The sequence below is a fragment of the Hyaena hyaena genome, unplaced genomic scaffold (genome assembly GCF_003009895.1).
Source record: "Hyaena hyaena isolate Hyena2069 unplaced genomic scaffold, ASM300989v1 scaffold_13, whole genome shotgun sequence".
In the NCBI taxonomy this organism is placed as follows: Eukaryota; Metazoa; Chordata; class Mammalia; order Carnivora; family Hyaenidae; genus Hyaena; species Hyaena hyaena.
In genome coordinates, this window is record NW_024080645.1 from 2,619,365 (window position 1) to 2,763,543 (window position 144,179).

The window sequence follows — 144,179 nt, forward strand, 5'->3', positions numbered from 1 at the left end:
GGGGATGCTCCTAGATCAGCCTCTTCCCCTGCAGGGAGCCCAGAGCGAACCCTTCTGCTCCCCTGAGCTCTACGTTCTGGTCTGATCTGCATCACCACCTGCCCAGACCAGCTCTGTACCTTCTGCAGGTAGGGCTGGAGCCCAGCACTGGCCTCTGGCCAAGACAACGACAACGACAATGACAACCGACCAACCTGCAAAAGGAACGCCTGTTGGGGTTCCTGAGCCGTCTCTCCGGGGAACCCGCTCCTGGGAGCTGGCTGGCTCCGAGGGAGCGTCTGGGCCAGTCCCTGGTGAGGGGCCCTCCCTCCTCAAAAATTGGCTCCCTCCAGCCTCTCACCTGTGGGGCCTCGCAGAGCGCGTGGAAGGTCGGTCCTGCACACGCCTCCGTGCAAAAGTCTGTGGGACCAGGGTGGTCCTCATTGCGTTTCTGGGCTTGGCAGAAGCCTAGAAATAACCTGCGTGCCCCACAGCAGGGATCGGCGAGCCCGGACATAAATTCAGTGCAGTCCTCAGGGCCCTTAAAAAGATCAAGGTTGGGGGGCGCCTGGGTGGCTCAGTCGGTTGAGCGTCTGACTTTCGCTTAGGTCATGATCTCGCGGTTTGTGGGTTCGAGCCCCGTGTCAGGCTCTGTGCTGACTGCCAGCTCAGAGCCTGGAGCCTGTTTCAGTCTGTCACTCCCTCTCTCTCTCTGACCCTCCCCTGCTCACGCTGTCTCTCTCTCTCCTAGAAATAAATAAAACATTAAAAAAAAAATTAAAAAAAAAAAAAGATCAAGGTTGGGACACGTGGGTGGCTCTGTCGCTTAAGCATCTGACTCGACTCTGTCTCGGCTCAGGTCAAGGTCTCACCGTTTGTGGATCGAGCCCTGTGTTGGGCTGTGCACGGACTGAGAGGAGCCTGCTTGGGATTCTCTCTCTCTCTTTCTCTCTCCCATGCTTGCTCTCTGTCTCTCTCTAAATAAATAAACTTAAAAAAAAAGGTGAATATGAGCCACCTGGGTGGCTCAGTGGATTAAAAGCATCTGACTTCAACTCAGGTCACGATATCTCAATTCCGGAGTTCAAGCCTCACGTTGGGCTGTCTGCCTTCAGCAAGAAGCCTGCTTCGGATCCTGGCTCCCTCTCTCTCTGCCCCTCCCCCACTCATTCCCTCTCTCTCTCTCTCTCTCCTTCTCTCAAATAAAGAAGCATTAAAAAAATTTTTTTTTAAAGGTGAACATGACTTAACTTTTGCCAGTGGGGAGGAGGGGGTGCAGACAGGGCAGGGTGGGGCTCAGGGAGGCGCCCCCAGTGTCTGTGGGCAGGAGATGAGCCCTGCCTGTCACATGCTCCTGTGAGTGTTACGCGTGTTGGGCAGCCTCCCCCACAGCAGACGACGCGCCCCCAGTAGGAAGAGTTCACGCCATGACTTCTGAGGGAGGAGGCGGCGGCGCGTCAGGCCACAGGGTGGTGACAGCACAGCCCTCGCCCTCGCCTGCCCTGAGGTTCCCCCGGCGAGCGGTGGGGTGACCTCAGCTCACCACTGGTGCCAGGACTCTCACCCTGCGGCCGCGTTTGCTTGCTCTGCGAGCAGACTGGGTGACGTGGGGGGCTCTGTGGGAGCTGGGGTGCGGGGGGCCGAGTCCCAGACCGACCCCGCGGCCCCCACAGACCTTCAGCTGTGGCTGCAGGAAAGGGAGACCTTTCTCCCCGAGTAACTTTGGATTACTTTCCTTCCCTTACTGACTTGATGATTTCCCCTTTCACTTCCCCTCCTCCTTCACACTCACTGTCATTCTTTTAACCTTAAAATAGAAACGCGCACTATCTTTTTTCTTCCTTTCAAGGACCTCGTGAGGAAGACTTGACCGCGTCCCTGTGCGGTCACTGGGCCACAGGAATGAGTAGAGCCACGCTTGCTGGCCCGTGGGGAGCTCATAGCCGGTGGCGGGGGGCCTGGCCTGTGGGGTTGGGAGTATGTCAGGGAAGGCTTCCAGGGGAGACAAGGGAAAGGGGCAAGGGAAGGAGGGAGGGAAAGGGACTCTGGTGGAGGAGAAAGCATGTGCAAAGGCCCGGGGGTGTGGGAAAGGGGAGCTTAGGCCAGTGGGGCTAGAGTAAAGGTGCAGATGGAAAAGGGCGGGAGTCAGGGCTCTGCCCGAGAGGTGAGAGCAGCCAATGAGGGGACTGGAATCAGATGGGGCTCAGGAGCCTCCAAGTCTGGAAGGAGGAGAGCCTTGGCTGCCAGGACACTGGTCAAGGCTGGGCTGGGCCCCCAGCTGCCTGGGTCCAGCGGCAGCTAGAACGGGCATCTGTCTCACCGGCTTAGGATCCTGGGACAGGGACAGGAAGCCCTGGCAATGGGGGCTCAGGAGACGAGCTCAGTGTTTGTTACAGGCCAGAGAGGCTGAATTCCTCGGGGAGCAGCTTGCCTCCTCAGCTCTTCCCAGGATTCAGTTGCCTGGGTTGGGATCTGCAGAGGCTCTGTGTCCTCCCATTGTCTTCCTGAAAACCTAATTCACACTAGAGTGTCAATGGCTCAAATGAAATGTGGCTGTCCTCAACTCTGGCTGTCTAGAAGAATCATCTGAGGGGTGTGTGTGAAGGTAATGACCACTGCTTTTATAAAAATAGTACATGCTTGTTCTCAAAACAAGGGCCACAGAAAAGCACAGAGAAGGAAGGAACGCCCCCGCCCCCACGTTCCCGCTAGAAGGCCAGCTTCCTGAGAGCAGGGTCTCTATCCATTCTGTTCTCTGCTATATTCCTAACACCTAGAACACTTCCCCACCCCCTGTACAAAGTAGATGCTTTAATATGGGTCATCATACAGTGTTAAGATTTGGGAAATGTCATCTACAGAGAATTCTGGAGCATAAATAAGCTAGATAGACCAGTAAATAGGTCCAAATAATTAAAAAATTAACAAAAAATTTACTTATTTTGAGAGAGAGAACACGAGCAGGGGAGGGGCAGAGAGAGGGAGACACAGACTCCGAAGGAGGCTCCAGGCTCCGAGCTGTCAGCACAGAGCCCGATGTGGGGCTCGAACCCATGAACTGTGAGATCATGACCGGAGCCCAAGTCGGACGTCCGCTCAACTGACTGAGCCACCCAGGTGCCCCTGGTCTAAATAATTTTAAAAGATGGAATTTTACCTCATATGTTAGATTTAAAACTAAAAGTAATTTTACTTGAGTTTAACAGAAAAAAAAAAAAAAACACCTAAACTAAAAACTTGCTGAATCTAATATAAGTTTTTACTTTCCACAGAGATATTAGTTCATGATGAATTTCTCTCATGTTAAGAAAAAAGACTGAAATACATCAAGAGATTGGAGTCTTGGGGTGGAAAAAATAAATGCTTCACTTAGGCAGGCTCAATTATTCCTTGGGATGAAAAAGGGGATCACTTCCCTTACACATCTTGCCTCGGATTCTAATATTGTCTTTCTGTCAAGGTTTCTAACACTTAGATTCTGTTCTGCAACCATAATTCTCCTAGTATTTCATCTTAGTCCTGCATTTCAATAGATTCCTTTCCTTTTTTTTTTTTTTAGGTATATTATGTCCCTGGATTTTGAACTTGGAGTTGTTTTAGTTGTACCAGGAGAAACTGAGAGAGACTTTGAAATGCCACTCACCTCTCCTGGGAGAAACCTACTCGGTGTCCTGTATTTCGTCATCTTTGACAAATCTAAGTTGTAGGAAGCTTACGGCAATGCAAATGATTCTTGTTCTTCGAAACGCAAATGAATTTTGTCTGGAGGAATGTAATCGATTGGTGCCCTGGGGCTACTGATCAGTTGTACACATGTCTGTAAATTCATTTCAGGGGTGTTCTAATTTTCCTTTAAACCACTGGAACATATTGCTTGTCTCCTAATTATTTAAGGAGTTAAATACAATTTTTAAAAAATTTTTTTAATGTTTTATTTATTTCTAGGAGAGAGAGAGAGAGAGAGAGAGACAGCGTGAGCAGGGGAGGGTCAGAGAAAGAGGGAGTCACAGACTCTGAAACAGGCTCCAGGCTCTGAGCTGGCAGTCAGCACAGAGCCCGACGCGGGGCTTGAACCCACGAACCGCGAGATCACGACCTAAGCGAAAGTCGGACGCTTAACCAACTAAGCCACCCAGGCGCCCCTGGAGTTAAATACAATTTTTGACAGGTGTTCATCTTATCCTGCATCAGAGGCATGAGTTTACCTTTAAAAAAAAATTGACCGTTTTAATTCGCAGCTAGATTTCATTGCTGAGTAATTTTTCTTTTTCAAAGAAGGCTCCAGGGTGCCGTTTTCCCTGATCCTTTCCATGTTGCCTATAAATTTGAACAACCTCACTGGGCATAATATTCTGTTTCCCCTTTTCCACAAACCTTTGAAGACTAAGCTTCCTTGTCTTCTCGTATTGAATGTTGCTGTGGAAAAATGTGAGGCCAGATTGATTTTTTTCCTCCCCTTGTTCATGACTTGGTTTTTCCTCCTGGGCGCCTGAACAGTTGTTTCCTTTATCCTTCAAGTCCGCTAACTCGGCCCGAGTCAGCACGTTCCTGACCGCGATCACACTCAGTCCTTCTTGCGTCTTCTCAACCTCTAAATATTCTTCTGCTTTGGCTGTTGGATAATCCACCCCAAGGACCCCAATCCCTCCGTGGTGGAAGGTCTGGGCTCCATAACGACCGTCTCTAATTGCTGGGGCTTGTCCTTCTCCTCTGAGTTCATTGTGATTATTTCAACGTTTCCTCCGTGCTATTAGTGTGCTTCTCAGACGTGCGTGCTGCGCCATGACGCGGTTTCTAGACACGCAGTGGTCTGTTTGGGTTCTCGGAGCCTGTCTTCCTGTCCGCGAGCTCCCTCTGCAAGCCCTGATGTTGTTTCTTGACTGTCTCTTCTTTGTGCTCTTCTAATTCATATGCCCACGCACTCGGCTCCATCCCGGAGCTACTGGCTTCACGGAAGCTGCCTTTGATCCTGGGCCCCTGCTCCCTTTCGGCTTTTGCGCCCTCATGTGATTTCCTTCCCTTTCCCGGCTGGGTGGTCTTGCAAGTTCTTTTCATCTGCACGGTTAGGTTAACGGGAGCAAGTCCCAAGTCCTGCATCACACAGGCACCAGTGCGCGTCCCTGGGGACAGGATGGCCACGAGGGCCGCGTGGTTTTCACCTGCCTTCCTGGTAGCCAGAGGGTGCAGGGCTTCTCTTTCCTGTCGTCCCCTAAACTCTCTGCACCCAGCCAGGGGTGTGCCCTGCTCCCACGACACTGCAGCCCAGGATCCGTGAGAATGGAGGGTCCTGGAGGCCGCGGAGACTTTCTTGGTTTGTGGGTCACTGTGTCATAAAGTGTCACTGTTACTCAGTTCGCCTGTACGGACTAGAGGAGCCGGAGCTCTGCCCTCACCCTGCTCTCCTGGGCAGCCTCCTAAACATGCCAGGCTCTGGGTCCTGGAGGCCCAGAGAGCCTGATTCGGTGGGTCTGGGAGGGAGCTCCCTCCCCAAGCAGAGGGGTGGGGGTGTCTAGGCCTGGGGCTGAGACCTGCTGAGTCATCCACCAGGGCCATTTGCATTTTGGTTGAATTAAAGGAAGACGGCTCTGATTATGTGAAATCACGTGGGTTTGAACGTTTCACGGTTTTAGAATGTCTAACTGGGGGGTGGGCAAATTGGATCAGTCGTTCTCTTGCTGAGGCCCAGAGAGAGGAAGTGACTTGCCCAAGGTCATACAGCAAGGCAGCAACAGACAGGTTTGAAGAAGCAGAAATGCCGACCCCAGACCTGGGGCCTGGTGCTCAGGTAGCCCATCCCTGAGGGCAGGAAGGCCCTTTGTCCGTGGCCCGAGGAACCCCCTTCCCATTCTCTGGTCTCGAAGAGAGGAAATGACTGCGGCCTTGCTCTGGGGAACTCTGGTCACGAGCTTCCCTGGCAGTGGGTGGCCCCCCCAACGAGGTGCACTATCAAATCCCAAGCCTCCCAGAAGGAGTGCCCCCCCATTCCGTTCATGCCCCCCATCTGCCCACTGGCATGGTAGGCTGAGCCGAGGGCCTGGTACAGCCTGGGCCCAGGCAGCAGGTGCTGCTGTCCTGATGAGGAAACAGCAACGGAAAAGGCGGCCAATCTGAGATTAGTGCTGGAGAGGGGCTCCCCCATCTGCCAGGGGAAGGGGCTGCCGGGGCAGCTGGGCTGAGCTGCTGGGCAGATATTGGGTATGGTGGGCCCCTGGCTCTGTTCTCATCAGGTGCCACCAGCCTGGTGACATCAGGCAGCCTGAAGAGAATCCGGGGGCCACCCCCTTACCCCTTACACGGCCCTCCACGGCTCAGATGGCTCGGGAAAGAACGGGACCCTCTCCACGGGGTTGTGGTGAGGATTGATTCCTGCAAAGGCACACGGGAAGCGAGACGCTCGCGTCACGGAGCCACTGAGCCCAAAATAGATCCATTCCACAAGGTAACAAGAACTACTTCTTTGGAGATTTTTGTGTGAGGTGATGGGGGAAAGGAATCTCACCGCTCACCACAGGGCTGCAATTTCGTTTCTCTCTGGGACACTTCTGATCTTTCCCGGTTCGATTCCCCTCCCCCCTCCGCCCCCCACCCCGTCACCGTCCCTTCTAATGTTCAGTCCCAGCTCTCTCACTAGGAGAGAGGGGGGCTGACAGAGGCCCCCAGGTGTGTCCCGGGCAGTGTGTGAATCAGGGGGACACAGGGGAACCCCGGGAGAGAGGCCCAGCTCCGGATTCCAACTCAGGCGTCCCAACCTGAGCACATCACCCCGGTTGTGGGCTTCCTGGCTCTTCACAGCAACCCCGGCAGGAAGATGGGCCAGGCGGCTACCACTGAGATTCTGCCCCACGGAACCCCATTTTTCGGATGAGAAGTTAAGGGCTCGTCTGGCTGACGGGTGCAGGGCCGGGACCCACCCCATTCTGCGAGTCCTCCAGCTGCTGTTTGTCACATCTGCGAGTCCTCCAGCCACTGTTTGTCACAGACTCCCAACACCCCTCCACATCTGACCCTGCGGGTGCCCGGCCACCACGCTGTGCTATCCACCCACAGGGTCTGTGATGGCGCCTGCCTCCAGGACAAGGCTGCAGACGCCTCTTGTTACCGCCAACCAGCATCACCCAGTTTTGCCTGGGATTTTACACTGGGAATGTGCTCTCCCCGTCTTATTGTGGTGAGTGAGCCCTCCCCCCTCTTTGGAGAAAGCCTGGCTCTCAAGGAAGGAGAGGCCGGCTGACCTGCTCTCATCTCTGTCCCAGGGCCTTGGTCCCTGTGTGTTCCTGGGAGTGGCTACCCTGTCTGGGCAAGGCGGGTGGGGGTGGGGGGGTGGGTTGCTGGCAAGGACCCTGAAGCGGGCCTGAAGCAGGTCTCCTAACCTATCGGGGGTGCTGGCCCCTTTGGCAACCTGATGAAGTTGTGGCCTCTTCCCCAGAAATCTGCACCGACTCACAAACCTAAAACTGACCATTTGGGAGGGGCGCCTGGGTTTGGCTCAGGTCACGATCTCACAGTTTGTGAGTTCAAGCCCCAAGTCGGGCTCTGAGCTGACCGTACAGACAGCCTGTTTGGGATCCTCTCTCTCTGCCCCTCCCCTACTTGCGCACATGCTCTCTCTCTCAAAAATAAATAAATAAATAAATAAATATTTTAAAAATCCTCTTACAATTTGGGAGATTATATACCCTCCGACCTCTCCTTGGGTTTTCCAGGAGTTCCTGGTCTGGATTAAGGCCTCCTATGTTACGGGGTGCTGCCTGCCAATCTCTGGGCCCCCCGAATCTGGATGCTGAGGTCCTACCTCAAGGGGACGGCTTGGTTTGAGAAAACAATTTCGTGAAAGGATTAGGTTGAGAATGGCGGGGCCCAACGAGTGAGAACTTTGTCTGGATTATGCTCCAGTCAACTCTGGCACAAGTATACGTCTCAGACGACACACACCTGGAGCGACAACCGCCCATGTGCGCGAGCGAGCGCCAGGCACGGTGCTGGGGCCTTCTCCCACACTGGCTCGTCAAATCTTCCTCACGCTCAGCCCCACAGGGTTGTGCTGTTACGAGCTCTCTGAGGCAAAGGAAAGCTAAGTAAATTACTCAAGGTCACACAATAAATTGACCTGACTGGCCTTTGACCTCAAGTACCCCGGCACAGCAGTCTTTTGTCAGTCTTCCTTCCTATGAACTGTGAGACTCATCGCCAGGGGAAGCCCCGTTCTGTTCTGAGACTCTTCTGTTCCCAGCTCAGCTGGATCCTGTGGGGTCTGGGCAAAGACAGCGGGCTTCAAGTCAACACCGAAATGGCGTGTATCTGGAAAGCCTCTGTAACACACTGGCGCCCCGGCCCCTCGTCTGAGTCCCCAGTGAACCGTATCATGCAGTGGCATTTGCCAGGCCTGGCCGGGAGACAGAGCTCCGCGCTCAGGCAATTTTGGGTGGTAACGTGATTCCACTTGACCCCACAGGCCGGCAAGGCCTGGGAAATGTCAGCCTACACTCGTCTCCACCGTTTTTAAGGGGGTTTCCTTCGCCCCCCGGTACACCCTGCACAGTGCCTACAGGGAACAGCCGTCCTGCTTCCTTGCTGCAGAGCCACCTCCGTAGGGGGACCCTCAGTGCCCGAAGGGGCTGTAGAGCTCTGGCTCTTGTGACACCAGACCTCTGCCTGCAAAGGGCTCCCACTGAGCAAGGCTGTTCCACTGTCGCCTTCTTAAACACCCTCTGGATGGTTCTCCACCCAACAGGCTCGTCCAACACAACGTAGTTGGGGAAGCTTGGCCATCATGGGGAAACCAAGGGGGAAAGAGAGGAGAATGGCTTGCCCGAGGCCCAGAGCTCAAATTCCCAGCAGCTGAGGTTTGTCTTCATCCTGAGGGCTGACCCCTGGCGCCCTCTCCTCTACCTGAGGCCAGTGGGCTGGGGTGACTGGCAGCATCAGCCTTACCGGGGGAGCCTGTAAGGAGTGCAGACCCTCCGGCCCCAGATCTTCTGAATCAGAAACAGATTTAATTGGCCCTCCAGTGATGCTGGAGCTGCTGAGAACAGCTGGCCTCAGCCTCTGCCTTCTCAGCTGGAATGTGGAGCCCGGCCCAGGTAGGAATGACTGAAATTTGAATTCTAAACCCTCCATACATCTTGGTCGTTCCCTGAAGCCTTCCCCACACGTGGGTGATTCCAGATACACAGGGAGCTAGAAACAGATGCTGGTGGCTGTACACATCTTAGCACATGGGAAATGATGCATCGCCAAATCAATACATGGGGAAATCAGCTAGCTCTTTGAGAATAACACAGTAATAACCAAAACCATCAGTAAACACACACAAAAGGGAATCTAAGTGAATATCAAGGCCAGCTTCCACTTGTTTTGGTGAAGCCAGAGGTGGAGAGGGAAGAAGCCTTTAGGGACTGGTTGGCCACAGTGCTCCACAGGTCTGGCACTACCAACTGGGCTGTGGGATTGTAAGGTTCAGCAAGCCCTGGGCCCCTGTCCCCATCCTCCTACCATAGCCTCCTATAAAGAGGGCAGTCTAGGCAGATGACTTTACGGTGGCCCTCTTCATCTACCCACCATCTACCCATGACCCATTCATTCATCCACCCATCCGTCTACTCGTTATCCATCCATCCACGCACCTATCTACCTATCACCCATCCATCCATCTACCCATCACTCATCCATCCATCCATCCACCTATCTACCTATCACCCATCCAGCCATCTATCCATCTACCCATCACCCATTGACTCATCCACCTATTCATCCACCCACCCGTGACCCACCCACCCACCCATCCATCCATCCACCACTCATCTACCCATCACCCATCCACCCATCCACTCATCACCCATCCACTCATCCATCTCCTATCCAACAAATGTTATTAGGCAACTGCTGTATGCCAGGTCTTCTGGCCACAACCCCAGTCTGGGACAAAGCGCAAGGCTAAGCTAAGGACTATGGAGGAAGTGATGGGGACTTATGTTGTGTCCCCCATCTCCTGTGCAGCAACTGCTCCTTGAATGGGAGTTCCTGCTGTCTCCTTGAGGTCACCTAAGCAGGTGACCCAGCCCAGGGCACTTGTCCCCTTGAAGTCAGGTGGGGAAGTGTCATTTTCTGCTCAGGAGTGGGTTCCTGGGTGGGCTCTTTGGCCCTCTCACCCTTCCCAGAAGGTGAGAAAGAGAGCAGAGGAGGGTACACGGGACTCTAGTGGGGTTGCATGAGCCTGGGGCACCTGGGCTAGGTGGCCACTCCAGCCTCCACCCCATGCAAGTCCCACCCCACTGGTGCCAGCAGGCCTCCCCCCTGGGAGGGGGTGGCCGCCCATGGCCCCAGAGCCTGTTCCTAGAACACGGGGGTCCTCCCCCACAGTCCTTCTGGAGCAAAGCTGAGCGGCTGCTCTTTGCTTTACTTGATTATAAAACGGATACAGAGCTTGTTGTAAAAGTCAATCAATTCACAAAAGTAAAAATCACCTCAATTTGGCCACTTTCACTATTTTGATAAGCAACTTTTTACACACACACACCCCTTTAGCAGCTGTCTGTGCTGTTCTATAGCCTGCTTTTAAGGAAAAAAGAAAGCTCTTGTTTCCAGGGTAAGGACTACGGAGTGCCCTGTGCCCCGTGTGGCCCTGGGCTGGGCGGTGTGACAGGAGGGACTCGCAGTGAGGTGGGAGGAGGTGGCACCATCCGCTCCCCGACAACCGCTGTGTGACTCTCCAGGCCCAGGCCAAAGCCCGGGGCATTCACCACATTCTCTTGGATAAAATGTAAATTAGCACAGAGCTGGATTTCTTCCTGTGGCGGGTGTGGCCTCAGAGGGTTACTTGCCAAGCTTGGAGGCGGCGTGGGCAACGCGAACACACGCACACGCACCCCACACATCGTAGGAGACCTGGAGCCCAGGGGCCTGAAGTGGGGCCTGCGCCAGGGTCCCCCGCTGACCCTTCAGGAAACAGAGTGACCTCTGTTGGTATCACCCATGCAGACGCACCGTGTCTCCGGGATGTCACCAGAGCCCGCCTGCCCTGCTTGGCCAGTGGGATAGCTCCTGTGACCCGGGACCCTGGAAGCTGCCAGTCTCTCCCCGGAGCAAGGGCCTACTGTGTGTCTGCTGGCGTCCAGCTCCTCCGCTCCGGGCCCTCCTGACCCCGTGTTCGGATCCGATCCTAGCTCTCCCCTCTTCAGTGCCTTCCCAGGGCACAAGGCCATGCCCCTCAGTTGTGACCATCGGGGCTGGCTTCCCCACCTCCCGCAGCCCGTCCTGAGCCTGGGCAGGCCCCCTGTCGGGTTAGGCTCTGTCACACCTCCAAGCTCTTTCGCCTGGGGGCTCCTTCTCTTGTTCTGAATTCCTACTCATTCTTCAGGGCTTGAACCTCACTTCTTGTGTCCCCTGGACTGGACGAGGCCTCACCCGGGGGCTCCCCCAGCTGTGCCAGCACCGCTTCTGCTCCCCCCGCTGACCGAACCCCGCTGAGGGCCAGGGCCATGCCCGAGTCTGTGTCCCCACCGGCAGGTGTTTGCGGAGCACCTGCCCACAAGGGTGCCCACTGTCACCTCAGGACACGGGGACCAGGTGTTTCCTTTCTCGTGCAGGTGAGAAACTGAGGCTCAGAGAAGCCACGGAGCTTGCAAAGGTCACTCACCTAGCGTGGAAGGCGCAGGGCTGCTCAGCTGGGCGCGGGGAAGCCGGCGGTGACAGATGGACCACAGTCCCCGTTCTCGCGTGCACACGTGCATGAGGCTCGCGTGGGCGACTTCTCTCTGGCACTAACTGTCAAACCACAGCCGCCGCAGACATTCACGCTTCTGTCTTGAGGTTAGCTGGGTTACAGCGTCCCGAGGGTCACGAGATGCTCAGGGTCCCTTGCGGAGGAGGCCCCCAAGTGCCGGGTCTGGGCACGGCTCCAGTCAGAGGCCCCGGTTTCTCCGGCTGGGATTCGGTCTGACGGAGGCTCTACAGACCCTTCCTAGATCAGCGAAGGTCTGCTGGGTCGGGGTTCGCAGCTCACCCCCCTACCTTCCACCCCTGGGTTCACGCTCTGGGTTCTGACGCGAGGGCGTCGTCCCCGTGGGAGGCCGGGACCCGCATGCTCCGCTCTGACCCAGAGCCGGACACAAGGCCGGGCCTGACCTTCGCGGGGCCTCAAGGCTCCTGGCGGGGACTGAGGACACGGGGCCAGGATAGGCTGACACTTGCAGCCTGTGTGTGCGTCAGGCTCTGTGTGGGACCCAAAGGGACAGAGGTGCACTGGGGTGGACTCCAGCATCCTGAGTAGGTCCAAGGGCATCTGAGTCACCGATGGCCGCCCACGGTCACCAAGCCCACTGTGGGATGGTGGAGCCACGCAGTCAGGCTGTGAGGACACCAAAGGCCCAGCCTCAAGCCCTCATCCCTGCTCAGGGGATCCCTCCCCTCCCCAGCGTTGTGTGGGGTCAAGTTTGGACTTCTGTCCCCTTATTCCGCCCTCTGTCCTCCCCCAACAACCAGGAGCAGAGGGGCCCAGCAGCCACCCCAGCCACTGTGGGGTCTGTTTCCCTCTTTTCTTTCCCGCCAGCAGGGACCACGGGCCTGGCTGAGGAAAGCCAGGGTGGGTGTGTGTGTGTGTGTGTGTGTGTGTGTGTGTGTGTGTGTGTATACAGAATGAGTGCTTTTTGGAAAGCAGGGGCTTATAAAGGCCAAGGGTGCCGTCTCGTGTGCCCGGGGGCGGGGGCAGTGCCCTGCACAGCTGCAGGCGTGGAGGCCTTGCCTCGCAGCGACCAGAGGGCTGAACCCGCGGGCTAAGGCGCTGAGTGCGGTCTGGTCAGGGCTGGGCTCCCCGGAGCGCATCCCGACAGCTGGCTCGTCCCTCCCGTCTGCGAGGCCACGTGGGGGCCATGGCAGCTGCACCGAGGGAGAAGTGACTGCCGGAGCCTCTTGGGGACGCCACCCTACCCTCGCAAGAGGCCCGCAGGCCACTATGCCAGGGTGGGAGGCCGAGGCTGGACGGGACCGGTGGCTGCTGCCCGCCTCGGCAGCTGCTTGCAGTGACCTGGGGCGGGTGGGCCTCGGGGGCCCGGAGCGGCTCCCAGTTGTAGAAGGAGAGGCCGTTTCTTGGGAAGAGCAAGGGGGCCTGGACCGCGGCCTCTGCTTCCTCTTCCTGCTTCTGAAGAAAAACCGCAGGTCAGCTGTGCTGGCGGATAACTCTGCAGCTCTGTCCCCGGAGGCTCCCCCCGGGCCCTGAGGTCTTAGCAGTTGGTGGCAGGTGGCCCGCAGGGCTTTGCATGGAAAAATGGGGTTGGGAGAGGAGGCTGGATTGTGCAGGGAAAGGAGCACAGACCTGGATTCCTTACAGGTTATTGTCTAAACTGGAGCGCTTTCCAGAAGGAGAGTGAGCGGTCTTAATTACAGCAGGGCAGCAAATATAAACTGGGACTCTTCAGGGCGAACCAAGGTGCATGTTACCCTACTTATTACCACTTCCTAGCTGTGTGGGTTCGGGCAATTACATAACCTCTCTGAATTCTGGTTTCTGCAAACAAAAGGCTCTAAAATCATGTGCTTGCCTCCCAGGGCTGTCGGAGGGATTAAAGGAGCGAATTAAATTATGTGAACATTTCTGGAACAGCCCTTGGCAGAGAGGGGGCTTTGCTGGTCTGTTCTCCTCCTGTGAGGAAGTGGGGTCCTCGTCCTTAAAAGCAAGGACCTGTCAGTTGTTTGGGGTCCTCATGGGGGAAGAGCCCAGCGAGGGTGTGGATACAGCTGGAGTCACATTCCAATCCTTCCTGTGTCCTCCAGAGGGCTGACGCCACCGGCCCTGCCCTCAAGCCTCCCCGCATCTGAGCAGGGTGGGACTCTGGTGGGCTTGTCCCTGATCTTCCTTCTTCTTTCCTCGCTGTGGCGGCCTCTGTGCGCATGGGGGCCACACCAGGCCCGGGAGCTTTGCGGTCAGCGGCTCTCTGGCCACCAGGGGCACAAAAGCCAGGGGGTCCTGTGGTCCTGAGGTTGTCCCTGCGTGGATGCAGCCACCTCCCCTCCAGGGGATCTGGGAAGGCTGAGGCAGAAGAGGAGGAGGCTGCTAGCAATTTCCGTGCCTGTTCCTGGGGCCCGAGGACCTGGAGGAGGCTGTTCCAACCCGGAGTTTTTCAAGGGCTGGGTGTGGGGGCAGGTCACAGGTCTCCAGGCCTCGGGTTCCCGCTGGGAGGCGGCGTCAGGGTCGCCTCAGCAACCTGATCCCCCTTGTCTGGGCAGCAGAGGCCTCAGTAAAGGGACGAACGGGTGAGGTGGGAGCCAGGAAGTGCAACGCTGTCTGTGGCGTCAGCTCTGTGCCAAGGCCGCACCCCACCCCCCAAAGCCAGAGCCGCTTGCAGGTGGAAGGGGGAGGCCTCCTGCCAGCTGCCCTTGTGCACCGATCGCCCACACTCCCAGGTGGCCCTATGCGGGGCACACGGTCCCAGCAGCCTCAGCTCTGTTCCTCTGTTCCCTTTCTTCACCCCGAGGTCCTGCTGGCTACTGGCACCAGCACTTGCTGGAGAGACGGCTTCTCTGAAAACGCCGGCCCCGAAGAAGAGGTCTTGGGAACAGGGTACAGCTTCGGCAGGCTTCTGTCCGGCCAGTCTCCTCCGAGAAAGGTGGAACCAAAGCCCCGGGTGGCAGCCAAGGGAGCAGGAAGTAGGTGCGTGGCCGAGGGCTGGCTCTCAGGGTGGGTGCAAAGTCCGCCTCGGTGCTGAGCCCGCGGGTAGGGGCCGCATGGTTACCAGCCACCTCCGACTGCAAAACCTGTGTCTCAGGCAGGGCCTCCTCACCCCCGGCCTTCCACAGATCAAGGAGAGAAAAGTGAGGCGCCAGACGGGTCACCAAGGTTACTTACAGCTAAGAAACAAGAGGTCTCCAAAAATGAGGTCCTAACGCTCCAAAGAGGCGCTAAAATTCCACTTTAACACTTCCTGACCAGGGACGGGCGCGTGGAGGGCTCAGTCAGTTTAACCATCCAACTTCGGCTCAGGTCATGATCTCAAGGTTTGTGGGTTTGAGCCCCACACTGGGCTCTGTGCTGACAGCTCGGAGCCTGGAGCCTGTTTCAGTCTGTGACTCCCTCTCTCTCTGACCCTCCCCTGCTCATGCTGTCTCTCTCTCTCCTAGAAATAAATAAAACATTAAAAAAAAATTTTTTTTAAATGACCATTCTCTTGTTGACCCTAGATTTGGGGATATTCTCCAGTGTTGGCAATGTGATTTACACACACACACATGTATTTACACTTCGAAATTTTACTTATTTATTTTCACTTGATGGGGTGGGCAGAGGGAGAGAATCCCAAGCAGGGTCCTTGTTCAGCACAGAGCCCGACACGGGGCTCGATCCCAAGACCTGGGACCATGACCTGGGCCAAAATCAAGAGCTGGGCCGCTCAACTGACTGAGCCACCCAGGCGTCCCAGTTTTAATTTATGTTTTTAACTGGGGAGATATTCACCGTATTTCAGGGCCACTGTATTTCCTCTGGGAAGAGCCGACTCACATCTTTTGTTCATTTTTTTCTACCGACTTCTTTTTTCTTAATGATTTATAGGTGCTCTGTATTATGGACATTCTTTGTCATATATCTTTTCTCACTTTCTCTGTCATTTGTCTTTTAATTTCGTTTATGTTGCTTCTGCAGAGTTTTACAGTTTCACCGTGTCCCATGCCTGTCTCTTCCTGCGGCCCCGGGGTTTCACGTCGTGCTCAGAATTTCTCTTACTGAGATGATTCAGCTGCTGCTTCAGACGTTCTGAGAAACAAGGGCCACAAGGCTTGCAGCAGCAGCAGCAAATCATGCTTATTCAAAAGAAAACGTTTATTTTAAAAATAAGAACTGTCACCCCAAGCATTTATTTAAATATTAATAGTTACGGGTAAAAATTACAAACGGCACAACAAAACTAACAGCTTTATGCTCACAGATGGTGAGACGCTGACAAACGAGAAAGAAGATCTATGTACACGGAGATGTGGTTGTTAGGAAAATGCATATGAAGGCTTAAGAAATGGCCTATTTATAGGCTTTGGTGGAGCCATAATCCCCAATTTTCTACCGGTGCCTGATGCTGCCTGGGGACCAGGCAGAGGCAAACGGGGTCCGAAGACATTGGAGGATTTACTTTTAGCAGATGCCCTTCTGCACGCAGTGGACCCCCTGAAAAGTGACAAAGAAAAGAAAATGAAAATGTTAAATAAAACCAAAAGTGAACAGTCTTCTTGCTCATGGCCCGCGCGGGCCTATAAAGTCAGTCCCGGACTCTCCTCGGTCTTCTGAGTCTCTTAGCGTTTGTGCCCGCGGGGGCCCCTGTCAGGAAGTTTCCATTACAGTTCAAGGAATAAAGGACTACTGCCCTCCGCACGGTTCTGCTGTGAATCTGTCTTCTTAAAACGTTTCTTAACCCTGTGACTTGAGCTGGGCCTCCTGTGCCTGCCCACCCACCCCCGGACCACACGGCCCAGATCCACGTTCCTTAATCTATTCCGACCAAATCAAGGAAGCGAGACTACTCAGGCTTACGGGCCCCAATGCCCAGACAACAGACACCCTGGGATGACTGTGCCTGCTCAGCTGGGAGAAAGGCAGCCATGTGGCCGAGCGCCTCCTCGCAGGGCTGTGAGCAGAGCCTCCTCCCGGCTGGACCCGACCTGCAGGGGTGGGGGGAAGGCTGTGGACGCGGCCCCCCGGGAGGTACCCTCACCAGCGGCTGGCTCTCCTGCCCACTCTCACCTCCCGCTTGCTGCCTTTTGAAACCTGGCAAGAGGCCCTGCCCCGGCCGATTACAGAGGCCTCCCCGCGCCTCGCTTCCCCGAAGACATCAGCTTTTCTTTTTCTCCCCACAAAGGAAACCAGAGAGGAGAGTCACGGAGCCAGCATTTTACTAGGATAATAGCAGAAGCCTCTCCCATGCAGGCATTTTCCGTGGCTCGTACCCAGGCTGGGTCCATGCCCAGAGGTAATTCCGTGGCACCGGGTACGGAGTGGCCTCTCATCTCTGAATCTGGGGGCCAGTGTCTCGGGGCCACCTGCCTGTGGTGAGGACATTCTGGTAGGGCTGGGTGAAGAGTGGTTTTTCCACATTTTTAAACTCTTGCTGGAGGGCAGTCTTACTGCAGACCTGGCAAAGCTCTGCTCCTTAAGTTTCCCTACACTGATTTCCCGCTGAGAAATTAAGCCCTGAGCGAAAGCCTGCTGTTTATGTTGATTTACAGAATGAATCTGCCAACAGCGGTCTCCATTTCAGCCGGGCCATCCATTTTACTCCCACTCGGAGGGCCTGGGACACAACCGGTTCATTGTGTGTTACCCGGGAGATGTGAAAGTCTGAGGGCAGGGTGGGGAGTTAAGGGCTCTGGCAAAGAGCCACTTGTATTCTGTTGCTGCGCAGACTCCCAGCCAGGTGAGCGGCTTAGTGCAAACGAGGGGAAGGAAGCACACGCTCAAAGAGGCTGCTACGAGGGCTTAAAAAAAAAAAAAAAAGTTACAAAACTCAGTGGTTTTGGCCAGTAGGGATTAGAAAAGAATTCCATCGTAAACACACAGGCTAATTAACAACCAGTATCAAAACTGGTACTGGCTTTTGGGTAAGTGTGAGTTTTACAGCTTTTTCTTAGATTAGTTCTAACCCACCGGGCGGAGTGCGTCACTCTTAGAAACTGAAGTTGGGGACACCACAAAGAGGGCCAAGGGCAACGAACACTGACATAAGGGGGGGGGGGGGCGCTCTGTCCGAACAAGTACGGATGAGCAGATCATAATCACGCGTGAGGTGTCCCCATGGGCGACGTGCGGAAACAAGGGAGACTGGACAGGCGTGGGCCACCCGGAGTCCACTGCTACCAGGGACACGGGGCCCCGGCTGGGGAAAGCCTCACACAAGCCCTCCCCGGGCTAGGCCTCCGCTTCCTCATCAGAAACCCCAGGGGGCTAGACCAGATGCCTTTTAAATTCTCCTCCTCCTCCATGAGCTCCTGAGGAAATGAGTATTTCCCCAGAAGGAGTAAATGAGGAAAATAAGAAAATGTCCCCACTGAAGAACATCTGCTGGTCACTTGCGCACTGAAAGCCACAAAATTAAAGTAACATTTACTAATGCCTTTAATTTCTGTACCCTGGCAGAAGGATTAGCACATACAAGATGTTTGTTTATGAACTTAACAGGAAAATGACAATTTGGTAACATTTGCCTTCCTTCTTCTTCCCCCATTCCGGTTTGGTTTTGTATTACCCAGAAGGAAAGGAGGTAGACAAACTGCAAAAGGAAAACACAACGGCTTGTAAAAGTTTCCTGAGGACCTGTTCCCCATTTTCTGTAAGCCATTTCTGTTAGAACTTGCAGGTACCTGGGGGCCACATTCTTCAGACTGATGGGGAGGTCGCGGCCCTGCCAGGACCAGTCCAATTGTCAAGAAATAAGGACACTGCACCGATCATCACCCAGGACCTGACTCCCCGCTGGCGCTGGCGTGCGGAGGGCGCCCCAGGGCCGCCGTGTCCCCGCCCAGGGGCCCGGCAAGTGTAGGGGAGGGCAGACGCGGCCCCTGGAGGCCTGGCTTCCGTGACCCGCTCACCTGCTGTGTGGCCTCTTCTCCGCTACCCTGCAAAGGTGGGAGATAGGCTCTCTCGGGTACTAACGAAATAGGAGCACGCAGGACCCCGGGCGAGGCTCGCAGATGCTGCAGCAATAAAAGCGGCGTGGCAGCTACTGACAGCCATAAAAGCGACGAGGAAACAAAAAACCCTTTGTTTACTCAGCCACTGTATGATTTATAATATTTTAGGTGGAAAAGTCCCTTAAGAAGAGCAATGATAAAAAATTTTCCCCCCTAGGGTAATGTCAAAACCGGAGATGCTCTTGCAGACTAGAAAACTGAAGTGATAATCGACTTAGCAGCAGAGATTTTAAAAATCTGAAACAAATGTTTTCTGTTTTGGATCAAACCTTAATCGTCACCCCATGAACTGGAGAGGCGACGTTTAACGACAGTCTGTTTTAATCAACCCTTCAAAGCGAACCTGGCAGCTGCGCTCCTGGTTGCGCCCCCCCCGCCCCCCCCCGCAGGCCGCGACGCGGGACGTACCCTTTTGTCTTGGAGCCCCCGAAGCCAGTCTTCCGCCTCTTCGACCTCTGGGAGGCTGGCATCCTCTTCCTCTTTCTTTCATTTCTGGCTTTATTCGCAAAGTAGTGAGAAGATACGGGCATTTCGTCCTCGGACTCTGAAGGGCCATTTCTCCTGGTGCCTCTGCTGCTGCCCGGGCTCACCCGGGGGGGACTGTTGTCAGCTACAAGCAGACAAGGCAGACGTTTATGTGCGATGCCGTGCTGGCCGGGGCGCGCTGACGGTCCCCGTGGACGGACACGACACAGGGGTGCCATCAGGCGTCAGACACCCAGCGCTCTCCCTGGTGCCCTCCTGCCACTCGGCTTCAACAATTCCGCAAGGACCGGACATTTCTCTTTTGTCACGGGGCCCCAGAGTCCTCAATGGAAATTCAGTTTTAAAGTAAAAAGATCAGAATTCATTAAAAAAATTTGAGATACCCCCCCTTTTTTTAAAGTGAACGCTACGTCCAGTGTGGGACTTGAACTCACAACCCTGAGATCAAGGGTCACGTGCTCTACTGTCAAAGCCAGCTGGGAGCCCCAGAAATTCGTGATACTCCTGAACTTAACTAGAGATGTGACGTCTAGCTCATACTCTGTTGCCTATGGCCTGTGGCCCTGTTATCATTCGGGCAGTTAATCCTGTTAAGCTGTTTGAAAAGTAGGGAATGCTACGTAAAAGACCGTTTTATTTACCATTTTACACATGCTGAAAATAAAGCACCCAAGAGAAGAGAAACATAACCAATTACGTTCTGCACCTCACCCTTGAACAGTTACTTAGTAACCGAGTGTCAGAAAACCCTAGGCCCTAGTTACAGTCTTCAAAGTCAGAAACCACTTCTTTACATTATAGTTGTAAACATTTCGCATACTATGCAGGAAATGGGTCTGCATGAAAGCACCAGCAAAAAGGGTGGCAATTTCCACAAGCACTGGCATCCTAAGGCATCTAAAAAGCATAAAATCTCCCTATAGGTCAAGAGGAATCCATCCCCACTACATTTCCCTTCCTTCCTTCCTTCTTTCCTCCTTCCCTCCCTCTCCCTCCCTCCCTCCCTCCCTCTTCTTTTCTTCCAATTTTAACTAGGTTCCATGCCCAACATGAGGCTTGAATTCACAACCCTGAGATTAAGAGTCGCAGGCTCTACCGACTAAGCCTGCCAGGTGCGCCCCGGCTCCATTTTCTGAAGGAAGGTATTTCTGGGCCACTCCGGGTCACCCTCCAGCCTGGCAGGAAGGGCCCCAGTCCCCCGGCCTCCTCATCCGTCCAACACTGGTTCACATGAGGAGGCAGCGCGGCTCCGACAAAGCTGTCGTCCCATCATCCTAGCTGTGGGACTTGGACACAAAAAGGCTGTGAAACGGGCGTTCTTCTGAGGATTGAATGATACAAAACACGCAAAGCTCTTGGCACAGCGTCTGTCCCTCAGTACGTGGGAGCGATCACCACCACACTGTGGGCTGTTTCCACAGAGCAGCCCGTCTTATGTGGCCAAGAATCCCCTTCCAGACAAGTTACTACACTAAACAAATGTTAAGTTCCTACCGATATTCAAAGCAAGGCTCTTAATGGAATAATTACCATGCAGAGGAAGTTTTAAAAAATCCCACTTTTCAGCATTCTGTAATGGATAAAAAACAAATGAGAAGCGAAAGAACTTGAAACACGGGCTCACTCATTCCTCATCCTGCTAACCTTTCCCAACAGCCTTGAGAAGAACCCCCTGCCATGTGTTACAGAAACAGGAAAAACATTGAACTTGGCGTGTCTCCTATGGCTCACTGCGCGGCAGTACCCCGGGGGAGGGCACGGGAACTCACAGCTCCGAGAACAAAACCTTCCTCGTGCCGACCTTCTCCTAGTTCACCGCGTCTGTAGCTCAGTGAGGAGGTACAGGGTGAGAGGGGCGCCGAGACAGGCCCGATCCGATCCGATCCGCGGGATCGTCCGCAAACAGGGTGCTCACCTGGGCAGGGTCTTTCCAGCAACGACGAGATTATCTAGCATTCCAATTACAAGTTCGTTTTCCCCAAACATTTAAACTCTTGAATTTTATCTTTCCCGACATGCCTGTCAGATAACGTGTTCCTTCCGCAGATAAGGACGCCTAGCACAGCGAGGGGACTGTGGTCTGCCAGGGACAGGGGAGTGTGATGGTGCGAGATTCGGATTTCCTCGGGCACTTGCCTTTAATACACCAGGAACTCCCGGACCCAAAGGTCCTCCTCTGGGCCCTATCACCAGGCCCAGGGACTGGCGCTCCCGGGGGTGGCCCGGCACACCAGTGTCCTCCAAGAGGGGACTGGCACATCACAAACACCAGGGGCTGCTCTGGGCACTTGAACATCCATGTGACAAGAGTGTAGGAGGCACTAACACAACCCAGAAACCGCAACATTCTAATTCAGTGACATACGTTGCTCAACGTTAAAACAGGCTTTTGGAAAACACGTATTTAGCTGTATACTGCACCTGGCAATGTCCACTCCGAGTATTTCTGCAATATTGGAATCACTTCTGCACCATATTTTTCCAGTTTGTCTTCAGTAACACCATCAATTTGAAGCAAAACCTCAGGATCGGAAGATAACGATTCTGTGCATGGGCATAAAATTAGGAATTTAAATGACCACCCTTGGAAAAGCCACTGAATTCATGCTCATTCACACATTCAGCGCATGTCTGTCAAGTGCCAGCTAACCGCAGGGCATCGGGCACCCGGGCCAATTTTCCAAAGGGCAGTTAGTGCCAACAGAGGCACCAGACAGGTCCAGAGGACGGTAGCCCCTCGTGCTCCAGCAGCAAAAGTGCGTGAATCTGGGCAGAAGGTGGGGGGCAGCACAGGACCCAGGGAGCAGCCGGAGGAGGGCACCTGTGCAGAGCGTCTCAGAGCTGAAGCCCGCTTCCCTGTCGTCCCCTATTCTCATAACAAAGACTTGTTAGGCGGCAACACTGATGCTCCCCGTTTTGGAGAGCACCCACATTTCTATTTCCTGCTCTGACTTCTCCCCTTGCGCTCCAGACATGTGAATTCTTACTCCGCCCCCAACCCAAGCCCGCTCTTCCTCCAGTCCGCCTGCAGGTGGGGTGAAGCAAGTATTTGGACTGGAACAAGCAGGCCATTAAGAGTCCTCTGCGGACAGATGGCACATCGGCCTTGAAGCTGGACACGCTTGTCATTTTATTTTTTTTTAATGTTTTTTTTTTTTTTAAATTTATTTCTAGGAGAGAGAGAGAGAGAGACAGTGTGAGCAGGGGAGGGTCAGAGAGAGAGGGAGTCACAGACTGAAACAGGCTCCAGGCTCCGAGCTGGCAGTCAGCACAGAGCCCGACGCGGGACTCGAACCCACGAACCGCGAGATCATGACCTAAGCGAAAGTCGGACGCCTAACCGACTAAGCCATCCAGGCGCCCCACGCTCGTCATTTTAAAGATTGCTCTGGCTGCTTCATGGGAAGTGAACTGTGGGGGAAGCCACGGCGGGGGGCAGGCAAGAGTGCGGGGAGCTACAGCGTGGCGGTGCCCTTGGACAGAAGAGGGGATTGGGGTATGCCGCGGGGGCGGGGTGTCTAGGATTGACGGATGCACGGGCTACGGGAGTGAGGAAGAGATCGTTCCTACTATTCGACCTGTGCAAAGAAAAAAAGGGTAAATCTCAAATCTGTGATTTTCACATCATTCCTATGTCAGGGGGAGAAGGGACAGACCTGTGGGGTAGACCAGCAGGTTCAGGGACAGCTGAAGACCCTTGATAGAATCTGTTTCTTTTCTGGAAAGCTGTTGAGTATCGGCCGACTTTGTGGGAGAGTAAAACGTGCAGGATGTTCACATCTGGAGTTAGAGGCCAGGTAGGAAACTACACTAAGAGCCTAAGAACAAAATGCTGTATTCCATCAACTCTGCGACACACACTTTTCCACGCTGTGGCATGCCTGAGGTCAAGGTGCGGCTTACAAGTGCTGATGGCCAGGTGGCTACTGTGGCCTGCACGTGAGGCCTGGTCACGGCTGTGCGGGCTGTCGGCACATGTGCAGCTTACCTGACGCATGAGATGTCCACCCGAGACACCGGATCAGTGGCCGTGGATGCAGAGGTGCTCAGGGTTAACGGGGAACAGACTACTATAACTAACATAACAAGTATCAGTCTCTGAGGAAACGGACACGATTCTGTACCTGTTTGCAAGCAGCAGCCAAGCGCTTCGCACGCCCTAGTGAAGGGCGCCCGCGGAGTAGACAGAACAGGCTCACATTCGTGCTCCTGAGATGTGCCTCCACCTGCTGACGCTCTCTGGCGTCATCAGGGAAACACCACCATCAAATCGGCATGGGTGACACAGGTTTTGGGGAAAAGAGTGAACCACGCCATAAAAGTCCGTGTCACTAACATTTTCGACACAAGGGCCAACAAAAGACATCGATGACTCAGTTGAAAACTAATTCCGAAGAGCCAGGCTTTGAATATGAACTTTTACAAGTACCTCAATCAACTTGCTTTGATTCTACACACTTTTCATATATTGCAGAGAATCGTATGATGATAAACATCTATATGTAAATAGGTCAAAAGCAATTCTTTCAATAAAAGCAGTGTCGCTGCTTAAGTAGCACATTATTTTCTTCCTTACTCGTCTATAAAATAGCAGTGTCTTAACATAGACGGTGGCTCAGAGTGGATGAAATGCTATTATGACCGATGGTGTCAGGAGCAGGATGGAAATGAGAGAAGGTGTTGATCATGGGATTTTACGAAGGAAGTGTGCAGAAGGTAACGTATACTCACCAGTCGACTATGCGGATGCCTAACTTTGCAGGGGCTATGCTATTAGGATCGGAAGGTAGGGAAATAACTCAGGTCAGCACGTTTTTCTTAACTAAAGACAAGCAGTGTGCTAGGGCCGGGTTCAAAGAAGCGTAAAACATGTCTTTTCATATGAAACTTGGCTCCTCACAGCAAAGATGTTTGTACATAACACGGCCAAACATCATAAAGCGGGTGGATAATGGACATACAATCAACAAGTGACAGCTGGTGTTAGAGATTACAATTAGCCACATTCTAACAACTGGCATTAAAGGAAAAGGTAGAAAATTAAAATTATACTGGATGTCAGAATAACAAAATACTTATGTACCTTAAAGACCATATTTCATCTCACATTTAAGTTACTTCTCTGAGCTTTCAATGTAGAGATTAAATAATGAAAAAGAAAAAAAAAAAAAACAGAACTAGATCAACAAACTTAAAATGCTCCTTAGCAGGATTAACTTTTGGCTTATTAATTTATGCCACAAAACAGAAGACTCACGCATACCCACCTGCAAGCTTCTTGAGAGTGACGGTATTAAAAATATTAAAGTAATGGACACCAAAAACTTTCCCCAGAGACTTGCAGACTTCTGTCAATTCTCCAAGACATTTCTTAACCATCTCCTCCCTCTGAGACATCTTTGCTACCAAAGCTTTCTGTTTTTTCACACTGGTGGAGTTTTCCGTTTCCATAAAGTCTACCTTTGTGAGAGAGAAAGTGATCATAGGAGTGGGGACGTGAGCACTTGTATCCAAATACAGGCTTCATTTAATTGCTTGGTTTTTTTTTTGTATTTTGGTTATGCCAAGCAGACAGAGTAAGCCTCTCAGGGACAGGGGCGGAGCACTCCTCCTCTGTCCATCTCCGGTGCCTCGCACAGAGCAGCTTCTGGGTAAATGTTTACCTAATGAATACATGATGATTCAGAGACTGGACAACCCATTGAATTCACTTTGACAGGTACTACATTAGTTGCATTCAATTTTAAGATCTCTTTCCAAATTAAGAGGAACAGAATACGTTCACATAGGAGGGCATATATAAATTTAGTATCCATAAGCTTTGGAAAAGATCTTTTAATTTGTGGTAATATATTTCTCCCTGCGCATTGTAAGATAATAAAATAAAATAAACATTTAAAATACCATACCTTTAAATGCCCATTTAGTACAGCGTGGGCTTTATTTCCTGGCATCATATAGGCAATTGGTTGGTCATTGGCATTGATATATAAGTCTTCATCCAAAATCTTGTCAAGTATCAACTTTTTAAAAAGTCTTTCGGCATTGTGTCGTGAATAAGTAGATCCCTTTCCAAATATCCCCGACTGAAGCTTTGCGCTCTTACTCCCTGGTAGGAAGGCCCAAGAAGTTGGATTAGTAAATGTAGGTACGTCACGTAGGAGAGGCTGAAAAAGTCATTTCTGTGACCAGTCTGGATAAATGAGGTAGATAATCCGTTCCACAGGAAAACCCATGGCACAAATAGATACCCATTTCCATAAAATGAGAAAATTTGAGAACTCTAAAATTTCGAAGGCTATATGTACTTTTCCTCATCTTTTTATAATCTGCTTTGACCAAAACCAGCAGCAAAATAAAGCTTATCATTTCAGGATGTGGCATTTACAGCTTATAACATTACATTAGAGCAAAGAAATCAGAGAGAGTTTATTTAACTTTAAGCACTTCGTATCACTGTGCTACATCAGGATAACCGTGCATTACCGATCTAATTACCAAAAAATGTGGACAATCATTTTTATAAATACTATCTCTGGTCCTGTCCTGAAAGCGCTCCTCACTTGCAATCCCAGTATTTAAGTCTGTATTTTTTGTGACCCCTCACGGAGGAAACCTTTCCAAACTGTACAACAAAAGCACATCAGTGCATGAGTCTACACCCTTCCCACCTCCTCCTGCTGGCTGAGAGCACCGCATTGGGCCGGGTCCTGAGGTTCATATCCAGTGTGTTGTAATTATTAATGTCTTCATTGTAAACACAGCTTTATTACAGCAATCTACTTAAGAAGCCTTGTGACACTGATTATAATCAGAATTAACAGTTACTCTGTAAAGCTTTAGTTCTATTTTAAGAGTTCCAAATAATTACATTATTGTAAATGTCAAATGGCTTCTGGTCATAGATGCTCAGTGATTCAAGTTTTTCTTTCTTTAAGTGATTTGTATCCCTGAAATGTCAAATTGCAGGATCAGGCCACCACTCTGGTATTGGTGGGCTAGGTGATGTGCACTAGCCCTAGTGCTGGGGGTAGCTAAGAAGCTGGAAAAATAAATAAGCTTTAAAAAGGGGGGAAGGGAAGAAAAGCACCTGGCTAGCTCAGTTGGAAGAGCATGTGAATCTTGATCTCAGCGCTGTGAGTTTGAGCCCCATACTGGGTGCAGAGATATTTAAAAAAGAAAAGCAAAGTGAAACAATTTTCTTTTTCTTAAAATTTTTTTTTAATGCTTTATTTATTTCCGAGAGAGAGAGAGAGAGAGAGAGAGAGAGATACAGAATCTGAAACAGGCCCCAGGCTCTGAGCTGGCAGTCAGCACAGAGCCCATCGTGAGATTATGACCTGAGCCGAAGTCGGACGCTTAACTGAGTGAGCCACCCAGGTGCCCCTTTTCTTTCTTTTTTTAATGTTTATTTATTTTGAGAGAGAGAGAGAGACAGAGCGTGAGCAGGGGAGGGTCAGAGAGAGGGGGAGACACAGAATCCCAAGCAGGCTCCAGGCTCTAAGCTGTCAGCACAGAGCCCGATGTGGGGCTCGAACTCACAAACCACGAGATATCACCTGAGCTGAAGTCAGACGCTTAACCGACTGAGCCCCCCAGGTGCACCAACACAATTTTTTTAATAACATATAAGAGCTAATGAGAAATTGAATATGTCAGAAAAATGCTTGATTTAGTAATCTTTCTAGGAATTTACAATCTTTACAGAGACAGTTGAAGCTGTATTTATATTTTTTTTATATAGAAGTGATATAAATTATACAATGTAATAAATATGTGGTTGTACACAAACATACATCAAAATATTAGCAGTTGGGGGTGCCTGGGTGGCTGAGTCAGTTAAGCGTCCGACTTTGGCTCAGGTCATGATCTCATGGGTTTGTCAGTCGGAGCCACGCATCAGGCTCTGTGCGGACAGCTTGGAGCCTGAGCCTGCTTCCAGTTCTGGGTCTCCTCTCTGTCCCACCCCGGCTTGCACTGTTTCTCTTTCTCTCTCTCTCAAAATTAAATAAACATTAAAATAATAAATTATTTTATCTACAACTCCTTGTTCTTCCTGACCCCCCAAAAGAGGCCCAAACTAGAAGGCAGGAATCCAGACAGGGAAGATCAGCCGGAAAAGCAGCTTTTGTCCTGAGGAACGAGTGGATTCAGAAGGAACAAATGAAGAACTGAGAAAACGACCTTCCTATCCCAATCTAGGCCAGTAATGTCTGTCTGTCTTTCCTTTCTCTCACTCCCTCCCTTTCTTTTCTTCCTTCCTCTCCCTCCCTCTCTCTCTCTTTCCTGGCACGTGTGCACACTCATGAGTGAGAGAAGGGCAGAGAGAGGAAGACAGAGAACCCCAGGCAGGCTCCCTGCTGTCAGCAGCGCAGAGCCCGAGGCGAGCTCAACCCCACAAACCGCAAGATTGTGACCTGAGCCAAGACGGAGTTGGACACTAAACTCACAGAGCCACCCAGGTGTCCCTAGGTTATGGATGCTTTAAAAAAACAATTAAACCTATTAGTTGCTTTATCTGATTTTTGAATTAAAGTAAGACACATATGTGGGAAAAACAAAATACAGTACAGCATTCCTGTGTCCTTCCCTCCCCTCCCCCATCTTCTTCTCTTCTGGAAGGCAGCCATGTTTTGTGTTGTTGGTCTTTTTTCTTTCTTTCTTTTTTTTAAAGTAATCTCTACCCTGAACGTGGGGTTTGAACTCAAAACCCCAAGATGGAGCTCTTCGGAAGAGCCAGGCAGGCGCCCCAAGGCAATCATGTTTCAAGTAGCTTTTGTTTTCAGCTCTTCAGGTGGCCACCTCCTCAGCAGCCCTCACTCTTGCTGTCACTGCACGCGGGAGCCACCCCACCTGACAATTCGTCTGCTGACCCCCCCACTATGAAAGGATAAAGCTTCATCTCATTTACACCACCCCCTCCACTTTACCTTGCCCCAAAATTGGCTAGTTACACATCAATAGTGGCTCATCTACTGATTATCTTCTAACTTTAGACAGAACTTCTGGCTACTCTCTCTACCTTCTACCTCGGAGGATATTAGCACCTCGAGTCTTCCGAGTACTCCCTTTCACTTACTGTACTTGTATCTTCTATCATCCAGATGAACACATCCTGTCCTGTTGTAGCTCATCAGCAAAGCTTCCGCCCCTACTTACAAAGTCCTGACTCCCGTGTAACCTTCCGGAGAAGGTTTACTACATCCAGACAAATGGATCATTTTTTGGGTACATTTTATCAATGACTCAAAATTGTGTGACAATTTCCTTTGTTTTATATTTGACCTTAGCTCTCTTACCATAATCTTTCCCATGGAATTTCTAAGTGCTTTTCTTATTCTGTTGACAATTAACATACGTTCTCCACTGTCATCAAAAAATTTCATTTCTGATTCCTTCTCCACCCTGCTTGGGATCTGTTTTTCTTGCCTTTCTGTTATAATCTGCACAGACTACTTAGTGGACCTGCTGCGCAGCCGTGGATGTGGGCTTTCTGACCCTGGACTTGTGGGTCTGCTTCTCTGTTTATGGTATCAGGATGTGCACTCACTGCTCTGCCTACCAGCCTCTAGGGTTGCTGATATTAATCTGATGCCAGTTTGGCTTTGGTTTCTTCCTTCCCGGTTTTCAGGATTATCTCTGAAGGGGTCCAGAATATGGCACTGTGGCATAAAAATTATTTTGAGCAGACGGCATTTGAGTTCCTGAAATCTCTTATCTGTAAAAAGCAGAGACCTCCCTGCAAAACTCCAATGTCATAAATTCCCTCCCTGGGAGTAACCAGAGAAGAATGATTTTTATCCCTGGAGATGAGAAGCCTCCTATACCACTCCTAAACATTGTCACAAAACTATCTTATCTCCCTCTCATCTATGCTAAGGGCCCATTCATTTTCCAAACAACAACAACAAACCCAACATTTGTTTTCCTGTAAGTGTCCTTTCCTCTCCTTCTCCCTCCCCTATTAAGATGGTATATAAGCTCTAATTTTTAAAAAATGATTATTTATTTTTGAGAAAGAGAGATAGCACGAAAGCAGGGGAGGGGCAGAAAGAGGGGGACAGAGGATCTGAAGTGGGATCCACGCTGACCACTGACAGCAGTTAGCCCAATGTGGGGCTTGAACTCACGAACCCTGAGATGGTGACCTGAGCCAGAGTCAGGTGCTCAACTGATTGAGCCATCAAGGCACCCCTAAGCCCCAATTTTAATTGGCTCTTTGAGCCACATTTTGATTAAATCTGTCTTTTGTCAGTTTAATTCACAGGCCCCCAAACACTAAATCTAACAGGGTGGAGCAAAAGTTTTTCTTACCCAACATCACTTTACTCTTCATATTCTTTTTATCCTTTTTTTAAAAAATAAGATTTGTCTTATTTTTAGAGAGTGAGTGAGCTGGAAAGAGAGAGGTAGAGGTAGGGAGGGGGGAGGGGGGAGGGGGAGAGAGAGAAGGAGAGGGGAGGAAGAAAAGGAAAGAGGGAGAAAGAGAGAATCCCAGGCAAGCTCTGTGCTCAGCACAGAGCCCAATGCCGGACTCGATCCCATGACCCTAGGATCCTGGTGGGAGCTGAAACCAAGAGTCAGAAGCTCAACTGATTAAGCCACCTGGTGCCCCACACTCTTGGTGTTCTTAAATCTCATCTTATAAAGCATCTCCTTTGGCATTCAGTGGACATTTTAAACTGAAAGCTTTTTTCTCTTTCATTCAGGGAAATTTGATTTGATAATTCCTTCTATTTATTTTCTATTTCAAAAATTTTGTCAGATTTCACGTCTCCTAAGAATTGATCTGTATTTTTCCTCATATTTTCCATATATCTTTTTGCTCAAGTCTTAGAAGATTTTCTTGACTCTACCTTCCAACATTTCCACTAAATTTACCATGTGAATCATTTACAATTTTTAGCAGCTCTCTCTCATTCTTTGTTTCTTTTCTATAACATTCTATTACTACTTAAGTCTTTGTGAAGAAACTAAATTACGAGCTTGCCCTTCCTTCTTCCTAACGCTACTACTTATTTTATAAGTTGTCTCTATCCTTAGGGTCAAAGACTTACTTCGTTTCTCTCTTGATTATCTGTGCAGTTGTAGTTAACCTTCAGGGATCAGCTTCAACTTCTGAAATGGGTTTCCCCCATTATTTTATATCTATTTCCTCTTAAATCCCTCCCATGAACAGGGATATCCAGCTCACAGGTTTGCTTTAAGGTAAGTGGGTGGGCCCCAAATGCTGCTTGGGGGCTCTGGCCCCTAACTCGGCTGCCTTTCTATTCCTCGGGCCACTTTATTTTTGTTTCGGAATCAGTCCCAGGCTGGCATCTGATGGAGTGCTTTCGTGGGCCGACTTTAAATGCCCCTCCTGTTTGGGGCTCCTTCCTTACACCCCCACCCCCTGGATCTGCAGACCCTGAAGATGTGGCCTAAGGCCCCTGATAATGCAGTTCTGCCTGGTTGATGACCCTCCTTCTCTACGACTCTCCCCTACATTAATTTTGTGTGGCAGCTTACTGGATTTCACGCCACTCGTCAATATGCTTCCATTCGTTCCCTAAAAGATTTGAAAAATCTTGAATCTGATGATTGTCTCTCTCTGGTTATCTATACCCTTATGAATCAAATCCCCATTTTATTTCCTCACTATTATTTTAATAGGGCCTCAAACAAATAAGACAGATACTTTTGCCCAGGCTGCCATCCGGAAACGGAAGTCACTCAACAGGTAATTCACCAAGCGATTTATATTCCACTCATTCAGACGAAATTGTATGTGCTCTAACATTTTCTTTGTATCTATTTTTATGATTACTATTATTTTTATCGGTGTGTTGTTGACATACAATAGTACATCAGTTTTGGGGGTACAACATAGTGATTCAACACTTGTGTACATTATACCGCGCTCACCATGATATGTGCAGTTACCATCTGAAACCAGACAATGTTTTCAACAACAATCCTGACTACGTTTCTTGTGTTGTACTTTTCGTTCCCATGACATCTTCATTTTCTAACTGTAAGTTTGTACCTCTTAATCCCCGGCACTATTTTGCCCTATTACTCGCTTCTCTGAATGTGAAAACCTCATCTTACTGACATATAAATTCTATACAAATAATTGTTATAATTCATTAAGGCTGATTTTCTTTTGTTACTCAAAAAGTTTTATTGTGAAGTCCTTTAAGTTCTACAAGACAGACAAAAGAGATTTTTTCTACATAATTGTGATGATTTCTGTAGATGCTCAATTTCAATTGCTATAACTGAAACTTTAAAACAGAGAACTTACCCAAGAAAATGTCGACCAGCATGTTCATAGTAAACCTCCCAGAAGGAGCAGAATGGAGGTTGTTTTGTGTTCCTCGTGCGGAACTATGTTCTTGAACAAACCTTACAATATCTTTTACCTCATCAGTCACATCTCTTGTCTTATAATCCTATGAATGAACAGAGATTACTGTCAGTGTAATTAAGACGATAACCTAGATTGCTAGGGTTTACTACTAACAACAGTAGTCTCATAACAAACCGTTTCCACATCAAAACCAAGACCAAGACCAAAACCCAAGTTCCAAATGTTCTTTCTTTCCTAAGTTCTTACAGGGACCTTGCATCTAGAACAATTAGCACTCTACTACACGTGTTTTATTACCATGTTACAGGCGCACCTCTCATTGTTCAATTACCTGATAGCATGCGGTGGGCGGGAAGGGTCTCTCCTTCTTTTCCAACCCTTCATACCTCCTAGAACATTGCTCTGGCACCTACTTAGATGGTGACTTCTGATCACTTTGGGGGCTCTGGTGGCCCAGTCATCCTTTCCAATGGTCTCATCACCTTGCTCTCTCCCTCTCCTCACTGGTCTCCACACGCTGCCCTACTTTTTCAAGCCGCTATTCCCAAAGGACCTGTCTGCTTTCATCTAACCCGGCTCTGTCAGCTCGCAGTACCCCCACCCGCTGTGCCGCCTCCGCAGCCCCCTCACCTTCTAACCCTCGTTCACCTGCTGCGGTCTAACAACCTCAAGACAAACAAGTTTCTTGTCTTATTCTCACAACCGCTAGTGGTTCTGAGGCTCTGTCTGGAACTGTCATGAAACAGGGTCCTGCCCTTTCCTCTAACACCATTCCTGCCTTGATTCTTGGTGACTTAGCAGACAAGTGACCCCCCCACACCTTGGCCTCTGGCATCTCGACCTCCTCTGCCCCAGTGACCCTGTCCTCTGTGAATGCCAGCTGCTCACTCCCGTGGTCACGCCCACCACCGTGGCCTAATAACGGCACTCTATGACTGCCAGCTCACGCCATCTAGTACATTCTGCCCACCCACTGATTCCCATTAAATGATCTCTTGACTTGGCTTAAATTTCACAGCGCTCATTAGAATACTACCTTCCACGTACCCTCAACTCCCAGGCCACCTCATCATATTCAATGCCTGACGACACACTACATCCAACTCTTCCCCACTGCATGCCTGCGCCTCACTAGCTGGACTTGGCTGGAGAAACACAGATGACCACGCTGAATGTCTGCACTTTCAACAAGTGGCCACAGCCCTCGAGGGGCCCCTGACCACGGCAGGTCATCATCATGTGGCCTTAGTCTATCGCTCCTCCACTCTCCTGGAGCAGGAGTCGGCATACTGCGGCCCACAAGCTGGAGGCCTGTTTCCGTAAATCGAATTTTACCAGAACACGGTCACGGAAAAGCAACATATTTATTGTTCATGTCTGCATGTAGGCTACAAGAGCAGAGCTGGGCACCTGTGACAGAGACCGTGATGCCGAGGCGCACAAAGCCTGACGTATTTACTCTGGCCCTTTAAGGTACAGTCTGCCCACTGCTGTCCTGGGCGGCCACTTCGCTTTCTCCTTGCTCTCCAGTCCCCTTAGCCTGTCCGCTGCTGCCGTGCCTGCTACTTCACGGAGAAAACCGAAGCAGCCAGGAGACAGCTTCTGCAGATCCCTTCACCAGCACCAGCCCCGCGCGGCCTTCTCTTTCCTCCTGTTCCAGATGAACTCGCTAGGTTCCCGCCTACGGCCAATCTCCCGACCTGCACACTAGACACTCCTCACGCCCTATTTAAGGAGACTGCTCCAGTGGGTCTCTCTCCTCTCCTTACGTGTCCATGTTTCATCCTGGACAGGTGCCTATCAGCGCATACATGGGCCTCTTCCCCTGCGAGCTGCTGTTTCATTTCCCTGCTCATCCTTGAAGCACAACTGGAAAGACTTGTCTGTATTCACCGTCTCTGGTTCCCCCCCCCCCACACTAAAACTGGCCAAACAAATGCAAGCCACCTTGATTCCTTCGGCGCTAAATCCAGTGGCGTCTTCCGGTCCCTTCCTTGCCTGGCTTAGTGGCCGGGTTTGAGCGGCTCGCACAACCTCCAATCCCAAAACACTTTCTGGGGGTATTTTTGGTTTTCCTCTGAGCTTGCTCCTCCTCTTGTCCTTAACCTCTTAATGTCCCAGGGCTCAGAAGTTTGGTTTTCTTCTCCTCGGTCTAAATTTACGCCCCCGAAGATTTCATCTGCCCGAGTGGCTTCGAGTAATACCACCTATATGCCCAAATCCGCATGTACCACAAGCCTCTTTGCAGAATTCCTCAATCTAACAGACACACCTAACTCAATACACCGCAAACCAAACTGATCCGTTCTGCCAAATGTCCTCCCCCAAACATCCTGGCTGGGGGAGGGGGAGTCACACCACACCTCCGGTGATTCGGCCCTCCACTAGTTCTCTGGCCTGCTGCCTTTTCCTTTCCCCTGACTCTTGGCCCTGCTCAGCTACACGGGCTCGCCCTGTATGCCTCAAATGCACAGGCATGGACCCTCGCCTTGGGGCCAAGAATGCTCACATGCAGGGAGCTGCACCTTCACGATAAGACTTCCCTGGGCCCCCTTACCTAGCAAGGCATTGTGCCCCCCCCCCCCCCCGCCAGTTACCCCTGACTCCTTGTACCGCTGTACTTAACACGCACTGGTTATGCTAGAACGTAAGCCCCGTGAGGGCAGGGATCCTTCTATTTTGCTCAGTGATGCATCCTAAACTCCTAGAACAGTGCCTGTCACAGAGCAGGCACTCAGCAAATATTTGCTAAATGAGATCTGATTGGGAACATCCTCAGGGGAGGGATGGGGGAGAGCTGGGGGATGGAGAAGGCTGCCAATGCACAGATTCCACCCCGGGGAAGGGCATGTCACCCTCTGCTCTGGCCTGTGCTGCAGCTCTGTGGTATTACAGCCGTAACTGCACTTCATCGTGTGGTATTACAATTATGTGAATCCATGTCCATCTGTCCCCCTCCAGTCTACGAACTGGCCCACATCACATTCATCTGTGAATCCCTAGCACCTTGCAGACATTTACAAAAACTTTTTAAAACATTTATTCATTTTTGAGACAGCGTAAGTGGGGGAGGGGCAGAGAAAGAGGGAGAGACATAGAATCTGAAGAGGCTCCAGGCTCTGAGCTGTCAATATAGAGCCCGATGTGGGGCTTGCACTTGTGAACCACGAGATCATGGCCTGAGCAGAAGCTGGACACTCAACCGACTGAGTCACTCAGGCACCTCACCGACATTTCAGATAATGTGAAAATGCTCTGTTAAGTGCAGCGACATTAAAACACAGAATCACTTGGGGCACCTGGGTGGCTTAGTCGGTTAAGCGTCCGACTTTTGCTTAGGTCATGATCTCGCGGTTTGTGGGTTCGAGCCCCGCGTCGGGCTCTGTACTGACTGCCAGCTCAGAGCCTGGAGCCTGTTTCAATCTGTGACTCCCTCTCTCTCTGACCCTCCCCTGCTCACGCTATCTCTCTCTCTCTCCTAGAAATAAATAAAACATTTAAAAAAAATAAAAATAAAACACAGAATCACCACAATAGGTAAAATACCTGATGAATGAATTTGACAACTTCTCACAGTTATTTTTAGGACAGACAATAGCAAACTCATCTAGAAGCTACTGCCATTAATTCTTTATGGTTTTTAAACAACCAATTTATAGAATAACGTAATTGACCTGATTCAAACGCACGGTCCACCAGTCAGTATAACTCTATTGAGAATGAGATATTCCAATATAAGTTGGAATTGGATTTAAATATTCTACCTGCACATGTCAGATCTTTTTGGGTCATCTATAGATTAACGATATTTCTAAGATATTCTGTAACCCTTAGTCCACATCTATAACCTCAGCATTTTGGACAGCTCCAGTAAACTCTTCATAGGCTTCTAATTTGAAAACCATCCGCTAGAATTACCACTAAATGTTTCTATTCCAGAGGCGCCTTGGTGACTTAGTCGGTTAAGCGTCCGACTTTCGCTTAGGTCATGATCTCGCGGTTCGTGGGTTCGAGCCCCGCGTCGGGCTCTGTGCTGACTGCCAGCTCAGAGCCTGGAGCCTGTTTCAGAGTCTGTCACTCCCTCTCTCTCTGACCCTTCCCTGCTCACTCTGTCTCTCTCTCTCTCTCCTAGAAATAAATAAAACATTAAAAAAATTTTTTTTTAAAAAAGTTTCTATTCCAAATTACTATCGGGAGGAATCCCAGTTCAATCCCCAAGGGCCCACGTATGGTAACCTAACTTGGCTAAATCAAGAAAGAAAAAAAGTCCTGGCAATTTCATGAATTACAAAGAATTTAAAACATTCTTATTTTACCTTGGTTTTACAGCAATTATCACAAGAAACATCTGGGTATTTCTTACAAAAATCAGGATTAAATCCATTTTCACCAAAGTAAGCCAAGAGCTGCACTCGCCTGCACTCTGTTATATTCTCGCAGTAGTGCACCATGCTATACAGATTGTTGAAGTGAGTCTCTCTTGTATGACGGTTCCCATCTTTCTCCACTGAAAGAGGTGAAGCACATAGTAAAGACTTATTAGAGTAAAAAGAACAGAAAAAAATACCACAAAAATGTTCAGAATACATTCATATAACTTTAAATCTTAAATGAAATAAAATTACTAATAGCATGATATATCAATATAACACCATTCTATGTTACAATCAACTGAGTATGCTTAGCCCTCAAAGCTTTAGTTTTACAGGAATAAATGAAAGTCGTCTTCAAGAGTAGCTGAACAATGTTTCTCAAATCTTTGTTGTTCCCAACGATGAAAATCTGAATGAAATTTACTGTATTTATCAGACACCCATGTATGTGACTGGAGTGCAGAGTCGGCAGAGCATGGGGCTGTCGTAGCGGGCCACGCACCCCCTGGGCATCTGGGATGGAAGCACGTAAGCCAGTGGCTCCGGAATAGTGTGCCAAGGAACCCCGGGGTGCCGCAGCGAAAACTGGAGGGGTACTTTAAGTGTCAGAGAAACACCACAGTACCTGACAAACCTGACCCCACACCAAACGTTAGTCTGAGGTGCCGCCCTGCATTCCCAACACGGCCATCTCTGCGAAACTCAAGTTTTGCGGTTGTTGGGATAAAAACAAGTACCTCCAGTAAATCCATGTGAAACAGGAAATAAGGGTGGCAGTGTCTAATCTAATTTCAAGGTTTGAGAATGACACACATACTCAACATTCGTAAGCAACTGCGGTTAGTTAAGAAAATAACAATTTGTTTTTCTAGTTTATGAGTGCTACTTTTTTTCCAAAACGTTGCTAGGCGTTTAAGACTTAAGTGCTTATTAAACTGTTTGGACCTAACTTATAGGTTCTGTCTAAAAACACAGACACACTAAGTTTAAAAGTTTCATTCTTTTTCACTGAGAATCGTCTTGTTAGATAGAGTGCAAGGGGCGTGGGCTCTGGGGGTCAGGCAGACCTGGGCCCAGACAGGGCGCTGCCTGGCTCTGCATCTCACACCCTCCTCTGCCATGCGAGGGGAGCAATGGCAGCAACTGCCAGGCTTGTCGCGCAGACTGAATGAGGGGATAGAATCAAGCAGTTAGGACGGCAGCACCAGCAGGTGCCAAGCGACGCCTCCATCAGTATCGCCACCACTGTGCCCCCCAATCCTACCTCTGCTGCTGCCCATCGGGGCTCCTGGGGGCGAGTTACAAAACCTTAGTGAAGCTCTTTTTTCATCAGACAAACTCTGCCTCAAAAACTATGAGCAAAAAAGGTGATACAATATTTGGCAGAGCGCCTGGCAAGGGTCATATCCCATGTGCGGGATCTCTGGCGGGGCCCATTCAAAAGAAGTCTCAAAATAGAAAATTTACTTAGGAAATGTATTTAACTAGCACAACGTAGTAGAAAAAGAGGCGAAGAGCGTACCAAAACTCTGAAATATGTATCTGCTTTGATCTGGCAAATCTAAGTCTGGAAATGTATCCTATGTAGACAAGGTCACAAATGCCCAAAGATGACCATACAAAGATGCTCAATACTGCACTGCTGATAGCCGTGAAAAACAAAAACTCTACGTCTCCATTCAAAGAGGACTGGTTACATAGCCATGGAGTAAACCGTGCTATGGAATTCTATGTAGTCAAACCATGTGTGGCTGCACCTTAGCAGAGAATGAAAACAATAAAGTTATCGTATGTCTACCTAAGAAAGGCACATAAAATATAATCGCACTCACATTGCAAAATATATGCATTTGGGAGAAGTAAACACCAAAAACAAGATACTGCTTATCTCTGATGGGGGATGGAGGACTGAGACAGGAAAGGGATATACGGGGGGTGGGGTGGGGGGGAGGTGTTTCTTTTCTTAACCTGGTGGTACATGAGCATTCGTTATCCCTTCCATTTACGTTTCTGCATGTTTGAAATATGTGTTATATGAAAGGATGAGTGCAGAGACTGGATCTGGAAGGATACAAAGGAAACCAACAGCTGGGGCTGTTTCCTCAAGTGGAGCCATATACAGCACACTTTGGAACTTTCCTGCCTCATACATGTCCACAGACACACGCCTGCATCGTTTGAGTTTTACGTGACAAGCACGTACTACTTCTGTAATAAAAGTGAACTGAAGTAAAACTTCTGCGTCTACATAAACACTTGTAGTTTTTTACGACTATCTGCAGAAAGGTGGACCAGAAGTACCACCAAAGCAGGAGTAGATGACTATCGCGAGACTGAAGAGGACAGATGTCTCTACGGTGCGGCTGGACTTACTCAAGATGAGTCTCTTGAGTCTGGTCGCATCATGATAGGTATAGAAAAGCAGGCAATGGGAGATCTCCCCATCTCTCCCAGCTCTGCCCGACTCCTGGTAGTAACCCTCCACAGATTTAGGGAGAGACGCGTGGATCACAAATCGTACGTCGGGCTTGTCAATCCCCATTCCGAACGCTATTGTCGCGCAGATTACCTGATGGAAGAGCAAAAGCCTATTAGACTCAGAAGAGATTGAAAGGCATGTTTTAATCGCAGATGCCTCTAGAAGCTCTAGCCTCTAGTTTGCTTTAGAATGGACACTATAGAACAAGCTAGTTTCTTAAGTTGGTCCCATTCTTCTGCATGACTGACATGAGATCTTCATATTGATAAGCTGCAATTTTATTGAGGCCCAGAAAGGTAAAGAGAAGCTCATATGGCAGGTGGCAGGCACTTTCTCGTGGAGTTGGTGTTGTTATGTAAGGGGCCAGACTCTGGAGCAGTCACCTCTGGTTCTCTTACATTTTTTTCATTTAAAGTTTTTTCTAATGTTTATTCTTGAGAGAGACAGAACACAAGCAGAGGAGAGCAGAGAGGGAGGGAGACACATTCTGAAGCAGCTCCAGGCGCTGCGCTGTCAGCACAGAGCTCAACACGGGGCTTGAACCTACAAACCGTGAGATCATGACCTGAGCCAAAGTCAGACACTTAACTGGCTGAGCCACCCAGGTGCCCCCTTACGTTTTTGATATGGAGGCATGAGGGGCACTGCCCACACAGCCCCGACATGGTCATGATCGTGTCGCTCAAGAGCTCCAGGGTGATCACTGCAGCCAGTGTCTCTGATGCTTCAGGAACAATGGCAAGGTCACCTGCTCCCGTGTTTACTGTCTGTTTTCCCAGTGGGAGCAGCTGATCCATCACACACCAGCTTCTTTTCCTCAACAGTTGATTTCAAAGTAAAAACTTATGAAATTTTTATTGGAACTCTCATGGGTAAAAGTCTGAGAGTTGCTTATATTAGGAAAAAAAAAAAAAAGACCGGAGACCATGGATCTTGGCTGATGCAAATTACTTAGTTAAAGCAAGGTGACAGTTAAACTTCAGGAGCTTCATAAATAGATTTTTAGTAAAAAAAAATCTTTTTCAAGAATATCCATTGCAGTTGCAAATTTAGGACTTATTAACCCAGACAGAAACATAACATCTCCAGGCAAAATCATTTTATACAAATAAAGCTGCGAGACCAGTATTTCAGAAGCCACCGAACTACCTAGCAAGAGACTGAGGCTGATGACAGGATTTTGACCACTGGGCACCAGGGAGAGAGGAACGACACTTGGTGGACTAGGTGGGCAGCAAACGGGCGTGCTCGTCCACACTGGGGATGGCTGTGGCCGGCATTAGAGGCTAGTCCCCCCCAACCCCCCACGTATGGCACTCTGATCAACGGAAATGTCCTTGGAGCCTCTAGCGGCTGGAGGGGGCAGAGGCAGCAGCCCACAGGCTTGCAGGGTACAGCTTGCAGTGGGCCCACAAGTGTGGGGGGGTGGCCCCCAAGGGCAAGTCTCCCAAGGCCAAGGTCTCCTGAGGTCAAGGGGTGGGTCTGGGGCAGTCTGCAGGCTCCCAGGGAGGTGACCCTGAAGCCAACTTCCCCTGGAGGCCTTTAGCCTTGTCACTGGGAAAACTGGTATGTTGAGCTGTTACTTCCTTCTTTATTTCTGTGTTGCTTTTAAAACCCCAGACTATAATAATTTCTTTGTGAAGAAAAACAACGGAGTTTTAGTCTGTCTTACAAATCTAACAAGATCAAGGTTGTCCAGTGACTGTGTTCTACCTTGATGGTAAGGATTAGCTAGTCTGAAAACAAACAAAAACTCACCAATTTTTTAAAGCCATATTTTTGATCCCAGTGTTTTCTATAAATATATACAAATACATATCTATATGCATGTGTATTGTGGAAAATTTATACTATATATAGAGACTTAAAGAACTTGGGTTTTTTCTCTTTTTCTCATCTGATTTTTCTATTCAATATTTGTTTATTTACTTTTGAGAAAGAGAGAGAGAGAGAGAGCGAGACAGACAGACAGAATCCAAAGTAGGCTTCAGGCTCTAAGCTGTCAGCACAGAGCCCAAAGTGAGGCTTCAACCCACAAACAGTGAGATCATGACCTGAGCTGACGTCAGACGCCACTCAAGAGCCCCTCATTTTTCTTTATTACGGTTGAGATTTCACGCTTTTGGTTCTATTCGTCCCTACATTTTCCCGTCATTGACATTTGAACATTTTCATACCATTATGAAATTCTTCACAAACCATTTTCACTGTCAGGAATGCTCTATAATGTACCCAGTCACTCTATCAAGACATTTAGGCTATTTATTATTAAAAATAACACTATCATATAGTTAACAACATTGCAATAACCGTGTTTGATGATAAGTGGTTAAGTACAATTACCATGGTGAGCATTTCGTAATGTACAGAATCATCAAATCACTGTGCTGAACTGAAATGTAATATTGTCTGTCAGCTATATGCCAATTTAAGAAAACCATAAAAAAACATCTATGTAAGTTCCATGCCCACATTTTAGATCTAGGCTCCTGTACAGTCTGCCATATTCTCTTCCAGAAAGACTCATGAGCACTGCAGGAAATCGCCTCTTATATCACCAACCCCAGCAGTTCATAGAAGTTTGCTAATACAAGTGGTGAAAATGGTTCCTCATTGTTTTTAAATTTGGATTTCTTTAATAATCAGCAAATTTGCACTTTGAAAAACATTTGTGCTTAGACTTTGCTGGCTCTTTCTTTTCATTTTTTATTACAAATTTTTAGGGCACCTGGGTGGCTCAGTCGGTTAAGCATCCGACTTCAGTTCAGGTCATGATCTCACAGTTTGTGAGTTTGAGCCCCGCATCAGGTTCTGTGCTGACAGCTTAGAAGCCTGGAGCCTGCTTACCAGATTCTGTGTCTCCCTCTCACTCTCTGCCCCTCCCCGGCTCGCGCTCTGTCTCTCTCAAAAATAAACATTAAAAAAGTTTTTTTTAAAGTGTATTTACTTATTTTTGAGAGAGAGAGAGAGAGAGAGAGAGAGAGAGCACACGAGTGTGAGGGAGGGAGGGAGAAAGAGAGAGAGGAAGGAGAGAAAGAATCCCAGGCAGGCTTCCCGCTGTCAGTACAGAGCCTGATGCAGGGCTTGAACCCAGGAACCATGAAATCATGACCTGAGCCGAAATCGAGAGTGGGATGCTTACCTGACTGAGCCACCCAGGAGCCCTCAGGTCCTTTTTGATTTCTCTTGAGAGCCTGGGGTGATTTACTATTTGAGATTCATGTTTTTGTCAAAGTTTTACATGTTCTTTGGGATGTTTTATTTGCTGAAGACCTTATTTCCCCAGTTTGCGGTTGCCTTTAATTTTGTTCACTGACACAGAAGTGGTTAGGTGTTTAGGTTTTTAATCATTTCTAGCAATTCCTTCCTTTTAAGCTTTTCTGAAGCTCAAGTTCTCTTCCAGTGAGGGTTCCTACATTTAAAAATACCAACACCTTAACTTACCTGTAATTAATTTTGGTAGGAGGATCCATAACGATTCCCGCCAGCAGGTAAGCAGTACCACTGGTTAGATCACCCTCCTTTTGTTATTTTTCAAAGCCTTCCTTGCCACATACTGTTTTTATACATTTTCCAGAATTCTGGATTTCTGTGTCACTGATCTGTCTATAATGTACTGCAAAGACTGTATTCACATGTTTTCGTTTTCTTGCCAAATTCTTCCAGTTACTTAAACTTGGATATTCTTCCAGCAAACTTAAGAAAAAGTTTATCAAAGGAATAAGAAAAAACAACACTGGAATTTTGCTTAAATATACAAGTTAGGGAAGACTGGCATCTGTGATTCCTTCACCGAAGATAAGGCGGTGATCCACTTTCTGGACGTTACACATCTCACAGTGCCCTTCCGTTGTGTTCACACACGTGACAACAAGCTGGCTGTGACATTCTTCACTCCCAGGCTTCCCTCCTCTTGACTCTGAAGACAGTGTGTTCCTGCTTTGTTATGTAGTCAAACAGTCTCAGGTCTGTCTGGTTTTTGTAGAGTATCTTATTTCTTTATCTTGGTGAATGTAATTTCTTTTAGCTCTTTGTAAATTAAACAAAGCAGTGAACTACGTCTATGTTTAAGTTTTACCCCAGTAACACTGAAGTAAAGCTTTTAAATTCATTAAATATTTCTTATCTGTTCATTTAGAACACATATGCCGATTGTATCTACCCCAACTATCCTGATCTCCTCCTTGGATACTGATACTTTTTAGGCTAACCGCCTGATGCCCTGACACCAACAAGTATCACTTTCCTTTTTTTCCTTAATTTTAATATGTTTTCTCTCCTTCACATTTTCAAGTTACTCACTACCTCATTGATCCAAACGTCTGCACTGAGATGAACCATTTGTGTCTTGATACATAATTCTATTTGTTTTGCCTTTCTTTCATTTTCTTATCTGGATAAATTTCATTTTTATTTGTGCCTTCATCTCAGCCTGTAATCTTCCTATGGGAGTGTGCTTCCAGTTCATATACGTCAAGTCTTCTGACATCTTTCCAAGGACACTGGGCTATTATGCTATAAGATTTCTTCTGTTTTCCATTAGAAAATAATTTTGAGAGATATTTTTCCTCTAAATCTTCTACCTCTAAAGGGTAATTTCCCTTTTTGTGAACTAAAAACTTCATAGGCTAAAAGTCATCCTTGTTACTGAGAAAGATCTATCAAAGGCTGGCAAGTGCTGCTGTGGTAGATGCCTAGAGCGTTTTTAGTTTCCTCTCTCTTGATCCACTTGGGGGACAGATTTGTCATCTCAGAAATCTCAACACCATTAGTTATTAGGGAAATGCAAATTTAAATCACAATGAGACACTACTTCACATCCCTTAGGATGGATATAGTAAAAAAGACAATAATAGGTAATAAAAAGAAGGCAGAGACAGGAGTGCCTGGGTGGCTCAGTTGGTTAAGTGTCCGACTTCGGTTTAGGTCATGATCACACGGTTTGTGGGTTCGAGCCCCACATCAGGCTCTGTGCTGACAGCTAGCTCAGAGCCTGAAGCCTGCTTCAGATTCTGTGTCTCCCTCTCTCTGATTCTCCCCTGCTCACGCTGTCTCTCTCTCTCAGAAATAAATAAAACATTAAAAAAAAAAAAAGGCAGAGACATTGGAACCTTACACATTGCTAGTGGAAATGTAAAATTCAGTAGCTGCTTTGGAAAACAGTTTGGTAGTTCCTCAAAAAGTTAAATGCAGCGTTACCGTATGACTAAGCAACTCCATTCCTAGGTACCCATCAAAGAGAACTGAAAACGTGTTCAAACAGAAGCATGGCCACAGATGTTCACAGAAGCATTATGTGCCAACAGCCAAAAAGTGGGTGCAACCAAATGTCTACCAACTGATGAATGGATAACAAATGAGGATATATCCGTCCAGTGGGAGCTACCCGGCCACCAAAGAAATGAAGTACTGATACACGCTGCAACGTGGGTAAATCTTGAAAACATTATGCTAAGTAAGTGTAAGAGAAATCAGGCACAAAAGAACACAGGCTGTATGATTTCACTCACATGCAATGTCCAGACTAGGAAAACCTACGGGGCCAGGCTAGCAGTGGTTAGGGCAGTGGCTGCCAGGGGCTGGGGGTGGTGGAGTGGGGAGTGGCTGCTAACGGGTATGGAGTTTACTTGGGGGATGATGAAATATTCTGGAATTAGATGGTGGTGAAGGTTGCACAACCTTGGGAATATACTAAAAACCACTGACTTAGAAACTCTGAAAAGGCGAATTACAGCTGAATAAAAAAAAGAAATTTTATTTAAGAAAAAGCAACTTTGGAAGTCTCAAAAAGATGTTTTTTAAATTTCAGACTTACTTTGATGTTTACAGTCTTACTTATTTTTTTAAGTTTATTTGTTTTGAGAGAGAGAGAGGGAGAGAGAGAGCACAAGCAGGGGGAGGGGCAGAGAGAAAGGGAGGCAGACAATCCCAGGCAGGCTTTGCGTTGACAGACGTGGGACTTGGACTCACGAACTGTAAGATCACGACCTGAGCTGAGATCCAGAGCTGGACGCTTAACTGACTGAGCCGCCCGGCTGCTCCAATGTTTGCTGTCTTTAGAGTTAGAACAATTTTCCTCCTGCATGTGCAAGTTTGCTCACGTCCTATAACAGCTTATTTCCCGGGGCGCCTGGGTGGCTTAGTCGGTTAAGCGTCCGACTTTCGCTTAGGTCATGATCTCGCGGTTCGTGGGTTCGAGCCCCGCGTCGGGCTCTGTGCTGACTGCCAGCTCAGAGCCTGGAGCCTATTTCAGTCTGTGTCTCCCTCTCTCTCTGACCCTCCCCTGCTCAAGCTGTCTCTCTCTCTCTCTCCTAGAAATAAATAAAACATTAAAAAAAAAAAAATTAAAAGCTTATTTCCCTGATTTGTGTGTTTTAGAAAAAGCTACCTGGCAGCCGTCCTGATTAATCCACTTGTGCTGCACTTCATCCCTGGCAGAATCACTGAGGCCAGCATGATAAGCAAGAGCAGCGAGACCATCCCTCTGTAAGGTGTCAGCCATTGTGTCGCATTCTCGCCTGGAGAGGCAGTAGATTATCCCGGAGTCATCTGCCAAGACACCAAAACAGTACTGAGATAGGAGAGCTTTTGACATAAACAACACCACAATGTTTTTGTAGAAATACGTGAACCACGAGCAGACCTCTCTGGTATTCTCAGAGTAGAGGGTGGTCACAGACGTAGAGTGATTCAAGTGAGGAACTCACGTGCACTGGGGAAGAAAAGGTGGGACCTTCCGCTCGGCCCCTGGAGGACTCCGTAGGCGGACACGGAGGGGGCCTGGGCTCTATCTCACACTGGCCATGAACCAGGAGGGCGGCCTTCCACGAACATTGTGGAAAGCGGAAGGCAATATGCGTCCGCCTTAGAAATACTTCTAACTTTTGACTCCGTTCCTTCTAAGAAACTAATCTAGAAAATAAAGGGGTACCACGGCTTCTGCCAAGTTTTGTTTCTACCTTTGAAAATTAGAAAAATTTATGGGGCGCCTGGGTGGCTTAGTCGGTTGAGCGTCCAACTTTCGCTTAGGTCATGATCTTGCGGTTCGTGGGTTCGGGCCCCGCGTTGGGCTCTGTGCTGACTGCCAGCTCAGAGCCTGGAGCCTATTTCAGAGTCTGCGTCTCCCTCTCTCTCTGACCCTCCCCTGCTCACGCTGTCTCTCTCTCTCTCTCTCCTAGAAATAAATAAAACATTAAAAAAAAAAAAAAAATTAGAAAAATTTTAATGGCCACCACTAGGGGATTAATTAAGAAAAGGCTTCATGAGAAAAAATACACTATTAAGTGGTTTCTAAATTTTCTAAAGAGCCACGAGAATGTTCAAGATACAGAAGAGGTTGGGGCGCCTGGGTGGCTCAGTCAGTTAAGCGTCTGACTTCGGTTCAGGTCATGATCTCAAACTTTGTGGGTTCAAGCCCCGCGTCGGGCTCTGTGCTGACAGCTCGGAGCCTGGAGCCTGCTTCGGATTCTGTGTCTCCCTCTCTCTCTGCTCCTCTCCTGCTCATACTCGGTCTCTCAAAAATAAATAAACATTAAAAAAAAAAATACAGAACAGGTTAAGGGTAGAAAAAGCATACACACAGTGCGCTAGTGGAAAGACAAACTGCTGGAGGGAAGTAAACCCCAGACGGTCCTGGCGACTTGTCCTGAGGTGACGTTTGTCTTTTGCTTCTTCCTTTTTGTTGCTCTCTGGGTTTCTTCAAGTAGCACGTATTCTATGTACCGTTTTGGAAATCACAAAATGAGAGAGGTATTAAAGAAAAAGCCCTCTCTCCGTAGCAGAGCCAGAGTCTATCTATTTGCTGCCTGGGACGAGGGGGTCTGGAAAGGAAATCATGGACTCAGTCTGTCTCTCTGCATTGTCTGATTTGTTCAAGCAAACATGTATATTAATTTTAAAAACATGAAATAGAGGTGGTTCACAAGAACAGTCCTCTCTGGGAAAGGAGAAGGGGGTGTTATGTGGAAAACTACTATGACTTTCACAATCTCATTTCAGGTAACAGAACTCCGAGGCAGATCCTTGGGAGAAGCCTCTAACACAGAGTGCTAGAATCCGTCCCGACAGAGGCCAGAGGAGACGCCGAAATGACGAACTGTAGCACGGGCGTGTAGGAGGGAGTCATCTCATACTTTTTCTCAGAGTTTGTTATCAAACCAAATGGAATTTTACAATTTCCAGGAGTGAGACAGGTGCAATACGCTGTTCTATAAATAGCTAGTTAGTGCTATTATAATGGGAAAAGCAATGTTTATTATGTACACACATATACTCTCTACTGAGGTACTGAAGAGACATTTATTTATTGTCACATGGCTGTCTGTACTCACGTGGGTGATGCTTTCTGATCCACTCTAAGCAATCAAATGCCACCTTTTTGGGTTTTTTCGGTAACACGTAGTATTTCAGATTATGTCTGTTAAAGCTCATGCTAAACCTAGAAGCCCCAAACACATAAAATTTTGTTAGTATGAGAAAATATAGTTTTAGCCACTTTTACACATCAAACCCTGATTTTCCATAAGGCAAACCTAATGATCAAGCCACCCGAAGCGGCGACGGTCTCAGGCAGCTTACGTTACAGACACTGGGAGGGAAGTCGGGGTCAGGGTTCGCGGAGGGAAGGGTGATAAGGAGCGAATGTCTGCGGGATGAGATGACAAGGAATCAGAGGGCTGTGGAAGACAACACGTGGAGAAGACAGGCAGGTCAGGAGCCCAGTCTCCAAGGCAAGGTCAATTACAAGCAGAGGTGGATAACACATGAAAACCACAAAGAAAACACACATTTCAGGCCTCAACACGCCCAAAGTTTGATTGCGGACATAAAGATGTGACTGCAGGGCAGCAGCAAGAGCCGGGTCACCAATCACCTCCCTTCGCTCTGCGCCCCAAAGGGCACGCGGCAGACTCCTGAGACCCATCCCTCCTTTCTCTGCTGGCCCACCAGCCTCCTCCCTCCTGCTTCCTCAGGGAGCTTTTCTCCATTCTCTCTGCTCTGGTATTGAACCCTTCTGCCAATTCTTCCCTTTAGTCTCCGAATACGTTCTAGGGCCCGCAGCCCCCCAAACAGAAGCTTCTTTTGCCCCTGCGCCCCGCTGCTGGTGCCGCCACACCTCTTCCTCTCCCGCGGTGGTAAATTTCTCAGAAGACACGTGCGCCCCCAGCCAACTGACCATACAGCCAATTTCAGTTCTCGTCACCTCCATTCTGGTTTTGCCATTACCATTCTACTAAGATTGTTTTATCTAAGCCTTTAAAACTAAAGACAGGTGAGAGGGGACTGTCACAGGGTCCTGGGCCCTGCAGGACTTCACCCAGGCTCCAACGTCTCCACGGGAAGGAGAGGTAATCCTGCAGAATGGCTAAGGTCAGAGCGAAAAGACACGTCTGTGCCCACGTCGATGGAAGGAAGGAAGGAGACCATAACTGTAACACCCCGTGAAGAGGAGGCTGCCTAAGTATAAGGGGTGGGGATGGGAGGGAGCGAAGTCAGGGAATAAAAATTGGCTTTCTGTCTTTGTACCTAAATCCAGGCTGGCTGGACCCAGGTTCGGTTGCCACTGGTAGGATCAGCTCATTTGCTTTTAGGACGAACGAATGACTTCCATGTGGGGGGCAGCCGCGTTGCTGACGGGCCCGCTCTGCAGGTAAGACGGCCAGGGAGCAGTGAGGCTGTCTGTGGGGTGCGTGCTGGTCTTTGTTCAGACCTCACTCTCTGGCCCCTCTGGCCCTCCCTGTCCTCGGCATCATCCATGAAAACCTGCACTGGTGCTGACAATTTCAGGTCCACGGACGTGCCCCCCACGGACCCCTCGAGTTCCTCTCTCTTCTTCCTACGCTTACTCCACAAGTGGGGGCCTCCTCCCTTCTCCCCGCATCACCTTCTTCAGGGACCTCACTCACCGCTTTAAGATGCACGGTCATCCCCACCCGCCCCGACTTAGGTTTCTTCTCAGACTTCTAAACCACTGTCCAGCTTCTTTCTGTGAGTACCCCAGGGCTTCACAAAGACACTGCAAGGGCACATCAGCAAAGACGCTGCTAAGGAGTCAATCTGCAGGTCCTCCGTCTGCACGTGGACCGTCTCCGAGAGACTGATCTGGGAACACCTATGCGGGAGACACCTTGCACGTTACTCTGGCCCCGTCTGCTCCCTTTACGGGCGTCCCCTCGCTTTCTAAAACCCAACCCACCAATCCTACTTTTCACTTATCCTGAACTTCACGGCTACACATTGGTCTGGCTGTAAAAACCTCCAGGACACCACACGGAACAAACTGAATGCAGTACGGGTGTAGGTGAAACTCTCTTCAAAGTACCAGAAACCCTCGGTAGGGCTTCATGTCTTGTGAGGGTTTTCCAAATCTCTGTTGGTAGCAGAGTGTAGCGCCCGTGGCTACCATCACAGGATGCAGCACTCGGAAAACCTCACAAGACTACTGCTAACCAGCACTTTGAACCCTGCTTAGGCTGTTCACATGCAGAGCATGGAGTGCTCCCTTCTAGTACTTGAAATGGAATAAGAACAGGTAGTGGATGGGGGCGGGGGCAGGGAAGAAAAGACTGACGCATTCATGGACTATTTTGATCCCAATTATTTACAATCACAGCCACAGCGAAGGAAACCACAGTCCTGATAAAATGATGACATAAAAAGAACATACAAATGATCTTGAAAATTATCTGAGTTACTTTGGGCATAGGTAGGGAATGGGGCAGGGGTCTCCCCACCAGCATGGCTGTTGACATGACCATCTGTGGGAAGGGCCGTGTTCCCTAAACTTTAACCTGTAACCGCAGAACACTGTTTTATGTATTAAAAAAACAAACAACCAAAAAAGAGAGCTCTGGGTCAATAAAGAGACAAGAGCGAGTACAGGTGGAATCAGAATCCACTTAACGCTGCTGGTGGGGATGTTTGGAAAACTGTCTGGCAGTTCTTTAAAAGGTTAAAACAGGGGTGCCTGGGTGGCTCAGTTGGTTGAGCGTCCGACTTCGGCTCAGGTCATGATCTCACGGTTCATGGGTTCAGGACCTGCGTCAGGCTCTGTGCTGACAGCTAGCTCAGAGCCTGGAGCCTGTTTCAGATTCTGTGTCTCCCTCTCTCCCTGACCCTCCTCTGCTTATACTGTCCCTCTCTGTCTCTCAGAAATAAATAAAACATTAAAAAAAAAAAAAAAGGTTAAAACAGAGATACCATTCAATGGAGCAATTCCACTCCTGGGTATAGACCCAAGAGAAATGAAAACAGGTCCACACAAAAACCTGTATGTGAACAGTGTTATATGTAACAGTCCAAATTGAAACAACCCCAATATCTACCAACGGGTGAAGAAAATGTGCCACACTCAGACAGTAAACAATACTATTCAGCAATAAACTCTGAGAACATTGTGCTAAGTAAAAGAAGCCAGTGACAAAAGACCACAGATCAGATGATTCCATTTATATGAGATATCTCTAAATAGGCAAATCTATAAACAGAAGTTGGATTAGTGGTTGCCACAGGCTGGGGGGGGAGGGTGGTGAGGGGAAGATGGGTGAGTACTAATGGACGTGGGTTTTTGTGCAGGATGATGAAAACACTCTCAAATTGATTGTGGTGATGGTTGCATGGCTCTGACTATACTAAAAACCACTCAATTGTGCACTTTACATAGGCAAGCTGTACGATACACGGACTGCCTCTCAATAAAGCAGTGATCAAAAACTGGCACATAATCTGATAAAGTTTTAAAATCTGTGACGTAATTGAAAAAAACTCAGAAATGTTTAACTAATCAACTTAGTCAAATTACTAAAAATAATAAAATGACAGGAGATTAGGAAAGAGAGTTGCAGATCTATCTCAAACTCAAAACCAAAACAAATATCTACTGCAGAAAGACTGTCCAAGTCCAGCACCCAGGCCTCTGACTGAACGCAGCAGGTGCACAATGTGCTCAGATGAAAACATTAACATGTTGTCTCCTTGACTTTGTCTTATCGGCCTGTTAGAAAATGGGATGTCTGGGGCGCCCGGGTGGTGTAGTTGGTTAAACGTCCGACTTTCGCTCGGGTCATGATCTCGCGGTTCGTGGGTTCGAGCCCCGCGTCGGGCTCTGTGCTGACTGCCAGCTCAGAGCCTGGAGCCTGTTTCAGTCTGTGACTCCCTCTTTCTCTGACCCTCCCCTGCTCACGCTGTCTCTCTCTCTCTCCTAGAAATAAATAAAACATTTAAAAAAAAAAAAAAAAAAAAGAAAATGGGATGTCTGGAATTACCAAATATTCAGTCAGGGACGTTCCCAGCAACTAAAGAATACGTAAGTAAATGCGGAGTGCCCATACAACGCAAGATCATCCAGCCATAAAAAGGAATGAAGTACTGATATATGTGGCAGCACGGATGAGCCTTGAACACACCGCTTGGGGGAAGATGACGCACACAGGAGAATGGGAGTGGCTGCTGATGAGTGCTAGCTTTCCTTTTGGGGTGATGAAATATTCTACACTGAGATTTGGGGGATGGTTGCATAACTCTGTGAAAATACAAAACCCCCCACTGAATTCTAATCTTTAAATGGGTGAATTTTATGATGTGTCAATTATCTATTTTTATTTTTTAAGTAGGCTCTATGCTCAACGCGGGGCTCAAACTCACAACCTGGAGGATACAGGGTCGCACGCTCTACGGGCTGTGCCAGTAGATAACACCGGCACCCCGGTTGTATCTCAATAAAGATTTTATTGTTTTAAAAAAGCTTGAGACTCCACTGTATCTTCACTAAGGAAGTACTGATATCAACTGACATTAACACGGTAACTATGATTAGGTCCAGGGTGTCAAACTCCTGTCATTTCAAGTGATGTGTCGGGAAATGGAATCAATTCGTGCTCAAGCTCTAGTTGCTTTTGAAGCTGAGATAGTTGTCATGGGAATGTGCACTAAATGGTTCATGCGAATTGAGAAACAAAGGCAGAATCTTCCTTTTAAATAAATGAAAATAACTTTAATTTAGGTGACTGGTTTGGCACTGAACACTGGCTTGACCAATTCGGTTATAGAAGTCATGTCCCAGTATCTGAAAGAGCTAACTGGTAGCCACGAAGCCTTGTCAACAAGGCTATTATTTTAAAGCATATCATGCAATAAAAATACATGTCAAAATATATTAGAAAAGGTCTACTGAAACTAACAGCATTTTGATTTCCCCAATTCTTCCAAATATATTGGATACAAGATTCACTTAAGTGAAAGAGGAACAAGAATATTTAATGGTCATTAAATAACTCTTGGTAAAACTTTTTATAGTATGTTTCCCAGAAAACACAAAGTGAGTAACTAATGATCTGACTTATCTTGCCAGTCAGAGAGTTTACAAGTCTTTGCTTCTCGCAAAATTTTAAAGGACCTAGCTGGGTTGCCAGCTGACAGATCATAAAAAATAATTTCCGATGACAGATCATTATGTAATTTTGGCATATAAGTCAGAAAAAATTCAAATAATTGAGTGTTGTTGCTAAAATAAGATGTTTTCCATTCCCATCTACAAGTTTATGTGAGCAACAGTTCTCACTGCTTACATCTATGAAAAAAAGAAATGTGGACAGACTCGATTCATCCACAGATGTATCAGCTTACTGAAAAGAGGTCTATTCTGATCAGTTACATAGAATTAACGATTACAATAATTCAATCTGGAAGATAATTATAGTATGGGGAATTTAAAAACAACTCTTAGTTTATATACATATATTTTATACATTATATACCTATTTTTCTCATAGGTATGCTAGAATGGGCAACAAGACTTCATGTAGAAAAATATATCACCTTAGGATAAAGATCTGTGGGGAAAACTGAAGAGAAATATGAATTCAAAGAGGAAGAGGAAAGATGTAAAATATCTGCTAAAGATATTTTTAAAGATGTGTAAAGTTAAAAAATTGTAATGTGTTTTGTGAGTGAAAGTGGGTATAAAATTGCTATTATATTCTCCTGGATAAATTTAAAAGGGTTAGGTATCAATTTTATTTAAAAATGTTCTTTATAACAGACTACATTCTCTTCACTTAAAACTCCTGTTGAAACATTTTTGGTATCAGGTTAGAATTATATAAGGGGTACAGTTTTCCATATTCTTTAAGGAAGCACATTATGACCGTAGAAAGTATGAAGGCTGAGAATGTGGCCATCTCCACTCATCCCTTAAACATCCCCCACACCAGGGACCTAAAAGTCACATTCAGGGCCGCCTCAGTGGCTCAGTCAGTTAGGCATCCAACTTCGGCTCAGGTCACGATCTCACGGTTCGTGGGTTCAAGCCCTATGTTGGGCTCGGTGCTGAGAGCCCAGAGCCTGGAGCTGCTTCAGATCCGATCTCTCCCTCTCTCTGCCCCTCCCCTGCTTGCAGTCTGCCTGTCTCTCTGTCTCAAAAATAAACATTAAAAAAAAAATCACATTCATTAGTAATCCCAACCCTCCCCCCCCACCACATGTCCATGGTCAGTGGTACCAGAAACTAATATAAACTTTCACTGTGTTCACCTTTTTTACGCCGCTGGTTGCCAGTCTTACGGATTCAGCTGGGCTTTCCCTTGACCCCATCCCCTCTGTCCTCTCCCACTGTTTCCACCATGGTGCCCTCTCACCCCCTGCTCCTCTGCTCCACCTTCTGTTCTATGCCAGGGCCCTCGTTCTACCATAAGGTTAGGGTCACCCACTTCCAAGGTCAAGCTGCCCACAGAATAAAGCCCACACGCTTCACCATCACAAAACGCAAGGATACCCTACTCCCTCCATATGGCGTCAAGCCTCCTCTCCAGGGTCGGCCTTCTCTGGGCTGCTCCACTTATCCTACAAGTTATTCCCTGCTCCTTGGATCTGACCTGGACTTTGATGCCAGGAACTTCAACCCTGAAATCTCATTCTCCACCTGTAAAAATGCTACTTCACACGCAGCAGGATGGGTATAACTGAAAAGACACAGGGTGACCTGGACGGGGCTGGGGAGGACGGGGGCACTGCAACCCCCACACACTGCTGAGGTTCATGTGACATGGCACGGCCGCTTTGGAAAACAATCTGGCGGTTCTTCAAAAAGTAGAACAAAGAGCTACCACATGACCAAATGATTCCACTGCTTGATACACGTCCAAGAGAAGTGGAAGTGCGTGTCCGTGGATAGCTCAGACACAAACGCTCATAGCAGTGTGCATAAGAGCCAAGACGTGGAAGGAAACAGCCGCCAAATCCACCACATGATAAATGAATACATAAAATGTAGAGTACCCGTCCACTGGAACATTTTTTGTCAATAGAAAAGAACGAAGCACCGATACACGTCGCAACATGGATGAACCTTGAAAACATTGTGCTTAAGTGAAAGAGGCCAGTCACAAGAGGCCATGTTTTGTAAAATTCTATTCACATGAAATGTCCAGCAGAGGCAAAAACCTATAAAGACACAAAGTAGATTCACGGTTGTCTAGGGCTGGGGAGATGGAAGACAGTGGGAACTGACTGCTAATGGGTATGGACTTTCTTTCATGGGAGATAAAGATGTTCCAAAATTAGATAGCAGTTGTGATGCACAACCTTGTGGGGAAACTGAAAAGAAAAAAAAAAGTCACAGAATTGCTTGCTTTAAATAGGTGAATTGCAAGGTATGTAAACTACATCTCACTACAGCTGCTTACAAAAAAGACCACTCACCCTACAAAGCCTGCTTCCTTTATATGAAACCAATCTGACCCTGTGCATCATCAACAAGGAGTTGTTATTCTGGGTTGGAGTCAATCTTGCCTTTCTGAGTCCCTGCAGCTGTAATTTACGTCTCTAATTACCACTTACTTCATTCTGCAATTTATTAAAAAGTATTTCAAGGGTTCTAAAACCAGATTGTTTGGGTTGAAGTCCTCACTCCAAAAGTTGTGAGGCATATGACCTTGTTTAAATTATTTAATGTCTATGTGCCTCGGTTTCCTCATCCACAAAGTGAGGAAAACAGGAGAACTTACCTCATAAGCCTGTGGGTAAATGAGTCAATACACATAAAATGTCAAGAACAGTACCTGGCACATGGTATAGGCTAAATACGTAACTGGTGGCTGTTATTATTGTTGTATTCTAATATTATTGTTGTATCAACTGTCCATATATGTCTGTCCCTCTTCTCTTTCTCAGTTTATATTTTAAGGTCCTAAGGAAAAGGAATAAAGTCCATTTTATTACCTACCCTTACTTCCCAAAGAGGAAGAAGATTACACAGACAAGCAGTAGGGGAAGAGCGTGGGGACACGACCCCACCCCTGGGGACACCTGCCTTCAGCAGGGCCATGACGCAGCAGCAGTTGGGTAAATTTAATCCAAACAAGGGGCCTACTGGCAAAAAAGATCGGGAAAAATGTACCAGAAAGTGTTTGTTAAAAATCTTTTACTTCCACTAAGGGATTTAAGCCCTCCCAAATATAGAAGTACCAAATATATTAAGGAATCAACAGACTTGCCCAAATTTTCATATTTTACCCACATTTACCAAAATTCCTCCATATGTTCCATTTATTCATTCTCACTGAGTGCCAATTATGCACAGGGCACCACATGCTAGACTCAGGAAATGTACAATCTACTGCTTTTTTAGGTTGATCTCCCCACAAAACTAGGAAAAGATATTAAAGGTATCTGTCTCTAAATACATATGTGCAATGTTTATTCAAACACAAATGACAAATTCTATACTTAAAAAAGTTACTCAAAAGGTGAACTGAATTTATACAATTTCTTTTAACTGCATGCATTTAGCAATTAATATTACTAGCGTAAAAGAACAGTAGCATGCGTCTGGTATAAATTGATGGAAAAATGCTAAAAACATTACCTATTAAAAAAAAAGAAAGGCTTTCACAGAGAGATGTAGTACTTATAGAAGCAAACTCCTAGCATGCAGGCTATTCACTAGAACCTCAAATATAATATGCACCTTAAATATTATGTTTTAATGTATATCGATTATGGAAGCAAAATCTGCCCCCCCCCTCAAATTCTACACAAACATCCTTCCCACATGTGAGATTAAAATTTTCCGTCCCAAATTTGTGACCTCACACACAAAGCTTGGAGGATTCTAAATAACCCGTGTGCTCAAGAATGCCGGTTGAATCTGCAAAGGTCCTTAGGGCTCTCTTCCTCTCGTGACCCCTCCCACCCCCACATGGCACCTTCGGTTCTCCTCATAACCCGCCGGGAGACGCTGCTGTGACCGACAAAGGTGCTGACAGAGCCAGTTTATTGTCTGTAGTTCCAAAGGTACAAAAGATATTCACCCCAATATATCAGTCATTCCTTCATGCATTCCTCAGACTCAAAGCACCCACTAGCAAGTTAGAAGGGAACAATATTTTAATCTTGGCACACAACAGCTGTTAAGTAAATACGTGCCGAGTGAGTGAGCCTATCAGAGAGCGCACCTGTCTCTACACGCTCATGCAGACGGACAAAACGATCCCGTGCACCCTATCCATGTGGGGAGAACGTTTACAGCAGTTTCAATTAGGAGTGATTACGGATTTGGGGGCAAAAAGAAGCATTTCACTGCTGGGATGAAACAAAAGTATAAACGCTGTTACATACATACTTTCTGGACTGTCTTCAACACCCTGGGACTTCAGGAAAGTGATAAAGCAGGGTCATCTGATTATTCCCTGATGTACACTCCAGGATGCGTGGGAGACGAAATCAGATAAATCAAAGCTAATTCGCTGCCAGGACCATAACAGAGTCCATAAATTATTAACCGGTACAGCATACTCCCAAAATAGGTATTGGATAGGTTTTTTTTAATGTTTTATTTATTTTTGAGAGAGAGAGAGAGAGAGGGAGGGAGAGAGAAAGAGAGACAGCGTGAGCAGGTGAGGGTCAGAGAGAGAGGGAGATACAGAATTCGAAGACAGGCTCCAGGCTCTGAGCTAGCTGTCAGCACAGAGCCTGACGTGGGGCTCCAAACCATGAACCATGAGATCATGACCTGAGCTGAAGTTGGACGCTCAACCGACTGAGCCACCCAGGAGCCCCAGGTATTGGATAGTTTTAATTTCAGTAAGTAATGAAAAGCCTGAGGGCCTTGGTTCCCAAACTGTGCTGCGCCCCTGAATCACTTGGGGATTTTTAAAAACCTAACGGCTCCCAGCCCCCCCAGCTTCTGAGCTAAGTGACTATTGAGTGCAATCTGTGCACCAGGATTTTTAAAGCTCGGAACGGGACTCTGATGTGCAGTGATCTGGGAACCACTGCCCCGGGGTTTTTAAGTTCATGACTTTCAGTAACTTACACCTGAGGCTGGAGAATCTTCAGCTGAGTGAGGATGTCCTTCTGTACCCGGGGGTTGGCTGTGGCAGTAAGGGCCATCACTGGAACAGAGGGGAACTTCTGGCGAAGCATATTCATTCTTTTATAATCTTGGCGAAAATCGTGTCCCCACTAGTTGGAAAGAAAACACGGCTTTCAGACTATTTGGATCTTTCCTACATAAACACCAAACACTGCTCACTATACTAAGAACCACCTTATTCTTCAACGAGATTGAATCATTCACTGTTCCTTTCTCTATTCCGCAAATGCAGACTGAGCAGTATGTGTTTATTGATATTTCAAGACGTAGAAGCCAGTGTTTACCTGACTGACACAATGTGCTTCATCAATAACAAAACGCGCCAAGAGCTTCCTCTCATACAGATTCTCCAGAGTGGAAATCAGTCTATTACTTGCACACACCTAGACCAGAAGCATATGCGTCAGAGATGTGAACACACTACACACATCACCTCAAAGACTTTGTCTTTAGGCTCCACTACGACTGACAATGTGTTACAGCCACCTCCACATAAAATGAGCTCTTAATCTGATGTACCAAGAGAATTAGCAGGAGGGATGGAAACTTGCAAATGAGACCTTCTAGCACATTTGCCACATTTAGCAAGCGCTGAGGTTCACCACACGTTTACACTGGGAACAGGGTTACAGATGTATTGTGGGAATGCATGTTGTCTGGAGACACACACACACATGCGCATATGGGTGTGTGACAGAGCCTAGAAGCAGTGACATCCCAGTAGCAATGACCACATCTGGCATCCATGTCTTGAAAAGCATCTGACTCGTCTTTGCCATAAGTTCCTGGGTGGCTCAGTTGGTTAGGGGTCTTCTTTTTTTAAGTTCATTTACTTATTGTGAGAGAGCGAGAAAGTGGGGGAGGAGCAGAGAGGGAAGGAAAGAGAGAATCCTGAGGAGGCTCTGAGAGGTCAGGGCAGAGCCCGTCACAGGGCTCGATCCCACGAAATGAACCGCTGAGATTTGTGACCTGAGCCAAAATTAAGAGTCAGACCCTCAACTGACTGAGCCACCCAGGAGCCACTCCTTTCTAAATCCTTAAGTGACAAGAGCACTAGGAGCATTTTTGATCTACGGAGGCAACTCTGGGTGGGCTCCTAGATGGCTTCTGCGTGGGAGCTGGTCATCAGAAAGACCGGGCCATGATCAGAAGCTTGGAATTTTCAGAGCAGCCCCATCCTCCAGACAGGGGAGAGGGGCCGGAAATGGAGTTAACTGGTCATGCCAACATGAGGAGGCTGCTATAAAATCCCAATGGTGTGGGTGGGGTTGGCCAGCCTCCAGGTTGGTGAGCACGTCCACACTGGGAGGGACATGCATCCCAAACCCATGTGACAGAAGCTGAGGGCCCAGGCCCCGCCCCACATACCTTTCATCTGACTGTTATCTGCAGCCTTGACCGCATCCTTTAACAAACCGGTAAACGAGTTTCCCTGAGTTCTGTGGGCCACTCTAGCACATTAACTGAACCTGAGGAGGGGCTCACAGGAACCTCGGATTTGTTAGCCAAACTGAACAGAGACTGTGGGAAGCCTGGGGACCTTCTACTTGCAACTGGCATCTGAAGAAGGGTGGGAGCCGTGTCGTGGGACCGAGCCCTTACCCTGTGGGCTCCGACGCTGCCTCTGTGTAGACTGTGTCAGAACTGAGTTAACCTGTAGGACATCCTGCTGGGGTCACAGAGAGCTCAGTGTGATGAAAAATCTCCACACATTTGGTCACCGGGAGTGACACTCTCTACGTGGTGATAAAGAAGGAAGACACAGGATAGGATGACTGGGTGCTTCCCTACTCAGTGGGGAGAACCAGGCTGTTTTCCTAAGATAGTTCTACTATCATATTTTAAAATAATGGTATCAATACAAACCTTCTCTGGAGTGACATACAGAAGTTTTATAATTGGGTCCTTTTTTGATAATTGCAGGTAAATACTTGTAGCTTCCGAGTCAGTCTTATCACCTGTCAGATAAGTAGCTGGAATCTAGGTATAAAAGTAGTAAACAATTTACATTTTGTATATTAATCTGGCTTAAGCATATATTTATCCTTACGTTTTATAAATATTTTACAAGTCATATAACAAACCTGTAAAAGGAGAGATAGTCTCAATATAATAAAGTAAATAATTGGCACATATTTCACAAGACAACTTTTCTTTCTTTTTTTTTTTTTTAAATGTTTTATTTATTTCTGAGAGAGAGAGAGAGAAACAGTGTGAACAGGGGAGGGTCAGAGAGTGAGGGAGACACAGAATCGGAAGCAGGCTCCAGGCTCTGAGCTGGCAGCACAGGGCCCGACAAGGGGCTCGAACCCATGAACCGCGAGATCATGACCTGAGCTGAAGTCGGACGCTGAACCGACTGAGCCACCCAGGCGCCCCGCAAGAAAACTTTTCTTAGCCAGAATTCAAAATATTCCCATCGTTTACTTCCTTCTCTTTGTTTCTATTTTCTTTACTGCCTTTGCTTTTCCATATCTGTACATAAGATAAATACAAACTCAGCACTCCGGAGATTCCCATCCTAATGTACGGCTCTTTTTTGTATCGGTAAAGGCATCTCCAGGGTTTTCACATACAAGGACACCAGAAAGGCCGGAGGGGCCTCATGAGTGGCTACACACGGTGACCGGTTCTGCATAAACACATTCTTCAGAGGAAAAATCAAACCAGTGGTCTCGTCGAGGGGTGGTGGCTCATAACCTCGAAAACATGCAGGATTTGGGAGAATGCATTCATACACGTAGTTCCTGGACATCAGCCAAGAGGAGGAGGGGCACGTGGGCGGGGCGCTCACGTGATGCATTTTGAGGTGTTAAGGGACTAGCCAATATGCTTATCTTGCAGGAATAAAAGAAGAAATCCTCACATTTAGTACAGGAAATTTACATCAGCAAAATACAGGTTGAACATTCTTGCTAAAGTACATTTTTCTAGACCGAACTGCAGAAGATTACCTCCTTAGAATTTTCAGACTCTCACATGTACAACTTGACATAACGGTTGTGATCGATCCTTATAATTCATGGACTACTTAATAAAGAAGGTGTTACCCAGAGCATTGACATACAATTATTTTTATGCCTTTATGAGCATTTTTTTAAGCCATAATTGGTAGTGTTTTGTTTTAACTTACATCCAGGGAAGTCAGCTTTTGGACCTGATCAACTATAAGTGATCTCAGGGGCGAAATGACAATGGTGACGCCAGGACACACACAGGCAGGGAGCTGGTAACACAAACTTTTACCACCTCCTGGAAGGACAAAAAACAAAACAAGAGCCTTTCAGGTTTTATCTTGAGAGCATGAAGGCAAAAGTTACAAAGTAAATCACACAGTAATATTTTAAAGTGATTAATAGGACGCCAAGTGATATTCTCCACGGTACCAACAGTTTGCCGTACTCGAATGAGCCAAAACATTTAGACAATTTAAGTGTGTGAAAATTTTCTTTCCGGACATCTTCTGTAGGTATACATGAAGGAAGAAGAAGGAATCAGGGCAGGAAATTGAAATGCAATACAATTGCTTTAAAAGTCTACTTGGGAAATCCGTATACAGTACGAGGGGCACTCTATTACAGTATTAGTGTGAAAATAATTACTTTAGATAATATTCAATTTTTAAGGAGTCAAAATACGACAAAAGATACAACACTAAGACTATGGTGAATATGGTTTAATATTTCTCTGATGATCCAGAAAGCACTTTTGGGATCTCATTTTTTAAACCAGTAGTAACCTTTCAATGCTAAATATCTGAGCTTTTATTCACTGTACGCTTTATCAGTAAGAAAATATTCCCAATCTTCCTTTGAGATCAAAGAAGGTAGAACTACACTTGTGTGCTAGCAGAAGACGAAGAGAGAGAAACTCTGAGACGCCCCCCACCTCTCCGTGTAGCTCTAATTCAAAATGGTAAGACAATCAGTACACATTTCATGAAAACTAACATGACTGGTCTCTGATTTCCAACCTTGCCCATCCACTGATAGCAGAAGCTTACGCCAGGCAGTTTCCAGGACTTTGGCTGTTCCCCCCTCCACATTCCTCTCTTTTGCACGTGGAGTAAGCACATTTCATCCTGGTATGTAAGTATAAGTATCAAGGAAAGATCGGGAAGCTGAGTTCTAGTGTCTGCTCCACCACCTCACAGGCGGTCTGACTCAGACGTGCCATCTAACCTCACTGCGCCTCGATGTTGTCCCTGCAAAATACACTACATCAGTGGTTTTTTTGGTTTTTGTTTTTATCTTTTTTCTCTAAGAGAAACCTTATTTGGAATCTTTATCTATATAAATCAAGAGGTTGAAATTGGGGTCAGAAGACTCTCAAAGAGCTCCCTGACACCGTCAAGGACCATGAAAATCCCTGAAACCACAGGACTGGATCACTGTCAGGGTCCTTCCCAGCTTTAGCTCTGAAATACCAAAGCAGAAGACAGAGTGAACAGCAAGTTAACGAGGTAAGAAATGCTGATTATTAAATAAGTGTCCTCCAAATTTTAAAATCAGTTTGGAAAACACTCCAATAATTTTTATAACGGTCAACATAGTTTTTATAACGATGGCCAGAACTGCTAAAGGTCACAAATGAGCTGAGTAAAAGGCGGAGGGAAGTCTACATCTGAGTCCTGCAACTCCAGTTCCCGTGCTTCTTAACCTGACTGTGCCTTTAATATTCTTACTCGGACACAGTGGAAAGTCCTGGATCTCTTCAGCACTGAGGCTGAGGAAGAACTATGCTAAATGCTTCTCATTTAATCCCCAGGACATTCTGCAAGGTAGGTAGTTTACTACCACCTCTGCCACACACTCGAGGAAACTAGAGCTGGGGGTGAAGCGCCTTGCCCAAGGTCACACCGCGAATAAGTGACCTGACTGCGCGTTAAAGCCAGGCCAACACTCCACAGCGGACAGTCCCGACCATCTTCACTACCAGGCTGTACCAGGCACAGCGCCAGAGATGGTCGAGGTCTCGGACGGTGATTTTTTGGTTCATGTTCCAGATTAATTTAGACCAAAAAACAAAACGAAAAAAAGACAGAGAGAAATTCCCAATGAAAAATTCTAGATCAATTCAACACAAGCAGCCTTGACTTGAACATCTTGAAGGGTCTAAATGTCACCGCGACAACAGAGGACAGGAGGTAATACTCTTCCTCACGATGGCATGGGAGGTTCAGAGGTCCCTTAATGACAGAAATGCCATGTGGGTGTTTGTTTTATTTCTATTAAAGGGCTTTCATTTAACATCTGCCAATGGACTCCTGCCAATTTACATCTAAAAATACATACCAGTGGGCATCAAGATAAAACAGTCTTCACCCAGCAGCGCAGCATTGATCGCCTCTAGCTGATTAGTTCTAAAATTATGCAGGCCAAATTTTTTATGAAAAATCTTCATCATTTCTTTTGTATGAGGAAAACTAAGACTTTGGAAACGCTCCTGCTTCAGATTTCTGGGTGCTAAATCTTGCGCCAACTTGTCTGAGAAAATAATCAATGTTAAGAAAAATAAGAGCATTATTGTTAACAAGTCGGTTTTAGCATTTACCCTTTGCTGTGTAAACTCCAAGGCATACATTTCCCTGCAGCACATTGTTCTTTAACCATTTATCAGGGTTTCATCCCCGCCAAATGTCAAGGCCACCAGAGACGTCCCGAGGGCCAAATTCGAGCCTTTTCCTTGGTTTCTCCGCAGCACCTACCACTAACCATTGCGTTTCTTCCCTTCTTCCTGCTCTCTTGACCTTCAAGACCATCATGGGTTTTCTATTGAAATTCTCTTCCCTGGCACCACTTCTTCCACCTGCCCCTTAATTTGGGAGTCTTTGCAGACCCCCTCTGGGACTGGGCTCTTTGGCCGCCCTTTCCTAGAATTTTCCAAGTCCTCTGACCTTCAACATCACCTGTGTGCACAGGGTCTCTTCTGTAAGGCCCTGCTGACGCCCTCCTAAGTTCCAGCCCTGCGTGCCTCTCCAGATGTCTTCCAGACATTTCTACCTGAACGACTTACAACACTTGAAGCTCAACAAGTCTTAAAATAGCCCTCCCCAGCTTCTCTCCCAATCTGCTTTGCCTCCCGACTCCCCTGCTCTGCTAGTGGTGTCACAGATCCCCAGTCAGCGGGTCTGAAACCTCGGAGTCCTCTCAGCTTCCCATGGTGTTTCTGCCACCGTGTCTCTCACGTCCGCGCCCCCTGCTTGGCACAGAGAACAAGAGGTGCTCAGGCCAGCTGGGGCAGCCTCTCTACCAGCACTCGACTGTCTCAAAGATAATTGCAAGCATCAAGTATGACACATTCTAACACGATACAAAAATAAATCCATTAATGGTTATTTTAAAGGTCAACGGCATAACTGTGAGAACAACCTCCATGGTATTAAGTCATCGATGGCAAAAATAGGGACGGCCGTACTCTATGAAACCTTACACATATAAACTTGTGTTGGTTAGAACATGCTCTGTGATAACTTTATAGGGTTGACGTAAGGTTTTAAAATTAATTTTGGCTTCTGTCTGCAGCCTTTACAGTGGCTAATTGCACTCCTCCCCAAACTTCTCCCACTAAACTGGGAGCTCCGAGGGGACACGAACGACTTGTTATTCATCTCTTACCCGAACCTGGCACGGAACCCGGTGCGGAATGGGCACTCAATAAATATATGTTGAATGAATTAAAAGGATTTTAGGCCCAGAGAAAGAATCTGTCTTCAGGAATTTCTGACTTCGTGTCTTTCTTAGACTGCCCTGCATTTTAATATTTTAAGACAGAAGACATGTTTCTCTACTTCATAAACTGATCAGTTCTCATCAACTCAGAGTTCTAAAAATACACACAATTACAGTTTTAACATAGAAGTTCAGCTTTGCTTTTACTCACCCCTCAAATCGTTAAAAGCTCGGCCCCCATGAGCTTTATTGTTTTAGGGACTAAAAGATGTTAATTCAAAGGCAAAGCACATTTGTAATGACTTTAGAGCTTTGCTACAATAGGTTATAATTACGCATTTCATAGAACTACAGCTGCCGCCGAGACAAAGGAGCGACCTGCTTTTGAAACGGTGATTTGTGATTCACGTTATCAGCAGAAATGTGCATAGAAACAACACACTTTTCAGGCAAGGATGATTCGCGATCATCTTTCTTACATAATTCCGATTTTGGAAAGTTATGTTTTCACGTAAAATACAAGCATCCATTTATTTTAAACTTACCAGTGTAATTCTGAATGGATTCTGAGTTTTTATTTGGAGCGGCAGATGCCAGTGGAGGCCAGTTTGTGGTGGCTGCAGAAGTTCTTTCTGATACTGGTTTAACTGGCCGGCCTTCCTTAATAGGCTGACAGGCAGCTGTGGAAGATTTGCTGGCTGCTAAATTATGCATTATATTTTCCCAGTCATCATCATCATCATCAAAGTCATCTATGTCAAAATTATCAGTATCACGGGCTGCCTGGATTTCACCTTCTGAGTCATTTAGCAAAGCAGTATGTTTATTCTGATCTTTCACAGCCGTGCTTGTGAGAACATTTCCCGGGAAATAAGAGCTTTCATTTCTCTTTTCTGTCCTTGGGGTTTCAGCCCAGTTGCTACTTACAAAGGACTTCTGTAAATGCGGACTGAATAACGGTCTTTCAAAGGGATTCTTCGTGGTGGCCGAGGATCCTGCCCTTCCCGGGGTAGTGGCCAGCACACATTTCCCAGCAGCACTGGAACTGGAGGGAAGGTGTGGAAAATGGGACTCCTTAACAGAAATACAGCTTCCTGCAGGACAGGAGTCACCCTTGAAAAGCGCATCGGCAGAGGAAACAGAGGTCATGTCCTCAGCAGGGCTACCCAGTGCGCCAGGCCCGCACCTCCACGCTGAACCAAGAATACAGGCACCGCTTGCATTCGAGTCGGCATCAGCCAGGAGCTTCCTTCTGGAGACAAAACACAGGACACCACCCTCACTGGGAGCGGTCTGCCACAGTAGGCCACGCAAGTATATCGTTAGTTTCCATCCCAAATCGTGGCAAAACAGGTTCTGTTTTTCAGTCTCCAAAGGGGCAGTTAGAAAAAAATAAATAAATTTAAAACTTAAAACATAGTGACAAGTAGCCTATTCAATTTCCCGGCCAGAATGCCTGGAAATTCTGCCCCGTGTGTTTCTGACTTATGTTGGTGGGATGCAATCAGATACATTCCAGAAGAAGAAAACGTAAGATACCTTATGTCCCGCTGCCGACGCAGTTCTTGTCCGCAATCCAGGGCCGTCAGTTCATCGTCAGGAATCGTATCAACTAATGTACAGATGTGCTCCATCACGTGAATGAGCTGCTGCTGTAAACTGGTCTGTCTGGCTATAAAGTTTTATTTTGTTAATATTTTCCCTTGAAAAAGACTTACAATTTTATAAGCCATGCATGTAAAATTTGAAGTAGTTTAAAGGCAAGATTATAAACTACCACGTGCTGCCCTATTATCTGCCTGAGAAATAACTAGAAATCATGTTATCTCTGTTCTCATGATGCAGAACCGTGTGATCGTTTCATTTCAGGGTAATTCTTACTATTTCGCTTAGGGTAACCTACGTCACCGTAAGCTACAAAAGTTGATCGATTTACGCAAGTTTTTAATTAACGTCGGGGGTAAACGTCACCAGGTGCACCCAAGGTGAATCACACAGGGTGCAGGCAAGAGCCCCACCTGCTGCTCCGCTCCGCCTGGCGTACACACTTCCTCTCAGCGGTAACAGACTTAGACTTTCTTTGCAGAGACCCCTGCCCCTCTCCCTCGGTGGGCATCTGATGTAAGGCAGCTCACACAGAAACAGGTCTGAGAGTTTTGTGACTAGAAAAGGAGACTTCTCTTTTCAATAAGCTGCATGGGCTGTTGGCGGCCGCCTCCTCCGCCATCACACAGGGAAACAGAGCCTGAAAGGGAGACCAACACAGGGGCAGCGGAAACAGCGACAGAAAGGAATGGGGGGGACTGAGGTGGAGACACGGGGTGGAAGAGAGGTGAGAGGCAGGTGTCAGAGAGAAATTCCTGATGAATTTCCCCACTTTAAAAATGTACGTTATATAACTAAGAAAAAGGATGTCAATGGAGGCGAGGCTTTAGATGAAGAAAGAAAAGAATGGGTTAGGGTAGAAATGGGAAGCAGGGAAGATGCCTAGTCTACCCTAAGGCCTCAGGTAAGTAGGAGAAATCAACGGCGCAGCAACAGTTTAGGTGGGCTGCAGAGGAAGCTATTCACAGGAGAAAATGTGAGAAACGAGAGGACGAGAATGTTCAGAGAAGAGAACAAGGCTACCGGGACACCAGAACAGAGGACAGCCAGTCGTAGGCTCTAAAGGGCAGGACGGAGAGGAAGAGAAGACAGATAGAGGGTCAGGGGACAAGCATCTGTGTGACAAGGACTTGGGAGACATGGACTTTTACTGGTGACTGGCAGGAATAAGGACGTGAGGTATGAGAAGGTGAAGTGGAACTGCTGAATCCTCCTTTTGCGTGTTTTCTCCACATGACAAACGGGTATCAGATTGGAAAGAGGAGAATAAACAATGGTCTGAAGGAAGTGAAAGCCAAGATAGGCTCAGAGATAGATACAGCTACTGAAAAGGAGCGCAGTCTTCTTGTCTAGACAGGCCACGCCTCAGAATACAAAGGAAACCCGCAAAGAAGATCCCGCTGATAGGTGAGGAATCCAGTGAACTGTACCGTTAGCTGACGAAAGAGTGAAGACAAGCAAACATTGTTCTAATTAAAAAAAAAAAAAAATTCTAAACAGATTGCCAAAGGCTACTGGCTGGTCATCTGGATGTTAATTCAAGGCAAAATCCTAGAACGTGTTATCAAACGGCTGCTTTGTGAGCTCTAAGACGGAGGAAACAAATTACAGAGTTGGCAAGAGTTCATGTAAATAAATCAGTAATCTTAACGTAGTTCCTTCTTCGAGGGATTACTAGACTGGCAGATAACAATAGCTACCATTTACTGAAGGCCTACAGTACTCCGTGCACTTCACCTTGAATCCTGACAAATACCCAGGAAGACAGCATTCTCATGTTATACAAGAAACTGAGGTCCAGAGAAGCTGAACTAATTTGCCATAATCACACAGCCGGGAGTAGGAGAAGACGGGTTTTATCTGAGGATGGCGTCACTCTAGAGCCCATGTCCCAGGCGCTCCCTCTTGCCACCGGAGACCCTGAACTTGTGGAGCCACTTGACCGAGTTTTCTGCAGCATTCTGCACCCCACCCCACCCGCCATGGGCAAGGGAGAGAAACACAGTCTGAAGGCAGATTTGTAACAAGTTGAACAAGAAGTGATGAATGGACTGAAGTCCCCGGAGAGGGAGACCGCTAATGACATTCCATGGGGCTCTGTCCTTGCCCCCGTCCCAGCTACCCACGCCATCGGTGAAACAGCACCACATAAACTGTACAGCGTGGGGCTACCAGTGTCAACTCCAGGGCCTCCAGACTGCGGGGTCTCCATCCTTGCCCTGCTGTTGTTTAATTCAATGACCAAGTGTAGTTCTATTTAACTCTTTTGGGCCTCGTGTCCTTATTTGCAAAATGGGCATAACAGAAACTACCTTCAAGGCCACTGTGAGGATTAAATTAGTCACTACTGTAAAACACCTAGAAGAGTGTCCTAGTAGGACATCAGGTATTTCAGGGACATCCTTAACCATAAATTCAGAGACCAAAATAAAAAGAAACTTGGAGGAAACAGAAACAACACACACCACCACACACTACACATGTCCACACACACACACCACCACACATACATGCACATACACTACACACATGCACACCACCACATACATGCACACGCACACACTACACACGTGCACGCATACAAACAATACACGTGCGTGCACACACATGCCTGTGCACACACCACTATGCACGTGCACACACCAACACTACACACATGTCTGTGCACACACACAACCACGGGTACAGAACCCATCAGAAAAGACCAGAACAGGGGGACCTGGGTGGCTCAGTCAGTTGAGCATCTGACTCTTTTTTTTTTTTTTTTTAATGTTTTATTTATTTCTAGGAGAGAGAGACAGCATGAGCAGGGGAGGGTCAGAGAGAGAGAGAGTCACAGACTGAAACAGGCTCCAGGCTCTGAGCTGGCAGTCAGCACAGAGCCCGATATGGGGCTCGAACCCACGAACCACGAGATCACGACCTAAACGAAAGTCGGACGCTTTACCGACTAAGCCACCCAGGCGCCCCGAGCATCTGACTCTTGACTTTGGCTCAGGTCATGAACTCATGGTCTGTGGGATTGAGCGCCGTGTCCGCCTCTGTGCTGACAGCGCCAAGCCTGCTTGGGATTCCCTGTCTCCCTCTCTCTCTGCCCCTTGCCCAATAATGTGCGTGCACACTCTCTCTCTCAAAAATAAACAAACATTAAAAAAAAAAAAAAAAAAGACCAGAACAGGTTACAGAAATATTCAGAGAATATAAAAGAGCTTTTGGAAGAGGGTTTCATTAATATGGAAAATCCCATAAACGAGTTAAAGGTAAAACTGAGTAAATACCCCAGAAAGCAGAGAAGCAAGAGGTGGAAAATAGAAACTATAGGCCTCATGGAGGCCTAAAACCCAAATAACAGAAGTTCTAGGAAGAGTGTAAGAGAAAAGAGAAAACAAACAAAACCAGAAAAAGAAATAATTCCAAAAAACTTTCCAGGACAGAAGGACACAGATCTCTAGTCTGACAGAGTGGCTGGGAAACAGAAATCAGGAACAGGAAAGGAGGCTGCAGCTTTTCTTTTTTTTTTTTTTTAATAATTTTTTTTTTTTAATGTTTTATTTATTTCTAGGAGAGAGAGAGACAGCGTGAGCAGAGGAGGGTCAGAGAGAGAGGGAGTCACAGACTGAAACAGGCTCCAGGCTCTGAGCTGGCAGTCAGCACAGAGCCCGACGCGGGGCCCAAACCCACGAACCGCGAGATCATGACCTAAGCAAAAGTCGGACGCTCAACCGACTAAGCCACCCAGGCGCCCCATGGAGGCTGCAGCTTTTCAAAATCTTGTAGTGTGGCTGGATTCTTTATATTAGATATTTAATAGAAAATTTAAAAGTGAATTAGAAACATCAAAAAAACAGGAATATTAAACTTTGCATGGACATCAAGAGGCAAACCAGAGTACACACAAGGGAGAACCAGGAGGATGTAAGGTCTAGGAAGGAGTTAAAAGACCTAACAACATTTAGCCCTACAAAAAGCAAGGGTTGGGGTGGGGAGAGAGGCTTCTAGGAACCTTAGACTTACTTCACAAGGATTAAAGTTACAGGAAGACAAATTCTGGCTGAGTATGAGAAGTAATTTTCTAACAAGTAGTGTTTTCAAAACAGAGTATGAATTATCTTGTGAGAACACAGGTTTCTGAGTTGTTGGGGCCGATGGTGCCTACCCAGCGCCCAGGGGCAGTTCTACGTGGGGGGCCCAGTTCTGTGAGGGGTCCAGTTCCGGGCGGGGGGGGCGGTTCTATGCGGGGAGTACAGTTCTGTGGGGAAGTCCAGTTCTGTGTGGGGCCTGGCTCTGTGTGGGAGTCCAGTTCCATGTGAGGGGCCCAGTTCTGGAGTGGGGCAGTTCTTGGGGGGGGGAGTCCAGTTCTGTGTGGGAGTCCAGTTCCGTGTGAGGGGCCCGGTTCCGTGTGAGAGCCATCTCATGCACCTCATGCTAGGCAGCCACAGGTTAAAAATACAATCCCGCTTTGTTTTCAAATGTAAGTATTTAAAATAAGTGCTATATCTGAAATAATTTTTGTACCGTCATAGTCTGTGCTGGTTTCTGGATCAGGCTGCTGCGTGGTCATCTCCTTGGGTTTTGCCAAGTCCTCTGATGTGCTAGGAGCACCCTTTGTGTCAGAGGCGTCAAGGTCCTTTAACATACTGCAAATTAAAAAATATAAAGCCAACCATAATACAGACTTAGACCAAATGCATAATTTTTCCTCTGATGTTTTTCCACCACTGGCCAGACAATGTAACAGAACAGAGAAACATGTTTTTTGTCTCTTCTATTCTAGAACTTCTACAGCTGGCTTTCAAAGTCTCCCATCCTCTGGCCCCAAGAGACCTTTCAACTGTACCTCCAAAGGTGTCGTTTCAGGAGCCCCCTGTGGCATCACATGGCGTCGCTCACACTCCTCACAGGAGCCCGGTGTGGCCTACTTGAAGGATTCTGCCTCGCTCTCTTCCCAATTTGGAAAACCCACCATCCAATCTCTTCTGACCCAAATCACACTTGTTCTTCTAGGCCCAGACCAAGTCTTACTTGTCTGCCTTCTCCAGCACGTAGTTATTAACATTCCTCTCTTCTGAGGTTCCAAAGCATTTTATCCAGCTTCTCTTACTAGGCCAGCATGGCTGTATGTTTATCTGTACATAAGATTAACTCATGCAGATTATACGAAAATTATCAACACGTATAAACGTGGTCAGTCTAGGTGGATACAAGAAATATTTTAAACAAAATAGATGCTCACTAATGAGTGTTAGAGAGAGTACCATGGAAATGTAGCACCTTCCGGAACTTGAGAAGACTTTGCCAAGGAGATTTGAGGGAACCCTGAATGGTGGGTACGGGAAGGGGGATGGACCATGAGGAGAGACAATTAAGACAATTCCCTTTACTTGATCTTCAGGAATCACTAACCTCAAGGAGGATGTTAGAATGCAATCTTCTAACTAAATCAAACAGTGGGGAGTAACTATGCTTTACATAGTCTTAAAAAATGGTAATATAATGAAAGAAAAGGCCTTCTGTTTTTAGCAATGTTTTCTGGATTTTCAGTTTGTCTCCCTTTGCTCGCTGGGGCTTAGGGTTATGGTATGGGCATAACTGGAGACAGAACTCAAGAGGCAACGTGGGACCTGAAGACGGAGCACTGAGGGCCAGCTGCAGAGCTTCAGGCACATAGGAGGTACAAAAACATGGTTCTCGTCTGGTTATATACTATCTGACCATTCCACCACTGAAATGAATCCCGAAGTCACAAGCAGCGTTTTAAAACAAGATAAAATACCAAAGAAAATTTACGTGTGTACTGCACATGCTTAGAGCATCATTTGTAAAAATTCTATTTTGGTCTTAAAATATATACAAATATGTATTCGAGGTTGCAATGGAAAACACAGAGAGAGAATCTATACTGGGAATAGCCTTGGACATAAACATTTTATAACTGCTAACAACCTAGGTAAAATTAATCATGCTATGACAACTCAAGAAATTATCAGCCATTAAAAGGAATAAAGACAAAGACTACGCAGAAACGTGGAAAATGTTCCTAAAATAATATTAAGAGCAAAGATGCAGAAGAAAATAGTACAGTTACGTGTTGGTGACAGCAATGCAAAAATCACACACACGTGCAGAGAAGGAGCAGCACTTAATGCAGGTAAAGAGAATGTCTCGTCTGTTGGAACCGCCCGACTACAAGTGTCCTGTTAAAGCGGCTGCAGTGTCATTGGACAAGGCACACGTTTTCAACGAACAGAGAAAGCAAAGGCAGGTGTTCAGCAGGAATCGGTCTGGCCCAGGGCACAGCCCTACACCGGGTCTCTGTCCGTGTGCCACTAATTGTATCCCGGGCGGTGCCTGCGCCTCCCCGGGCCTTGGCTACCTCGCTGTTACATGAGAATCTGGTTTAGAATCTACGCTCCGTGGGAACTCTCGCCCAGCTCCTCCATCTCCTATAGTTCTGTCTGCATTTCTGTGGGAAAGGAGAAGAGGACAGGGCAGCTCTTACGGTTTTTTTTTAGTTTTGTCATCAAACTGCAAGGACACTCCAGCCTTTCCCAAGCCTCTTCAAACGTCCCAAACCAACTGGTAAAACACAAGCCCAGAGAAGGAGTTTATGCAGGCGAACACCTCCTTCTTACTGAAGGCGGTATCCCAGACGGACCTGTTCTCATTGAAGCACTGGTTAACAGCACAGTAAATCCTCCATCACTCAACTGGACTGGGATCTAGATTGAGTGGAAGGCGGAGGTAACACAGACTATTTGTTATATTTTAAGCTATTGATGGGCTATGTGTATCATCTTTTTCCCACACTATCAGCTAACCACAACCATGTCACTGATTTACTAGCATTCAGAGAATGACAAATGCAACGGCCAATTCTATACTGCAAGATAAAAAAAAAAAAGGAAAGAAGGAAAGAAAAGAAAAGGAAAAAAAGGGTATATTATGTCATTTCAGGTCTAAGAGTTTGGAAAGACAGTATTTTTAGGAATACATTCTGCCTGTCAAAATCAACTCAACAAAACTGTTTGGAGGTCCCATGTAATTAATCCTAAAGGAACTTTACAGCTTTAGAATACCATCAATTAAATAAAACATATAAACGGATTTCCTGATGCTTTCATTTAGATATAAACTGTGCAGAAGCAGGATATAAATCTATACAGATACTACCAAGCTACAGAGAATTGTTTCAGATATCCCAGAAATAAACAACGTTTATGAGCTAGCTGTTTTACCTAAGACATTTTAAGGAGGAAGAAGAGGAAGAGATCATTTCTTCTTCTGGAGAAGGTGGGACAAAATCTGTATCGTAATCATCTTCGTCGAGCTCAACACATGGATACTTCTCAACTGAATGTAATTCTGTTTCTTCCAAGTTCTTCTTTTCACTACTCTCTAAAGGAAAACCAGGGACACAGGTTACTTTTGTCACTCCTGGCATGTCACTCCGAGTGAGTGCCCAGGACGAGTCACACCAGCCCAGGGCGCCCTCCTTCCACACCTCAGCATGGGGGGATCTTCAAGAAGAATTACTGAGTCAACCAGATTAAGTCTAACGAATGTGGGCATGAGGCTAAAGGTCTACTTAAGGATTTTCATGTCTGTCTCCCGGTAAGTTACAAAACCCACGTGGAGTGTCGGCACTTCTATTTTGATCTCTTTTGCTTATATTTAAGTAAGAGGGAGTACGAGTCAGTCCAATAACTGCACAAACGCTGTTAACTGCACCACCAAGGCACCCTAGTCACTTACATCCTGCAAGACTCAGTGTCTCTCTTTTTTAAAAATTTTTAATGTTTTCTTTCTTTATTTCTGAAAGAGAGACAGCGTGAGCAGGGGAGGGTCAGAGAGAGAGGGAGACACAGAATCTGAAACAGGCTCCAGGCTCTGAGCTAGCTGTCACCACAGAGCCCAACGTGGGGCTTGAACCCACGAACCGTGAGATCATGACCTGAGCCGAAGTCGGACGCTCAACCGACTGAGCCACCCAGGTGCCCTGACAGTGTCTCTCTCCTGACCATACATGATAACGATGCTACATGGTCACTTTCTAGTTCACCTTTTACCCAATTTTCTCTGCATTAACAGCAACGCATTGGATGAGACTACAGTTCTTACTGTTGATCACTTCTCGTCCCCTCACCCACTAGTAACCTTGATGGGATTCAGGTTATCTAAAAGCGTCAGCCTCACATTCACAACTATTTCATACGCCGGGTACTTCCACATATGGCTGCTAGGTTCTAATAACTATGAGAGCTACACAGATAATGATTTGAATGTGTAAAACTTTTAATAGCATAATTAGATCATATTCTACATCCACATTAGGTGGGAGCAAGCCATAAAGGAATTATAATAGAAAGGCTTAGTTTCACATCCCAATTCTATCACTAACTAGCCAGCACACCATTAAGAAACCATTTAACCTCTATGGACTTTATTTTCTTCACAAGTAAAATTATACAACTATCTTTGGTGTTTATATAATCATAGTATCAGAATAAAATCGTTGCATTTCATCTGTACGTCCTGCCTCAAGAATGTGGCCAACAACACACTGTTTAATATGTTCCTTCCAAGGACCTAAGGACAAAAGCTGTGTCTCTTGGTCTCAGTGCCTGGCTTTGAATAGTTAACACACTCAACATACTGAAATGAGATAAATATAATTTTTACCTCTTTCTTTTCCCAAGTGAGGTTTTAAAGGGTGACCGTCCTGAGTATGCCCACGTAGCACCTCTTCAGGAATGGAGTCGTCGTCAATGCAAATCACGTCAGTACTTAACCATTCTGAGTTGTCGTTCCGTTCCTCAGTCACACACATCCGCTCGCTTTCAGGGGAGGACGGAGTCGCATTGGCCTTTACTGTATTTGCTCGAGGAGGCTGTGCTTGAAAAAAGTTTCTCTTGGTCTTTTTTGATTTCTGAGCAGTGCTCACTCTGACCACGTGATTTCTGCACGGTGTCACAAATGCTTGTGCATTTCCAGAAATATCAAAGTCATCCATATCATCCCAATCATTGATGGTAATAAAAGAATCTGATGACGAACTGAATTCTAATTTCTTGGAAGTGGCATTACTGGATTTCTTTACAACCGATGTGTTCTGGGTATTACAAAGCACTCCCCGCGGGACCTGAGGCAAAGCTGGCGTTAACGGTTTTGAAACAGCCTTCCTGGTCTGCGGACCTGCTGGAGCACTTTTAAAGTCACTGATCCTCGTCTGCTGACTTGTGATGTGAGGCGACGGTTCACTGAAGGAAAAGGCCTCGGTGACATTAACGCTTTTATCACTTAACACAGGGGCTTTTGCTACGGACACGCCAGTGACGGATACATTGTTGGCTGAAGAGATTTTCTTTTTAAAAGTGAAACCTCTGAAAAATAATCGAAAAACTGAATTAGACTGATGAGTTTTAACAAACCCACCAACAATACAAAACTCTAAAACTCTGTTACTGATGTATACAGCAACTCACCTTAACTGTATCACAAATGAGCAAAGAACCTTTTCCCTCTCTGGTTTCAAAATGTGTAAGGTAACTTAAGTTATATTTTGTATGCGCTGATCTCTTTTTTTAAAAGTTTATATTATTTATTTTGAGAGAGAGAGCATGGGAGGGGCAGAGACAGAGGGGGAGAGAGAGTCCTAAGCAGGTTCCACACGGTCAGCACAGAGCCTGATGCCAGCCTCGAACTCATGAATTGTGAGATATGACCTGAGCCGAAATCAAGAGTCAGTGACCAAGACACCTTGGCGCCCCAGCATGCTATGATCTTTCTAATTCGGAAGCTAATTACTCAGTTTTGAGAGTGTCCAGGCCATTCCCACTATTTTATGTCTCAGGCTGGCCGTCCTTAGTTAACAGCACGTCCAGTGGGAGGGGCAGCATCCAAGAAGCAGAGAAGAAACTCAAATGGGGCAGCTGTTGCCCCTCTAATACAAGTTTGATGGGTAAAAGAGGCAAAACCCAAAGAGGCATCACTAAAATCTGAAAAGCAAGCAAAAGAGGCAGGTGTCCTGGATGTCTGTGGGGTTTAGTGACATGAGGTTCAACGGTAACTTTAAACTAAAGTGCCCAGAACAGTGTCTGGTCTTAGTAAAGGCACAGTAAAGAACAGAAATTAAGTTTCATTAGAAGGAGTTTGCAGTCTAGCTCAGAGGAGAGAACAGAACTGGAGAGCTATCAATTCCTTATAAACTGTTCTTGCAATGGGTATAAAATTACATTAAAATATTAAAAATACCTATTTGCCCAAATTTATAAGATTCACTATTCATTCATTCCATAAATGTTTACCAAGCAAGCATTATGCACCAGGAACAATGCAAAGGCACTGACCAATTCAGCACCCGGTGCCGCTAAAACATGTTCTACTATTCATGTACAAAGCAGGAGAGTCACTGGCCCCCTGAGCTTCACTTACTGATCTGCACAGTGAAAGGGTCAAAAGGAAAGAGGTCTCAGATACAGCGGGTCAGTGTCTGCATGACAGCAAAAATACTTACGAAGATTTCGGTTTCGAAAGACTCAATGTATTATTAACTTTTCTGGCTGAATGGCGTTCCAGTTGCTCCCGTAGATTATTCTGGGGAACAGCAGCCATGATCCTAAACAGTGAGGAAAAGAACTATCAGCACAGCCACATACATCGCATTAATCACAGTATTTCTTGGGGGGTGAGAGGGTGGGGGTGGAGCACTGTTAATTAGGTTTTTTTGGGTCAATAAATTGTTTTGACATTTTTTACAAATGGTGAAATTTAAAATATGTAATCTTTAGAGAACTCAGTGACTCATTAAAAAGGCATAACATCAGGATCCTAGGGGTCCAAGAAGATGAAGAGAGAGAAAAAGGGGGAGAAAATGTATGTGAGCACATCACTGTGGAAAACTTTTGTAACCTGCGGAAAGACACAGACATCAAAATCCAGGAGGCACAAAGGATGCCCATTAGATTCCACCAAAACCGACCATCAGCAAGGCATATCATAGAGTCAAATTCACAAATACTCAGGCAAGGAAAGAATCATGAAAGCAGCAAGGGACAACAGTCCTTAACCTACAAGGGAAGATCGACGAGGTTCACGCAGACCCGTCCACACAAACCTGGCAGGCCAGAAAGGAGTGGTAGGATATATTCAATGTGCCGAATCGGAAAAATATGCAGCCAAGAATTCTTTATCCGGCAAAGCTGTCATTCAAAATAGAAGTAGAGATAAAAAGTTTCCCGGATAGGGGCGCCTGGGTGGCTCAGTCAGTTGAGTGTCCAACTTCGGCTCAGGTCATGATCTCACGGTTTGTGGGTTTGAGCCCTGCGTCAGGTTCTGTGCTGACAGCTCAGAGCCTGGAGCCTGTTTCAGATTCTGTGTCTCCCTCTCTCTCTGACCCTCCCCTGCTCACGCTGTCTCTCTCTCTCTCAGAAATAAACATTAAAAAAATTTAAAAAAAACAGTTTCCCAGACAAAAATGAAAGGAATTCATGACCACTAAACCAGCCCTGCAAGAAAATTTTAGGCAGACTCTCTGACGGGAGCAAAGACAAAACAAACAAACAAAACAAAACAACAACAAACCAAAAGACCAAAAGCAACAAAGACTAGAAAGGACCAGAGAGCACCACCAGAAATTCTAACTCTACAGGAACATAATGGCAACAAATTCATAGCTTTCAGTACTCACTCTAAACGTCAATGGTCTAAATGCTCCAATCAAAAGACATAGGGTAACAAAATGGATAAGATGACAAGATCCATCTATACGCTGTTTACAAGAGACCCACTTTAGACCTAAAGACACCTTCAGATTGGAAAGTAAGGGGATGGAGAACCATCCACCATGCTAATGGTTGCCAAAGGAAAGCCGGAGTAGCCATACTTACATCAGACACTGGAGACTTTAGAATAAAGATTGTAACAAGAGATGAAGAAGGGCATCATATCATAATTAAGGGGTCTATCCACCAAGAAGATCTAACAATTGTAAACATTTATGCTCCAAACATGGAGCACCCAAATATATAAATACATCAGGAACATAAAGAAACTCATTGATAATTGTATGGTAATAGTAGGGGACTTCAACACCCCACTTATAGCAATGGACAGATCATCTAAACAGAAAATCAACAAGGAAATAATGGCTTTGAATGACACACTGGACTGGATGGACTTAAGAGATATATTCAGAACTTTTCATCCTAAAGCAGCAGGATACACATTCTTCTCGAGAGCACACGGAACATTCTCCAGAACAGATCACATACTGGGACACAAATCAGCCCTCAACAAGTACAAAAAGACTGAGATCATACCGTGCATATTTTCAGACCACAACACGATGAAACTTGAAATCAACCACAAGAAAAAATGTGAAAAGGTAACAAATACTTGGAGACTAAAGAACATCCTACGAAATAATGAATGGGCTAACCAAGAAGTTAGAGAGAAAATTAAAAAGTACATGGAAGCCAATGAAAATGTTACCACCATAGCCCAAAACCTCTGAGATGCAGCAAAGGCGGTCATAAGAGGGAAGTATATAGCAATCCAGGCCTTCCTAAAGAAGGAAGGAAGGTCTCAGATACACAACCTAACCTTACACCTTAAAGAGCTGGAGAAAGAACAGTGAATAAAGACTAAAACCAGCAGAAGACAGGAAATAATAGAGATCAGAGCAGAAATCAATGGCATTGAAACCAAAAAACCAGTAGAACAGATCAATGAAACAGGAGCTAGTTCTTTGAAAGAATTAACAAAGTTGATAAACTTGTAGCCAGTCTGATCAAAAAGAAAAGGGACCCAAATAAATAAAATCAAGAATCAAAGAGGAGCAATCACAACCAACACAGCAGAAACACAAACACTAATAAAAGAATATTATGAGCAATTATACACCAATAAAATGGGCAATCTGGAAGAAATGGACAAATAAAACATATAGAACTACCAAAAGTGAAACAGGGAGAAACAGAAAATTTGAACAGACCCATCCATAATCAGCAAAGAAACCAAATTAGTGATTAAAAATCCCCAAAAACAAGAGTCCAGTGCCAGATGGCTTTCCAGGGGAATTCTATCAAACATTTAAAGAAGAGTTAACACTTACCTTTCAAAGCTGTTCCAAAATATAGAAATGGAAGAAAAACTTCCAAACTCCTTCTATAAAGCCAGCATTACCTTGATTCTAAAACCAAAGACCCCACTAAAAAGAACTACAGACCAATTTCCCTGATGAACATGGATGCAAAAACCCTCAACAAGATACTAGCCAACCAAATCCAACAATACATTCAAAGAATTATTCACCATAACCAAGTGGGATTTACACCTGGGATGCAGGGCTGGTTCAATATCCACAAAACAATAAATTGTTTTGTGATACATCACATCAATAAAAGAACGACACGATCCTCTCTATAGATGCAGAGAAAGCATTTGACAAAATATAGCATCTTTTCTTGATGAAAACCCTCAAGAAAGTAGGGAGAGAACGATCATAGCTCAAGATCATAAAAGCCATATATGAAAGATCCAGTGCTAATATCTTCCTCAACGGGGAAAAACTGGGAGCTTTCCCCTTAAGGTCAGAAATATGACAGGGATGTCCACTCTTGCCACTGTTATTCAACATAGTATTCGAAGTCTTAGCCTCAGCAATCAGACAACACAAAGGAATAAAAGGCATCCAAATTGGCCAGGAGGAGGTCAAACTTTCACTCTTCACAGATGACATGATACTGTATATGGAGAACCCAAAAGATTCTACCAAAAAACTGCTAGAAGTGATCCAGGAATTCAGCAAAGTTGCAGGATACAAAATCAATGCACAGAAATCAGTTGCGTTCCTATACACCAATAATGAAGCAACAGACAGAGAAATCAAGGAATTGATCCCATTTACAGTTGCACCAAAAATCATAAAATACATAGGAATAAACCTAACCAAAGAGGTGAAAAATCTATACACTGAAAACTATAGAAAGCTTATGAAAGGAATTGAAGAAGACACCAAAAAATGGAAAAATATTCCATGCTCATGGATTGGAAGAACACTGTTTAAATGTTGATACTACCAAAAGCAATCTACATATTCAGTGCAATACCTATCAAAATAACACCAGCATTCTTCACAGAGCTAGGAACAAATAATCCTAAAATTTGTATGGAACAAGAAAAGACCCTGAATAGCCAAAGTAATCTCGAAAAAGAAAACCAAAGTTGGAGGCATCACAATCTTAGGACTTCAAACTGTATTACAAAGCATCCAGACAGTATGGTACTGGCACAAAAACAGACATTCAGATCAATGGAACAGAATAGAGAACCCAGAAATGGACCCACAATTATATAGTCCACTAATCTTTGACAAAGCAGGAAAAAATATCCAATGAAATAAAGATAGTCTCTTCAGCAAATGGTGCTGGGAAAACTGGACAGGGACATGCAGAAAAATGAACCCGGACCACTTAAGGGTGAAGCCCGGTTGGGATTCTCTCTCTCCCTCTCTGCCTCTCCCCCGAAATAAACATTAAAAAAAAAAAACACCTCACTTGAGCTGATAGTTATAATCCCTCTCCCATTCCATCTTTACCAGAGACCTACTTTTATTGAATGCCATGTACTTCAGGAGGAAGGGTTAACAATACTAGATTACATTCATGGAAATATGAAGTTTTGTGGCGCGCCTGGGTGGCTCAGTTGGGTAAGCATCCGACTTCAGCTCAGGTCACGATCTCGTGGTTTGTCGAGTTCGAGCCCCGCATCAGGCTCTGTGCTGACAGCTCAGATCCTGGAGCCTGCTTCAGATGCTATGTCTCCCCCTCTCTCTGTCCCTCCCATGCTCATACTCTGTCTCTCTCTCTCTAATAAATAAAAGTGTTAAAAAAAAAAAGAAATATGAAGTTTCGCATAAATCACAATCCACTCACTGATTATTAAAATAACCTATGTTTAACAACTGTTTTAGTTGATTTTTTTAAAAGTTTATTTATTTATTTTAGTAATCTAACTCATGACCCTAAGATCAAGTCACACACACACTCCTCTGATTGAGCCAGCCACCTGTTTTACCTTATTTTCCTTTTTAAAAAAAAAAAGTTTATTTATTTTTGAGAGAGAGCGAGCGAGTGCGCAAATGAACATGTGCACATGCCTGCAAGCAAGCATGAGCAGGGGAGGGGCAGAGGGAGAGAGAATCACAAGCAGGCTCTGTGCTCAGCATGGAGCCCAACTCAGGGCTTGATCTCATTACCATGAGATCATGACCTGAGCTGAAATCAAGAGTTGGATGCTTAACCGAATAAGCCACCCAGGCGCCCCTGAAATGATGTATTTTCATCCTGTCATTCCTTCTTTATTCATTACCTGGAATACTTTCCTCCTCTGAACTACTATTTTGTTACCTAATATACTACAGTTCACATAAGAAAGACAGGATAAGAGTCTTTCCTTTATTAATTTTCAAAATAATGACTTCATTTTCTAACAACCTCCAATTATGCTCAATTTTCTTTCAGTATTATTATAAACTCATCGGTTAAACATATTAGGCATATATATATATATATATATATATATATTTTTTTTTAAGTTTATCTACTTTGAGATAGAGAGTGAACGCATGCTCATGCACAAATAGGGGAGGAGCAGAGAGAGAGAGGGGGAGAGAGAGAATCCCAAGCAGGCTTTGCACTGCCAGTGCTGAGCCTGACTCAAATCACAAACCATGAGATCATGACCTGAACCAAAACCAAGAGTCAGATGCTTAACTGAATGAACCACCCAGGTGCTCCCACTTTAGGTATATTTTAGTCCAATACAGTTATCATTCTTATTGATTCTCCAATTGTTTCATGTTTGGCCAGCAGAGCCTCTTTAGCCCTTTGGACATAACCTTAATAGTCCTGGCTAAAATAGTCCTAAAATAGTCTTTGCCAGCTCCCTCACTATCTAGAATGAAAAGATCTCCCAGGCTAATCTTGTGCATTTTTAGCTCCACACTTAGAATCAGCCATTTCCCCAAAGGGCCCTGATTCCTTTTTTCATGGAGAATATATATATATATTTTAAGTTTGTTTATTTTGAGAGAGACAGAGATAGTGCGAGACAGAGAATCCGAAGCAGGCTCTGCACTGTCAGGGCAGAGTCCAATGTGGGTCCTGAATTCATGGAACTGGGACATCATGGCCTGAGCTGAAACAACGAGTCAGATGCCTAAAGCGCCCTCGCAGAGAGTATGTTAAGACCACAGTCTCTGAGTGTCCAAAGGCACCTTCCCATTTTGCTACCACTTTTTTAAAAAAAAATCTAAGCTCTATGCCCAACACGGGGCTCAAACTCATGACCCTGAGATCAAGAGTCGCATGCTCCTGCATTGAGCCAGCCAGGCGCCCCAGCACCTCCCCATTTTCTATCTAGTTTAAAAGGCTTAGGATTTGTTTAAATATGCTCTTTCCACAGTCCGTCCAATGAGGAAGTTTTCACAGTCTAAATGAGAAAGAGGGAAACCACACGCCACCTCTCAGGACTTCAACCTCAGCAGCTGCTGTTGGGGCAGAGACACAGACCTCCACCCTTAAGACACAAAGAACAAAATGGTCCAAGCCATCATTGCTTAACCTTGTCCCACATTCCTTCTAAGTTTTCATAGTTTCTATTGCATCCTTCTATGAATTTTCCATGTCATTCTTATTTGTGGATCAAAACGAGCCATGGTATTCTTTTTTTTTAATGTTTTTTTTTTATTTATTTCTAGGAGAGAGAGAGACAGCGTGAGCAGAGGAGGGTCAGAGAGAGAGGGAGTCACAGACTGAAAGAGGCTCCAGGCTCTGAACTGGCAGTCGGCACAGAGCCCGACGCGGGGCTCGAACCCACGAACCGCGAGATCATGACCTAAGCAAAAGTCGGACGTTTAACCGACTAAGCCACCCAGGCGCCCCATGAGCCATGGTATTCTAACAGCGATTTCCAACATTACTCCACAGCGTGATGGTATGTGTATTTAGCCATCTCAATAGTACAAATTTTGATTAGCTATTTCATAACTGTAGTGATAACATTATGGATTCATGGTTGGCATGCAGTTAACCTTGGGCTATTTTTTAATGTTTTATTATTTATTTATTTTGAGAGAGCGGAAGAGCGTGCGAGTACAAATGAGGGAGGGGCAGAGAGAGAGAGCATCCCGAGCAGTAAGAGAGAATCCAGCAATGTAAGCACAGAGCCCGACACAGGGCTCAATCCCAAGAACCTGAGCTGAAATCAACAGCTGGACGCTCAACTGATGGAGCCACCCAGGTGCCCCAACTTTTCCCTAGTTTTAAGCTACACGACTCTGGTTATTCCTACAGGGTAGCCAGAGACATACTCCAAAGCATGACAGCAAGTACACAATTTTCTACTCAAAATCCTTCAGTGGGAACGCTTTGAAGAGGCCGGTGAATGCCGAGAAGCAAAAAGGGGTCTCCTGTGTACCCACTCCATTAAAACATCGTTAAGTTATTGGACACACAAACAATTATTCATCGAAACAGCAAGGATCGGTGATATAAAATCAAAGGAGGAAAATAAACTGAACATAGAGACCAGTGAAAGGTTTTACCATACTAAAGGAGAGGAACAGAGCAATGAGCCCAGAAAGCTTTAAAGTAAATCTCTGAATTAGACCCACCCCAGGAATCACAAGTACAACCTGGAGAATGATCACAATTTTCTCTCAGTTACTGGGGGGAGTTATTCTTAAGCCACTGCAATAGGCAAAACACTAATTCAACAGTGTGAAAAAATTTACTGACTGAAACATAATAAACCAGAAGACCATATCCATGCACAGAAAGAACAAATAAATCAGTGAAAAGAAGGAAGAAGAGGATGACAACCCAGTGCAGGAATACAGACACACACCCAGCCAATGAGACTCGAAGTCTTTTTAATTAAAACAAACCAACGGCAAAGAATAAAGGATTAGAGGAGCCCCATCTGAACAGTGTCTTGAACAAACAAAAATAGCTTAGGCCAGAAGTTGAGAGGACCTTTGTTTAACAATCAGGTCGTGATACTAAGAAAGAGTCTAAGGATATTAAATTGTAAGGAAAAATTGTATTTAAGAGATTTTATTACTAATATTTTTTAAGTACTCTCTACCCCCAATGTGGGGCTCAAACTCACGACCCCGAGATCAAGAGCTGCACATTCCACTGACTGAGCCAGTCAGGCGCCCCTACAAGGCAATTAAAAAAAAAAAAAATCCTACAAGTAGCTAAGCAAGAAAAGTATCACATTTGTAGTAATAAAGAGAATTACTTCTGACTAATTGAAGGACACAGCATTTATAAGATCCTTAGCATACAAGACCTAAGCAACTTTCATTCAAATGTGACAAGAGAAATATCATTTTGGAGTTTGAACATTGTAAGATTCAAGCTTTACCTTCAAAACTGGCTGTTAAGAAATGTTCAAATAGCAACACTGACTTTAAAAACAAAAGCTTAGGCTGACGGAAGCGGGCAGCAGATTCTGTGCCCTGGCCTCACCGGGAAACTACTAATGTCCCTGTGGATCTGAAGAGAATTTCCTAAGAACACGTAACGGATGGAAAAGAGAAAACTGACGATGGCTGTGAAGGCCCCGATGTCACATGCCAAGCTGATGCCTTCGGATGGTCGTGGACTTACGCTGACATCCGGAACAACAGAAGCCTGCTCGGCCACGGTCTGGGTCAGTTGGCTGAGCGCGAGACTAATGAAGTCAATTTCAGAAGGATCCAGCCGCCTGTGCTATTAAAAGTACACGGGGATCTCACGCACACGGTTCGCTACACTCACAGTGCCTGAACTCCCCCCACCCCTGAAACTGCACTGGAACTGCTGGTGGCCGTGAACTTCCTCGGTTGTTCAAAAAAGAAATTAAAATAAACTGTTAACTTTTTTCAGCATTTAAAACTGAACAAAAACAAAAAAGTAAGAAGTGAGTGGAAAGAGCAGATGATCAGTTAACCAGGTCTAACAGCCACGTCCTAAGAACACGTCAGGACAAGCCCTGTCCTGCGACGCCAGTTATTACAACAGAAGGTTAAAGAGAGACTGCAGGAAAACAGCGAGACAGAGGACAAAGGAAACCAAGTTTTCTTTCTTTTTTTTTTTTTAAAGGCAGAATTCCTCTTCTTTCAAATAAATGAGACTAAAGTTGCTATTTTGGGATCTATCAAAATCTGTACCACCTTCTCTCTAGGTCAAGCCTTTCTTTTATTCTTTTTGTTGTCTTGAGATGGCTATTTCAGGACCTGGGGACAGACAACCAAAAAGACTGCTCTGAAGAAATTCAGTGCCAACTAACATTCAGGTACGTCTTGCACTGCTTCCTGTCTTCCGCTAGAAATGGAGGCTTCGGGGGTGAGCTCCATGTGGTTACTGTTCAAAGGGAAGCCATCTTCTACGGCAAAAGTGGGAGCCAGTCATAACCTTAGGAACCTCAACGTTACCTCAACAGGGCCCCAGGGGCAAGCAACACTCTCTCCTCTGATCAAATCAAACATCAAACAAACACAATTTCTAGACAAAGAGAGACTTTTGACTAGGATTTTATAAAAGTAGGTCTTCTTCATCTATTGTCATACATAGTTTGGTCTTCTGGGAAGAGGCTTATCTCTGTAGGACTTACCTAAGAAAAGCTGACTTGTAATCCCCCTGTAGCCCACAAGAAAGGAAAATTTATTAATTACTGGGTGTCAGCGACCAATTACCCAAATGGTCGCTGGGTCCATTTGCCCAAAGATCTTCCATATTATTGTTTTTATTACTGTATTTATTATTATTATAAATTTATAATTATTTATTATATTACTTGTATTTATTATTGTTTTAATGGTCTGTCTCTCTCTTTTAAAATCCATAGTAAAAATGTACTTACAGTAATGATATATCATTTTAATAGTTTAATCAATAAAAATTAGTGTGATCAGGGGCACCTGGGTGGCTCAGTCCGGTAAGCACCCGACTTTGGCTCAGGTCACAATGAGTTTGAGCCCCACACTGGGCTCCCTGCCATCAGCACAGAGCCTGCTTCAGATCCTCTGTGTCCCTCTCCTGTGTGTGTGTGTACCCATGCGCACTCTCTCAAAAGTAAACATTAAAAAAAATGTTTTTTAAGGAAGTATGATCAGATCAACAGAGTTTAAAAATACATTTCTATTGGGGTAAAACATACATGCAATAAAGTGCACTGATCCTAGATGTCTCAGTATGGTTTTACTTATATATTCACCTATAAAAACAACATTCAAATAACAGTATAGAACCTTTCTAGCACCTCAATATGCTTTCTTTTTCCCTTCCCCAGTTAACATATGCCAGATGTAACCACTCTCTATATCACGAATAGTTTTTCCTATTCTTGAACTTCTTCATTCATATATGTAGAATTATAGACTATGTACTATTAATGCATTTTTGAAAAGCCATCTGATAAAACTCAAACCAATTCTAATACATTAAAACACAGAATTAAAGTTAAAATCAAGGGGCACCTGAATGGCTCAGTCAGTTAAGCATCCGACTCAATTTCAGTTCAGGTCTTGATCTCAGGGTCGTGAGTTCAAGCCCAACACTGGGCTCTGTGCTGGTCATGAAGCCTGCTTTAAAAAAAAAAAAAAAAAAAGACACACACACAAAAAGAAGTTAAAATTGAGCCCCACTGTATTATCTGTGTTTTACAATAGGGGTGAATCAATTAAAAAATAGGGGCAAAAAACAAGGCTATTCTCCTCTTTTCACTCTCATATTGGACATTTTTGCCAATGCAAAACTGTTCAAAAAGGAAAATACTAGAAAAGAAGAGATGAGAATATCATTACATGTAGACAATATGATTATATACCAACACAATCCAAAGGAAATCAGTCATAACAATAGATAATTAAAACTTCAGCAAAGTGGTTAAATAAAAGATAAATACAAATCTACAGAACTCAAATGCATTCTCATGTAGTGGTAATAACTAACTAGAAAATACAATTTTTAAAAAGCATTCAGTTAACAACAGCAATGAAAAGTCTTAAACTACCAATTAACCTAGCAAAAGACATACATCTTCATGATATAAAGAAAATGACCAAATTTTACTGGGAGAAAGAAAGAAAAATTTAAGCAAATAGAGAAATATTTCATGTTCTTCAATGAAAAGGTTTAAACATCTTTAAGATAAGTTTTTCATAAATTAATTCATGAGTTTAACAAAATTCCGATTAAAACACCACAGAATACTTCACAAAACTCAACCAAAATGCTTCTAAAGTTTATTTGACAAAAGTGCAAGACAAGAATACTAAATAACACTGGGGTTGTAACTAGCATTAGAAATACAATCATATTAAATATAATAGTAGTTTAAATGGCATAATACTCATCTTTAAAAAACAAAAATAGGGGCGCCTGGGTGGCTCAGTTGGTTGGGCGTCTGACTTGGGCTCAGGTCATGATCTCACCTCTCGTGGGTTCAAGCCCCATGTCGGGCTCTGTGCTGACTGCCAGCTCGGAGCCTGGAGCTGCTTCAGATTCTGTATCTCCCTCTCTCTGACCCTCCCCTGCTCACGCTGTCTCTCTCTGTCTCTCAGAAATAAAAATAAAACATTAAAAAGAAAAAAGAAAAATAGAGGAAGCCTGGGTGGCTCATTCGGTTGAGCATCTGGCTCTGACTCTTCTTTTCGGCTCAGGTGATCTTAGGGTTCATGGAATCAAGCCCCATGTCAGGCTCTGCACTGAGGGTACGGAGCCTGCTTGAGAGTCTCCCTCTCCTCTTCCCTCTCTGCCTCCCCCCCGCCCCCATGCTCTCCGTCTCTTTCCCCCTCCTCTCAAAATAAATAAACTTAAAAAAAAAAAGAAGAAGAAAAATCTAGTCACCAAAACATGTTTAATGTGTGATGAAAGAAACACAACGAGAGGGAAATTAACCAGTATTTAACAAGCGTTACGGGGATAGTCAGGAAGCAACACACTCTAGATCTGGAGCTGACCCTATGACTCACGGGCCAAATCTGGCCTGCAGCCAGTGTTTGTAAAAAGCATTTTATGGAAACACAATACCTATTTGTTCACATACTACCTACGGCTGCTTTAGCACTAGGGTTGGGTCGTTATCACAAAAGACTATCTAGTCTGCAAAGCCTAAAATATTTACTGTCTGGCTCTTTACAAAAAAGATTTGAGAGTTGCTCTAGATTACTGTTGGGTAAAAAAAGGAATTATTAAATACATCAAATCTCTGATAAGAAGGTAAAAAAATAATCAGGCCAAAATGCAAATGAGTGAGCACCCAAAGAGTTACGGAAAGCCCCGAAACTGCTTTGGTCCTAAGACAGGTATCTAATTCCGAGACTCGGGACATCAGCTGGACAGAATCAGAGTTAAGGCCTAACTGGGTGGGAAATGTTCTGCTATGAAACCAGCTCCCCAAAGGGGAAAGTAAAATTAAATTCCATTTCTATCCCTGATATCTGCAAATGAAAGAAAGTTACCAGTTGTTGAAGGACTGAGTGGGAAAGACCCTGAAACCACAAGCCCAAGAATATTTTCAAATCAGTTTGTACACCTGAATAATTTTATAAAACTTTGCATCATGAATTTAGATTAAAGCGATCCTGATGCCAAAGCAGAAGCAAATGCAAAAATGTCTCTGGAGGAATGTACTTTTTATCTTAGGCCTTAAGTAAGTCCCACAAATAATTTTTCAAGACAATGTGTAGCAAACACAGACAAAAATAGCCAAGCACACAAGAAAACAAGGCACCAGGAACAAGAACTATTGTAATAAGGAAGTCAAACAGTATTAGGCATAAAAGTATAAAGCAATTAAACTCACGGTGTTTAGAAAAATCAAAGACAAGCTTGAAAGTATCCGCAGTAAACAGAAAACGATCAAAAGGACCTTGCCAAGAGAACTTCTAAAAACGAAAAATACAAGCAAAATTAAGATTTCAGTGAATGGATTTACCAGCACATTATACACAACTAAAGAGGTAATTAGTAAATTAAACTCAGAAGAAAGTGTCCAGGATCTGTCTCCGGGGACTCCTCATATCCCTACACTGGCCAAGCCTTCTGAGCAAAGGACATGTCCAGTCTCGGCAGCTAGAGACAGCAGATCCCTCCAGAAAGATCTAGAGTCATGCCTCCCCAGAGACATCCCACGGTAATAAAGGCAAAGCCCTCTCCTTCCTCTCCCTGGAGACATTTCCTTACGTTTCAGGGTAATAAACCTCGAGGCACCTTCCCCCTCTCACCCAGGAGATCTGCCTACATCCTAGGGTAACGAGTCATCTGGAGGGAAGGATGTGCAGATGTGCCAGCAACCCCTAAATGCTCAGCGTCTCTAAATTTTGGTGTTCCTTTTGCTGTGATGCACTCAACGGCATGCACCAGTATCATCTAGCCTTGACCACCTTCCCTTGTGGGGGACTGAGGCAAGATATTGCTGGCTGTTTTTGCTGTAATAAACCATCTGTATCTCTGGTCTTGTGCCTTGTCAGTTCATACATAAATGTGTACGGATGTGTGTATAAAACACCACTGTGGCAGGCTAACTTGCTGGTTTAAAAGTAAGGCAAAATCTAAGCTCCTTCACAGTAAGTTGTTGACTTAACAAATACCTACACAGAGGGAGAAAGAAAACAGGTGGAGGGGTGCCTGGGGGGCTCAGTCAGTTGAGCATCCGCATCCTGATTTTGGCTCAGGTCATGATCTCACAGTTTGTCAGACTCTGTGCTGACAGTGTGGGGCCTGCTTGGGATTCTCTCTCTCTCTTTCTCTCTCTTCTCTCTCTCTGCCTGTCACTCACTCTCTCTCTCAAAAAAAATTAAAAATAAACCTACAGAAAAGGGAAAAAAAAAAGGAAAGGAAGAGAAAAAGAAAAGCAAAGAGAAAAGAGAAGAGAAGAAAAGGTGGAAAATATGAGAAGTTAGAAGACATGGAAGGTACAGTAAGAAAGTATTACAGAAATCTAAACAGAAATCTAGTTCCAGAAACTGGGGCAGAATTAATACTTGAAAAGATAACAGCTGAGGTGTTTCCATAATGAAAGTCAAATCTTCAGATTCAAGAAAGCAAACAAATTCTGAGCAGGGTAGATAAAAGGAAATCCACACCAAAATATAACATTGTGCAACATGTGGACAGAAAATTGATTTCTCTTCAAAAACGGAAATCAGAAGACAGCAGAACGTTATTTTCAATGTGCCGAAAGAAAATAACCTCCAACTCTTTTTCCAGCAAAAACAGCCTTCAAAAATTGAGACTGAATTGTATACTTTAAAAGGATGAATCTTGTGATATATGAATTGCATCTCAATAAAGCTGTTACTTTTAAAACTGCCTGTAACAAAAGCAACAGACAGTAAGTGCTGGGGAGGATGCAGAGAAATGAATCCTCATACAGTGTTGTTGAGAATAAAAAATGGTGCAGCTGTGTTGGAAAAGTCTGGCAGTACTTCAAAAGATTAAACACAGAGGAACCAGCAATTTCACTCCTGGATATATACTCAGAAGAACTGAAAACATATATTCAAACAAATGCTTGGACCTGAATGTTCACAGAGGCATTACTCGTAATAGCCAAAAATGAGAAACAGCCCAAATGTCCATCAACTGATGAATGGATAAATACAACATGTGAATCTCTACGATGAAATGGTGTTTGGTCACACAAGGGAAGGTAGTACTGATAAATGCTACAATAATGATGAACCTGGTGGGGCGCCTGGGTGGCTTAGTCGGTTAAGCGTCCGACTTTCGCTTAGGTCATGATCTCACGGTTCGTGGGTTTGAGCCCCGCGTCGGGCTCTGTGCTGACTGCCAGCTCAGAGCCTGGAGCCTGTTTCAGTCTGTGACTCCCTCTCTCTCTGACCCTCCCCTGCTCACGCTCTCTCTCTCTCTAGAAATAAATAAAAAAAAACTTAAAAAAAAAATTAAAAAAAAAAAATAATGATGAACCTGGAAATACTAGCTGAGTAAAGAAGCCAGACACAAAGAACCACACGTGGTACATTCCGATGTGTATTAGAAAGTAGATTAGCGACTACCTGTGGGTGGGAGTGGTACACAGATTGGGGGATGACAGCAAGGGGTGTGGAGGTCCTTTTTGGGCTCATGGAAATGTTCTGAAATCGACCGTGACAATGGCTGCACAAGTCTAGAAATATAGTAAGGGCCACTGAGTTCTACTCTTTAAATGGGTGAATTTTAGGCTCTGTGAATTATAAGTCAAAGTTGTTATAAAAAAAATCAAGGTGAAATAAAAACATTTTCAGATCATCGAAACCAAGTCTGTCACCAGCGACTCTCATTAAATGAGATTCTGAAGGATGTATTGAAGGTAGTAGAAAAGTACGCCTAGATGCAAGTTCTCTGATGATGGCTGGACTAAAGGAATCAAGAAGGCAGTAAAGTATGTGCCTAAATCTAAACAAACCTTGACCGCACAAAGCAACAATAATGTCTTGCAAGGCTCAAAAACTAAATAGTTTCAATACCCAACGGTAATGACACATAAGTGAGGTAAAGAGAGTTAATGTGCTCCAGGCCTCTGTGTTGTAAGCGGAGGGAGGTGCTGATTAGCTGCAGACTTCAGAGGACAGATCTGCACGCCACGCTTTCTAGGGTCATCACTGAAGACTAAACAGAGTATGCGCCTAAACATCTAGAAGGGGAAAACAAATGATTTTTTAAAAACTCACTTAAAACAACGCTATCAAAAAGGAAAGAAAAGGAAAAATATAAGACAAAGTACAAAAGAAGGTAGTAGTAGATTTAAATCCAAATATCTGCTGATTACAATAAATATAAATTGAACAATTCCTTTGGCTAAAAAGTTTATCAATCTGAACTTAAAAAACGAAATCTGACTATGTATTTGCTGTTTGTTAGAGACCTGTCTAAAACACTGGGTATAGGGAGAGGTTAAAAGTAACAAGATGAGGGACGCCTGGGTGGTTCATTCAGTTGAGGGTCCAACTTGGGCTCAGGTCATGATCTCATGGTTTGTGGGTTTGAGCCCCACCTCTGGCTCTGTGCTAACAGCTCAGATCCTGGAACCTGCTTGGGATTCTGTGTCTCCCTCTCTCCCCACCCCTCCCCCACTCACATTCTGTCTCTCAAAAGTGAATATACATTTTTAAAAAATGTTTAAAGAAGATGAAAAAAACAAGTGAAAACTCACCAAAAGACAGCAAGGATTTTTATATTAATATCAGACAAAACAGATTTTAAGACAGAAAGCCTTACTAGAGATAAAGAGGTCACTGTATAACGATAAAGAATTCAATTCACCAAATATATATATATATTATATATATAAATATATAAAGATATAACAACTTTAAATTTGTATGGCCTGTAAAATAACTGCAAACTACATGAAGCAAAACTGATAGAATGACAGGAAACAGAAAGAGCCTATAATTATAGGTTTAAAATTAGCACTCAGTAATTCATAGAACAAGTAACTAAAAAAATCAGGAACCACCCAAAAGATCTGAATAACGCCACCTTTACAAAATGTACGCTCTTTTCGAGAGCAGACACTTACATAAGCAGACCACAAACTAGGCCCTAAGGCAAGTCTCAACAATTTCAATGGGTTGAAGTCACATGTTCGCCAACTAAATGTAATTATGCCAGAAATCAACAATAAAAAGATTAATTGGAAAAAAGTAACTGTTTTAGTATCCGTGGATGACTCATGCCTGAAGAAATAATAGTATGACTATAAACAGCACGGCTGGATAATGATGGTTTTCATAACCCCATCCATCACTCCTGGTACTGGCATGCTACTGTAAAGAACTTTCCCTTTTCTCCTATTTGCTTTTTTTTTTTTAATGTTTTTTAAATTTATTTCTGAGAGAGAGAGAGAGAGAGAGCATGAGCAGGGGAGGGTCAGAGAGAGAGGGAGACACAGAATCTGAAACAGGCTCCAGGCTCTGAGCTAGCTGTCGGCGCAGGGCCCCGACGCGGGGCCTGAACTTACGAACCGTGAGATCATGACCTGAGCTGAAGTCAGACACTCAACTGACTGGGCCACCCAGGCGCCCTTCTCCTATTTGCTTTTTATAAGTAAGGACTCTTCATGCATTTGATGGGTCGTAATCCATTGCTGTCATTATTTTCATGCTCAACTGGTTTCCTATTCGATTAGGGAGAGTGGAGCTCCTTCAAGCGGCCTTGTGCACTTTATTTTTAAATGCACTAAAATACACATAATGGAAAATTTACCATCTTAATCATCTTTAAGCGTACAGTTCAGTGCTATAAGGTATATTCACACTGTCGTGCAACCAATTGCCAGAACCTTTTCACCTTGCAAAACTGAACCCCTATCCCTGTTAAACAAGAATTCTCTCCCTCCCCCTCCCCCAGCCCTTGACAACCGCCATTCTTTCCTTCTCCACTTGATTATTTTAGTGGAACCATACTGTGTTTGTCTTTTATGTGACTGGCTTGTTTCATTCAGCATACGGTCCTCAAGAGTTATTCATGCTACAACATGTGTCAGAATTTCCTTCCTTTTTTAAAGCTTAATGATACTCCATTGTATGGATCTAACACATTTGGCTCATCCACTCTTCCGTCCACAGACATTTGGGCCACTTCCACTTTTTGGCAATTGTGAGTAATGTCGCTGTGAACACGTGTGTACAAATATCTCTGAAACCTGCTTTCAGTTGTTTTGGGTATATACCCAGAGTGGAATTCGTATGCGGTAATTCTTTTATTTTTCATTTTTGAGGAATAGCCATACTACATTCCACAGTGGCCGCACCATTCTGCAGCCCCACAAACAGTGCACGGTTTCTCCCTATCCTCCTTTCTCCACATCTTCCCCAACGCTTGTTATTTCTGTTGTTTTTTTCTTTTTACAGTAGCCATCCTAATGAGTATGAGGTGATATCTTGTGCTTTCAACGTGTGTTTCTCTAATAAGTTAGTGGTGACGAGCATCTGTCCATGCGCTTTTGGGCCATCTGTGTATCTTCTCTAACGAAATGCCCATTCAGATCCTCTGCCCACTTTTAACTGAGTTGTTGTTTCTTTGTTGGAAGGAACTGTAGGGGGTCTTCATTCAGGACCAGGGGAAGGAGAACAGGAGGGAGGCGGTACAAACTCCTGGGAGAGAGGAACATGTTCGTGAACCTGACTGCAATAATGGTGCCTCATAGCAAAACTGAGCAAAGTGTACGTGTTACATAGCCGCAGTTTACTGTAGGTCAGTAAAGTGGTTTTAAAGAACACAAAGCCCAAAGACATCTAGAAGACTGAAAAGTTTTGGGCAAATTTTATTTCACTTTAGCCCTTCAACAACTAAAGACAAATGACTAAATCAATGATTGTAATAATACAAAGTACTAATAAAAATAGAAATTGAATGGGGTGCCTGGGTGGTTCAGTCAGTTGAGCATCCAACTTTGGCCCAGGTCATGATCTCATGGTTTGTGGGTTCGAGCCCCGCATCGGGCTCTGTGCTGACAGCTCAGAGCCTGGAGCCTGTCTTCGGATTCTGTGTCTCCCTCTTTCTCTGATCCTCCCCTGCTCACGTTGTCTCTCTCTCAAAAATAAATAAAGCATTAAAAACAATTTAATGTAAAATTCTAAAAAAAAAAAGAAAGAAATTAGAAGTTTTCCTTCATTTCCTATGCTCTGAAACAATGTATTTAGCACTGGGAGTATCTGGACTCAAAATTTTCAGTAGAATTTCTTTGTGAAACCATTTAGATCTAGTGGGGTTTTTTTTCCTTCCAATGAGACAGTTTTTTTCACAACCACATTCTATCAAAATTGAGTTATTTAACTTCTAATCTTTGCTGGCATCAATTTTGGTAAATTGCATTTTCCTAAATAATTATCCATTTCATTTGAATTTTCAAATTCATTTAACACAGAAGTATGCAAATTAATATCATTAAAAAAATTTTACCACTTGTCATTTGGTATTTTGTATTTGTGATTTTTCTCAATTTTCTTAAATTAGCATTAGTTTACCTGGTTTGTTAAACTGCTTAAGCTTTAAGATTGTGATTTCTCAGTCAGATGTTTTCCTGTTCTCCAACTCATTGACATCTGCTTCGATCGTTATTTTTCTTCTCTTGTGCTTTCTTTTGTTTTACTTTGTTGTTCTTATTCTAAAGTTTGGAATTTACTTCATGTGTTTTCCTTCCTAAGTTTATAATGTGCTTAAGGCAATAAATTTCCCCCCCAACCACTACTTTATATGTATCTTACAGAATCCTATTTGTTAGGTTTTCATTTCATTATTTTTCAGGAATCCTTTATCTCAGTTTGTATTTCCCTTCCATCCAATAATTCCTTATTTATTATTTATTTTCAATGTATTTTTTAAAAATGATTTTTATTTATTTCTAGGAGAGAGAGAGACAGCATGAGCAGGGGAGGGTCAGAGAGAAAGGGAGTCACAGACTCTGAAACAGGCTCCAGGCTCTGAGCTGGCAGTCAGCACAGAGCCTGACGCGGGGCTCACGAACCGCGAGATCATGACCTAAGCGAAAGTCAGACGCTTAACCGACTATGCCACCCAGGCGCCCCGATTTTCAATGTATTTTTGAGAGAGAGGAGAGAGGGTGCCAGCAGGGGAGGGGCAGAGAGAGGGGGGACAGAAGATCTGTAGCAGGCTCTGCACTGACAGCACAGAGCCAAACTCGGGGCTCGAACCCACAAACCATTTAGATCATGACCTAAGCCAAAGTCAGACAGTTTACTGACTGAGCCACCGAGGCGCCACAATATCTAACAGTTCTTCACTTGAAGGGTTTTAATTTTCCATATGGGTTTTTACACTTCTTTTTAAATTTCTAGTTTTGTTGCATAGTGGTAAGGATTGTTTGTAACGTTTCTACTTTATGTAACTTACCGATCTTTTCCTTGCGACCTAACATATGAAGTATTTATGAATGTAAATGTACACTTAAGAAGATATGTCTGTACTGATCTTGCTTTTCCATAGATTCATAAATTTCAAAAAAAAAAAAGTATAGGAAAATTTCCATGTTTGGAAATAAATATACTTGTAAATAAACTGGGGATCACATAAGATATCACAGTGGGTTCTGGAATATATTTGGAACTGAACAAAAATGAAAGTCCATATATAAAAATGTGATATGCAACATAAGAGGTAGTGACAGGGAAAGGTACAGTCTTCATTGTTAGAAAAGAAGACTGAAAATGAGCAGAAAGCATCTATCCAATAAAATTAGAAGATATAAAACTAAGACTGATAAGAACAGAAAAGAAAGGTAAAAAGAACAAAAAAGAAACTAAGGATAGGATCAATAGGCTAAAAGTCTGTTCTGTGAAAACACTTACCAAGAATAAGAGAAAGACACAAATTGGTATCAGGAGTGAGAGAAGAGACTTAATTAACTACATATCCCACAGACATTAAAATATCATTTACAGGGGCGCCTGGGTAGCTCAGTCGGTTTAGCAGCCGCCTCTTGGTTTTGGTTCAGATCGTGATCTCAGCATTTGAGAGTCTCAGCCCAGCACCCTGACAGTGCAGAGACTGCTTGGGATTCTCTCTCTCTCTCTCTCTCTCTCTCTCTCTCTCCTCTCTCTGCCCCACCCCTTGTGTCTCCTCTCTCTCTCTCTTTCTCAAAATAAATAATAAACATAAAAAATATCATAACAGATTGTGAATAATGTGCCAATAAAATTTTAAATTTAGATGAAATGGACAAATTTCTTTAAAAATTAACTTACCAAAACGCACTCAAAAAGAAATAGAAAACCTGATAGCCTTAGACCCAGTTAAAGGAACTGTCTGTGGTCAAGACTTGCCCTGCCAGATATATAAGGATTTAATAAACCAAAAAAAGTCTTTAAAACATAGGGGTGATGGTGTAAGGACAGGAAGAACAGTGGAAGAGAACGAACGACCCAGATACAAGCCTGTGCACAATTTATGACAATTTATCACCACAGAACACTAGCAAATGAGTCTTTTCAGTAGTTGATGCTGATGCACTAGATGTCTACATGGGGAAGACAGGAAATTTAAACCCCACTTCACTCCATCCGCATAAATCACTTTCAAGTGAATGTAACTTACCACTTTTCAGACAATTCTCAAATAAGATACGAAAAGCACTAACAAAAAAGAAAAAATGGAAAATTGAATTATTTAAGAATCTTTTATGTGTCCTATAGCTTAAAACTGCAGCAAGACTTTTGAAACAGCTGAGTACAGAGAAAAGCGAAGCACCGATTACACAAAAGTCAGGATAACGGTGATCTTCGGGACAGAGGAGGAGACGGCGCACACAGGGCCTCCGAAGGTGTTAGCTGTGTTCTGTTTCTTACCTGAGACATAGATACCCACATAGGTGCTTTGATAAATACGGTTAAGCTGCAATTTCGGGAGTCCCCAGAGACGACGCGCTAACATTTGCTGATTCACTGGAACAACTCACAGGACTCAGCACACGGTGCTCCCAACAGCTAAGATTTCTGACAGCAACACACACAAGGACACACAGCTGTATCGGCAAGGGGCAAAGACACAGGAGGTGGAGTCTGGGGGAGTCCAGGCGCCCCCTCCCTGTGCTCTCTTCTCTCACGAGAGCACATGCTCTCCATGAAGATGCAGCTACGTGCAACATTCCTGCCCCAGGAAACCTGCCAGAGACTCAAAGTCTAGGGGTTTCACGGGGGGGGGGCTGAAGACCCCTCTGCCCACCACAAATGTGGACCGTCACAACGAAAGCAGGCGTTAGAGTTCCAGGTAGGCAGAACCACCGTGTTGGCGCAGGAGAGGTTTCAAAAGCCCAGTTCCCGTTCTCCAGCCTAGAACCAATCTCACAGGCAGGTCTTTCTAGAGAAGTCCTCAGGCCTGCCATTTTAACTCCTCCCTGCACAGCTCACACAGGTGTTCTTTGCACTTCTCTCTATGAAACAGAACATAATGATATTTCACAATGAAAGACATTTAAAAAATGGGTGACCAACATACTATTAAATCTGTGTTTAAAAGTCACGTAGAAGACATCTGCAATATATTTGCAATATATATAATTGACAGTGTATGGAATGTATAAAGAATTCCTACAAAATACTAAGATAAAGGTAAGACAGCTGCAAAAAAAGACAAAACACCTGAACAGGCTCTTAAAATACAGAAACAGTTCATAAACACAAGCTCCTCAACTTCACTAATAATCTAGGGGATTGAAACCACAAGAAATTACTACTATACTGGTGGGAGGGAGACGCAACCACTTTTGAAAACAATTCGGACTTTAGGAAAGTAAAAGGCACGCATATTCTTTGACCCAGTAGTTTTCTGAGTTATGTGTACAAATTCATGAACATGCACACCAGGTCATATGTGCAAGAACATTCACAACAACATCAACAGCCAAAAACCGAAACCAATCCAAATGCCACCAAAGCAGGATGGAGAAAAACAAATAAACCCAAACCAAGAAAAAACCAAAAACAAACAAGATGGATAAACTGTGGTATAAGCACATAAAGGAATATTCTACAGTGATAATATAAATTTTTACTAAAAATTATTTCAAAAATAAAAAATCCCTATATCTACAATTTGGAAGAATCTTACAAACATAATGTTGAAGCAAACAAGACAAAGTAGAATACATAAACCCTCATCCTATTTATAGATCTAAAAACCAGGCAAAACTGAACTATATTACTCATGGATGCACACATGGGATATGCTATGAAGACAAGAAAATTACCACAAAAATCAGACAGTTCTCTCTAGTGTGTGGAAGAAGTTATGATGAGGGGAGCCATCTGGGGACCAGTAACACCTATTTCTTGATCTGCCTGATGATTATGTGTAATTAAACTTTATAATTTTTAAATAATTCTTTAAATTTAAATTGTATACACATACCATGTACTTTCTATTATGTATCTTCTTTCTCAAAAAATTTGAGAGGCAAAAATTAACAAAAACTAACGAACAAAGGATTAACATGACAAACATACAAAGACGAAGAGGTGCCTGGGTGCCTCAGCTGGTGTTTGACTCTTGATCTCAGCTCAGGTCTTGATCTCAGGATCGTGAGTTCAAGCCCCATGCTGGAGCCTACTTAAATAAGCAAACAAACAAAACCATACAGTGAACACCCAAGTTGCCAAAAGCGAATGATCCAGGAGTATAAACACACAGTTCACCAGAATATACAGACACTAAATAAACTTAGGAAAAAATGTTCAACTTTTCTAATAACTAATACCATGAAGCAACATTTCATACTTATTAAATCAAGGAGAGTGAAATACTGTGATAATTTATAAGATAAATGGCAACCACGAAGACTGAGTAGCTGTGTGGAATAATTTAATATTGGGAAAACAAGAGACTAAATGATGAGTACATTATGCTTACAGCTAAGAAAGCTGTATGGCTAAAATCTGTAAAGGACTCATGAAAAAGGACAGTAGCTGATGTGACTGAAAGACAGGATTATGACTGCAAAATTTTCCTGGAATATATTGTAAATATGTTTCATTAAGATACAGGAATTTTTAAACAAAGAAAACTCAATAGTTCCTTGTGATTCTAGAGAACAAAGTCTGTATGTCATAACCCCAATACCTTCCACAAACTAACTTCAACTTGTATTCTTCACTCGGTGCCAGGCATCAAGCTAGGCACTGGGGTACAGAGAGGAGCAAGGCATAATTACTCCCCTCAGTGAGCTTCTAGGCTGGCAGGAAACAGACATGTCAACAAATAATTACAACTCAGTGAAGTAAGTCCCACAAAAAAGGTCTCTTTGTAAAAGTCTAGGACTTCCTGGGGTAACCGGCTGGCTCAGTTAGAAGTGCACCCAACTCTTGATCCTAGGGTCATGAGTTCAAGCCCCACGCTGAGTGTAGAGATTATTTAAACTAAAAAATGAATAAATAAATAAATCTGACTTCCCACAGAAACAGACACATACTCATGGTTGCTAGAGAGAAGGAGGGAGGGGAATGGGCAAGATGGATGAAGGGGAGTGGGAGGTACAGGCTTCTAGTTATGAGATGACTAAGTCTAGGGGGTGGAAGGTACAGCCCAGGGAAGAGCCTTGTGTAGTGATAGACAGTAGCTACACTGTGGTGAACTAGCATACAGAATTGTCCAATCACTGTTGTACCCCTGAAAGTAATGTGGCATTGTGTGTCAACTATACCTCTATTTAAAAAGGAGGTGGGGGAGGCGGTGCTTGGGTGGCTCAGCTGGTTAAGTGTCTGACTTTGGCTCAGGTCATGATCTCACGGTTCGTGAGTTTGAGCCCCGCGTCGGGCTCTGTGCTGACAGCTTGGAGCCTGGACCCTGCTTTGGATTCTGTGTCTCCCTCTCTCTCTGTCCCTCCCCCTCTGTGCTCTGTCTGTCTCTCTCTCAAAAATAAATAAACATTAAAAAAATAATAAAAAATTAAAAGGAGGTGGAAGTGAGTCTATGGCTTCCCAAATGAAGGAAAAACTCAGGAAAACTGTAGAGAAGCTCTCCAAAGAACAATGAACTGGAGCACAGGTGAAACCTTCCAGACAGGGTGGGGGTGTGAAGGGTAGTCTATGCACTATTTGTACCAAGTGTGAGTGTGAGGCAGATAGCAGGGGGCTGAAGAAGACTGCCTAAAAATCTCGAAGACACACTGGCTTTCGGCGTTTAGTTCCCAAGAGTATTTTGCAATTACTGTGAACCTCTTTGTTTTATCTTTTCTTCCCTTAAAAGAAATATATATTGGGGCAGCTGGGTGGCTCAGTTAAGCATCCGACTTTGGCTCATGAGGTAGAGCCCGGCATTGGGCTCTACACTGTCGGTGCAGAGCCTACTTCAAATCCTCTATCCCCCTCTCTCTGCCCCTCCCCCGCTCATGCTCACTCTCAACAAAAATAAATTAAAATTAAAAGAAGGGGAAGAAATATATAAAAATAAAAAATATATATGTTAAAATAACTATTTAGTTAAAATCTGTATTTTTTAAAATATTTATTTATTCATTTTGAGAGAGAGAAAGCAGGGGAGGGGCAGAGAAGAGAGAGAGGGAGAGAGAGAATCCCAAGTTGGCTTCACACTGTCAGTGCAGAGCCTGACTCAGGGCTCGATCCCATGAACCATGGGATCATAACCTGGGCTAGCATCAAGAGTCAATGCTTTGCACGGCAAAGGAAACAATCCATAAAACTAATAGGCAACCAACGGAATGGGAAAAGACAGTTGTAAATGACATATCAGACAAAGGGTTAATATCCAAAATCTATAAGGAACTCATCAAACTCCACACCCGAAAAACAAACAACCCAGTGAAGAAATGGGCAGAAGACATGAACAGACATTTCTCCAAAGAGGACATCCAGATGCCCAACAGACACATGAAACAATGCTCAGCATCCCTCCTCCTCAGGGAAATACAAATCAAAACCACACTGAGATACCACCTCACGCCAGTCAGAGTGGCTAAAATGAGCAAATCAGAGACCTCTAGACGCTGGTGAGGATGTGGAGAAACGGGCACCCTCCTACACTGTTGGTGGGAATGTAAACGGGTGCAGCCCCTCTGGAAAACAGTGTGGAGGTTCCTCAAAAAATTAGCAACAGAACTCCCCTATGACCCAGCAATAGCACTGCTAGGAATTTACCCAAGGGATACAAGAGTGCTGATGCACAGGAGCAGATGTACCCCAATGTTCATAGCAGCACTCTCAACAATAGCCAAAACATGGAAAGAGCCTAAGTGTCCATCAACGGACGAATGGATCAAGAAGATGTGGTTTATCTATACCATGGAATACTACATGGCAATGAGAAAGAATGAAATCNNATGTGTAGCAACATGGATGGACCTTGAGGGTGTTAGGCTGAGCGAAATAAGTCAGGCAGAGAAGGACAAATACCATATGTTTGCACGTATAGGAGGATTAGGAGGAACTTAACAGAGGACCGTGGGGGAGAAGAAGGGGGGAAATGGTGGGGGAAAGGGAGGGAGGCAAACCATGAGAGACTCTTGAATGCTGAGAAACAAACTGAGGACTGATGGGGGTGGGGGGAAGGGGGGTGATGGGCATGGAGGAGGGCACTTGTGGGGATGAGCACTGGGTGTTATATGGAAACCAACTTGACAATAAACTATTTGTAAAAAATAAATAAATAAATAAAATAAAAGCACTAATCCTAAAATAAAATAAAATAACAGAGGAGCTTAAGAGAAATCTTTATTACCCAGGGCATAGATACTACCATATGCTTAGATATATTGATAGTGCAGAAAAATTACATTATTGAAATATTCACACTTTATCTCCCTGCATTGAATTAATTTAAAAAAGGTAGTTTATATTAAAAAAAAAAAGAGTCAATGTTTAACTGACTGAGCCACCCAGGCACCTCTTAGTTAAAAATGGTATTAAAAATATACTTATGTTTAACTTTTATATATATTTTTTAATTTTAAATTTCAAACATACAATAAAAAGTGAGATCCATGTATTCACCAACCAAATTTAAGAAGTTAAATTCTGTCCCGTTTCTCTTCCAAGGACATAAAACATTTCAGATGTATTTAAAACCCTACTTACTCCTTTTATCCCTTTCTCTTCTCTCCCACCTCATAGATAATGCTGACTCCCCCAAAGTGGACGCATATGATTTATCTGAATGTTGTTCTTTCACTACACATCTAACACTAAGGGCTTTGCCCAGTTTTTAAAGTCTGGGTTTCCTTATCAGTAAGATGAAGGCAAGAGCTACCTTTCCCAGTTAGTGGATCAGAAATAGAACGTCGAAGCACCTGGGTGGCTCAGTCGGTTGAGCATCTGACTCTTGATTTCAACTCAGGTCATGATCAGCTCCGGGTTGGTGGGTTTGAGCTCCACTTTCAGATCTGCACTGACAGTGTGGAGCCTGCTTAGATTTCTCTCTCCCTCTCTCTGCCCCTCCTCATAGATGGATGGATAGATGGATGGATGGATGGATGGATAGATGGATGGATGGATGGATGGATAGATGGATGGATGGATGGATAAAATGTATGTGGTGGCCAACAGCATGACTGCCACTGAAAAGAACTCAAGACCCAGAAATTTCCTCTTCTTCCTAGTTGACTATAAGCTACTTTCTAATGTTTATTTTTGAGAGACAGGGACAGAGAGACAGCGCAAGCAGTAGAGGGGCAGAGAAAGAAAGGGAGATACAGAATCTGAAGCAGGCTCCAGGCTCTGAGCTAGCTGTCAGCAGAGTGTGACTAGGGGCTCGAACCCAGTAACCGTGAGATCATGACCATAGGACACTTAACCGACTAAGCCACCCAGGTGCCCCTATAAGCTACCTTCTGACAGCAGCCTGGCTAACAAAATGTTGGTTCAATTTAGCCTTTCATTTCCTATGCCAAACACTTCTGCCTCCCTTCTTTCCCAATTTCTGACCTCTATCTAACCCAGTCTCTGCCATTACTGTCCCTTAACCTTGACAAGGGCACAGGAATGCGATTTGTCTACATTGGTGGCACCAGGAGCTGTCAGGTGTCTGCTCCATCTCAGGCCCGTAGGTGCCCAAAGTTCTGAGCAACCTGAGGGCCGGCGAGGGCTACGGGATTGAAAGCCTGGTGTTGTGGAAGACGCCTGAGAGTCAGGCAGCTCTTTCCACGCAGGGACAAGCTCTTTGTGCTTCAGTCTCCTTGTCAAAAGTGAGCACCGTTTTACTTCTCTAATAGAACCCTTACCACGTACCAAGTACCCTTTGAAGCATTTGTTGCATATATTAAGCCATTTAATCCTAACAAAACCTCCAGGATGCAGGAGAGAGGAGTTCCCCTACACAACAGAAGGAAACCGAGGTACTCAGTTTAGATGACGAGTGGACAGTCACAGGGCCAGTAGCTGGAAGAGCCCGGATTCGACAGGAAAAGGGATGCAGTCTGTGCCCTTAACCGCCTTCCTCTGCGGAGGTACTGTGGGGCTTAAGTTGTAAGAAAACGGGTCCCAGGCACGCGGCACACAGTACGCCCAAAATACAGTGGCCTGGCTCGTGACCGTGGAAGGCTAGAGAAAAAGTACGGAGCTTCGGTCTTCACCGGGGATGGGGGAAGTGCCAGAGGTCTGGGCTGCGCTCATCCAGACTGCAGTGCGCCAGGCCCTACGGAAGGCACAGGAGTATGGGAACCAGAACGCCACGGGTGCCAGGCCGGCTCTCCCACCGACGCCGGAGGCGACCCCGGCCCCACCCCGGGGCCTGATTCCCCGTCTGCGAACACGCGTGCTTCTCTGCGCTCTCACGGCCTGCGGGTCCGCGACAGAGGGCTCCGCGGGCCTCGCCCAACCGGGGCGGGCAACGGAGGAACCGGCGAGCCTTCCTCTCCGGGCCGGGTCGCCGGGAGCGGAGCGGGGCTGGGCTGGGTCCGCCCGCCCGGCGAGTCCAAGCGCGCCGCACTCACCTCTCCGGCAGGCTCGCAGCGGGCGGAACCCCGGTCCAAACTCCGCGCGCCGCCGCCGCAGCCCCCGCGCCGCGCGCCAGCTCACTTCGCGCCGGAAGCCGGCCGATTCCGATTGGCTGCTTCCTGAGGAAACCGACCAGTGTCCTTGCGCCGTGGCACCTGTCCCGCCCCCGTGGGCTGCTGGGGCGGGGTGTTCCTGACGCCCAATCAGAGTCCGGAATGCGAGGTCAGGTGACGGCGGTTCAACCTGGGCTTCCGGCACTCTCAGGAGCTTTGTTGTCCTCGTGTTTCTTAGCTTTGGTGGAGGATTTAAGACGGGCGCCTGGAAGGGAGCCGGGGCGGGAGTGAAAAACCCCGGAATCTGAGAGATGCCTGAGACTTGGCAATTCCCACAGGCCAGGCCGAAGCTCTGCGCCCGTGTCTCTTTGGCTCTTAACCCGCTGTCTCTGTGAGGCTTCGGGGGATTCTGCTCCCCCCCCCGCCCCCGCTTGTAAAGCTGGCCTCTGCCCCAGTACGTGAGCGACTGTAAATTGTCATTGACGGGGAAAGGGGTCTCAAACTCAGATGCCTCGGGGACAAGTGCAGTACCCGAGTGAGAAGCCATTGCTGCTGTTCCAGCTGATTGTTGCCATGCGCGACTGTGGGCTCTGTAATGCCAGATATATATATATATATTTTAATTTCCTTTCCTTCCTTCTTTTCCTCCCACCCTTCCGCTTCCCTCCTTTCCTCCCTCCTGCCCTTCCTCCCTGCCTCCCTTTCTTCCTCCCTCCCTTCCTCTCTCTTTTAAGAAAAATTGAAAATGGGTTTATGTGTGAAATCAACCAATTTTTAAATGCTACAAAAATAACACTCTGCAAACAAAACACATTATTAACTTACTCTCTATAGGAAGAAGCAAAAGCAGATTTTTAATAGCAAAATGGCCAAATAGGAAGCAAGATAGAGACAAAGTACAAGGTATGAAAAATCTATCAAAAGAGAAAGCTGCATACACTTACACTCAAAGGAGGGGTACCACCCAGGGTGATAGGTAGGGTCATCTCAGAACTCAGCTGAAATTGCCTGGGCCACACACTGCCTGAATTCTCTAGCCTTTTTCTTCATTGTCCTTCACATTTCTGCCTTCCCTAGTGCCAGGCATGGTGCTAAGCTCTTGAGAACTTTCTCATGTAGCGCACAGGATGTTACACCGCTGCGGAGGAAGCAGACACTTGAACATTGATGCCAAAAGCGATGGGAATCGTGATCATATTAAGGGAGCACCTAGGAAGGACACATCCACAGATTGGCAGCTCTACGTAGGACTCTGAGAGAGGAATAAGACATGGTTTGGAAGCAAAGGCCAGGAAACCGGCAAGATGACAATAAGTTACCTTTGAGGAAATGTCAGGGAAATGAGCAATATGGAGAGACAATACACGAGAGGAAACGGACCAGATCTGTTTGGACTTCACCCTAAAGGTAAATGGCAATTGTTGTAAGGATGTGGTGACAAGTGGGATAGGGAGAGTCTGGTGCCCTAATTTTAAGTGAAATCAATGATTTTACATATATGTGTGTACGTTTGTATCCCCACCACCCAGATCGAGGTGTATACCATTTCCAGCGCGTGGCAAGATTCCCCTAAAGAGCTCCCCAGCACTCTCCCCAGCAGTCACCTGGTATCACACAGTGTATACGCTTCTGTAACTTTTTTTTTTTTTTTTGGCTCAACATAGTATCTGTGAGCTTTATTTATATTGTATGTACCAGAGACTCACTCTTATTTATTTCTGTGTAACGTAGAGAAAAATTGCAAAAACTGTGAAATGGCCCCCAAAATCCTGCCTTATGTCCAGTGAAAAGTAAGGTGTTGTGTAGCACACCCTCACCAGTATCTGATTCTATGCAGGCTCACACCTTTCATTGTCTTCGAGATAAAGAACAACTCTAAATTGTTTTAAAGACCGGGTCTTGTCTATAGAAATGCAAATTGTAGCCTGTGGAATGCATTTAATTATTGTCAGTTTGATCAGTTCTGCCAGTTTTGCATCTATTTGTAAAATATTTTATTATTTCTCATTTAACTACAGTATGTGTGTATTTTGAATTTTCCTTTGAATCAGTTGTACTATCTTTCTAGATCTCTTTAATTAGTGAGTTAAATAAAAGCTTTGAAATATGTTTATCTTATATCTTTATGACAGTCATGATTATATTTGATTTTAAAAATTCTTTGATCAATAGCATGCAATTGTATGAGCATGCTACAATTTATTTGTCCATTCATCTATTGATGGACATTTGAGATTTTTCCCTTTGGCTATCATAAATAAAGCTGCTGTGGACATTTTTGTAGAAGTCTTTTGTGACTGTGCATTACTTTTTCTTGGGTAAACAGCATCTAGGAATGGGGTTTCTGGGCCATAGGGGTTAGTGTATATTTAACTTTGCTAGAAACAATCATGTTTCCAAAGCAGGTGTATCATTTTATTTTATTTTATTTTTTATTTTTTAATGTTTTATTTACTTCTAGGAGATAGAGAGAGAGACAGCGTGAACAGGGGAGGGTCAGAGAGAGAGGGAGTCACAGACTGAAACACGCTCCAGGCTCTGAGCTGGCAGTCAGCACAGAGCCCGACGCGGGGCTCGAACCCACGAACCGCGAGATCATGACCTAAGCAAAAGTCGGACGCTTAACCGACTAAGCCACCCAGGCGCCCCAGGTGTGTCATTTTATACTACCACTGACACTGCGTAAGTGTCACAATATCCGCATCCTTGCCAACACTGACGTTGCCAATCCTTTTCATTTTAGCTATTCTGCAGGGCGTTTAATGGTATCTCCTTGTTGTTAAACTTACCGTAGAAGGTTTTCAGGAGAAAAGTAACTTGAACAATTCCTTTCCACCCCGGGCCTGGCAGAATGGCTCCTGTAGAGAAGGTGGTGAGGAGATGGGCCATTCTGCCATCAACAGGGTACTGTCCAGAAAACACACCATCAACATTCCCAAGTGCATCCATGGAGTAGAGCTCAAGAAGCGCGCCCCTCAAGCGCTCAGAGAGATCCAGGGATTTGCCAGGAAGGAGATGGAAACTCAGATGGGGGCACAGACAGCAGGTTCAACAAAGCTGTCTGGGCCAAGGGAATAAGGAATGTTCCCACCGTATCCGTGTGCAGTAGTCTAGAAAACGTAGCGAGGATGAAGATTCACCAATACAGCTCTACAAGTTAGTTGCCGACGTACCTGTCACCACTTTCAAAAAATCTACAGACCAGTAATGTGGATGGGAGCTAATAGCTGATTGTCAAATAAAGGTATAAAACTGCAACAAAAAAAGTAACTTGAACAGATTTTAGAAAGCTCCTTTTGGTTGTTATGTGGAGAATGCCATTTGTACACTGATGCTCATAGTGGTGTTACTGACAAGAGCCGAAAGGTGGAAACAAACCATGTGTCTATTGGCAGATGAGTGGATAAACAAATGTGATGTACACAGGCAATGGAATCTTATTCAGTCTTAAAAAGGGATAAGATTCTGACACATGTAACAATATGAACCTTGGAAAAATTACGCTAAATAAAATAAGCCAGGCACAGAAGGACAATTATTGTAGGATTCTACTAACATCAGGTACCAGAATTCAGAGGCAGAAAGTGGGAAGTAGTGGTTACCAGGGCTTGGGGCGGGGGGTATAAGGAATTACTGTTAAACAGGTACAAATTGTCTGGGATGATGAAAAAAGTCGAGATGGATGGTGGTGATGGATGCAGACACTGGGAGTGTAACTGATGTCATGAACTGGACACTTAAAATGGCTAATGGTAAACTGTACGTCACACCCAGGGACACGCAGGTGTGCGCATGAGCCTGGTATTCTGGGGCTGAGAACTGAGCGGCGGCTCCTGTGGTAATTGAACCTGCAAATTTTTAATTTATAGAAGTCACTGAGTGAGGGCACGGAAAGATCGTATTCCTTTACACTTCCAAGAGGAGGAAGCACGCCACGTGGGGCCACATGGGGAAGCGACAGGTTTGGTCAGGACGCATAGGAAGGAGCAAGGGAAAACCTAAGCCGGAGCCTTTATCGGGGTTTGTGCAGGGAAGGCAATAAGCCAGGGCAGGGAAACTGGCCTGGGACTGGCTGGTGTGGATGATCGTGGTGGGCTTGGGGGTATGGGGGAGTGGGTTCCCAGATGTCTAGTACCCGGCCTGAAATGACTTCGGCCAGGGGAAACACTGGCATAGCACAGGAGAGTCAGATAAGGAGGTGGCTATGGTTACGGACTTGAGATTGGCTGGAGGGTTTCTGATATGACTTTCTGTGCTCGAAAAAGTACGATCACAGGTTTGGGCTCTTCCTTTGGCATCGTGTTTAGTAGATGTCAAAAGGACAAATACAGGATCTAAAAAAAACACAGAGCAGTTGGCCCTGTGGCTATCTGGTATCAGGAAAACTTTCGGGTGGCAGTAGTGGTGACTTTCAGGAAGTAGGGCCTAAGTTGCTCTAAACAACACAGGAAACATTTTAAGAACATTTTACTAGGAACGTGAAAAAGAGGAACAGGTGGGAAGTATAAGGGGGTCCTTCTAGGCCAGCCCATAACTTGGTTTTCCATTTATACAGCATTAGCAAAGCAAAAAAACAAAACAAAACAAAAAACCAGACCCGAAATTTTTGGAGTCTCTAATAGTATCTTCGTTGAGTTTGTAAACTGTATTAAAAACATGATGTTGAAGGGGCACCTGGGTGGCTCAGTCGGTTTAACGTCTGACTTTTGCTCAGGTCATGATGTCACGCTTTGTGGGTTCAAGCCACAAATCGGGCTCTGTGCTGACAGCTCGGAGCCTAGAGCCTGTTACAGATTCTGTCTTCCTCTCTCTCTGCCTCTCCCCTGCTCATGCTCTGTCTCTGTCTCTTTCAAAAGTAAACATTAAAAAAAAAGTGATTTTGACAATAATGTCTTGGTGTCTTTCTCAGGTCAATTGGTATTCTCAGGTCAAGGCAGTTATGTTGCTGGAAGGTCTGAGCTGATATTTAGAAAAGTCTATGGACAGATGAGTGGTATTGTGTATAATCATGAAGAAGGAGTGATCATGGGTGGAGACAGAGGCAGGAGTCTAAGGCACTGGGGAGTGAGGAGTCCTTTCCCCAAGGGGCCAAGGGGTTGACTGATGTGAGGCAGGTGCCTCACGGGACTCAGTTTCCATGACCCAAAGCACATGACCCAAAGCTGAGCTGAGCAGCTCAGCTGGATACAGAAAGTTACAGACTCAGGATCTCTGAGAGCCCCTACACCCAGGACAGCCCAGTGTGTGGCCAGTTATCATTGTTTTAATCATGTACATCAGGAGGCTTAGAGGGCTTGTTTCTTGCATCACAAGCTTTTGAGTAATTTATGGCCACCATAAGTAGTCTAGAAACTTATGCTTGTTTCTTGCATCACAAGCTTTTGAGTAATTTACGGCCATCATAAGTAGTCTAGAAACTCCAGGAGGCATAAGAAGAGTTTGCCCAAGACTCTACAGTAAAGGAGTTTCTGAGGACACTAATGGGAATGCCTGTTGATTTTAATTTGGAAGCAAAATTTGTAAATGAGGACTATGTCGCCACTAGCCCTCAAGAGGACAAAAAGATACAAGACCTATATATCCGCAATGAGTGTGTCAAATGAATCTCTTTGGAGAGGACGTTATGAGTCATGACATACCTGTGCTTCTGGTGGACACGGTGGAGATCCTCTCTGCACAGACGGCATGTGTGGTGGCCAAGCTGTTGAGGTTCCCCATGTCTGGAAAAGGTACCAAGTGTGTCCCCTCAGAAGCGAAGGCAAAGTGTGGCTGAGATGCTGTTAAAATAGGGACTCGATGTAACATATTAGCCACATTTATAAGAGCAAAATATAAACCCATTAATGATTGGATAGATTCAGTAAATTTTTTTTTGAGAGAGAGTGAGAGCGAGCATGAGTTGGGGACAGGGGCAGATGGAGGAGGGAAGGGGGAAAAGGAGAGAGGGAGAGAATCTTAAGCAGGCTCCATGTACAGCACGGGGCTCGATCCCATGACCCTGGCGTTATGACTTGAGCCAAAATGAAGAGTTGAGATGCTCAACTGAGTGAGCCATGCAGGCGCCCCTCAATTCAGTAATTTTAATGATATTAGATGTTGGGTAAGGGGGCCAGAGCATTAATGATGCAATAATCCACCAAGTCACCTGTTATAGACTATTAGCATCCTTCCAAAGCTGATGTGTTGAAGTCCCACCCCCACTGGGGCTGTCTCTGGAGATAAGGGCTTTATGAACATAACTAAGATTCATGAGGGCGGGCCCCCAAGCCAACAAGACTAGCAGCTCTGCAAGAACAGGAAGAGAGAGATTACTCTTTCTCTGCCCCACGGATGGAAGGCCACGTGAGGACACGGGGAGAAGGCCTACAGGCCAGGAAGAGGGGCCTGAGCAGAACCTGAATCAGCTAACACCTTGATCTTGGGCTTCCCAGCTTTCGTAACTGTGAGAAAATAAGTTTCTGCTGTTCAAGTCACCCAGTCTGTGGTATTTGGTTATGACAGCCCAAGGTGACTGATACAGCATCCTTTGTTTTCTCCAGGTTTAAGAGACAGGCAAAATTGGCCTGCCAAATAGAGAAGGAGTGGGGATCATTGCCCCTTTCTTAATTACGTTTTATATAATACGTTTTAATCCTCGAAGGCCCTATTTTAACTTATATTGGGCTGTAATAGCTATTTTAACTAAGGGGTCGGTGGAGTCCCATTGTATCGTGCCAATTTGTAAGTGCCAAAGATTTAGTTTGTTGGGTTTTTAAAAAATGTTTATTTACTTATTTTGAGAGAGAGAGAGAGAGAGAGCGAGAGAGCACACATGTGAGCGGGGGCAGGGCAGAGAGAGAGAATTCCAAGCAAGTGCAACACTGTCAGTGCAAGAGCCCGACTCGGGGCTTGATCTCACGAACCATCAGGTCATGACCTGAGCTGAAATCAAGAGTCAGAGGCTTAAAGGACTATGCCACCCAGGCACCCCAGCCAAAGATCTAGTTTTAATTTCAGTTCATTGTGTCAGAGAGTGTGTATCCAATATGGCATACTTTTAGGGCAATGGGTATTATGACTACGGGAAACTTAGGCAAGGCTATAGTTAAAGTGAGACATTCCAATTTTTTTTTTCTCTAGCTTATATTTAATTACTTTCTTAAGGTTATAGCAGGCATGATGTTTAAATTTAGTGGAATCTCTAGATAGAACTATAATTTGAGCCCCAGTATTAGGACCACAAAGTTTTGTCAAATTGGTACATTTTAGCAAGCGCTAAAGTTAATTTAGAGCTTGGGCTACAGACACACAAACGACAATCAGCACTATTTTTTACCGTTTGTTATATAAATTGAGTATATAAATTGTTTGCACATAAACTTTGGATTTCCAATTGGGTCAAATTAAGGAAAGGTCTTTTAGTGGCGCCTGGGTGGCTTAGTTGGTTAAGCGTCCGACTTTCGCTTAGGTCATGATCTCGCGGTTCATGGGTTTGAGCCCCGCGTCGGGCTCTGTGCTGACTGCCAGCTCAGAGCCTGGAGCCTGTTTCAGAGTCTGTGACTCCATCTCTCTCTGACCCTCCCCTGCTGACGCTGTTTCTCTCTCTCTCCTAGAAATAAATAAAAACATTATATAAAAAAAAAGAAAGGTCTTTTAGTTAGATATCATATATACATATGCAATGTATCTATTATACATCTGCATTAAAATATTACATACATAATCTATTTAGTTGCCCTTTATTTTCTCCCCCTGTATCTAGGGTTTGGTTTTCTTTTGTTCTTTTTTCTCTGCCTACCATTTTCCTCCTGTTTGAGGCTTTTAGCTGTCCGAAGCACTGGTTTTTAGTTTCTGTTTCCAGCTGATAAGAGGAAAGAAGGAGAGAGAAGAGCCCAGGGCTTCTGGGCAGAAACCTCTCCCAATATTTCCACAGCCTAACCTGTCCCTTTCTTGTTACCCTCCAGACACACATCTGTTTTTTCCTCTTAAACAAAATCTTTTTGGGGCGTCTGGGTAGCTCAGTTGAGCGTTGGGACCTTGATTTCGGGCTCAGGTTATGACCTCACAGTTTGTGAGTTCGAGCCTGCTGGGGATTCTCTTTCTCCTCTCTCTCAAAATAAATAAATAAACTTAAAAAAAAAATCTACTAGCACAGCCACACAGCTGTACCTTTAGGTGGGTAGTTTTTCCCTTTTTTTTTTTTCCTGTCTCCTGTCTGTCCCAGACCTTCCCTGGCACCCCCCTCCTCTGTTTTGCTTTGAGTGTTTACCTGATAAAGTCCTAGTTTGAATACTTCCTTCAGGATTTGGGGCATAGGGCCTGTCCCGAGATGTCTGGCCCCAAGCCCTGGGTTGATTTAGGGCAGGGGAAATACTGGCAAGGGATCGGGGGTTATGGAAAGGAAGGGGCTGTGGGTGCGGGCTTAGGACCAGGTTGGAGGGTTTGAATTGGGCTTTCAGAGCTTGCAAAAGCAGCATCGCGGGGGAGATGTAAACAACTCTGGCTGTTCGTGTGGCCCCGTGGTTAACAGACGTCACATAGACAAATACAGAACCCAGGAAAACGGTTTGAGCCGCGCTTCTCCACGCCGGGCGTGTCACCGCAGCCACGTGTGTGTTAGGCGTACCACAGGGCCTTCCAGGCATGAAAGGGCCGCCCCCAAGCCCCAAAGACAACAAACCAGAACCTCCGCGGCATAAACCTCTGTCGTTTTCACCCGTGGAGGACCGTCCGCTCGCCACGCCTTGATACCCCTTCGGAGAGTCACCCCGGCCAACTCCCGGGCCACGCGACTCTGGGCAAGGCGGCAATGGCTTCTCGCCTGGAGCACCGGAAGCGGTCATGTGACTTCCGGCTGGCCAATCAGCATCTCCCGCTGTCTTGGCCTCCGTGATTGGCTCAGGGACTGGCCTGTGGCTCCCGCTGGTCCGTTGCGAGAATGAACTGGGTGCGCAGCAGGTGTCCCCTTTCTGGTGGGGTGGTCAGCCTGTTAGGGTGTCATCTTGGAGCTGGGATTGCGAAGGGAGCGCCAGGTGGAGGAGTGGGAGCCAGCCTGGGAGAAACCACCACAGCGGAGAGTACAGGCAAGATAGGGAAAGAAACTGGGCTCTGAATGGATTGTGCGACACCCTGGATCCTGCGGTGAGGTCAAGTACATGAGCTGATAAGTGCCCTTGCATGCCTAAAAAATTTGCAGGGTGCAAACTAGTAGGCATAATATGTTACTGTTTGTGTTGTGATAGGAGGGGAAAATAGTGTTTCTACGTACCTGCTTGCAAATGCATTAATTTTTTTCTGATAAATTAATAATCAAGGATACCTATAGTGGAATGATAACCGAGTAAATGGGGGAAAGAATCGTAGACTTCCCCTTATATCCTTTTCTATCTTTCGATATTTACACATCTGAGAGTGTTACCTACTCATAGTACTAAAACAGACTTCAAAACCTAGAGGTTGCAATGGTATTTTATAAACCTTAGGAAGAACACATGCTATTACATCAACAACATTGAATTTTCAAACTGTGTGCTAGTAAGATAAGTATATTTACACTCCTAATCACTCAGGAGCAAGGTAAAAAACATAATAGTTAAGAGACCAGGTAGATGGAGCAAGATCTTAATTGAATTTAGCTTAGGGGTGCCTGCTGGCTCAGCCGATCAAGATGCAACTCTTGATCTCAGGGTCGTGAGTTTGAGGCCCACTTGGGTGTAGAAATTAGTAAAAAAAAAAATAAATAAAACTTTAAAAATAAATAAATTAATTTAAGGTTATATATACACAGCCTGCCTTGTGTTTGCTGACAAGATGCAAGAAGCTTTCTGAGATATCCAGTGATACTGCAAAGTTCTTCTGGAATATTCGGTATTATCCACAAGGAACTTCTGTCTCGGAGTAGGATGTAGGAAGTACCAGTAGGTCATCATTCCTGCTGCAGCAATTGGGGGAAAAGGATAAGCTACAAAAATCATATATATTTTTTTAAAGTTTATTTATTTATTTTTGAGAGGGAGAGAGCGAGAGAGTGCACGCGCGCGCACACACACGCAGGGGAGAGGCAGAGAGAGAGGGAGACCCAGAATCCAAAGCAGGCTCAGGCTCCAAGCTGTCAGCGTAGAGCCCCATATGGGGCCTGAACCCATGAACCTCGAGACCAAGATCTGAGCCGAAGTCGGAAGCTTAACGACCGAGCCACCTAGGCGCCCCCCAAAATCATATTTTTTAAAAATATATATTTATTTATTTCTAGGAGAGAGAGAGAGAGAGAGACAGCGTGAGCAGGGGAGGGTCAGAGAGAGAGGGAGTCACAGACTGAAATAGGCTCCAGGCTCTGAGCTGGCAGTCAGCACAGAGCCCGACGCGGGGCTCAAACCCACGAACTGCAAGATCATGACCTAAGCGAAAGTCAGACGCTTAACCAACTAAGCCACCCAGGCGCCCCCCCCCCCCCCATCATATTTTTAAAGACATCAGAGGGCGGTGGAAACAGCGAAGAAAGAGCCCATTCTCGGTGAGCTGAGATTGTTGGTCAATTTTTCCCTCGGTCATTTGTGAAGTCTGGTCATAGACTAAAGACTGTTTGGTTTACACCAAGCTGTTGAGGCCGCTCAGGCTGACTTTACAGGCTACAATCTAGATATGAGGCTCTTTTGCCCATGGGCTATTTGGTAAGTGCTGGGGTAGACTTGGGGCGGGGAATAGGGGAGGGCCTGGCTGGGGCCTCCGCTGGAAAGTCAGGGTAAGATCTGCAGTCTCTTAGTGCTCAGAAGGCAGAGTCCCATTAAAGGGAAGGGGCTGCAACAAACCCAAGGCAGATCTCATTCTCATGATAATTAAAAACAGGAGATGGACAGAGTCTAACTAAAGCTGCAACTCACTCCAATTCAGCTCCATTCCTGATTGGATTGAGGCATCATCCCTTTAAGCTATGTTGCCTTCTGGAGGATGGATAAACCCTCCAGGGGAAATACAATTAACTTCAACTTCTGTGATTCTTTTAGGCACAATATTTGGCATATAACAGAAAATTACAAGTCATAGAAAAAGCAGGTTACCGTAGACTGAACACTGGCCTCCCTGAGATATGTCTGTCCTAACTCCTGGAGCCTGTGAATGTAGAGACTTTGCAGATGTGATTGAGGATTTTGAGATGGAGACATTATCCTGGTTTATCCCGGGTCACCCAACAAAAGCACAGGGGTCCTGATGAGAAGGAGGCAGAAGGGTGATAGTCAGGAGAAGAAGTGAAGATGGAAGCGATAAGCTGGGGTTCTGGGAAGACGGGATCACAAGTCAACGATGCAGGTGGTTCCTAGGAGCTGGAAAAAGCAAAGAACCGGATCCCTCCTTGGAGCCTCCGGAAGCATCCAGCTCTGCCAATACCTTGACTTTAACTCCGCAAGACTGATTCTGGACCTCTGACCTCTGGAACTGTAAGATAGTAGGTCATCATGGTCTTAGACAACTACGTCTGTGGTCATTTATTACAGCAGCAATAGGAAACTAATACAGCCGGGCAATGCAATGGATCATCAAGAGGGGGTAAAATGAGACAATCAAAGTAGACCCACATCTAATCTGGATGTCAAGGATTTAAAATAACTATTTAGCGGCGCCTGGGGGGCTCAGTCAGTTGAGTGTCCAACTTCAGCTCAGGTCATGATCTTGCAGTTTGTGGGTTCGGGCCCCATATCAGGCTCTGTGCTGACGGCTCGGAGCCTGGAGTCTGTTTCAGATTCTGTGTCTCCTTCTCTCTCTGCCCCTCCCCGGCTCATGCTCTGTCTTTCTCAAAAATCAATAAACATAAAATAAAATAAAATAAAATAAAATAAAATAAAATAAAATAACTATTTAAATATGTTAAAGAAAATAGTGGGGGCAATGGACAAAATGGTGACCAGATGGGGAATTTCAACAGAGAACTGGGATCTGTAAAAAACCAAATGAACATTTCAGAATGGGCAGATCTAACATCTGAAATAAAGAATTCAGATGGGCTGAGTGGCAACGTGGACACAGCAAAGGCAGGAGGTTGGTAAATTTGAAGACGGGCCAACGGGAAATATCCAAATGAAAGTACAGAAAGATAAAGTGGCAAGAACAATGTTAACTGCAAAGAATATGATATTTGGCTAAGAAGATTATTCATTCATTTAATCTTAGAATGTTTGTTGGAGAAAATAAAAGGGAATTTGTGTATTTAAACTATAAAGAAACTCACTTTATAAATCTTATCATAGAATCTCCTATTAGCCTCCTGGACCTAGTTTTCTCTCATGGATTACAAGTAACATAAAGTAAAGCTTCTAGAAGGTTCTAATCAAAAAACGCTGGGGGTGCCTGGGTGGCTTAGTCAGTTAAGCGTCCGACTTTCACTTAGGTCATGATCTCGCGGTTCGTGGGTTCGAGCCCCGCGTCGGGCTCTGTGCTGACTGCCAGCTCAGAGCCTGGAGCCTCTTTCAGCTTCTGTATCTCCCACTCTCTCTGACCCTCCCCTGCTCACGCTGTCTCTCTCTCTCTCTCTCTCTCCTAGAAGTAAATAAAAATATTTAAAAAAAAAACAACAAACGCTGAATTTGTTTTCACATTTGTAAAATGGAGGTGGTGATACACATCTCACAGGATTAGGACGAGGATTAAGTGACACGAAGCCCTTAGCATAAGGGCCTGGCACAAAGTCAATGTCCGTTTTTATGCAGTTTTCCCCAGGGGGGACATCTGCCCTGTCAGAAGATGCAGCAGAATAGTATGAGGTAGTGACCTCCCGTCACATGAAATGAGGTTAAATGAGATAATGGATATAAAGTGCTCTGTTAAGTCCTTACAAATGGTGGTTTTTCCTACCATAGCATGAATCTCAGTTTACCAACTCGGGTGTGCAATAAATGGTATTTTCTTTATTAAAAGATTTTTTTAAATGTTTGTTCATCTTTGAGAGAGAAAGAGAGAGACAGAGCATGAGTGGGGGAGGAGCAGAGAGAGAGAGGGAGACACAGAATCCGAAGCAGGCTCCAGGCTCTGAGCTGTCAGCACAGAGCCTAACATGGGGCTCGAACTCACGTCTGACCGCGAGATCATGACCTGAGCCAAAGTAGGACATTTAACCGACTGAGCCACCCAGGTGCCCCAATATTGTCTTTATTTTTAGATAATATTATGTTTTGGGCTTCCAGTCGGCTAGAGTGACAGCGAATTAATTTCAGAGTTTGGGCTCTTCTCTCTGCGGAATGGTGTCCACGTTCTAGAGGAGCACGTTGGGTGGGTGGGCCTTAGCGTGTTTCCCCAGAGTCACCAAGAAGTATCCTGTTCCTGTACGTGTGCCTTCTGGTCACTGAACTCTCTCCTCAACTTCCAATTTCAGTTTGGGGGCCATGGGGTCTTTCTACCGCTATGGGGCCTGGGGTCTCGGAGAGGCTGCCTGGGGCACGGCCAGCCTACACACCCTAGACAGTAGTGCCTTCTCTGCCATCATGTTCTCTGGGGTGCTGCCCAGGAAGCAGGGCCCCTGGCCTTTCCTTCTGGAACCCACCTCATCACCGTTGTCACAAATCAATTCCTCATTTATCTTTCCTCTGGGCGAGGGGATTTTAATCTGGTCTCCATAAAGAACTCTGTCTTCTTAATAGGCGTAGGCCTCTGGAAACGATTGTTTCTGGACTATAGGATCCCCCTTAATCTCTGGGGAGTACGTTCCAAGATCCCTCCCCCTGCCCAAAAGGTGCCTGAAACCATGGATAGTTCTGAACCCATAAACTGTTTTTTCCTGCACATACACACACACACTCAGGATAAAGTTTCATTTATACATTAAGAGATTAGCAACAATAACTAATAATAAAATAGAACGATCTAACAACGCGCTGTAATAAAAGGTACGTGAATGTGGCTTCTCTCTCTCAAAATCTTTTTTTTTTTTAATGTTTTATTTATTTCTAGGAGAGAGAGAGAGAGAGAGACAGCGTGAGCAGGGGAGGGTCAGAGAGAGAGGGAGTCACAGACTGAAACAGGCTCCAGGCTCTGAGCTGGCAGTCAGCACAGAGCCCGACGCAGGGCTCGAACCCACGAACCGCGAGATCATGACCTAAGCGAAAGTCGGACGCCTAACCGACTAAGCCACCCAGGCGCCCCTCTCTCAAAATCTCTTATTGAACTGATCTCCCCCTTCCTCCTGTGAGGATGTGACGTAACGCCTACATGATGAGGTGAAGGAGGGTCGGTGACGTAGGCACTGTGACGTCATGTTCGGCTACTCCTGACCTTCTGACATGGTGTCATGTCCTCTGCTTCTGAACTGCGCTGACCACGGATAACTGAAACCATGGAAAACGAAACCGCGGATGGGGGGGCGGGTGGCTACTGTATTGTTTTCTACTTTCATTACTGCTTTCTCTCTCATCTGAGCCAATAAACAAAGAACTGGCTTAAATGGATGAAGAAGGGCAGGAGGGAGGACGTAACAAGAAAATAAAAACACACCCCGTAAGGGTTCCAGTGATAGAGTAATCCAGGTACCAGATTAGTCTTCCTGCCAAAACACAACTGTGAAACTGGACAAAAGAGATGAGCGACCATTCTCAGACACAGAACGACAGGCAGTGCATGACAGCGATCTCTGGGGTGGGGACCTCAGGAGACACAGTCCCAAATCGTCTTGGCTCTCTGCCAGGGAACAGGTTTCTAAGCACACCGTGTACGCTGTGATGCCCTCTGTACCAGGAGGCCGAGGTCACAGTCCAGGACTGCTGATACAGGTCATGGCGCTGGAAGGGGACGTTGCTCCGAGCGTGGGAGGCAGAAATCCACGTGGGGGGGGGGTCCCCTGTGAGCTGCTGGCTGACAGCTGGGACTCATGTGTGTAGGGGAAGGCTAGCCGAGGAGGCTTCTGGAGAGAGGCTGCTCTGCTGCAGGGCTGAGAATACCAGATGCTAGAGGTCTGGCAGGTAACTGAGCCAAGAGCGCCTCCAGGGTGTCACCAGCAGGGGCCATTAAGCAATCAAAAATTCCTACGGACGCAACAGGAAACAGGAAAATGGGACCCAGACGAAAAACAGCAAAGGTCCGGAGAAACTGACCTCCAGACGGTCCAGATGATTTAGCAAAGACTCTAAGCATTACTCATATGTTCAAAAATGGAAGAGAAAAGATGTTCCAAAGAATTAAAGGAAAATATGGTCAGAATGAGCGTGCTAATGGGAAACCAAAACCAGTGAGCAGGGGGGTCGAGGGATCTCCGTGCTCTCAAACTGCTCTACCCAATCCTCATTATTTTATACCTCCTTCGCTCCTAATTCCAGGGATTCCTGGATTTTTGGTGGCCGTTCCTCTTTAGGATAATGTGGTACAATGTAAACCGAGTTGGTTTTTACCTTGGCCCACTTCTGGCTATGGAACGGTGCCGTGGATCTTCCAAGACAAACACTCTTCTATTGTCGAGCCTCCAAAATTGTGTTACTGTTGTCTCCTCTGCTCTCCTCATCGTTGTAGATTTATTGGAGTTTTTTTTTTTAATCAGTTTACTCTGGTTTTAATAAGGGTTTTAGAGGGAATGAATGTAGATGTGTGTGTTTCCTCTGCAGTTGCAGCCCAGAACTCCTGCATTAAGTCTTAAAAGTGATTTAAATAGCATAACACTTCCTGGAAACTGTTCGCATCCAATATGTGAACAGCCTTCTGTTAGCCTCCCCCTCACTAAAAGGCCTCAAATGCGATTTCGTAGTCTGTCTGTCTTCCTGTGCTCTCAAGGGCCACAAGGCGTCTGAAATAAATCACGACCATCACTTGGACATGACAAATCAGTGAGAGAGAGACACTCAAGTTCTTCTAAGGAAGCAGCCATCCGCAAGGGACCCAGGCTCACCACAATTTTACAAACGCATACCTTCTTCGACATGCCTGGCTTTTGATGACAGCAAATATTAATTTATGCTTCAAATGTAAAGCCTCTATTGCATTGAACCCAAGCTAACAACATTAAGGGATTACCTAGATTTAAAACTCTAAAAGGCTTTTTCTTCCCTTAAACAAGTCCTGCCTGCCCCATTATTAATAATCCTTGATTCTAGTAAGCATCTCACTCTCCTGCCGTTAGAGGGGGAGAAAGTACCTTTGTTGGACAGAGACTGATGGGAACAACTCCCTTTTGCCTGTTGTAGTTTTCCGTGCGGTCGGTAGCGCCAGACGTGCCTCCAGCCTGTGTCCTGTGACAAGGACATCCATGTGGTTGGAACTTTCTTCTATTTTTGTCTTGGCTGCTCTCTCAGTGGGGAGGAGGCCACTCCACTTCAGGTACAGAACTCCTTCTAAAAGCCAAACTACAATTCCTACCTGCTCAGTATGTTAGGATTCATTTTATGTATCTCAGCTGGTCATATTACCCTTATACGTTGCGCCTGAGCAAAGCCCGCATGTTTATTTCCAACTCCAACATACTAAAAAAAAAAAAACCTTATAAGTGTCCTACTGCTTTTGTATACCCCTCTGTTTGCCTTCACACTTTTCTCCCCTCCTTTTTGTTAACAGAATCTTGACTTTGTGCAAACATCTATGTACTTCCCTCCTCCCCTAGAAACTGGCTCAGGGGTAAATCTTGGTGAGTTGGGTACCATTTTCCAAGATGAGATTGTTCAGTATGGATAAAGTTCTGACTTTTTTTTCTTGTTGTTTTTTTTTTTTTTAGGTTTATTTATGTATTTTGAGACAGAGAGAGAATGAGCAGGGAAGGGACAGAGAGAGAGGGAGAGAGGGAATCACCTGGGGAGACTTCTGAGCAAGGTTTCCTCATTCCCAAAAATAGACACCCCTACCCCCCAGAAGAGTCATTCTCTTTCGCTGATCATTGTTGGGTCTGAGTGTGGCACCAGGAGCTACAGCAGCTTTCTTGTGACTGGGACACAGTCTAGCCTGGGGAGAGCAGAGGAGACAGATGGAAGCACTTTGGGTCCTCCATGACATCCCCAGTTATACCAACCCCCATGGAGCTTCCCCTCCTCAGGAAATCTCGTTCAATAAAATACTCTTAATTTTTAAAGCCAAAGCGAAGTTGAGTGCACTCGATTTTCTTCTGTTTGGCCCTTCGGATCCACTGTCCACTCCTCTCTGAATCAGGAAGTTGGATTTGGCCACAGGCATGCATCAGTGGCAGGTCAAAGTGGTGGGATAGGGAGCAGTTCCCGTAACCACTCCTTCCCTTTGCCCTTTCAAGTACAAGGGTAGCTTCTCTCTGTTGCTAGTTCCAGTCCTCGTTGGCTTCTGGAACTCTGCTCAGACTTTTGTAATCCCTCCATAGGCCTCTCTGAAATGTCCCCTTTCCAGCGTGCCACCTCTTTTCTGTTGGGACCCTGAATGATGCATTGGGTTTTCAACTGACGCAGTTACTGTTCACCTGACCGAAACTGTAACGGGCTCAAAGACATTTTAGTGTCATCTTTTACATGGATGGATCTGCTCATTGGTGTCAGTTCATGAGGTAGGGAAATGTTCCCCTTGCATGTCTGCCGTCTGCACGGGTGATGGGCTGACTGCTTTCATCAACACGCTACTCTTCTAATAAATTTGCCAATATTTTTATTGACTCCAGAGGACTTTGGGGTTGCTCATATTTATGGCCAACTGGGAAAACAAGGAAGAGAAATAAATCTCCAAATGTTTTTCGATTAAAGACTTGTAAGGCCTTACAGCTGTCTTCTGGAGAACCCTTGTGAGATGCTCCCACTGAAAATGCTTTGAGATGGGTGCTGCAACCCTCTCTCTCCTCTCAGGCCATCGCTTTGTTTTCCTCACCCACCAGCCAGGCTCCCCCAACATCTCTCTTGAAAGTTGCCCTGCTCCAAACCAGGCCCCTGATTCACGGTGGGGGTGGGGGTGGGGGGGGCGGGGAATCTGAAAGGTTCACCCAGCTTCACCTAGCTCACCTCGGGTATTCCCCAGAAGGCCACTTGAGGGCGTCCAAGAATCTTCTCCTCACTTCCCTCACATGATCCAGGGATGTTCCATTGTGGATCATAGTGCCATCGTGCCTGCCATTAAAATTTTTTATTCTTAATGTTTATTCATTTTTGAGAGAGAGAGACAGACAGGTAGACAGAGTGTGAGCAGAGGAGGGGCAGAGAGGGAGAGAGACACAGAATCCAAAGCAGGCTCCAGGCTCTGGAGCTGTCAGCACAGAGCCCGACGTGGGGCTCGAAGTCACAAACCGCAAGATCATGACCTGAGCCGAAGTTGGATGCTTAACCGATGAGCCACCCAGATGCCCCAATTACCAACTTATTATAAAAGGAGGTACAGTAACTCAGGAAGAGCCAGATGGAAGAGATGCACAGGGCACGGTGTGGGGAAGTGGTGCAAAGCCTCCATGTCTTCTCTGAGCACCATTCTCCCCAAATCGACACTTGTTTGCCAACCCGGAAGCTCTCCAAACCCCATTCTTTTGGGTTTATATGAAGGCTTTGTTACATAGGCGTGATTGATAAAATCATTAGCTACTGGCAGCTGATTCAACCTCCAGCCTCTCCATGGAGGTCGGGGGGGTGGGGGAGGTGGGACTGAAAGTTCCAACCCTTTCATCACAAAGTTGGTTCCCCTGGCAACAGCCGCTTAGGAAGACCCAGCGGCTTCCCAAGTCACTTCATTCACATAACTTTGAAAGACGCCTTTGTCACTGTCATCGCTTAGAAAATCCCGATGATTTTAGGAGCACTGTGCCGGAACAGGGACAAAGACCAAATATGTATTTCTTATTGTAAATCACAAAAGCACAATCCCTTTCACCATTTCTGTTCTGTGCTCCTCCAAGTGTCCGTGCCCTTCATTTCCAGCGGCTTCTATCTGTGACAGTTGGAGGCTCTCCCTTGGGCTGCTTGGGAGATTATGCGCCCCTCCTCTGAGGCAAGTCTGTGGCTACTGACTGGAAGAGGCGTGTGAGGAGGGACACACTCCAAGGCATACTTCACTCTTCAGAACTCCCCTCTGTAGCTACTGGTGCTTGGCCAACATCATACTCTTTTTTTTTCTTTTTTCTTTTTTTTACAAATAATTTATTGTCAAATTAGTTTCCACATAACACCCAGTGCTCATCCGCACGAGTGCCCTCCTCCATGCCCCTCCCCTCTCCCCCCAACATCCATCAGTCCTCAGTTTTTGTCAGCATTCAAGAGTCTCTCATGGTTTGCCTCTCTCCCTTTCCCCCACCATTTCCGCCCTTCTTCTCCCCCTTGTTCCTCAGTTAAGTTCCTCCTAATCCTCCTATACGTGCAAACATATGGTAACTGTCCTTCTCTGCCTGACTTATTTCGCTCAGCATAACACCCTCAAGGTCCATCCATGTTGCTACACATTGGCCAACATCATACTCTTGATGGCTTCTTACCTTTCCTTCCCCCTCATTCCTTCCCTTGTTTCTCCCTGGAGCACTTCCTTAATATCGTGTGCTCATGACTTCCATCTCAAAATTTGCTTTTGGGAACCCAGCCCAAGAAACCAACATCTGTATACGCCACGCTGTCATGTATATAACCGTATGTAGGGATGCACATCAAAGTCCACCAGGAAAAAAAACTTTCCTGAAACATTGCAGAAAGTCTTTGGCTTTGAATCGATTACTGCAGAAAGAATTCTGCTGCAGTGAAGGTAGGAAGGGGAGCATGTGGAGGCAGAGTAGTATCGCTTCTGGCTTGTTCCTGATCCAGACAAGAGCTGCCAGGGAAATGCCCACCGCAGTCCTCTGAGCTTCATGAGGCGAGGTCACAGGGGCTTCTGGTTGGGACTCTGTTCTTTCTGACTGCTGTGGAATGATCCTGGGTCTCTGTTTCAGTTTCCTATTCAGTTGAAGATTGGCAACTGAAGATTGCCAAACAAGTTTTGTTTTTGTTTTTGTTTTTTTAGTTCAGCATCTCCAGAACTATTGGCCACTCACTGGCTGTAATATACACGTCTGTGTCCAGAACTCTCTGCCCAATAGCTGCAGAATACACTTTTTTTAAGGACACACGGAGCATTCCCCAAGATAAACCATATGCTAGAGCATTAAATAAATAAGGAAATAAATAAGGAAAAAAAGGAAGAAAGAAAGAAAGAAAGCATTAAAAGATTGACATCTCATAGAGTATGTTTTCTGGTAACAATGGAATTGTATTATATAGGTTTAAAAACATTAACCAAATAAATTTGAAGATCAAATGGGCTTTATTAAATGATTCATGATCCAGGGAGGTTTCTATCCAGCAAGCAGAGGGGAACTCCAAAAGGCTACTGAACAGGGAGGTTTTTAAAGGTAGAGCGGGAGTGGAAAAAAGGAAATAGTAGCAAAGAATCCATTCTTTTAGTCAAGGTTACCCTCCTAAGGGAAGGGAAGGAATCTATCGGCATGTTTCCTAGCGCTACTCAGGAACTCCCATGTTGACTTGTTAGAGGCCACATTTCCGGGGGGGACGTGAGAGGGCTGAAACCGCTGACGAGTTAGGTCTTGAGTCTCAGTTTACTGACTTAGGGCCTTAACCTAAGTGATACTATATTGGGCCCGTGGTTTTCTTTTGAGCAGAAATAATAACGAAAAGAAATCTAGAAGAGCTTCTGGTATTTGGAAATTAAGCAACATGCTACTAAAACATTCACAAGTCAAAATACACAAGGAAAAAATTTAAATATCTTACACTAAAAGAGAATGAAAGCACAACGTATTTGCAGGTAAGGCTGTGTTTACAGGAATATTTATGGTTTTATTTATGCTTTAGGACAGAGGAAGAAAAGTTTTGAGTCAATGATCTAACTTTCCACCTTAAGTAGCTAGAGAAAGAACAAATTAAACTCAAAGTAATAGGGAGAAAGGAGATAATAAAAACGAGAATAGAAATCAGTGAAATAGAAAACCAACAAAAATAGAGAAAACCAAAAGTTGGTTCTTGGAAAAGTCGAATAAAATTGATAAACCCTGTAAAGACTTAGCAAAAAAAGAGAGACAAAGAGAGAAAGAGAGAGAAAATAAAATGAGGCCAGGGTGGACTTAGACACATAGATCAATGGAACAGAATAGAGAACCCAGAAATAAACTCGCAATTATATGGTCAATTAATCTACGGCAACAGAGGCAAGAATATACAATGGGGAAAAGACAGTCTCAGTAAACAGTGCTGGGAAAATTGGACAGCTCCATGCAAGAGAATGAAACTGGACCACTTTCTTACACCACACACAAAAATAAACTCAAAATGAATTAAAGACCTAATGTGAGACATAAAACCATAAAACTTGTAAAAGAAAACATAGGCAGTAATTTTTTTGACATCAGCCATTGCAACTTGTCTCTAGGTATATCTCTTCAGGCAAAAAAACAGAAGATAAACAATCAGAACTACGCCAACATAAAAAGCATTTGCACAGTGAAGGAAACCATCGACAAAATGAAAAGGCAGTCTACCAAATAGGAGAAGGTACTTGTAAACAATCTATCTGAAAAAGGGTTACTAAATATATATAAAGAATAACAATATGTAAGGAATTTCTACAACTCAACACTAAAAAACCCTACAAATACTCTGATTAAAAATGGGCAGAGGACCTGGATAGATGGGTTTTCTTTTCCAAAGAAGACACACAGATGCCCGAAAGGCACATGAAAACATGCTCAAAATGACTCCTCATCAGGGAAATGCAGACAAAAACCACAATGAGGTGTCACTTCACACCTGTCAGAATGGCTAAAATCAAAAACACAAGAAACAGTTAAGTGTTGACAAGGAGGTGGAGAAAAATGAACCAACCCTCGTGCGGCGTGGGTATGGAATGCAAACTGGTGTGGCCGCTGTGGAAAACAGTATGGGGGCTCCTCAAAAAGTTAAAAATAGAGTTATCATAGGATCCAGTGTTTACACTAATGGTAATATACCCAAGGAAAGTGAAAACACTAATTCAAAAAGATAAGGCACCCCTGGTTTACTGCAGCATGATTCACAACAGCCAAGATATGGAATCAACCCAAGTGTCCACCGATAGATGAATGAATAAAGATGTGGTGTACCCCCACCCCCACCCCCACACAGGAATATCATTCAGCCATTTTTAAAAAAGAAAAAGATTGTGCCATTTGTAATAGCATAGTTGAACCTAGAGGGTATAATGCTAATTGAAATCAGTCAGACAGAGAAAAACAAATGCTGTATGATTTCACCTATATGTGGAATGTAAAATACAAAACAAATAAACAAACAAAAGGCAGAAACGGACTCATCAATACAGAGAACAGAAGGGTGGCTGTCAGAAGGAAAGGGCTTAGGGGATGGGCAAAATGGGTCAATGGGAGAGCGAGGTGCAGCCTTCCAGTTATAGAATGAGTAAGTCCGGGGATGAAAGGTACAGCAAAGAGAGTAAAGAAAATCATATTGTAATAGTGCTATGCGGTGACAGGCGCTAACCGCACGTGGGGTGAGCACAGCATAAGGCAAGGAGATGCTGAATCACTGTGTTGTCACACTTGAGACTAATGTAACATTGTGTGTCGACTAGACTTCAGTTTAAAAACAAGTGAGGCCAAGCTGAAGCTCTATGGCGGTTCCTTACACCTTCTTACAGGTGTTCCATATGCTTGAAGTTACAGTTGTCGCCCCCTCCCCCCCCACCTCCGCTTCTCTGCAGTTTTGCTTTCTACTGTTTCAGTTACTTGTGGTCAACCACGGTCCGCAAGCGGACGATCCTCATCAGAAGGTCACTAGCAGCCTTACGCTGTGTCACAATGTCAATGTCGTTCACCTCCATCTCCTCACAGAAGCATTTTATCACCTCACATCATCACAGGAAGAAGGGCAAGACACTACCGGATATTCAGAGAGAGAGAGAGAGACCACATTCACCTAGCTTGTATCACAGTGTGTGGTTATAATTGCTCTATTTTTAAAAGTTTTTAACGCTTATTTATTTTTGAGACAGAGACAGAGACAGAGACAGAAACAGAGACAGAGACAGAGACAGAGTAGGCACGGCAGAGAGAGAGGGAGACACGGAATCCGAAGCCGGCTCCAGGCTCTGAGCTGCCAGCACAGAGCCCGACACGGGGCTCAAACCCACAAACTGTGAGATCATGACCTGAGCCGAAGTTGGACATTTAACCGACTGAGCCTCCCAGGCACTCCATAATTGTTCTATTTTTATCATTAGCTATTGCTGTTAATCTCTTACTGTGCCTAATTTATTCACTAAACTTTATCAGAGTTGGGTATGTATAGAAAAAAAAAGCATTGTAGGGGCACCTGGGTGGCTCAGTCAATTAAGCCACCGACTTCGGCTCAGGTCGTGATCTCACAGTTCAAGGGTTTGAGCCCCGCATCGGGCTCTGTGCTGACAGCTAGCTCAGAGCCTGCAGCATCCTTCGGATTCTGTATCTCTCTCTATTTTTTTTTAAATTTTTAATGTTTTATTCATTTCTAGGAGAGAGAGAGAGACAGCGTGAGCAGGGGAGGGTCAGAGAGAGAGGGAGACACAGACTCTGAAACAGGCTCCAGGCTCTGAACTGGCTGTCAGCACAGAGCCCGACGTGGGGCTCGAACCCACGAACCGCGAGATCATGACCTAAGCGAAAGTCGGACGCTTAACCGACTAAGCCACCCAGGCGCCCCTGTCTCTCTCTCTTTCTGACCCTCCCCTGCTCACGCTGTCTCTCTCCGACTCTCAAAAATAAATTAAAAAACATAAAAAAAGAAAAAAGAAAGAAAAAACTCCCATCATATCTGTAGGGTCTGGTACTCTCTGCGCTCTCAGCATCCCCTGGGATATCTTGGAATGTATCTGACCACGGATAAGGGGTGACCACCATATGTCATAATGAAACTTTAAACAAAGTGGGTGAAAGGTACAAACTGGTAATATTGAACGGCTCAAATTTTTGTCAGGAGAGATCGCCTTTTTCTGCTGAATGGAAGACAACGGGAGGGGGAGAAGATTGGGAGGGAAAAAAAGAGATGGTGGAGAAGGGGAGGGCCGAGCCCTCAGGAGTCCCAGCGATGCCTTTGGCTGCCAGGTGCGGGGCGCCGCCTTCCTAACCCGCGTGCCCGCGCCAGTGGTACAGGGGCCGCGCGTGGAGTTTTCCGAGCTCCCGCAGGTTTCTTCTCCAGTCTGCGCACTCTTCTGGACGCTTCTTGCCCCCAATACTTACACCCCTCTTGCAGCTCTAACCTAAAACACCATGTGAAGCCAAGTCTTTTCTACGATGTTACAGGGAAGGGGACTTAGTTTTATGGGAGGGAGAAGATAGGCGTTTAAATTTAGATGTGGTAGATAAAAGCAAGTCTCATGTGGCAACTGAATCAGAAATGAGGCAGAGACCCTTCTTTATTCTAAAAGCCAACAGCTGCTCGGAGACAAGCAGATTGAACCACTTCCTCCCTGCTCAGAAACTCTCAAAGTACACACACACACACACACACACACACACACGTGCACATGCGCGCATACACATATGCATGCACGTTTATATACACATATGGTTGGAAGAACGCAGAAAAGGAGCACAAGGAAAAATAATTCATTGATGATGTCATTTGCAACTTGGGTGCACGGTGACATGATTCATATCACACGATGTCCTGCAAAAAGCACGTTCACAAGTCCAGGCAATTCTCTCAAACCAGGGGGTTGAGGATTACACCACAGATAAGCACTAAGTAACCAATTAAGACAGACCTAGTTACTTTGGTAAAACACACAGAGAGATGTTACTTCTTTTTTTAGATTCTTACGAAAAATTGCAAACATACAGAAGAACAGCGTAATGATCCCTTCCTCTACCCTTCAGACTGAACATTCCAATTACACTGAGTTGGAAGAAATCACAGCACAGGAAGTCGGTAGTTTGGGATACAGAACAGGGCATAGTTAAATTTAGCTTTGCTGGGAGCTAGCTCCAACTTGATTAATCAGCTAATCAAAGCTCTTTGTCTGATTTCAGTTTCCTTATCGGCATGAAGAAAGGCTCTTCACAACTCGTCATCTGTGCCGGGCACTTCTAGGTCCCGGCTGAAGGCTCTGTTCACGATTCTCTGCGTTAGCTGATGCCTTGCTGATTCGGGTTGGGGAAAAAGACGAGCTTACGTTATTTTCTATATGTCGAATTCAAGAAAAATGAGACGCATTTTTATTTTTTTATTTTTTTTATTTTTTAAAAATATTTTTATTTATTTCTAGGAGAGAGAGAAAGACAGTGTGAGCAGGGGAGGGTCAGAGAGAGAGGGAGATACAGACACTGAAATAGGCTCCAGGCTCTGAGCTGGCAGTCAGCACAGAGCCCCATGCGGGGCTCGAACCCACAAACCCTGAGATCATGACCTAAGCGAAAGTCGGACGCTTAACCGACTAAGCCACCCAGGCGCCCCACGAGACGCATTTTTAAATTGCAATCCTCGGCGTCCGAGATGCTGGGAGGGCACCCATGTGGAGACCATCGCAGGGCCAATGGAGCCCAATATCTGGATCCCAGGAGAGAGCCCGGCGGGGGGGGGCACTCCGAGACAGTCCATAGACCAGGGGAAGACGGAACAAAGGAAGGAATAAATGAAGGCAAGGAGGTGTGGGCACATTCCCAGGACTCCAGGCCAGATATTCTTTCTGGAACTGCTCAGAAGTTCCACTCTATTGCCTGCAGTTCTGTTCACAACCCTCGGGAAGGCCAGCTGCCACCGTCGCCGGCTACTGCTCCCAACCGCCATGGTCCCTGCTGGGGTCAAGCCAGCCTCCTCTTCTCGGACCTCAGCCTGGCCCTGCAGGGATCCTGGCCCTTCTCGGGGGAGCTGTTCGGGGGGCCTGATGAGGGGGGAAGGCAGATGAAGTGAGGGGGAGGGGAGGACAGGGAGACAGTGAACGCAGACCGCTTTTGCACAGGTTTGGCTTTGAAGGGGAGGAGAGAATTAGGGCGGGAGCCGCAAAGGAGCTTCGGGGTCAAAGCAGGGTTTTTGGTTTTTAATTTTGTTTGTTTGCTTACATTTGGGGAGAGATTTAAACACGTTTAGAGGTTCCAGTTTGGAGGAGGAGGAGGCTGAATAAACAGGAGGGAGAAAGATTCCAGAGCAGAGTGGCAAAGGCACCTCTAATGGACCCATGGATGCTAATAGCTCCTTCCGCCTCCCGCTGGCTGAGGCCCCTGACAAGCGGGGCGGCTGCTCCCCCATTTCCACGTGGGATGCGGGAGCTCCTGAGCAGGCGGGGAGGGAAATGTCAGAGCAGCAGCTCTGAGTCACTATACTGACCGCCCACCTCCGGATCATGAGGAGGCTGGATAGGCCCGGGGGGAGGGACCAGGAAACCCGAAGTCCGTTTCTGCAGGAGAGGTTTGCGCTGAAGAGCCCCCCCCAAGCCGCCCCTGGGGGAGGGGGGGTGCTTTTTCTTTTCACAAATCAGCTGAGGGGGGTTAGGAGCCACACGGGTGTCCGAGGCACACGTGGAAAGCCACAGGGGAGTCTGTGGCCGTGGCCATCGCTGTCAGTTGGTGGCCGGGCTCTCTTGAAGGGCTCTGTCTGAGAGGTAGGTGAAGGTTGGTCAAGTGTGTGTACTTCCTGTGGATCAGAGGTGAGCCACAAGCGTGTGACACGGTGACCGGTGATTGGACCAGAGTGATGGGTCTCACCTGGGGTGACTTTACTCCCCAAGGGACATCTGGCAATGTCAGGAGACATTTTTTAAAAGTTTTTAAAATAATTGGGGCGCCTGGGTGGCTTAGTCGGTTGAGTATCCGACTTTCGCTTAGGTCATGATCTCGCGGTTCGTGGGTTCGAGCCCGCGTCGGGCTCTGTGCTGACATCTAGCTCAGGACCTAGAGTCTGTTTCGGATTCTGTGTCTCCCTCTCTCTCTGACCCTCCCCTGCTCACGGTGTCTCTTTTTCCTAGAAATAAAAAAAAAATAAAACACTAAAAAGTTTTTAAAATGATTATTTATTTTTGAGAGAGAGAGAGAGAGAGAGAGAGAGAGAGGGTGCCAGCGCAGTAGGGGAGGGGCAGAGAGAGAGGGAGACAGAACCCGAAGCAGGCTCCAGGCTCCCAGCTGTCAGCACACAGCCCTGCACGGGGTTCAGACTCATGAACCGCATGATCGTTACCTGAGCGGAAATCTGACGCTTAGCTGACTGAGCCACATGGGGTCCCTGGAGACAATTTGGTTGTCGTGACTCGTGGTGGGGGGAGGGTCATTTAGTGGACAGAGGCCAGGGACGCTGCTCCCCATCCTGTGATGCACAGGCGGGGGCAGCATGGAGGGGAGGGGGTGCAGGTGTGGTTGGGAAATTGAAGGGGTCCCTGTATGACGGTCAAGACTGTTTCTGTGGAGTAAGAAACTCGCCTTCTGCTGGCAGTGCGGGGGAGGGGAAGGCCACGGGGACTGGAAAGAACGGACAACTCAGTCATCTTAGGAGTGGGGCAGCGAGGTGACACAGGGCAAGGCTGCCAAACAACATGGAAGAGAAGACGACAGGTGACGGTTGAGGGAATGGAGGGGCCAAGGCGGAAGCAGGCCGGGGGAGGAGCCTTTCAAGGGGCTCGATGGCAGCGCCCGTGTGCCCAGGCCCCCAGCACAGCGCTGCCAAGACCTGGAGTGGCACTGGGGTCCCGCCTGTTAATAGGCTCGTTCTCCCTTGTGGCTGGGGGCGTCCGCTGCCCGCGGTCCCCTGTCGGCTCCCCTCACTGGCCCACATCCGCGAGCGGGTCCTCCATCGGTGATGACGCAGTGACCGCAGGGCAGTCTCTGCCTCGGGTCCTCCTTGAGGGGAGACCTGTCCCCGCACCTCGTAAACGTCCCGGAGTCCTGGCTGGGGTCCTTCGCAGAAGGGCTTTCGTTGGTGCTGTGGCGGTAAAGCGAGACGCCGGCCGTGACCGCCAAGGAGGTCACCAGTAGGGCGTGGCCCTCACAGAGCGACGGGAAAGTGGAAGAGCTGACTCTGAAAAGGACAAAAACCAGGGGGGCCTTGGGGACCCAGGAGCAGAAACCGAGGGACAGTGTCATCCGGCCACTACAAGGACGTGTCGGTCCCCATCTCTTCGCTGCTTTCTCCTCCTGCCATTCGAGGCCCTAGAGAGAGAGTGTCCAGGTGGGCCTGGGGTCCCCCGGCCCGTGGTTGTGACTTGCATAGGCCATCAGAGTGCCGTCCCCCGAATCCGGAGGTAGAGGCAGGCGGAGAAAAGGGGGCTCAGCTTGCCGGAGGAGGGGTCTGGAACGCCTTTCAGGGTCGCCAAGACCCCCTTCCTCCCTGATGGACACTCCTACGCTCTGACTCTCGGATCAAAACAGAAAGCTGCACAACAGCCTCGGGGGATCACTGGACCCCCCAGTGTAGAAATCACTCTAGAAATCTCTCCTCTCCTGTAGGCAGCGGCTGCCTGGCTCAGCTGCAGGCCTCACACGCTGTCTCCCTGGGGGACATTTAACCATTTCACACCCACTGACACGCGGGTTACGAAAGCAGGGCCCTGAGCCTCTTCTTAACCTCCTAATTTTTTTTTCCAAAGGGGGGAAAACACTATTTTAGTCACTGTTTTGCAGAGAGAGAGAGAGAGAAGAGTCCTGTTTGTCCTTATGACTCATTTTGGTGGTTTTTGGATGATGTTGTATTGATTAATGAGGACTCACTCAGCATCTGGTATGAATTAAGTGGGACGGACTTTCTCTCGGTGACAGTAAAAGGAAAGATCTTAAACAGGGCTAACATTGAAAGGAGCCTGGTGGGAACGGGAGTTCAAGCAATCTTCGGGACCTGAGTCAGGTCAGTGAGATGCTGAGCCGTCTCAGCAAAGCCAGCAAGACGTGGCCTGCGGCCTCGGCGTGGTGCTGCCCGTGACGTCATGTCTGCTCCTCACTTTCGTGCTGATGACTCCTCGTGGGTCATACTGCTTCCCATCATGTGTTGCTTTAGCCTGTGGCCATTAGCCCGCTCAGCCCCATGGGGGAGACAGAGGCAGGAAGCACAGGTGTCACATCAGGGGCCGGGAGTTTTCTAGTGTGTTCCAAGATGCTTTCCGTAGAATTCCAGAGCCTGTCCTTAACGGAAGATGGTTTTGCCACCGCAAGGGGCATTTGGCAATGTCTGGAGACGTTTATGGTTGTCACAGGGTGCCGGCCTGCAGAGGCCAGAGACGCTGCTGAACATTCTGCAACGCACAGGACAGTGTCCACGACCAAGGATTTGCCAGCCCCAGATGTCAGTGTTGTGGAGGTTGAGAAAGTGTCCTAATCTAAACCAGCCCTTAATCCCAAGCGACTTGATGGTTTGAGGGCGTTGGCTGACTTAATGAAAAGACCTCTAGTTATGAAAATGAACAGACAAGGGGCACCTGGGTAGCTCAGGCGGTTGAGTATCCGACTCTTGATTTCGGTCTTATGGTTTGTGGGTTCAAGCCCCACATCGGGCTACATGCTGGCAGTGTGGGGCCTGCTCAGGCTTCTCTCTCTTTCCTTCTCTTTCTGCCCCTCCTATGCTCTCTCTCCATTGAAATAAATCAAATAAACTTAAAAAACAAACAGATTTTTTGAAAAATCGTGATTTCTGTGTTTAAAAAGTGTACAGTTGATTCGTTAACAGCACGGATTTAAACTGTGTGGGTCCCCTTATACAGAGTTTTTTCAACAAACACAGTCCAGTACTGTAAATGTATTTTCTCTTCCTAATGATTTTCTTTAACATTTTTTAAAATGTTTGTTTATTTTTGAGACAGAGAGAGAGAAAGAGAGCACGAGCAGGAGAGGGGCAGAGAGAGAGACACACACACAGAAATCAAAGGAGGCTCCAGGCTCTGAGCTGTCAGCACAGATCCCGATGTGGGGCTCGAACCCATGAGCCGTGAGATCATGACCTGAGCTGACGTTGGGATACTTAACTGACTGAGACACCCAGGCGCTCCTGGAATCTTCTTCTTCTACCCAAAAACCCAACTCAAGTTTAAACAAGTCAAAGAAGTTATTGGCTCATACCATCAAGAACCCTCGACAGTGCTACACAAAGCCTGGTCCATGGACCAGAATGGTTCACAAACTGTCTATTCTTGTTCCACAATGAGCTACGGCTATACTGCTGAAATGACTACGGGCATAATCCTCTTTCAACAAACTGCCTTTTCTCTGTTGTTTATTATAATTAAGAATAATGAGAACACCTGGATTTAGGAGGCAACAGAAGTACCAGTGTTAATGAGGGAAACTTCTAGAAGCCATATGGTTTATTTTTATTGTATGTTGCACAGTATCAGTCAGTAAGATAATAGGAATATAAAGTTGGAAATCCAAAAACAACACTGCCTTTGTCACAGACAGTTTGAGAAACACCAGCCTGGTGCGGTGCTGAGTCACCATCCGGGCTGCCCATTAGGCCCACCTGGTGAGTTTTGGCAACTACTCATCCTGGAGCTCATTCCCAAAGGGTTTGACTTAATTGGCCTGGGGTGGGGCCCAGGCATGGGTAGCATTAGGAGCTTACCAGGTGGCTCTAATGTGTGGCCGAAGTTGAGAAGCAGTGGTCTGGATTTAGGCTGGCCTCAGGTGAGACTTGATCCAGTGCTCGAGTCGTAGACTGTCATCAAGGACCTGTGTTCTCATAGCACTAAATGCTTATGTTAGAAAAGAAGAGCGGGGAGGGCGTCTGGGTGCCTCAACTGGCTAAGCACCTGGCCACTGATCTCAGCTCCGGTCATGATCTCACAGTTTGTGAGATGGAGCCCCGCATAGGGCTCTGCACTGACAGCCCAGAACCTACTTAGGATCCTCCCCGTTGTCTCCCCGCCACCCACCGTTGTCTCCCTCTCTCTCAAAATAAATAAAAAACTTTAAAAAAAAAAGAAAAGAAAAATCTCACATCAATGATTCTAGCTTTCACCTTAAGAAACTAGAAGATGAGGGGTGCCTGGGTGGCTTAGTCGGTTAAGTGTCCGACTTTTGCTTAGGTCATGATCTAGCGGTTCGTGGGTTCGAGCCCTGCGGCGGGCTCTGTGCTGACAGCCAGCTCAGGGCCTGGAGCCTGTTTCAGAGTCTGTGACTCCCTCTCTCTCTGACCCTCCCCTGCTCACGCTGTCTCTCTCTCTCCTAGAAATAAATAAAACATTAAAAAAAAAAAGAAACTAGAAGATGAAACTAGAAGACGAATAAATTAAATCGAAAAGAAGCAAATGAAAAATAATAAAGATCAAAGAAGAAATCAGTGAGATAGAAAAAAAAAGAATAATAGGGGAAATCAACCACACCAAAAGCTGGTTCTCTGAGAAAAATCACTGAAATTGGTAAACCTTTAGCCAGACCAGCCAGGAGAAAAATAAAGAAAATATAATTTACCAATATCAAGAATGTGAGCGGGTGGGGGGGTGGAGGGGGCGGAATACCACTCCAGGTTGTACAGTTAGTAAAAGGCTAATAAGACGATTATTATGAACAATTTTATGCCGTTAAGTTCCATAACTTACATGATAGGAGCAATTTTCTTGAAAGCCTCAAACTCCCAAAGCCAACTCAGGAGGAAAGAGATCACTCAAATAGCTCTAATTTTATTACAGAACTTGAATTGGTAGCTTAAAGAAACGTTTTCACAAAGAGAACTCCAGGCCCAGATGGCTTTACTGGTCAATTCTCCCAAACACTTAAGGAAGAAGGAATGCCACTTTTACACAAAATCTTCAAGAAAATTGCAGAGGTGAGCACATTTCCCCGCTCATTGTTTCAGACCAGCTTTCCCTTGATACCCAAACCAAAACAGTACAAGAAAATAGAAAGAAGTTCTTAAAAGCCCAGCACCTAACATTCTCGAGATAGTCATCTCCTGTTGCCCGGTCCTCTGAGTTATTCTAACCCAGGGCCTGGGCCTCGCATAACTTGAAACTGTGCAACACACCTCCTTCTTCCTGTTGCAGAGGACAGGACCCAATGGCAGCCTTCTAACTTACATGAGGGCACTGGCTCAAAACGTGTGCTGGAGCCGGGGCGCCTGGGTGGCTCAGTCGGTTAAGCATCTGACTTTGGCTCCGGTCATGATCTCAAGGTTCATGAGTTAGAGCCCTGTGTTGGGCTCTGTGCTGACAGCTCAGAGCCTGGAGCCTGCTTTGGATTCCGTGTCTCCCTCTCTCTGGCTCTCCCCTGCTCATGCTCTCTCTCTCTCTCTCTAAGAATAAATAAACATTAAAATAAAATAAAAAAATGTGTGCTCGGGCCCTTCTCAGGAGGTTGACCTAAGAGACACAAAAGGAAGGAACTTTTGATGGTAGGAACTGAGGAGGGAGACGCGTACCCACCGAACAGCTGTGGCAGCCATATTGGAACCACGAAGAGAAAGGAGAGGAAACAGATCCAAAGAGAGGGTGGGGCAGATTAACAGGCATAAGTTAGCAATGAGGGAATAACCCAGTTTCTGTCCCTTGTAAGGCCTGGCTCTTCAGATTCTTTTGTATTCATGTAAGACTCTTAATGCTTAAGGGGCGCCTGGGTGGTTCACTTGGTTGAGCATCTGACTCTTGATTTCTGCTCAGGTCATAATCTCATGGTTCGTGAGTTTGAACCCCACACTGGGCTCTGTACTGACAGCGCTGATGAGCATGGTTGGGATTCTCTCTCTCTCTCTCTCTCTCTCTCTCTCCCTCTCTCAAAATAAATAAATAAACTAAAAAAAAACCCCCCAAGACTCTATACTTGACACACTGTGTGGACTTCCCTTTCCTATAGCCAAAACTACCCTGACAAAACAAAATGCTCAATAAAAGCAAGTTCCATCCATTCCTACACAGTACGTTCATCTTTGGCGTCACTTCCTAGCCTAAGGACACTCTGGGCCACCTTCTTCATTCCCAAAGGCCTCACCAATTTAATTGGATTCTCTTTTTTCTGTGTGCGTTCACTAAAATTTTTTTTTGCTGAGGGGTAACATACATGTCGTTAAGGATAGAAATCTTAAGTATGTACCTCAAATAATGTATGCGTGCACACACACACACACACACACACACACACCCTTATGTAACCACCACACCAACACAGAACATTTCTAACACTTACAGAAAGTTGACTCTTTCTACTCCCCGTGACGTTGCAGATCAGATTCTGAGCATTTGTTGGGTGTTCACGTGCTCAGCTGTGTCCTCCCATAATGCCTGTGTAACACCCTACGCCGCCCCCCCACCCCCACGTGCCTGTATTTGGAGATCGGGTCTTTAGGGTGTGATTCAGGGCAGGGCCCTAACCTGATAGAACTGATGTCCTTGTAAGAAGAAAAGACACAACAGCCCTCTCTCTCCCTCCTCCCCTGCACGCAGCACAAAGACGGGGTCAGGTGAGCACACTGAGAGGGTGGCTCCCTACCTCCACGCCAAGAGAAGAGGCCTCATAATGAAACCTACCTTGCTGGCACCTCGATCTTGAACTTCCAGCCTCCAGAGCTGGGAGAAACCAATCTCTGTTGTTTAAGGCACTGAGTCTATGGTATTGTGTCATGGCGGCTCAAGCCGATTAATATACCATGTGACCTGAACAAAGAACAAAGAGAGGGGAAAGGCGCTTTGAATAGAAAACTACCCTTGGTAGAAAACTACCCTTGAATAGAAATCAGGCAACTGATTTCACAACACGGGCAGGTGGCCTGTGTCCAGCATGAGGCGGGAGGAGGGTGACAGCAGCACAGTCTGCAGACTGGGCGGCCCCTCTGGCCACCAAGTCCAGTCCAGTTCTAGGCTGGCTTGGACATATTGCAAGGAGACATTTGATAAAGTTGGAACTGTAGTTAAATGTCAACCACCAGCCTCTCATTCATCTGTCCCTTAGGAAGTGCTCCAAGATGTCCCAACAATCCAATAGGGCTTTCATGTTATTTTCCTGAGCCAAATGGGAGGCTGGTGGGGAGCCCCATCTGAGCACTGACTTGGAGAAAAAGCTAACCCCTCACCGTGGTATGGGCTTGGTGCAATCCACCAGCCGGCCTGACTGAGCCACCTCTGGAAACGGGGCACCGCACTGCCTCAGCTGCGCCCTGGTGTTAAATGGCACCTGGACATCGGTGAGACCTTGGTTATGGGTAGCTGGGAGGGGTTAGTCCCTGTCCAAGTCCCAGTCCAGGGCCGTTACTTTGTCACTGTCCTGTGGATTGTCCACTCCCAGGCTTCTGTGCCCCAAGATGGCCACTCACTAAACTTGTCCCTCCCGTGTCAGAGCCCATGTATCAGTGACAGAGAGCTTCTGGTTTCTCTTGCTCTCTGCAATTGCTATGTTTTCCTTCCTTCCTTCCTTCCTTCCTTCCTTCCTTCCTTCCTTCCTTCCTTCCTTCCTTCCTTCCTTCCTTTTCTTTCTCTCTTTTTCTGTTTTAAGATTTTATTTTTAAGTAATCTCTACATCCAATGCAGGGCTCAAACTCACAACTCCAAGATCAAGAGTCGCATACTCTTGGGGCGCCTGGGTGGCTTAGTCGGTTAAGCGTCCGACTTTCGCTTAGGTCATGATCTCGCGATTCGTGGGTTCGAGCCCTGCGTCGGGCTCTGTGCTGACTGCCAGCTCAGAGCCTGGAGCCAATTTCAGAGTCTGTGTCTCCCTCTCTCTCTGACCCTCCCCTGCTCACGCTGTCTCTCTCTCCTTCTCTCCTAGAAATAAATAAAAAAATATTAAAAAAAAAAAAAAAAAAGAGTCGCATACTCTACTGACAGAGCCGGCCAGGTGCCCCAGGCAATTGCTGTATTTCCATCACTATAGAGTTTTCATGTCTTTTTTGTTGCTGCCATGATTTCTCTTCCTGTTTGTTACTTCAATGCTGAGAGGCAAACCCTTCACCCACGCGCAGCAAGGCCCGCCACACGGGGCCATCCTGTCACGGTGGGGAGCTCAGGACGGATACACCCCAAACTCAAGGTAGCAGGTGCCTTGAGGCTGGGGGAGAGGATGCAGTCACAGGGGGACACTCTGGGGGCTTCACCTCTTAGTAATATTTGTTTTATTTTCCTTACACTTGGCGATAGGGTCGTGAGCATCTGTATTATTCTTTATGCCTTTCTGTAGACCACATTTCATAAAATGTGAAAAAGATTTTTCCTTTGTGATAAGATTAATACAGAAAAAAAGTCAACATATGAATATTACAAATGCCGCATAGAGCAAAATTGCCTGACCACGTGCAGACACCACCATCTCCCTAACAGTGCCGAGCACCCTACTTCCCCACCCCCAACAGAGCCCTGAGGCCAACCGAGGCCCCTCCCAGACTGGGCCTGTCCAGATGGTGCTGGAATCTACCTGACCAAGTAGGTCCAGAGTCCCAGGAAACGTAGCCCTGAGCGCAGAGACTGAAGCTCAGCGTTCTGTGTGCACGGCTCAGGCTGCGGACAGCACGGGCCCCTCCAGGATGTGTTTGGGGCTCCTCATTCATCTGAAAGGAGGTGCGTGGTGGTCAAGGCCGGGCCTGGCATACAAATCCTGACCATTGTTTCCCGTCCTTGGGTGACCGTTCAATGTTCTACCACCACAGAAGAAGGGGAGCGTGGAGGTGTGGCCCCCCCTCCCTGTCCTGCCCCCCCAGTAGATTTCCTGGGCACCTCTTCTCCCCCTTCGCCCCCTTTGCCCACAGCCCCTTCCTCTCATCTCGACCTTTTGGGGACCTTTTGGCACAGCGTCCACCACCAGTCTGTTTCAGGGGGAAGGGGGCAGTTTCTGGACCTTATTTTATTTTATTTTTTTTAGGTAGGTTCCACACTCAGTGTGGAGCTTGAACCCAATGCGGGGCTTGAACTCACGACTCTGGGATCAAGACCTGAGCTGAGATCAAGAGCCAGATGCTTAACCAACTGAGCCACTCAGGCGCCCCCTTCTGAACTTTTCATCGTCTCTTTTGGAAGCAGAGATAATCAGCAAAAACCGCTTCCCATCAAAACTCCATTTTCCCATCGAAGCAGGCCCCTCTCTGTCCAGTAATCGGCACCATATGGGGACGGGAGTTTTCCTAGGAACTTAGGAAGACATTCCATATTCCTTTTGTACCAAAGGTGTAAAATGTGTCTTTATTGGAAAGGGGAACACAGATTTCAGTGGGACTTTGAGTCATCAACAGATAAATACATATCTAGATATAACATAGATCATTTTTTTCCAGAAAGGGAAGGAAACAATAAAGTTACATGGCGGCATTACAGGGTTTTTAGGCTTTTGGAAGAGAATCGAACCATGGGGCTCCTGGACCATCTTTAAAGCCACGTTTCCAGAAAGCATGGTCTCTAGTCTGTGCCTTACTTTCTCACCTCCTATTCCCTCTCCATTCTGCACTCTGACACCTGTCAGAGTGTTTCTACCCACCCACCGAGGCCATTCTCCCCTGGGACCTCACCAACTTCCTGGTCTGACTACCCACACTCTCTGGCCCTCATCATTCCTGGCTTTCCAGTGCCACTGGACACTTTGGTCTCTTCTTCCCTGAAACACCTCCATTCCTCAGTGTCTGGGCCACCACCTCCCCCGGGAGGGACCACAGGGTTCGGCTCAGGTAGGTCCTCTCCACCCCTCCCTCCCTTCCTTCCTTCCTTTTTCTTTCTTTCTTTAAATTTTTTAACATTTATTTATTTTTAAGAGAGAGAGGGAGAGAGAGTATGTGTGTGTGTGTGTGTGTGTGTGTGTGTGTGTGTCTGTGTGTGTAAGGGGCAGAGAGAAGGAGACACAGAATCTGAAGCAGGCTCCGGGCTACTAGCCGTCAGCACAGAGCCTGACATGAGGCTCAAACCCATGAACCTCGAGATCATGACCTGAGCTGAAGTCAGACACGTAAGTGCATAAGCCACCCAGCTGTCCAGGTCCTCTTCCTGTGTCCACCCCAACCTAGGGGCATCGGCCACTCCGTGTCAACCTGGGATATTCAGTGAGGGGCTCCCTATCTACCTGCAAATCTAGGTGAACGACCTACATCACGACTGGCAGAACTCAGAGGCCTCCCCCAGCTTCCTTCTGATCTCCAGGGATCCTTGGGCCTCTTGGGATGCGGGTTCTTCACACTCTGTCTCTCTGTCTGCGCTATGTGGACACTAAAACAATGCACCCTCTTCTCTGGTTTCTCACATGTGATCACACCTCACTGGGGGGTTATCAGACTTTGCCAAAGGCCTTGGGAGGGTTTCCAAGGCTGGAGTCCCGGTAGGCCTTGTACCGCCTCCCGCCATCTTGCTTTCTTTCCTGTCAGCGGCTCCCCACCTGCCTTTATCTTTCCTTCTGCTACGGCATCTCCAAAACCTCCCCATCACCAGGAGCAGCCCCCCAAAAACCTCCCCATCACCGGGAGCAGCCCCCCAAAACCTCAGTCGGTTAAGCGTTGAACTCCTGGTTTCAGCTCAGGTCATGATCTCACGGTTCATAAATTTGAGTCCCGAGTCAGGCTCAGTGCTGACAGCGTGGAGCCTGCTTAGAATTCTCTCTCTCCCTCTCTCTCTCTCTGCCCTTCCCTGCTCATGCTCTCCCTCCTCTCTCTCTCTCTCTCAAAATAAATAAAATAAACACTTAAAAAAAAAAGTATATATATTTCTCTGCCCTGTTCCAGCCCTGCTGGGTTCTCCCGCTCCAGACCCACGCCTCCGCAGACACCTCAGCCTCCGCGTGGCCACACCAGAGCCCACCTCCCTGGAAGCCGGCCTCTCCTGTTCGGGGCCCGCGCCACCTCCTGCCCAGCGGGACAGCGTCTGGGGCCCCTTCCAACGTCCTTCCTCACCGGGCGGCATTGTCGCCACACGCGATGTGATCGTGACACTGACCTGTGCCAGTGGCTCCCGTGTCTGCTGACATCCCAGCTCTCCCCCACTGCTCCCCACCCCTCACCCCTGCTCCAGCTGCTCTCCCTCTAGGCTCCCTGGCTCCCTCCCTCCCTCCGTCCCTGGGCGTCTGCGCTTCCTGCTCGTGCTCTCCCGACCCCTTGCTCTGTCAAGCTTGTTCTTCGGCTCCCACTTTTGTCTCTAGCTTCATCCAGAAGTCTTCCCCCATCTCCCACTTGGAGCCAGGGGCCCCTCCCATGATGGGTGGGGTATTAATAGCGTCTTCCGTACTCAGAATAATATTAACACTATTGATTTCATTAGCACTGCGCACAAACTCGATTAGGAAGGCAAGGGAGGGGAAAGGTGTGTTTCTGTGTGGGCACTGGGGCGCGTAGGGGGAGAGGGGTGTGACAAGACATGTGATCTTTGTCTTCCGTGTCGTGTCGGGAGGTCAGGAATCAGGAGAGGATGGTTCAAATGGAAACACCCACGAATGATCAAGTAAGCCTATTATCGAGAATGATGGCGGTAGATGCAAAAGAACTAACTCAAGAGCTTGAACTTGGAAGGGCCGGGCTAGGGGACGGTTGCTATGTAACCAATATTTACTGTACAACTGACCAAAAAGGTCAAATTAGGAAACGAAGTGAAACAGATCAAATCGGAGCCGCCGTGCTGGGGCTGGGAGGGCAGACCCTGGCCTCACCCAGCCCCGGGCTCTCACGGCACAGCTGGAAACTAGACCAAGCACAGTTGCAAGAAATGCCCAGGAAACAGGAGAGCCACCAAATGCTTTGGATGAGAAACAGCCACTTGAACAACAATCAGTCTGTCTGTGACGCAGGATGGGACAGAACCCTGCCGCATGCAGTTTCTGTAAAGAAACGAATGCAGACATCTCTTGGTGGCTTCCTGGGCTTTCGGGATCCGGGAGCAGCTGTGGTTTGTCCCCAAGTGCCTGAAACCTACAAATCGTCACTGCCCCCACATTTAAGAAGCTGTATTTCTCGGAGTGGTTTTTCCTGGCTGCTCATGTGCCTTCCTGGGCCTCCACGGAGAGGTGACAAGGAGGTCCTGATAAAGCGCTTATGAAAAAGCGCCGTTCCCAGAGCTGTCTCCGAAGACACGCGGGATTTTCCAGACATAAGTGTGGCCATTTTAAATCAAGGCAACTGCATGTTTTGGTTAGGTCCTTCCCGGGCCACATTTCTACACAGATTTTCAGCAATGTCAATGCATGATTATAATTATAGGATCTTTAAATTAGGAAGAGGCTCCAAGAAGATGCTAATGCACCGTACTGCATTTAGAAAAGCTCTCAGCCCGAATCATGTAGAACAGGGACCTATTTTACCATTTTATTTCATAGTCACATGTGAAAGATGTCTCTTTTAAGCCTTAGAAATTTGTCTATATTTATAAAATCTGCAAAAGGGAGCAGCACAAGTGGGGTCTGCCGCAGGGATTTCTAAGAACACCTCTTTTGAGGGGTTTGCAACAAAGGAGGCTTTCTGGAGGTGTCTCCCCAGGGCTTGCCCCTGCATCTGAGAACTCTACACCCACCACCGCCCGCAACACCGGCCCAGGCCCCACCGAGCAGCAGGCTCACAGAGCCAGAGGACAGTGGGGAGGGCTGCCCCGGAGGAAGGGCTCTGGAGAAAGTGCTCCAGACTCCCCGTCTCCCCACCATCCCCTGTCCTGCAGATTTGGGATTGGGACACTTGGAGACGGCGTGAGTTACGAGGGGTGCCCAACTTGTTAGGGTCATGAAAAGAATAGCCATGGTTCAGCAGAGATGAGAAAGCTGATCTGCGGAGGGAGGGAGAGAGGAAAGGCAGATGTGCCGGGGAAGGGGAGACAGAGATCTCTGTCTGAGAGGCCAGCAGGTGGACCAGGAGACAGAGAGGCGGGACAAACAAACAGGGACAGGGACGCAGTAGGAGAAGAGATGACAGAAGAGATGGAGCCATGGACAGAGGAGACAAAGGGACGGAGGACTGGCCTGGGGTCTCCACGCCTCTCCCTGCCCCCAGACCTGGCTACTCTCAGGCCAGGATCCCGGGGCATCACCATTTTCTCTGAACCTGGAGGAAGGGACCCCGTCCCTCTCAGTCGGTCCCTGGGTGAGTGTGGTCTCTGTCTCCAGGCAGTGCTTGGGATTGAAGCGAGTCGGGGCTGCTGTTTTGTGTCTGTTCTGGCAATTTATTTTTATCCTTTTTTTTGGGGGGGGGTGAGGCTGGGGGGAACACTCAGTGCTTTCTTTCCTCCAGAGGGATGGGAATTAAGCATGTCAGTCAGTATAATAAAACTCGCCAAATATGTCTCTTTGTTCAGACAATGGTGTTTTTTTTCCTTAGTCATTAAGTCAGTGCTGCCGTAGGAGTGACACTTAAGCGACTGGGTTTTTATTTTTGTCCCCGAGGTACAAAAAGTACTGCTTACTTCCTTGCCGTGTACAGGTCTGGGATGCGTCCGAGAGGACTCTTTTGGGGCTTCGGAGAGCTGCGCCTGGGTGACGGGTGTAGAGCTCTGCCTTGGTCACCATCTCTGTGGCATCAAGGCCCCACAATGGCAGGATCAGAGACTGTGCCCGCCAGCTGGTAGCTCATAGTGGGTACGCAGTAAATACATCTGAAAGGATGGACAAGGGACGTACACATGAGTGTTGTGGCTATAACGTGGCCACAGCAGCAGAGGGGAGGGAAGGAAGGAGGCAGGGGTGGGGGCGACGACCTGGGCTTCAGGGATGCCCTCCGTTCCCTTTCCTGCCGTGTGGCTGGTGATGACCCGCCTGGACAGGGTTAACGGGTGTGCTGGCCCTGGCACCCTGGGGCTGGGGGGGAGGGGGTGGGAAGGAGAGAGCAAGCTCCTGCTCACCTCTGGTCTGGCTTCCTTGACAAAAGCGAGCTCCAGGCTCCCCGGGGAGCAGGGCTGGGCTGCCCGGCCCACAGCCCAGTGCACACGAACACGCCGCTGGGCTCTGCTGACGCCATCACCATCCAGCCCTCCACCG

At 46.2% G+C, this 144,179-nt stretch overlaps 2 protein-coding genes and 2 long non-coding RNA genes across 8 annotated transcripts; 1 reads left to right on the plus strand and 3 right to left on the minus strand.

The window, feature by feature from the left end:
• Positions 1–15,799: 15,799 nt before the first annotated feature.
• Positions 15,800–103,505, minus strand: BLM (BLM RecQ like helicase). Of its 5 annotated transcripts, none has more exons than XM_039257372.1 (22): positions 103,433–103,505; positions 75,492–75,593; positions 73,658–74,358; positions 72,214–72,373; positions 69,494–69,615; positions 64,913–65,045; positions 63,919–64,625; positions 61,997–62,188; positions 59,836–59,954; positions 58,569–58,682; positions 56,987–57,085; positions 56,643–56,791; positions 46,663–46,769; positions 44,721–44,881; positions 38,227–38,422; positions 35,797–35,987; positions 31,415–31,562; positions 25,038–25,237; positions 24,396–24,588; positions 21,550–21,672; positions 19,051–19,252; positions 15,800–16,126 (listed from the first exon to the last, which is right to left on the minus strand). In XM_039257372.1, the coding sequence occupies exons 2-22, from the start codon at positions 75,587–75,589 to the stop codon at positions 15,949–15,951; spliced, it is 4,293 nt and encodes a 1,430-aa protein (XP_039113303.1). In that variant the 5' UTR covers positions 75,590–75,593; positions 103,433–103,505; the 3' UTR covers positions 15,800–15,948. The 5 variants fall into 5 exon arrangements, with proteins under 5 accessions (XP_039113303.1, XP_039113296.1, XP_039113310.1 ...); XM_039257365.1 differs by lacking the exon at positions 103,433–103,505 and adding an exon at positions 83,411–83,690; XM_039257379.1 differs by lacking the exon at positions 103,433–103,505 and adding an exon at positions 76,092–76,115.
• A 654-nt stretch (positions 103,506–104,159) lies between these two features.
• Positions 104,160–105,141, plus strand: LOC120248928. Its single transcript, XR_005532708.1, has 2 exons — positions 104,160–104,896; positions 105,019–105,141. It is a non-coding gene; the product is annotated as an uncharacterized LOC120248928 (long non-coding RNA).
• On the minus strand, positions 104,636–112,236 carry LOC120248933. Its single transcript, XR_005532709.1, has 3 exons — positions 112,149–112,236; positions 109,129–109,266; positions 104,636–104,698 (listed from the first exon to the last, which is right to left on the minus strand). It is a non-coding gene; the product is annotated as an uncharacterized LOC120248933 (long non-coding RNA).
• A 16,307-nt stretch (positions 112,237–128,543) lies between these two features.
• On the minus strand, positions 128,544–131,574 carry LOC120219827. Its single transcript, XM_039216704.1, has 3 exons — positions 131,221–131,574; positions 128,783–129,250; positions 128,544–128,550 (listed from the first exon to the last, which is right to left on the minus strand). Exons 1-3 carry the CDS (start codon positions 131,436–131,438, stop codon positions 128,544–128,546), a joined length of 693 nt encoding a protein of 230 aa, XP_039072635.1. The 5' UTR covers positions 131,439–131,574.
• Between the last annotated feature and the right edge of the window lie 12,605 nt (positions 131,575–144,179).

What these genes read in the sequence shown, in the direction of transcription:
- BLM (XM_039257372.1), bottom strand. Translation starts at nt 75,589, where the DNA reads ATGGCTGCTGTTCCCCAGAATAATCTACGGGAGCAACTGGAACGCCAT. An exon ending in TCCTCCTTAAAATGTCTTAG is followed by an intron (nt 69,616 to 72,213) that starts GTAAAACAGCTA and finishes TTTAATTTGCAG; the next exon opens with TATGTTAAAGGACCTTGACG. An exon ending in ATAATTGCTGTAAAACCAAG is followed by an intron (nt 31,563 to 35,796) that starts GTAAAATAAGAA and finishes GTTCATTCATAG; the next exon opens with GATTATAAGACAAGAGATGT.
- LOC120219827 (XM_039216704.1), bottom strand. Translation starts at nt 131,438, where the DNA reads ATGACACTGTCCCTCGGTTTCTGCTCCTGGGTCCCCAAGGCCCCCCTG. An exon ending in GACTCCGGGACGTTTACGAG is followed by an intron (nt 129,251 to 131,220) that starts GTGCGGGGACAG and finishes CCCCCTCATCAG; the next exon opens with GCCCCCCGAACAGCTCCCCC.